The sequence below is a fragment of the Furipterus horrens genome, unplaced genomic scaffold (assembly GCF_987537825.1).
Source record: "Furipterus horrens unplaced genomic scaffold, mFurHor1.1.pri manual_scaffold_11, whole genome shotgun sequence".
NCBI lineage: Eukaryota > Metazoa > Chordata > Mammalia > Chiroptera > Furipteridae > Furipterus > Furipterus horrens.
In genome coordinates this window covers 63,576,889-63,721,067 of record NW_028327181.1, presented here as the reverse complement: position 1 = coordinate 63,721,067, position 144,179 = coordinate 63,576,889, and the positions used below count along the sequence as shown (strand labels likewise).

Sequence of the window (144,179 nt, the reverse complement as noted above, 5' to 3'; positions counted from 1 at the left end):
CTAAATGGGAGGCGATATGGACCGCTGCGGGGGGCCTGGACAGGGGCCAGGTGAGGGTGCTGAGGAGAGACCTTTCCCGAAGGACCTGTGTCCACTGGTGAGGATGCCCAGCCAGCGCTGGGCTCCAGATGACGTCTCAGGCCGTCTCTTCTTTTCTATTCAATGAAACCTAAAGGCCCGGCTTGACGCAGGGTTTTCAGAAACTTGTTTTCATTGGTGCACCAGGCAGCTCCTGGTTTTCAAAGACCGTTATTACAATCATACATAGCCTGTCCTTCTTTGCAGTCAGTAATTTCTGGTAGGTGGTGAACTCCTTGAGGGTAGAAATAACTGTTTACTGCTGTTAACCTGGTGCCGAGCACAGTGCCTGGCACGGTAGACACGCTTATTAATTGGTTGGAGGAGTGGCGTGCTTGTTTAAGCATCAAAGATAGTACGTAACCAAAATAAGAAGAAGATTGTAGCATTAGACTTACAAAGCAAATTACTTTGGATTGCAGTTATGATGAGACTAATTTTGTCAGGGCACCGTAGGAAGGGACATGCGCTCCCTCTCCAAGGTGAGAGGGAGGTGGTGCCTGCAGAGGTGTGATGTGGGAAGTGTGGAAAGGCGGGAGCACGCAGCAAATGCCGGGACCTTGGGCTGCAGAGCTGGGCAAGTGCTATGCTCAACAGGTTGATGGAGTGTGAGGGGGAGGTGTCACTGCCTTGGGTATTTGCTCCTGCAGTAGAGCTGAAGATCAAAAAAAAAAAATGTTTATTTATAGAGAGAGAGGGAGGGAGGGAGAAAGGGAAAGAAACATCAGTGTGTGGTTGCCTCTCTTGTGCTCCCAACTGGGGACCTGGCCTGCAACCCAGGCATATGCCGTGATTGGGAATTGAACCAGTGACCCTTTGGTTCGCAGGCCTGCACTCAATCCACTGAACCTCACTAGCCAGGGCTGAGCTCAAGATTTTTAAGGAGAGTAGTAATTAACACTGCAGGGCTAGGCAGGATGGGTGAATGGGGAGGCAGTTAGGGGGTTATGGCAGTGGTGGAAGTGAGAGGCCCCACCAGCTGGTCTGCAGTAGTGACCCAAGTGTTGTCACTGACTATAGGAGGTGGAGGTGATGCTTTAAATCTAGGTATGACTACATCATGAGCTAATTGGGACAGGTGCCAAATGCAGTGTAGATGTAGGGGCAAAGCAGGCGGGCTTAAGAGTCAACAAACATTACATTCCTGTTCTATGCCAGGTGTTTTCATAAATGTTATGTTATCATAAGCCCCCTGTTAGGTCAGAACAGCCATCTTCAATTTCCGGAGAAGGAAACCCAGGCAGAGTGGTTGAATCACACGCTGAATGAATGGCAGAGCTGAGATTGAAGTCAGATCTTCTCATGGAGGCTGTGAACATTTCTTGTTCCATTTAGAAGGAGGTCTTAGAGGTGATAGGACTTTGGGAACTTTGGAGTGGTGAGAGCAGAGAGGCGTATGATTGACTGTGGGGAAAAAAGATTTCCCTCAGCATCGTAGAGAAATGAAAGCTCTCTTGCCCCTGTGTATCAGTCAGGAGACAGATAATTTGATAGGATAAGTTGTTAAGACCCTCCGTCCTTGCTGAATCTTGACAGGGCAAAGCAGAAGTGTGGGTTGCAAAGTCCCAGCCCCACACGCAAAGCGGGGGAGTATGGATGGGTGGGTTTGCGGCTGAGAAGAGAGCTTAATAGTGGGGATACCCCAGTTGTACAAGTCCTGGGTAATTGTTTCTTCTTCCAGCAGGCTGGCTTTGGCCCAGATGACCACTCCAGTCAGGAGAGAGAAACAGAGAAGGCCTCGGATTGCCTAGGCAAGTAGATGGCAGAGCCTGGGTGAATGCTGGGAGAGACCCAGGAAGCAGCAAGAGGGACGGACGGCCCCTATGTGTTCTTTATCATCTCTTTTTAGCAGGTCTTCTTAGCTGCCAGATTGCCTTTTTTTGCCTGGTGTTTCAATAGGGCTCTTGTTTGGAAGCTCCAGTGGAGCTTCCTTAAGGGAAGTCCTGAACTTGTGTCCAAACTTATCCCTTCTGCCGAGGAAGGCAGCTTAGGAAGGCAGGAAGATAATCGGCTTTGGAGGCAGGCGAAGCTGCCACTTTCAGCTCCGAGTCAGAGCCCTGGTCTGAGTTTTGTGGCCTTAGATAAGTCACTTTTCTTTATTTTTATCATTATTTTTAAAGATTTTATTTATTTTTTAGAGGGGAAAGGAAGGTGAAAGTGGAAGAGAGAAACATCAAACATTAATCAGTTGCCTCTCGCATGCCCCCAGCCGGGGACCTGGCCCACAACCCAAGCATGTGCCCTGACCGGGTTTGAACCACTGACCTTTCAGTTCAGCGCTTAATCCACTGAACGATACCATCTAGGGCTATCTTTTCTTTATCTTTAAAATGAGGACAATAATACTTACCTCAGAGGGTTGTTCTGAGATTAGATGAGAAGATCTAGAACTGCCATTGATTCTGGTGCAGTTTAAATTTAGGCTAATTATAATACAATAAAATGAAACAGTTCCTTAGTTGCACTAACCACATTTCAAGTGCTCATAGTCACATGTGGCTAATGCTAGTCTGTTGGACATCACAGGAAGTGCCGTTGGATAGTGTGGTCTAGATGAAGCTCCGGACACGTAAGGGTAGTCATAACAACTCACACTTTGAGTTCTCGCTATGTATCAGGCGCAATTCTGTTTTTTCTTTTTCTGTTTTTAAAAACTCACAAGAATCATATCTCCATTTTACAGATGAGGAAACTGAGGCACAGAGTAAAAATTTTTTAAAATTATGATAAAAGACACATAACATAAAACTTACCATTTAACAATTTTAAAGCATACAGTTCAGTGGCATTTAGCACAGTTACAATCGTTATGTAACCACCACCACTACTTAGTTCCAGGATATTTTCATCACCCCAAAAGGAAACCTTATACCCAGTAGGTAGTCACACCCCATTGCCCCCTTCCTTGTGCCCCTGGCGACCACTACTCTGCTTTCCGTCTTTATGGATTTACCTGTGCTGGACTGGCAAATGTAAATTGCATGTAAATGGAATCACATATTATGTGGCCTTTTATGTCTGGCTTCTTTCAGCATAATATTTTCAAGATAAATACATGCAGCATGTATCAATACAGGCATACCTCAGAGATATGCGTTTGGTTCCAGACCACTGCAATAAAACTACTATTACAATAAAGCTGGTTGTAATCTTTTTGCTGGTAGAGGGTTTTGCCTTCAGTTTGTAAAAATCTGTGAAGTGCAGTAAAGCAAAATGCCATAAAACAAAGTATGCCTATACTTCATTCCTTTTTATGGCTGAATAATCCCACCGTATGTGTAAACCAAATTTTACTTACCCATTCATCGGTTGGTAGGTATCTGGGTTGTTTCCACCTTTTGGTGATTGTGAGTAGTCCTGCTATGAACATTTTTTACAAGTTTTATTTGAACACCTGTTTTTAATTCTTTTGGGTACACATTTAGGAGTGGGTTGTATGTTAATTCTGTGTTTAAGCTATTGTGGGAATCAGTTGAGTATATTTAAGCTCAGTAACCCTTTTAGTAATTAGCAAGCCTGGGATTTGGATCCAGGCAGTTTGGCTCCAAAACACATGCCCTGAAGTATTAGTTTATTCATTATAGCTGTCATTATTATATAGTGTTAATAGGCTGATTCATTTCCCAGCTCTGACCTGGTGTCTCCGTAGCACTGTATGCTTGTAGGTTCATTATCCTCCCTAAACTTTCTCCCATTATTTTGAAACCTCTTGAAAATGTTCCTCCCAGCCCTCCTCATGTTGGGGGGTGGGGATGTGGTGGCTTTCCTTTGTTACTAGATGGGTTCTGCTCCTCTTCTGTGTCCTTTGTCACTAGATGGGTTCTGCTCCTCTTCTGCCCACTTTTATCCTGATCCCCCTTATCCTGTGCTCACCTCTCACGTGCTCTTTGAGGATAAAAGGAGGAGGAATAGAAGAGCAAAAATTTGTTTCACACCTGCATTGTTTTGCTTTAATGACATGTAAGCTACCTAAAAATGTAAACTGTGCCCAACTCCCTATGTGAATTACAAGACCAGGCAATTAATGGCCTTGTTTAAGGCAAAACATCCTATTGAACATAATTGATCAACTCTACTTCTAAAAATGCCAACAGACTTTTTTTTTTTTTTTTAAGTACTCAGGTGGCTAAAGAACTCTGCACACTTGTTTTACTGCTACCCTTTTAGTAAGTCTGCCAAAAATTTTCCAAGCACATGAGTAGGCCCTCTGGTTTTCCAGTTGTTTTAAGACCTCCTTCCTTTTGTTGATTTCTTAACGAGGGGAGCACAGAGCATCCCTAACGATAGTCCTGCGGGTGGTGAGGGCACCCATTCTGAAGAGGAAGGCTTTGCTGTGGGCGGTGAAGATTATGATGGGGAACTGAATTCCTGGGAGCTGCCAGAAAGGATGTCCAGCTGTCCGCCCAAGGAACAGCCTGCTGAACTTTTCAGTGAGGACTGGGACTCGGAGTTGAAAGCAGATCAAGGGAATCCATATGGTAGGTGTGGAGTTTCTGGGGTCCTAAGCAGGGTTTCAGACCCTCCTACCAGGTTACCCCTAAAGGCAGATAGGGTTAGAAGAGGGACCCACATCTGCAAGCTTAGCCTGATATCTGTTACAGATTTGCAATTTCTGTAACAGCTTCTTTTTGAAACAAAAAGTACGTGCAAATTTTTACATTTGACTTCATAATGTATCAGTTAGTTTGAACATTGGAACAATGTTACTCTCTCCTAATATCTTTTGTGTGAACTGAGCAGCTGCAGACAGAAGTGTCTTGTTATCCAGTTGCTTCCTCTGCACTGCCAAGAACCCTTGGCTGAGAAGCACAGCTGTGGGTTGCCTCAGAAACAATATGCTTGCAATTCTTTGGGAAAGGAGGAGTGAGTGTGTGAGTGTGTGTGTGTATGTGTGTGTTTGTGTGTATAATTCTTTGGGAAAAGAGGAGTGTGTGTGTGTGGCTATTTGTTTTCACCTTCACTCCTTCCTTTAATCTTGTCTTTTAAAATGGCCTGCAGATGCTGACGACATCCAGGGCTGCATTTCTCAAGAGGTCAAGCCTTGGGTGTGCTGTGCCCCACAAGGAGACATGCTCTATGACCCCAGCTGGCACCATCCACCTCCACTGATACCCCATTATTCCAAGATGGTCTTTGAAACTGGACAGTTTGATGATGCTGAAGACTGAGTGTGTAGATTTTACCTGGCGGATAGGTGGACCCTCAAGATCAAGGTGTCTCTTCCTTTCTTTGAAGTGAGATATCATATGTGTGGAAATATTCCCAGTGATCCCTGAGTCAGGCACACAGACTGGTGTTAAAACAAGGTCCCACTGTCCCATAGTTCTTTTGTTGTTGTTTTTACGAACTCCTCCTTGGGTGTGTTTGTTTCTGTGTCAAGAGTAGTTGTGTTCTTTATAAATAAAATAGCAAAAACCATCTGTGTCTTTGTCTACTACCCTACCATCCCCTTTAATTAGATTCCTCCGAACAAAGCCTTAGTCCTTCATTGAAAGCCCCTGACTTACATTTTCAGGATTGGAGGACCTGGAGACTTCAAACTACTTTGTGAAAGAAAATACTTCTTTAGTTTTGCGTCTGTAGATCTGGCACCATTGGTCAGGGATTGGAATCCAAGAAACATTGGTGACTTTGTGGCTGATTTCTTTTCCTATTGATGGAAAATTGATCATTCACTTACTTAACAAGGACTTTCTGTGGGCTAGAACACTAAATGGCAAATCGATTATACCAGCAATTATATAACCCTCAATTGGAATGAAAGAATTTTAAAATTATTTTCCATTTAATGTTTTAAGACTTACAATTACTTATATGAAGTCACTGTTTTTTAAATTTTTGAAAAATTACCTCATTTGAGAGATGAGGAAAGTAAGACTGACAATGTTGACCTGTTCAAGATCACAAGTAGGAAATGGCAGAGCTGGGACCTAACCCCACGGGTGACGTGAAGCCTGTTCTGTTGGTTGGCCCTGTGTGTGTGAGGGCCCAGAGGTGAGATCGGGGCTCTGCCTTGGCAGGTCTGTGATGCATCAGACTGTCAGCTTCCTCTTTTTGGCAGGCTGAGGGATTGCTTCTTACCTCCCTGCCTTCTTATTGAAGCTGAATCAAGAAGTTTCAGATCTGAAGTCTGAGCCAACTCCGTGGCAATTCAATGAACATTTAACCTTTTAAACTACTTTTTCAGAGGTGCCACAAAGGTGAACAGGGCAGACCCTTAATGCGGAAAGGCAGTGGTTTTGACTTGAGGGGCCTCATGGCCAAGGTTGTCCTAGGAAGACAAAATGTTCCTTCCACTGTCCTTGCTGAAGGGACAGTCGTAGACCCTTTCGCCACACTGCTCTTTCCTCCTCTCAAAGCCATAGCTGAAAATGAGTATGTCTGGCATGATAAGGTGAACTTGAGAAACTGAACCATGACCTGTTGGGGGGCTTGAGGAGAATAGCAGAATTGCTGAATGGGAAGGCTGTGTTATTGATGGGTGACTTTGGCACCTGTGTGAGCTGAAACAGTAAAAGGAGGAGTCTTGAGGTGGGGAGAGTACGTACGTGTCCGAGGGAGGGAAGAAAAACAGTATGAGAAGCCCCCGCGCATAAGGGACAGCAGAGGATGCTCACAAGACTCTGCTGTGACCCACGGAGCAGCTGTGGATCTAGGACTCCTGCTTTTTAGACGTTAATCAGTTTCTCCTAGTTATTTTCAGCAAAGCGGGTGTGAGGGAAGTGGGGTCTACTGAAGCAAGGACCTAGAAAACTTAAGAGTTAAAAAGAAAAACAGCAGGGCTTTTATGGCTGAATGTTGGGTGTGTCAGGAGAACAAGAAGGGGGTTGCTCGTCAATTGTTCTGATTTACATATTGTTCTAGTGCCCCCCATAGGCGAATCAAGCCTAGAGAAAGATGTTGAATGATAACTTCCCCGGCTGTGAACACTGGTTATTTCAAGGGGGTGAGAGGGGAGTAAGGAAAAAAGGTAGTGAAATGGAAAACTAATGACATAAGTGGAAATAAGTGACTGAAAAACTAGTCGGATAATGTTGCGAATATAGACACATGGAAACAATTAGATTACATTGTGGAGGTGTAGGCAATTCGCTTTTCTAGTTTTGTTATTTTAATACAGGTTTTGCAATGAGGTATTTAAAATAAAGACATGGCAGAGTTGCCTCCTCTGCCTGGTCTTTCCTGCTCTCTGACAAACATCAGAGCACCTGCCTTCTCTCTCTGCTGCAGTGAGGGTTTGAGGGTCTGCCTCCGTCTTGAGGGCGGAACTCTTTGCATGTAGGACTATGTCTTAGTCCTCAGCACCCCTGTTTCATAGCATGCGTGGAGCCCAGCATGGAATTGTTCAGTAAATACTGGCACAAATTCAATTCAGTAATGGTGTACGATTTGCCTTGGCTGTATAGGGGTGCGGCAAAAGTAAGTTCACGGATGTGAGTACTCAAAACATAATGTATTCTTTTATTATTATTTATTAATTATTGGATTAGTTTCCATATGCACAACTGTAAACCTATTTTTGCCCACCTCTGTATTTACAATTGAACATCCCAAGCTGGTGATGAAGAATCTGGGCTGCTGATGAGTAAAATATTTGAAGAACTTTTAAAAAATCTGTGTTACATCAGATTAGGATTTATTTAGGTTTCCTTTTCTATCAACTTATTATTTTTTACAATGTATGGAAATAGAGCAGAGAGAAATGCCTAGAAGCAGTGACCTTTGCAACCATGCATTAATTGAAAGCCTTCAATCAATGACCAAGTAAATTGTGCTTTAAAAACTAGGGTGTGGCCCTGGCTGGTTTGGCTCAGTGGATTGAGTGCAGGCCTACAAATCAAAAGGTTGCCAGTTTGATTCCCAGTCAGGGCACATGCCTGGGCTGCAGGCCAGGTCCCCAGTTGGGGCGCACAAGAGGCAACCCCACACTGATGTTTCTCTCCCTCTCTTTCTCCTTCCCTTCCCCTCTAAAAGTAAATAAATAAAATCTTAAAAAAAAAAATACTAGAGTGTGTGTATGACAAATGAATCTATAATACAAATTATTTGATAAACAACAAACCATGATTATAAAAAAAAATTGAAAAAAGAACTATCACAATTTCTAAACTGTTTTAAAATGAAGAATTGTAATTTTATGTACATAACAAGAAGAAACCCAAAATCCTTCTATATATCCAAATTTCTGAATGCTGAGCTGAGAAGTATCAGTCTCAGAAGAGGGAGAGAATGTGAATATTGCTTGGTTCAGCTTTGTGCTATATGCAGGAGTCCTCTCTGCCCACTTCCACTCGTGGGGGCTCACTACCTTAGAAGGAGTCTATCTGTTGCTGGCTAGTGCTGTTGGTTAGAACATTCTCCCCTGGACTGAGGTAAAATCTACCCATTTGGTCCGGGTCTGCTCTGTGACCCTAACACTTTCAAATACAGAGAATTAGCAATTTATTCTCTCTCTGGCCTTTTGTTTTCTAGGCTAAACAGTCAACAGGAATGTGTGTGGAATCAGAAAGGGAGATGAAGAGGGGGAGGAAGGAGGAGGGAGGGAGAGGAAATGTCTTGGGAATGTTTGAGGTTTGGGTAGGTGTTATGACACTGAGAGAGGCTGAGTTGTTCATGGAGGGTATGTAGAAAGAAAAGGGGGGTGAGGACAGGAATTAGGGCGCATTAGCAATCAAAGGATAGATGGAAGGATCAGCTTCCAAGGGCAGCCTGTGGCAGTGGAAGGGGAGGGAAACCAGGTGAACATCATTCAGGCCAAATCTAAGAAGAGAGTTCTAAGGAAGAAGGAATGACTGTCTTTTATGTAGAGGCCAGGTAAGATAAAGGCTAAAAAGGGTATTTTGGGGTGTGGGAATTAGAAAGTGTTCACATAATGTAATGACATGGGCCAGGTGCAGGGGTGGGTGCATGGACGTTGCAGGCTAAAATGTTTGGGGGTTGTGTGTGGCCACCTGAGCTGTTGCCTTTAGTACTATTGTTGCTCTCGACTGGGGGGCAGTGGTGACTTCTGGCCAGCTTCTCAGAATGTGTGAGCCAGGCTGGGAAGTGGCAGAGATAGGAGAGAAAAGTAGGGAATGGAGAGAGGTACAGAAGTAGACAGAGACTTCTGGCCAAGATGGAGACATAGGTAGACATGCTTTGCCTCCTTGCACAACTGAAAGAAGGATTACAACTAACTTCAAAACAAAAAACAACCAGAACTACCAGAAAATCGAACTGTATGAAAGTCTGACATCCAAGGATTTAAAGAAGAAATACTCACCCAGATGGGTAGGAGGGGTGGGGATGGGGAGCCAGGATGAAGAGGAGAATGCAGTGTGGCGGCGGCGACCAATATAATGGACAGGTCCACACTCACATGTAGTGAATAAAAACTAGGAGGGACACTTGGGGAGTGATCCCAGCCCCAGGTCAGACTGCGCAGCCCAGTGTTCAAGTGCTGGGAAAATAAAGCCTTGTAGCTTCTGCCCATGAAAACCAGTGGGGGTTGGAGCAGGGGAAGAAACTACCTGTCCCTTAGTTCTAGAGACATGGTTCCAGAATGTAGGCAAACTCACCCACTCTGGGAACCACAACCAGGGCAACAACTAGAGGGGTGCCGGTTGCATGTGGGAAGTGGGTGAAGTGACTGGGAAAGGAGTGAGTGCTGAGCAAATGGTATTGTTCCCCACATACAGCACCCCAAAGCAGTGAAACAGGTTGCCCAGCACAGACTAATACCTAAGGCTCTGTCCCTTACAATGTATTAGGTGCACCAAAACAGGGAGTCAAAGCAGCTCTACCTAATACACAGAAGCAAACATAGGGAGGCTGCCAAATTGAGGAGACAAAGAAATATGGTCCAACTGAAAGGACAGATCAAAATTCCAGGAAAAGAGTTAAGTGAAACAAATATCCAACCTATCAGATACAGAGTTCAAAACACTGGTGATAATGATGCTCAGAGTAATGACTGAGTATGGCGAGCACATAAGGGAAGAAATGAAGGCTACGCTAAGTGAAATAAAAATCCACAGGGAACCAATGGTGAAGGGGAGGAAGATGAGGTCAAATCGATGAATGGGAACATAAGGAAGAAATAAAGTCAACCAGAACAGAATGAAGAAGCAAGAGCTCAAAAAAAATGAGGAGAGAATGAGAAGACTGGGACATCTCTAGAAGTGCCAATGTCTGATTCATAGGGATGCCAGAAGGAGAAGAGAAAGAACAAGAAATTGAAAACTTATTTGAAAAAATAATGAAAGAAAACTTCCCTAATTTGGTGAAGGAAATAGACATACAAGTCCTGGAAGCAGAGAGTCCAAAAGAAGTTGGAACCAAAGAGGACCACATTGAGACACATCATAATTAAAATGCCAAAGGTTCAAGATAAATAGAGAATCTTAAAAGCAGCAAGAGAAAAGTAGAGAGTTACCTACAAAGGGGTTCCCATAAGACTATCAGCTGATTTCTCAAAAGAAACTTTGCAGGCAAGAAGGGACTGGCAAGAAATAGTCAAAGTGATGAAAAGCAAGGACTTAAAACCAAGACTACTCTATCCAGCAAAGCTATCATTTAGAATGGAAGGGCAGATAAAGTAAAGCTAGACAGACAAGGTAAAGCTAGAGGACTTCATTATCACCCAGCCCTTATTAATGAAATGTTAAAGGGTCACATTTAAGAAAAAGAAGATCAAAGTTATGAACATTAAAATGACAACAAACTCACAATTATCAACAACTGAATCTCAAAAACAAAAACTCAGCAAACAACTAGAACAGGAACAGAGTCATATGTTTGGAGATCATATGGAGGTTTATCAGTGGGGAGATGGAAGAGGGAGAAATGGGGAAAAGGTACAAAGATTAAGAAGCATAACTAGTAGGTACAGAATAGACAGGGGGATGTTAAGAATAGTAAAGGAACTGGAGACACCAAAGAACTTATATGCATGACCCATGGACATGAACTAAGTGGGGAATTGCTGGAGGGAAGGAGGGTAACAAGTGGAGGGGGGCAAAGGGAATAAATTTGTGACAACTGTAATAGCATAATCAATAAAGTATACTTAAAAAAGAAAGTGGACAGAGGCTGCTGGAGAAGTACAGCTACTAAGGGAAAAAAAAAGAGAGACTTATTCTGACATTTCTTTCAAACATATCATTTACCAAGGAAGAAATCACAACCGACCATAGTCAAAATCTTGGGTGACTGAAAAAGAGTGAAATTGTGTTTATCAAGTGTGGCTGGATGACATATGAGATCTGCTCTTGTTTCTCTCATGCAAGCCGGCAGTTGGCCCTCTGCTCGTTTCCTTAGTGGAGGCATGTGACAGGGTCGAAACAGCCAAGACATCTTTCTAGCTTTTGTTTTACAAAAAAAATTTTTTTTTGGTAAGGAAGCAATGGGTTTTAAGCCAACAGATTATGTGTCTTTAAAAATTTTTTTATTGTATTTTTTCCATTATCATTTATCCTCTTTATATCCCCTCCTCTTGCTATCACCACCCTATTGTCCATGTCCATGAGTCCTTTTTCTTTTTTGCTTGGATCTCTCCACCCAGTATGCCCCCCACCCCAACCTGGAGCTGTCAGCATGCTCTCTATCTATGAGTTTGTCTCTACTTTGCTTGCTCATTAGATTCTGCACATGAGTAAAATCGAATGACATTTGTCTTTCTCTGACTGGCTTATTTCACTTAGCATAATGTTCTCCAGGTCCATCCATGCTGTCACAAAGGGTAAAATGTTCTTTTTTATGGTTGAGTAGTATTCCATTGTGTAAATGTCCCATAGTCGTTTTATCCACTTAGATTATGTGTCCTGAAGAAATCTGGCGGGAAAGAATTTTCCCAAGGTCAGTGCCTCCCACAGCCCCAAACAGAAAACCCAGGGTGTGAGAAGAAAGATTCGAATAAGAGAGACATCTGAGGATGCTAAGAGCAGAACAATTGGGAGCCTGGCTTCCTGGTGTGTCCCTGGGGAGTTACGTACTCAGAGAGTGATAGATGTTGGTGCTTCTAGGCAGTCAGGACCGTCTTACAAAAAATGCCTATGCCCTTGAGGATGTCAAGTGCAGCAGAGGGAACACAGTCGATAATAATGATGTATGGTGTCAGATGGGTATGCGAATTATCGGGATGATCACTTAGTAAGTTATATAATGTCTACTCACTGGGGTGTACTCCTGAACTAATATAACATTGTATATCAACTGCAACTGAAAAATAAAAATAAGTGCCCATGCCTTGAGTCTACAGAGAATCTGGTGGATCCAGAGGGGCCGTGGGACAGGGAGGACCTCTGAAGATGGACATTGGATGACCTACTGTCCCACCCCCATTTGCTTTGGCACTGCATGGGCAAGTGAGGAGAGACCCAGAAGGCCCGGATGGAATCTTGGGGTCAGGAAGTAGGACGGTCAGAGAGAACCACACTTTTATTTCTTGAACCCCCAAGATAAAAGAGATGCAAAGTTCACAAGCCTGTATGAGAACAAGTATTTGGGGGCTGGGGGCAGATGGTCAGCTAGGTAGAGGTGGTATATATTCAGTATCATCATGGGTTGATTAATACCAGAGTGCTGATCACTTTTTCTGTTTATTTTCTATCTGGATGAAAAACTTGCAATTTTTGTGCATTAGCGGAACAAGCAGAATTGCCATTCACAATTGGTAAAGGTAATTTTGTATATTTTTTATGGCTCCAGTGTATTTCTGTCTGTCATGACTTTCTTCCCTTTGGAAAATTGTGAGGGAGCAAACTCTTTCACCCCACTCCTAAATTAGTTTGGTGCTGTGTTTTTGGTGAGGACCCCAGGAGGTTATAGTGGGCAGTGCTTCCTCAAGCTTTGCTCTCAGACACTTGCGTGGCTGGGTGTGTTGGCTGTAGAGGCTGCAGAGACCACTGTCTTTATGTCCAGAAGCAATTGGCTGGACACAGCAAAGCCCCACTGCCCCGAGGAAATCACAGCGTGTCTTCCAGGAAAGCAGAAACCCACTCGTTGGCTAAGGAAACGTCTTGGCACTGCAGCCCTGGTGTTCCCGAGTCTGCTTTTTTGGGCCCAACTTCTCACCGAGTGGTTAGAATATGGAGAAAAGAGGGGAAAAAACAAAAAACAAAAAAACAACCCCAAACTCTGGCTATAGCCCATCTGGATTCTGCCTCCCAGTTCTCCCAGAACAGATTCCCCACCCAAATAACTGAGGATGCTGGAGCTGGAGCGCGCATCCAGGGGGGTAGGGGGTGGGGGTGGGCGGGGGAGAGGGAGAGAACTTGCGTGTGAGTGTGGCAGGCCAGGGAGAAGACGTTGGAGGGTGTAACAGGAAGGCAAGCGGCGGGGCTGGCTCCCGCTTTGTTGACTTAGCGAGTCTGGCTGCAAAGCCAAGGCCTTTGGAAAGAATGGCCTCCCCGCTTCCGGCAGTTTCTACTGAGCTGTTCTGGTACTGAGCGAGATTCTGCAGGTGTTTATGGGCTGGAGTATAGTTCAGTTGGGTTCAGGGCACCAAGGTTTGGAGAATTCCACCAGGATTTGTACTTGATGGTGGCCTGGGACGTAAGACACAACCGTGGTTTCAGAAGGTGCTATTTCTCCCCACCTCACGGGGTTGTCTGGTCCTCGCCTTGGAGCTCATTTCCCCAGGAGGCCTGCTTCCACTTTATGACCATTACAAGGTGCAGTTGGTTTTCCTTTTTTTTTTTTTTTTTTTTTCTGGTGAGGTGATTTGATTTCAAAAGCAATTTCCTCTGACAACTTCTCATTGGCTGTTGAACAAATGTGGCAGATATAAGTTAGAGCCATGTGTTTGGCAGCTCCAGGCAGGCGTCTGAATTTCGGGCCGCTGCCTGTGGGCTTATTCTGTTTTTCCACCAGGTGGCGGTAAAGACCCGTTGACTGGGCTCTCTCTTGCGAGCTGGAGAGGAGAGTGAGGGGCCCTGGAGGAAAAGCAGAGCTGGCTCAAGGACTTCCTGCTGGCTGGCAAACTCACCTGTGAATTTATGAGTAGGATTTACTTCCGATTTTATAGATGAATCTTCTCAGAAAAGGATACTGTGAAATCTAGGGTCAGGGTTGTCATTGTTACCACTCAATTCCTATCCCAGAGTCTGACACAGAGTAAGTGCTTAATAGGTGCTTGTTGACGTCAGCCAACGTGTGTGCACGTGTGCAAAGGAAAGAGAAATGCACTGTGTCCCACCTCCCTGCCAGATGGTGTGTTAGGTGGTTTTTCTGATGAAGTAAGGCTTATAATTCTCATTTTATAGAAAGAGAAATTGAGGCCGAGGGAGATAAGATAATTGGCCAAAGTTCATAAAGATGTGACCCACGATTTATATGCCTGCTCTACCGGGGCTGGTGATCACTAGATTTAGCAAAAGTCTAGGATGAATTTTATTTCAGAAAAAACAAGGGAATCCAGTGTAGATTTGATCTTTATTCATCGATTTATTTCTGGTATATACTATGTACTCAGGATGGAGAGGGGTAAGACCTGGTTCTTGCTTTTGGGGAGCTTTGAGTGTAGGGGGTAAGGGACGGCCCACAAATGAAGCACCACAAGAGAACTCCACAAGCCCAGGGTGCAGGGGAACCCTGAGGAAGGGTTAGGAGGTCAAGGAAATCCCCCAAAGGAGAGAGCCTCAAAGCTGAGTCCTGGAGGACTTGGACAGGCAAGGCGTAGTGAAGGATCATCCAGGCAGAGGGAGCTGGGGTGCAAAGCCCTCCCCACCCCATGAGAGAGAACCTGTGTATTTGGGGAACTGGTAAGGTTCAAGGTGAGGGATGAGGTCAGGTAAGCAAGGGGCTTCAAAAGCTATGAAGGGGCTTGAAGAGTTTTCAGCAGAAACGTGACATTTTTAAAAGTTCCTTATATAATTTAATTAACCAATGTCACCCCAATAAGTTCAATTAAAAATGAAAGATCCTTCTAGTTTCTGGTGGGGTGGTGGGCGGAGGCTGAGGCTAAGCCAGAGAGGCCACCCAGGACTGTCTCCTAGTAGGAGAGGATGGTCCAGGTCTAAACTAGGGTCATTGCTCTGGAGATGGAGGGAGACAGACAGACTGGAACGACCTGTAGAAGGTAGAGCTGATGGGAGTGGGGACAGATTGCCTGTGAAGGAAGGGTGAGGGGGAAGGAAGAGTCTGGGATGACTTTGAGGCCTGTCCTGGCTTGGGCAACCAGGTGGATGGAATGGTTTCCAAAGTGTGAATGATGTTGACAGTTCATAAGCACATTCACACCTTTTTCAAGAGGAAGCTGCTCCATGTTCCAGATGCTCAACTTTGTTTTCAGAGTTCGGAGGCTGCCCTTGGGCTTTGTGAACATGTGAAAGTCACACCTTTAGGGTACCCTTTGTCTTTCATTTGCTCTCTTCTCTCAGAGCAGATGCTCAGGATATGGTACTTTTTTGTTTTTGTTTTTTAAGATTTTATTTACTTATTTTTTAGAAAGAGGGGAAGGGAGGGAGAAAGAGAGGGAGAGAAACATCAGTGTGCAAGAGAAACAATCAGCTGCCTCTCACACGGCCCCAAAGGGGACCTGGCCCACAGCCCAGGCATATGCCCTGACCAGGAATCAAAGCAGCAACCCTTCAGTTTGCAGGCCTGCACTCAATCCACTGAGCTACACCAGCCAGGGCAGGCTATGGTATCCTTCTAGAACAGGTGTCTGCAGTGGACACTCTGGTAGCCTCTCCTACATGTGATCCGCTCCTCTAGATGACCAACCCTTCCTCATGCATCTCGTGGACCTTGGGGCAAGCTAACCCCACCCTGGACATAAGGGCAGAACATGAGGTTCAAGCCTAAACTGACCCGAATAATTGTGTTTCTTGTCCTCTGTATTAGTCTCCTGGCTGTGCCTAACAAATTACCACAAACTTGGTGGTCTAAAATAACACAATCATTTTCTCATAGTTCTGGAGCCCAGATGTTCAAAATCAAGTTATCAGCAGGGCTGTGCTCCCTCTAGAGGCTCTGGGAAGAGTCTGTTCCTTGACTCTTTCAGCTTCTGGGCACTACTGGCAGTCCTTGGCTTGTGGCTGCTCACCCTAATCACTGCCTTGTCTTCACAAGGCTCTCCTCTCCGTGTCTGTCTTCTGGCTCTTATAAGGATACTTGCCATTGGACTTAGGGCCCACCCGGGTAATTCAGGATGATCTCCTCTCAAGAGCCTTAACTTAATTGCATCTACAGAGACCCTTTGTCCAAATAAGCACATTCGCAGGTTTTAGGGTTTAGGAGAGAAAACTATCTTTTTTGAGGCTGTCATTCAACCCATACTGCTTCTGTGGCTGGCAAGACAGAATGAACTTGGGACTGTGATGACATCGCTGAACTCCTGTCTGCCATCCTGGAAGCCTGCCTGCTTCAGGACTTCAGTTATGTAATTCAATAAATCCTCCTTATTGGTTTAAGCCAATCTGACGTGCCCTTTCCTGTCGCCTTCTGCTGAGTGTACCCTCACACATGTGCCCATCTGGAGTCCTGCATGCAGGCAGTTCGTTGGGTGTGGGGCAGAGATCACAGCAATTGGAATTCTCCTCCGCTGGACTCCATTGTTGTCGCTCTGTGTGACCTTGGGCAAGCCACAGCCTTGCTGACCATCAGTCTGAATACGTAAATGGAGCCCTTGTCCCTGCAAAAAGCTCTTCAAATCGAAGCTGCTGTGGTTTGTGTTGTTATGGCCTTTGCATTCCAAGAAAGACGTAATAGAATTGGGAAAGAGCCAGACAATGGAGTGATGAAGGGCTTTTACCATGAGGGCAAGCTCCCCATTTAGGATTCTTCAGCCTGGAGAAATGGAGGCTGAGGAGGAACGTAATTGAAGTCCTTTATGTGAAAGGTGTATTGATAAGGTGGGACAGACTTGTTCATCAAATCCCAGAATCCTTAGAAGCCTAGGGTGCTGCTCCTGAAAGTTTGAGCAGTGGTTTGAGGGCAAACAATGGAGATACTCCTTTACCCAGTGCAGAGGCGAACTCAAGGCACTGGAGCCGCGTGGTGTTGCGCACCTGGGGTCAGGAAGACGTGGGTTCTGCTCCTGGTTCCAGCTGTGTGACTGTGAGCAATCCTCTTTCTCCCTGAATCTCAGATTGTTCGTTGGTAAATTGGGGACAATAAACCTGGTAATAAACCAGGAGTGAACTTCCACAGATTAACCACCCCCTCCCTGCCCATCAGCACTGGCCCAGGTGATTAGCGTCCTGCTTGTTACTATAAACGGACTAACTGCAGATCCCCCACCCAGGCATGCGATCTCATCTCTCCCTTACTCAAGACCCAGTAAGCAATTCTCTCCTGCTTCTCCTGCATCTCTGTGTCCCCCTCTCTACCCTATCATTGTCATAGGCACAAAAGCCACTATCATTTCTCCCACCTGAAAACAGCCCTCTGTTGATTTCACTTCCCCCTCTAGCTCCTGTCCACATTCTCAGCTCCACTGTGCAGCCAAACTACTTGGAAGAATTGTCTATACTTGAGCTGAACAAATCTTTACAAAATGAACACACTCATGACACTACCATCCAGATTAAAAAAAAGAGGAATATTACTAGCACCCTAGAAACTCTGAGTTCCTCCCAGGCACTTACCCCTTTCTATCTCCAAGGAAATCACTGTCCTAACATCGATTAGTTTTCTATTTTTAATTTTATCATTGAACGTTACCATTTTAACCCTAACCATCACCTAGTTTCAGAATGTTCTCATCACTTCAAAAGGAAACCTCAAACCCATTAGCAGTCAGACCCCATTTCCCACTCTGCTCAGTTCCTGGCCACCATTAACCTGCTTTTTGTTTCTGTGGACTTGCCTATTCTGGGTATTTCAGATGAAAGGAATCATACGATATATCGCCTTTTGTGTCGGGCATCTTACTCAGCATAATGTTTTCAGGGTTCATTCATGTTGCAGCAGGTATCAGAACTTCGCTCTTTTTTATGGCTGAGTAACCTTCCATTGTATGGCTGTACAACATTTTTTTTTATCCATTCAGCAGTTGATGGACGTTTGGGTCGGCTCCACATTTTGGCCATCGTGAGTATTGCTGCTGTGAACGATCACGCTCAAGTTTTGCTTGAACGTGTTTTACCTGTTTTTTTTTTTTTTCCTTCTTTATATTTTATTTATTTATTTTTAGAGCGAGGGCAAGGGAGGGAGAAGGAGAGGGAGAGAAACATAAATGTGTGAGAGAGATACCTCGATCAGTTGCCTCTTGCACGCCCCCACCTGGGGACCTGGCCTGCAGCGCAGGCCCACGCCCTGACTGGGAATCAAACTGGCGACTCCCTGTTTTAGAGGCTGGTGCTCAGTCCACTGAGCCACACCAGCCAGGGAACATTGTGCCTGTTTTTGAGCTTTAAGTTGGCCACATGACTTATACTGCTTTTCTGTCTGTCTGGAGGCCCTATTCTATAATGGGAGATCCATCCGGCTGCAGCACTGCACATCGGGAACTTGCTCACTTACATTTACTGGGCAGCATGTCACTGTGTGAATGGACCACCGTTCATCTCGCCTGTTGTCGACGGGTTGTATCCAGTGTGAGGTGGTTATGAGGAGTGCTGCTCCACACGTTCTTGTTCCTTTCTTCTGGTGAGCACACTCACAGATTGCTGTTAGACACATACCTAGGAATGGAATGTCAGGGTCACAGATGATGCACATGTTTAGCTTTACAGATACTGCCAAAGGGTTTTCCTAGGCTATTCCAATTTTCACGTCCCCAGGAGTGTGTGAAAGTTCCAGTTGCTCCACAGCGTCGCCGACATGTGACATTTCCACCTGAATGTTTAATAGACATCTCTAACTCAGCAGGACCCAAGCTTAACTCCATGTGTCCTCCTCAACCGGTTCCCTCTTCAGTCGATGGCGGCTTTGGCCTTCCAATGTGCTCAGGCCAGAAACCTTTGTCATCTCTCTCTCTCTCTCTCTCTTTTTTTTTTTTTTTTTTTTGATTTCTTACATTCAGTGTCAGGAACCTATTTGGCTCTTCCTTCCAACACACCCAAAATATGACCTTATCCCTTATCTGCTCCCATCCTTGCTGGAGCCACCATCATTTTTCACCTAGTTTACTAGCATACCTTCCTGCTGGGCATCCCTGCTTCCATGCCACACATTCTTAGCACAGCAACTGCGATAATCGTTGTTTTTTTTAATTGTTATAAAATAACATATAATTTACCATTTGTATGTGTACAGTTTAGTGGTAATAGAATATTCACGTTGTGGAGCGACCCTCATTCCTCCAATAGCTCTGCATTTCAGAGGAAGACTCCAGCATTTTACAATGGCACACCAAGCCTTGCCCAGCCTGTCTCCTGTGACTTCTGTCACTTTATCTCCCACGTCTCCTTCTCCTTGGTTCTCTCCACTCCAGGCCCTTATGTCTTCTTGTATTCCTGGAACAAGCCAGGCATGATGCTGCCGTAGGGCCTCTGAGTTGGCCGTTGCCCCTGCCTGCCCCAGGTATGCTGATGACTAATCTCTTGCCTCTTGAAAGTCTTGCTCAATTGGCTTGAGGGTTTTTGACCCCTGCTGATGAATTTAAATAGAAGAGCTGACTTTTGGTCAAAGAATTCTCAGGGTAAAAATGTTATTTTCCTTTCCACCTTCTTTCAGTGTTTAACATGGGCCATTTCCCTTGCTCTTCTGTGGGGATCCTGAGTTTATTTCTAAGTATTTCTAGCCCACTCTTGTCCTGGAGTCGTGGCCAGTTTCACAGGAAGTTCCTCTTTAGATTCTCCATCTTGAACAGGCTTGGGTTTGTCTCCTCTTTCATGTGCTCTACCAGGCCTTGAAAGCCTAAGTTCACGATTGCTTGGCTTTGGCACATTTCCTCAGGGAGAATGGTAGTTTCCACATCCTCTCCTGGTTCTTGCTTTTTCTTCTCCTTTGGCCTTTTAAACCCTTTTTGCTAGCTCACTTCATTGCCTTTAAATGATTGAAAACATTTTATTCAGCATTTTAAATATTTCAGTAGGAAGTAGTTCAGAGTGTCTAGTCTTTATTGCCAGAAACAGAAGTCCATTAGACATCAGCTTTAGGAAGGCAGCCCATTATAGGAGAAAACACAGGGGTTCAGGAATCCTTGGTCCCAATCCCAGCCCTGCTTTCAACTAGCTGGGATTTTAGACAAGTCCCACGGACCCTCTAGGCCTCAGCTTCTTACCTGGTAAAGTAAGGGCATAGGGTCTGTGGCCTCAGAGATTCTGTGATTCCATGTTACTGAGAGACTGTTTCTGGGTTTTGGTTTTTGTTTTCTTTAATTCTCATCCAAGGATATATATATTGATTTTAGAGAGAGAGGAAGGGAAAGAAAGAGAGAGAAACATCAATGTAAGAGAGACACATTGATTGGTTGCCTCTTGTATATGCCCGGACCAGGGATCGAACCCACAGCCTAGGTATGTGCCCTGACTGAGAATCCAACACACAGCCTTAAAAAAAAATTTTTTTTTTAAAGATTTTACTTACTTTTAGAGAGAGGGGAAGGGAGGGATAAAGAGTAGAGAAACATCAGTGTGTGGTTGCCTCTCATGAGCCCCCAGCTGCAGTCCTAGCCTGCAACCCAGGCATGTGCTCTGACCAGGAATCAAACCGGCGACCCTTTGGTTCACAGTCCGGTGCTCAATCCACTGAGCCACACCAGCCAGGGCAACACACAGCCTTTTGGTGTACAGGATGATGCTCCAAGCTACTGAGCCACTGAGTCAGGGTGAGACTGTTTCTGTTTTGATGAAACTCATGACTGTTAGAGGCAAAGCTCCCAGCTCAGGCGGGCTGTCTGTATTCTCTCAGTATCTGCCAGGCCCTGGGCCTGGTTTGTGAAAGAGATGACAAATGTAGAATGTCAGAGGCAAAAAATGTGAGATAAAGAACAATTAATCAAAAAAAGAAAAAAAAAAAGATCTGGGGGAGTGTGTGGCAAGGGAGCAGGGAAGAGACTGATATTACACACTGGATAAGGGCCACTGTTTCTAGGTAGGTAGGTGGTCAGTGTGTGGGCGAGGCTGCCTCGGTGCAGGGATCTGCCATCCTGCTGATACCTTGGGGCCTTGCAAAAGAAGGTCCTGGAGACAGAGGCTCAGGACCTGGTCAGCACCCTGCTCCCTCCCCCTCCTCTCCTTCATTTTATATATATGTCTATACACATATGATTTTACATTTTGTAATTTTACATATAATTCTATGTATTTACGTAAAGTTATTTATAGACTATTTTAATTAATAGGCTTTATTTTTTTGATTTTCAGGAAAATTCCGACAATAGTACAGAGAGCCCCCATATGCCCCACGCCTAGTTTTCCCCATTATTAACATCTTACGTGAGTGTGGTACACTTGTTATAATTAATGAAATAATGTTGATACATTACGGTGAACTAAAGTCTATAGTTTATTCAGACTCCCTAGACTTAATGCCTTTTTCTGTTCGAGGGTCCCATCCAGGATACCATATTACATTTAATTGTCGTGTCCTTTTAGGCTCCTCTTGACTGCTGTGGCAGTTTTTAGACTTTTCTTGTTTATTTATTTATTGATTTTGATTAAAAAATCACGGTAAAAACATACATAAAATTTACCATTTCAACCATTTTTAGTGTACAGTTTAGTGGCATTCAGTGCATTCACACTGTTCACCTTCAGAACTTTTGTATCAACCCAGACTGAAACTCTGTACCCATTAAAGAACAAGTCCCCACTACTCCTCCTCCCAGCTCTATGCTAACCGCTGTTCTACTTTCTGTATGAATGTGACTATTCTAGGTACCTCATGTAAGTGGCATTGTGCAGTCTTTGACCTTTTGTGTCCTTCCTGCCTTCCTCCCTTCCTGCCTTCCTCCCTCCTTCCCTCCCTCTCTTCCTTCCTTCCTTCCTTCCTTCCTTCCTCCCTTTCTTCTTCCCTCCCTTCTTTCCTTCCTTCTTTCCTTCCTCCCTTTCTTCTTCCCTCCCTCCTTTCCTTCCTTCCTTCCTTCCTTCCTTCCTTCCTTCCTTCCTTCCTTCTTTCCTTCCTTCCTTTTTAACCCTCGCAGTTTGGAGAAGAGTTACTTACTGGTCAGGTATGTAGGTTGGCCCACTATTGGAATATCCGATGTTTTTCTTATAAGATTTGGTCTTCGATGTATGTCTATCATTCTATTCCAAACAAGATGCCAAGTGCTGAAGACTCGAAGATTAAAGTCTAGAGGCTCAACTTATGCTCATTTTACAGATGCCACCTGATCTCAGAGAATTTTAATTTACTTGCCCAGGGTCATGCAGTCGGTTAAAGGCAAGAATGGGATCTAAACTCTCCTTGTGACTTCAGACTGCACTTTTTCCTCCTCACTCCCTTTCTCTAGGCCAGCCAGAGCCTGTGCCCCGATGCTCTTCTGCAGGCCTTTGCAATTAGTGGGGCCTGGTCAGGGCTGGGCAGGTTCTGGGCTACCTTCACTGAGCAAGCAGCAGCTCCTCACTCAGATTTTTCTTAAGTTTTTTAAAAAATTTGAAATATTTGATATATGCACATGAGTGTATGAGATCAGTTTAAAGAGTCATATTAAAAATAAAACCCTTGGACCCAGAACCTAACTTAACAAAGACAGTGTTTTCAATACTCTATAACCTCCCCGTGTGCTTCCTTCAAACCCCAGCCTCACTGCTTCAAATAATCATCATCCTGAATATTCTGTTTTTCATTCTTTTGCTTGTACAGCTTTACCACATAGGCACATGTTCCTAATCAATATGTTGTTTAGTCTGGAGAGTTGGTGGACTTTTATTAAATGAAATCGCACTGTATTTATTATATTGTGACTTGCTTTATTCATTCAACATTGTGTTTATGGGATTCATTGGAAAATTATAGCTTATTTGTTTTTCATGGCTAGATAGTATTTGTTGTATGACTATATATTTTCTAATCCATTCTCATGTCCATGGGGTGTTTAAACTATTTGTAGTTTTTGTTTTTATGAACAATGCTGTTATGAACAATGTGGGGCCCACATGGTGTGGGAGGGTTTCTCTAGGTCAGGTTATGATGCGTAGAACTGCTGGGTGTCCCAGATAATGCTGCTGTGTTTTCTGAAGGCCTGAGTCCATTGACACTCCTGTCAACAGTATATGAGGGTCCTCAACACAGCATGTCCTAAGCTGTCTTTGGTGTTGGTTTGTCTCCCACTCAGCTGTGTCCACGTCTCAGAGGCCCCTTGGCTATACCCAGGTCTCCCTGGGCCTCTGGCCTGAGTGTCTCTGGCTTGGTCACCTCCAGGCCCACCTGGACTTCCTGCTTTCCCGAGAGTTGGAGCCTTTGCTCGTATTGTTGGCTCAGCCTCTAGGATCTCTCAGCACAGTGCTCCAGATTTGGGTCCCAGGGGTGCGCTGTGTCTCTGGGGATCAGGATGGTTAGACATCACTTCCTCTTGCCAAGCCAGGTGGCATTGGAATTTTCTACCATAGAGGGGGACAGTGTTGTTTCCCCACACCCCCTGAACCAGGAGTCTGCAAAGAGAGCTTTAGAGGCTTTCATAAAGGCCTTTTGGCAGGTTAGCGCCAGCACTGTCAGTGCTGGCAGGAGCATGTGACATCTGTGCTGGCTGCAGACCAGGCTGAGTGAACATCTCTGTGCACAGAGTCAGCCAGCTCATTTAGCCGAGGGCCTCAGGTGTGTGAGGACGCCCAGAGCTGGGCCCCCTGGCGAGGCCCGTCTGGGAGCCCACTTCCTACTGCATTCGTCCTCCTGAGAGATGCTCCTTTTTGACAGGGCAGTGCCAGAAGTGCTGTCCGGCCTCCCCAGCCCAGAGTGCCTGGGTTTTCCTTGTTGTGGGAAGTTACTGTGATATGGTGGGAAGAACTGGGTTTGAAGCTAGAAGGACCTGAGGCTGTCACCTCTTAGTTGCGTCACTTAGCCTGTCTGAGCCTCAGTTGTCCCCATCTTCACAACGGTAATAGGAATTTCTGCTTCATTGGATTCATCGAAGTAAAATAAGTAAAGAGCCTGGCAGACAAGAGTCGTTCAATAAATATCAGTGACTATTATTACATGAGATAGAGGGGATTTACTTTCACTAAAGGGAAATAAAGGCAGAGTGACATAGAGACTGATTATGTCTTATAAAACAGCCCAGACTTCAAATTTTCAAGTATTTAAAAACATATTTTCAAAAAGAATACATCATAAATATTTTAGAAAAGAGAAAAGGAGAAAAAAAAACACCCCAAACTGCCCTAAGAGCCCACCACCTGAACACTGCACCTGGAACATGGTGGTGTACTTCCTTCCAGGGTTTTTTCACAGCATTTTATTAAGTGGTTGTCATTTTAGGATACACACATCTCTGTATTCCTTTTCCTTTACTTAACATTGTACCATAAACATTTTCCCATGTTGCTACATGCTATTCGTAATTGCAGTTTCTTATGGCTGCCTACCAGTCTTAATTAAGACTTTTATGCGGAAAGTTCTCCAGTATTTCAGGTCTTTCCCTTAGGATTCCAGAGGCAAATAACTGGGTCATAGGGCATAAACACTTTTTATAGCTTCAGATTTATATTGCCAAGTTGCTTTCCAAAAAGGTGGTATCAATTTGCAACGCAATAATGCCTGATAAAGCTCATCCAACTGCATATTCTTTGGTATTGGGTATTATAAATACAGTCTTCTTTTGGCGGATTTATGAACTGGGCCTTGTCTTTACTGGTAGCAGTTGCCAAGTGAAAAAAGTAAAAAGGAGTTAAGAAACCATAACAAATTTCATTAATGCAGAATCATGGAGCTGGAAAGAACTTGAGTGGTCTATTAACTTCTTGTCTCCCTTGATTTTACCTTCTGCACGTATTTTAATTTAAATTAATTTTTAATTTTTATTCTAACATAAAAGTTTATTTTTATACATGAATAAAATATAATTATTAAAGACATTTTGGAAACTACAGAAAAAGTTGAAAGGTAAATCACGCTTAGTCCCAAGGTTAACATTTGAGCGTATTTTTCATTCCCCCCCTAGATATTTTTCTCCTTTTATTTAATTGCGAGTATACTATATGAGCAATTTTTAAGTTATATATTCTTATGAGTATAATATAGTTATTTATCTATGTAACTGTAAAGATATATAGACACCCTTTTTATAGCCCATTTGTTTTATTTTTATTGGCTTAAAAAAAATCCTGACCCGAGGATATGTTTATTGATTTTAGAGCGAGAGGAAGAGTGGGGGAGGGGGAGGAGAGAAGCATAGATAGGTTGCCTCCAGTATGTGCCCTGACTGGGGATTGAACCTGCAGCCTTTTGCTGCACAGGACGATGTTCCAACCCACTGAGCCACCTGGCCAGGGTTTATTGGCTTTTTTTTTAAGAAACTACATACTCATGATTTAAAAAAATTCAAATAGTGCAGTGTGTACAATGAAGGGCAGTGTTCCAACTATTGACCTGTCATCCTCCCCAGAAGAATCATTGTCATTATTTTCTTATGTATTCAGAGAAGTTCTGTGCATATTTAACATAAAAAAGCTTTTCTACACGAATTGTAGAATACCAGACATATTGTTTTGCACCTTGCTTTCTTGTCTTTTTCACTTACTATATCTTGGAAATCATCCCACAAAAGCATATATGGTTTTGACATAGTCTTCCTTTTTAACAGCTAATAGTATATATTGGATGCATGTAGCATCATGTATTTTCCAGTGTCCTATGGAAGGCTATTTCTTTTTTTGATCCTATAGACAATGTGTCAAGCAACAGGCTTGCCCTTCATGCACACATGTGAGTAATATCTGTAGGATAAATTCCTAGCAGTGAAGTTTTGCTAGGTCAACAGATGCATTTAAAAATGTACACTTTACATTTTGATAGATATCATCAGATTGCCTTCCACAGGAGTTGTACTGATTTAAACTCAATAACATGTAAAAGTACCCCTTTCCCTATGCCATTGCCAACCCAAAGTGTTAACAATGTCTTTGGTCCTGGACAAACTGAAAGGTGAAAGTAGCATTTCGATTTTGTTTTAGTACATATTTTTTCTTTAAGAAAGGCTAAATAACCTTTCAAAGCTGCTTATATTTTGTTTTCTGTGAACTGACTAGACATTGTTTTCAATTGCTGAAAACAATCCCATGGAGAGGATTTTCCATAACGTACCTGACCATTTCTGTGTTCTTTCTAAACTTTCTCTGTTACAAATAATACCGCGGTGGACTTTTTCGTGTGTGTGCATAAAACATCTTCAGCATTTTGTTTTGTTTTCTTGGAGAAGATTCTTGGAAATGAAATTTTTGGGTCAAAGGGTATTTATTAGTATTTTAAAGACATGATTGCCAAATTGTTCTTGGAAAGGTTGTACTAATTTACAACCCCACAAACAATGTGCCCATGTGGCCAGCTCACTGCCCCATTACCAGTACTGGCTTACCACGTTTAAAGGATCTCCCAGGCTTCAGATTCTACAGATGTATTCCACGCTCTCATCCAGCATTCACCTAACCTTTAAAGCCAGGAGATGTTCCCTATTTGTATGGCAAACCAAATCCCTCCTGTCAAACCGAGGCTCAGCTTTGTTCTGGAAGGACTTAGAGTTCTGCATCAGAGATGGCAATGTCTGTTTTCCTTTCTCTGTCAAACCCCACGGCCAAGTTTGTGTGACTCATTGTAGAAGAAAAACGCTGCTGCTGTTCCAAGAAATGCTCAGATGCTTCTCTGCTGGATAACTGATTGGAACAGAGGACCTGCGGCCCTGGAGGTATGGGCAGCACAGGGTGCTGGGCTCAGCCCAGGGAGGTATCATCCCATTCACTCTGGCTGGGGTGCGGCAAGTCAGTGAGGGCGGCCATGGGGAAGGTGTCCTGTGTGTTGGGCTGCATCAGAGCAGGTGTCACCTGGGAGAGGAGACATTTGTTTTTATCTGCTCAACATCTCTTTCCTCTTCTGGTAAGACAGGGGCGTCTTTCGCTCTTGCAAACTATTGTATCGTGACCCAGCCCTGGCCTAATAGAATCCCCTTTCCTCTTGGCCAGAGTGACTGACTCATGAGCAGGCACTTGACCCAAGAAGGACCAGTTACAATCCTTCCTGGAATTTGACATATGGATGCTGGAGGAAGAAACTTGGTTTCTCCCACAAAGTCTGGTAAACTGGGATGATTTAGGCTTAAGGCTGCTGGTAGTTCTCTTTCCCACCATGTGCAAAACACAGTCTGCAGCAGAAGTCTGGGAATATGGACTGAAGGAAAGACACGGAGATGAGGCTAGAGAGGGGAAAGAGGCTGTTTTTACTCCAGCCATTTGTGCTTGTCTGAACTGTATTTCTTTTGGGAATTATAACAGAAAAACTGAAGTTCACCCTGAGAGGCCAGAGAATTTGCAATGTGAGAGGTGAGTCCAGAGAGTTCTAGAAAGAGGGAGCTGAGGGCTGATGCTAGAGGCAAATAGCAGTTGTCAGATTCAAACAGCTCAGATGTTTGAGTTGATAGGATGGAGCAAGGTAAGAACTGGTGGCTGGGAATACGAGAAGCTAGTCAGGAAGTGCAAAGCCAGAGAAGATGAGGGAGTCCTTTGCGTTCACCTCGGCACAAGGTGAGCTTGAGCCATGTTGGCAGTGGTCGCAAGGAGAATTGTAAAGGAAGAATCCACAGGACTCGGAGACTGATTGGCTAACTGTATTGATCTGCTTGGGCTGCCATAACAAAACCCCACAGACTGTGTGGTTTAGAAACTTTCTTCCTCACAGTTCTGGAATCTGGAAGTCCCAGGTCAAGGTGCCAGCAACATTGGTCCTGGTGAGGCCTCACTCCTTAGCTCAGAAATGGGGCTTTCTCGCTGCATGCTCATATGACCTTTTCTTTGTATGAGGGTGGACAGAGAGCACTTGCTTCCTCTTTTTGTAAGGACACCAGTTCTATTGGATTAGGGCCCTACCCTTATGACTTGATTTAACTGTAATTATCTCCTTAAAGGTCCTATCTCCAAATATAGTTGTATTGGGAATTGGGGCTTCAACATATGAATTTTAGGCAGGGGGCTGGGGGTGGCGGTGGTTACAATTCACTCCATAACACTAACCAAGTAGAAATAAGTCTAGGGTAGAATGATTAATTTAATTTGTTTGGGTTTATTTTTCCTTGTGCTTTAAAAAGATATTTGTAATCACAGGTACATGTGATTTAAAAAAATCTCGTTCTTTTCACTTGTCATTATATCATAAGCATTTCTCGGTATTGCTATGTGGTGTCCATAACTAGCCTTTTTAAAAGCAATTTGTGTTCCTGGTGGCCGGTACCCTAGCATTATTCCTAATCTTATCTTAACTACATTCGCTTAGATAGCCCAGTAGCTGCAAACCCTATCCACTTTTACTTTGCTAAGCTCATTGTAGCCATCCCTTTCTCCTTACCTGACTGCTAACAACACCCTGCCTTAAGGCCAGATCATCTCCCGCCAGGGCCTTCCCCACTGGTCCACAGGTCACCCTGCCACTCCACCCCTCAATACCCAACAAGAGGAGGCAAGTGTATTTTAAGGCTTTTCACCCTACTTCTCCACCTTAACATTAATTGGATGATGAAGTCCAAACTCTTAAGCTAGGCATTAGATGTCTTCCGCAATCCAATAAGACTTCCTTCCAATTAGAAGTATTCCAATCCTAACTTGGTTCCACTCACCTACTCTGTTTCTATAGGAACCTTTTCTAGAGTCTGACAGGCCCTTCACTGTCCTCCAATAAGATATCCTGCGATTCCCAGCCCATTAACTTTATTTTATCTAGATGTCCTTCTGGATTATCTAGTCATGCAAACACACCTACGTGCGTATTTGACTTTCCTGCTAGACCATATCCTTGCAGGTAAGGACTGTGCCTGAGTCACACAGTCCAATGTGCCGACTCAGATAAACCCAAGTTCATCTTGATTCAAACCCTGGCTCTGTCCTGTACAAACTATATGATCCTGGACAAGCTGCCTAACATTAAGCCTCAATTTTCTCATCTGTAAAATTGGGAAAATAATGGTACCTAATTCATATGGCTATTGTGTGTAACATGTATTGAACGTGGTTATATGTAAAAGTCACCTCACCAGAACCTGGGATGTTAGCGCTTACTTGTTTTGATGATGATGATGATGATGATGATGATGATGATGATGATGATGATGATGATCGGCACTCTGGAAATGCTCGTTGAGTGAATCTCGGACTTGGCTCATGCACAGACAGCAAGGAGCAATGGCTTTTCTTTCTCTTTTGTGATCCTCAGCCTCTTCTCTGCTCAAACATACCCGTCTTCCAGCCCTGACTCAATATACGTAGCCACCAGCGAGAAGCCTCCAATGCTTAGTTTCTGTCTGGGTAGCTTGAGTAGGCTTACCCTTAGGGCCCAACACTTTCTGCCCAGGAACCAGCTTTATGGGGTTGCATTGACTTTTCAAATAGGACATCCTGACTCACCTGGCTGGTACCCTCTGCGAGAGTCCCCTGGAGTCAGAAAATGGTTCCCGGCCCACGGCCACGACCACCGCAGTGCCTCTCATTACACCTGCCCCTACAGCTGGAGGAACTCATGACACAAAAGGAGCCCTGTATACCATCTGTTCAAAAGGTTAAAAGTTGTAAGTCAAGCTATCAAAGTGTTAAATGTGTTCCATCCCCCTACCTTGTCAAACGTACTCTTGTAATGACAAGATTTAAAAATATGTGGAAATATGTGTAAAAATAATGTACACAGCTATGTCACTCCTATTGCCGAAATTGACGAAATAGTAAATATGACTGAATTTAATCATAATTGTTTCTGTTTGGATGCTCTGTAGTGGGCAAGCCATGTTTGAATGAATATAATACAAATGTGAGAAATTAAAATTGTTTTATATGTTTTCAAAAAGTTAATATTGAATATTTTAGAAGAAAACTGTATTAAAATTAAAAGGTATCCATAAAACTCCCTATTTACTTAGATTTTCTTTAATTTTTTCAAAGGAGTTTTACAATTTTCTCCATAAGGCACTACCTAGCTTTTGTTAGATTCACTTATTTTAGTTTATATTTTTGGTATGATTATCTTTTTAAAAATTACTTTTTAAATTTGTTGCTGGTTGTAGAAACTCATTGACTTTTTTATATTGCTTTTTTAAATTCAGCAACCTTGCTAATAATTTCTTCATAGATTTTTGCATTTTCCATGTTGCTGATAACATACGTAAATAATGAATGTTTCATTTCTTCTTTCCAATACTTATACCTTTATTTCTCTCCTCTTCCTTCAATACATTATTGAATGAAAGTGTTATAAGCACTTTTGACCTCAATCATTCACTCTTTCACCATTAAATTTTTGCTGTCAGTTTTCTGCAGATATACTTTAGGAGGTTAAAGGAATTCTACCGTAGCTTTCTTAGGGTTTACTTTTATATATTTATTTTTATCATGAGTGGAAATTTAAGTTTATCAAAATTTTTTCATTTACTGAGATGTACCTGGGTTTTTTCTCTTTTAATCTGTATGAATTATGTGAATTTGGTTTTCTAACATTAAAACAATCTTGTGTTCCTGTGATAAACCCAACTGAGTCATGATTCTTTTACACATTGCTGGAATTACTTTGTCAATTTTTTTATCTTCTCCCAAAGACATACTTATTGATTTTTAGAGAGAGAAAAAGGACGGGAAAGAGGGAGGGAAAGAAACATCAATGTGAAAAAGAAACATGTATTGGTTACCTTTTATATGCATCCTGATCAGGGACCAAATCTGCAAACCAGTCATGTGCCCTGACTGGGAATTAAAGCAGTGAGCTTTTGGTTTGGAGGCTGGTGCCCAATCCACTGAGTCACAGCAGCCAGGGCAGTAGTATTAATCTTTTAAAAGAACCAAATTTTGGATTCTCTCTCAGGCCTCATAGCACCATCAAGAGGTAGGAAATACTAGACACATTTTAAAGCTAAGGGAATTGAAGCTCAGAGAAAGGAAGTCACTTGCTTAAGGTTGCAGTAGCCTCAGCACTGGCTCTGTCCTGCCCTTGGCCTTGTGCTCTGCTGCCTTGGTGGGAGTCAAACTGAAGAGGAGACCATCATTCCACCTCATTTCCCCCTGAGCCCTGGGTCCTGGGATCCCTGCAGAGGGTCTCAGTCATCAGCCAGATTGTTCTCCTGTGCAGGGCCTGGCGCTGCCTCAACAATCAGTTCCTTTTTCCCTTTTGAACCTCAACCCAAACAGAGCCATGGATACAGAAATAGAACCTCAGCATGGGGAGGTAGGGAGGGATGTGTGTGTGCCCGCGAGCACGTACGCATCCCTATGACCTGGGCCACTATAAAGGAAACTTAGACATTAGCCTTCATTCTTCCAACTCCTACCCCCACCGCTGCCTAGCCTGCAACTCTACTTTTACATGTACCAGCAGTATGGATGCTTCCCACCCGGAGGAAGCACGCTGAGTGCCCAAGAGAAATCATAGTGTTCGTCTTGCTCTGTGAATTGCCAGTGGGGTTTCTGGAAGCCATTTCTGGAATTTGTCTTCCAAGCCTATAGTGTCCAAACACTGTGGTTACAACTGTGTTTAAAAAAAATCATATAAAGGAAAAAAAATGGGGTTATGAGTTTTCTAATTTTCAAAACTTTCTGTAATGTGATTATTTTTATAATTAAGAGTTATGAAAAAATGCAATGAACTGCACAAGCTCTATGTTGCTTTGCTCTGTGTAAAACACCTGCCGATTGCTCAGCGTTGCTTTTGACAAAGTGGTATGTAATACGATATTGCCAAGGTTTCTAAAAACTGTTTTAATTTTTTATTGTGGTAAAATATACATAACATAACATTTACCATTTTAACATTTTAAGTCTATAGTTCAGTTCCATGAAATGCACTCACATTGCTGGGCAACTGCCACCATCATCATCTCCAGAACCTTTTCATCTTCCCCAAATGAAACTCTGTCCCTGTTAAACACTGACTTCCCCACAGCCCCTGGTTATGTCTATTCTACTTTCTGTCTCTGTGGATCTGACTATTCTAGATACTTCATAAAAGTGGAATCATATAATACTTGTCCTTTTGTATCTGTCTTATTCACTTGGCATAATGTCTTCAAAGTTCTTCCATGTGGTACCATATGTTGGAATTTCCTTCCTTTTTAAGACTGAATAGTATTTCACAGTATGTATACACATTTTACTTATCCGTTCATCCATGGATGAACATGTGGGTTGTTTCTATCTTTTGGCTCTTGTGATAAGGCTGCTATGAACATGGGTGTACAAATATCTACCTAGAGGTGGAACTGTTGCCAAGGAGATTTTTAAAACTTGATTTTGGGACTTTCCTTTGGACCTTATTTTGAAATAACCCAGCTAAGGCTGCTCATTGTCCGTTGAATGTAGATTTTACTTTTAGAAACTTCCAGCAGTTTTGCAGGGGCATCAAAATGGATTGGTTTCTTACTATGTGTTGCCCTGGTGCTACAAGGTTTAGACATACTGCATCTTCTAATAAAGCAAGGCTGAGAAGTAAGGACAGGTGTCTTGCTTTCCAGACGAGGGAACTGAGACAGAGGGGAAGAGCCTGCCCAGTGTACAGTACCAGTCACAGGGTCAGGGTTCGAGCTCAGATCTGTTTGAGCTCAATGCCTGGGCTTGGCATTTTACCATGTTCTCTTACTTGGAAGCAATCGTTGGGCTACCAAATTAGAAAATACCATTTTGGATCAAAAAGGTATGATTGTGGAGACAGATATTAGAATATTCATTATAAAATTTTCCAATCAAAAGGAAAATAAATGATCATTTGTCTAAATTTTGGAGTATAAAGAAAAGCAGAAAGAGAAAAGTTACCCATGGTTGTGCCCTCACTGTCAATCAATCGTACCGTTGCATAAAATGTTGAATTGCATTTCCTCCACAGTTCAGCTGGGCATGGTGCTCATTTGATCATTGCAGGTCAAGAAGAGAAGCATTTAGTCACCTTAACGAAGCTGTGTCTTTTCATTTACAAAGGATTACTCTGTCAGGAGACGTCAGAGTGTGGCAGCTGCACAGAGCAGGAAAGAACTTGCGAAGTGCTTGCCGCAGCGAGAGAGGGCTTTTAGCTGAGAGCCTCCCGCTGCCCCGGTTGGAGCCAGCCACATGCCTTGCCCAGGCAGCTCTCCAGCCCGGACCGAACGCGGTGGGGGCACCAGCACCCACTGTTTCTGCCCAACAGGGGACTCCTCGAATGGGCAACTGTGCTCCACTGCCCACGGGGTTGCCCAAGACTTCGCATAATTTGCGCTGCGGTCTGAGACGTTCCCCTCCCTGTTTTTCTCACTCCCCTCTCTTTTTTCACAGGTGTGGGTCTGCACGGCACTCTGAGGGCTTTCCCTGCCCAGGCCTGCCTCCTCCCCCTTTTCCTTCATAGTTATTGTCCCCCGATAAACCTCTCAATCCTGACTCCCGCTCTGCACCTACTAACTCCTAACTCCACCAGCCACTACCGGGAGCACCCGGCTCTGGGAACACAGGTGGCGACTGTTGATGGCAAGCTCCGTGCACATTTCTGAGTTTTTCTTTAGTCTTTCAAAAGCAAAGCTTAGGATTTCTACATGAAGTGATGTTCAACATACCACCAGTTTTGGACTTAATGCAGAGCATAAAAGTATATATTTATAATAATGGTGTTTTCTATTTTTTTTGACTCAACCGTATGTTTTAATATTTTAAGAAGTATAAAATGGTAGTCTAACAGAGTGAAATCCTCGTCTCCCTGTCTCTATCTTAATTGTAGCCTGCATTTCTCCTGTGGCCTTTAGGCGAATAGCTCCTGCTATCACACTGATAATTATTAAAGGAATTCTGCTTGAAGTTTGAGCTTTCAGCGAAAACTTGCCGAGTCTCAAGACCAGATTCAAATTAGCTGGGGTCAACAAAACTGGGCAACAAAGAGATGTAGAGATTTCCCGCTCTTCCTTGGATTCCTGTTGGCGCCTAGGTGTCTCGTTCCTCTTGGCCATCCATACCTCTTGGGCTGAGCCTCCTCCCTTTTCTTGACATTAGAGACACCTGAATTCTGGGCTCTTTTAAAATGGGTTTGCCGAAGCTCTATGCCCACCCCCTCCATTTTCTCTAGCTGGGGTCTCCTGGATCAATAATCTTCTCCTCACTCCAAGCTCTGACATTTTGAATATTGGCCTCTTTTATTGAAGCATTGGGCACACGAACCTTGAATTGGTGACAGTAGAATAATATGTAAGAACTCCGAGAAATCATAGAAGAAACACTAATGAAAGACTGGAAGTGAAAGAGAATGAAACATGGAAGCCAAACCCTGCAATAACGAAGATGGACAGATAACACTATAAACGAGGGGAGTGGTGGGACATGAGGCAACTGTTCTCTGGAAATCCCGGTTGTGACTAATCAATAAATTCTGATTAATGTGGAAGAGGATAACATAGTAAAAATGTGTTAACAGCTGAGTGTCTTATAATGCAAGCTAGTGGAATTAAGTGCTAAACACATAAAATAAATATATGAAAGTAGCTGTATCTGCTGTAACTCACACCACTGCAGGGGCTTTGAAGAGCTGCTAATACAATAGGAATGCATTTTCTGTCTCTGTGTTTGGAGATACAACAGGCCATTCCCAGGAGGCCACGCTCCCCACCTCCCACAGTCAGGAAGGGCAGTCGGGCCTGTTCACCACTCCTTTGCATTCCGTGTACCTAGTGAGCAGCTCCCATGATGAAGGCGGAGCGGAGTCTTAGGCTGTTGGAAGCATTTTCATCCTGACTGCACATCTAAGGCCTGGCCTGCGATGTCTGCAGCTGCCCACTGGGAGGCAGGGGCTCCATCTTGCTCCTGTCTTGAGTGCCTGGGTCGTGTGTCTGGGACATTGAGATCACAGGCCTGGGCATTTTCTTTGTTGCTCCATTTATTTCCCTGACATGAAACCTACCCCCTCATGCTCCCTCCTCCCCCAGGATGTCCTGATTGGCCCCAGAAGCTCATCTTTGCTTAGCCTGGCTGCTCATTCACTAATGCCCAGGCCGCACTCAGAGCCTCCCAGGTGTTAACAATGTACAGCCAAGGCTAAGAATTGCCGGCTTAGCTAAACCCATTTTCCCCTCTGGGAGGAAGGAAAAAAGGCCATTTCATTGGCCACACCACTGCCCCTCAGGACAGAGCCAGGTCACCCTCACCTCATCCCATTCAGCAGTGCCTGCCGTAGCTCTTACATGCACACAGTCTTGTCCTCTTATGGAGGGCCCTTAGGTTTAGTTCTCTCCACCCTCCCACCCAAACCCTCAAATGAGCCAGATGGGTGTGGAATTTAGGGTAAAAACCCAGAATCAAGATCTATCCTTGACCACAAATGGACAGCTAGCTCTGGTCATGCTCTCTAACCCCTATGAGGCTGAGACTTTTACATCCAAAAATGAGAGTGGTACTTTTGCTCATCAGTCCTCCTTTCCTGGGAGCCCGGATAAGAGCTAAGGCTTGACATACAGCATTTGCAATCCTCTCAATACCCAGTTAGGTAAATCTTTTCGTTACCTTTTTGCTAATGGGAAAATAGACTCAGCTGAACGCACTTGTTAGGGTCATGCAAGGGGGTGGGCTTTGGGATCAGACAGACTAGGTTCAAATTCCCGCTTCACTTCTTGCTAGCTGGGGAATCTCCAGCATGGTAATGAACCAGTCCAATGGTCCATTGCAATGGGAACCCTAAGAATTTTCTGCTGTACTCTCAAATCTCTTCTGGGCAGGCTCTGGCTGGGCAGTAGTAGGGTCAAGAGAGCAGCGTAGGAAGCTCAACCCAAACTGAGGGAGTGACCTTCTCCCCTTCTCCAGTCTGGGGCTCCCTCCAGGCAGAGGTGCTGAGGAGAAGAACACATGAGACCGTTTGGATAAGCGAGTGCACAACTGACAAGTCACACAGGCTTTGACCAACCTCAGGGGGAGCGGCAACAGGTATGGGATGAACCCCCACGTTCCTTTGAGTGTGCAGCTCCAAGATGTTCCTTTATTATGTGTAATTCCGATGATATCTCCCACAGCCTCATTTTATGTTGTGGCACAAACTACTCTCAAACTCCTGCTCAGAACTCTCCCTAAGGTGGAGCCAGCTGGACTCTGTGAGGCCCGATGGGAGCGATTGTTTACTTTATTTGCATGTGGCTTTTTCAATAGAATGTCATATCCTAAGGTGCGGGGCCCGTTGCCAGGGTGACAAGATGTAGGGCATATACCGGTTTAGCCTTTGCTGAGTTCTGACTCTCTTGGCTTACACCTCTCCTGTGTGCTAGACTGTTCTAGACCATTTCCATGGTCACAAAAACATAAACATGCTGAAATTTCTCCTTATTTTCTCTGATTCTCTATAGGTTCTCCTGGAGCTTTACCTTATCCTGAATTCACCGACTTCACTTTTTATTTCTGTTGACGTATTCTGATACTGTCCCCACTCCAGTGTAATAAATTATTAGCTCTGAGCGATACAGGCACCCAACCTGTCCCTCACAGGTAATTGTGAGGAGTAATTGAGATAATGTGTGTAAGCACCAAGCACATTGTAAATGCTTATACAAATTAGCTATAATTATATAAACAATAGTCATACTGTGTGGCAGAGCTATGCTAGCAGGAAGTACAAAGTACACTAAAAATGCTCAGTAAACTGAGAAATGGTAAACAGTGATGGGTTGTAACTACTGCGTGGTGTCTGGGAGACCTGAGCCCCAACTAATACCTTTATTTACTTATTCACCAAACGTTTACTGAGGTTAGTGGTGGCAACTTGTCACATTCACAGCTGCCCCATGTTTCCTTTTCTTTTTTCAATTGCTAACTTAAAAAATACTTTTTTATCCTCATCAGAAGATATGCTCATTGATTTTAGAGAGAGGAGAAGGGAGAAAGAGAGAGAGGGAGAGAAACACCGATTGGTTGCCTCCTGTAGGTGCCCTGATGGGGACCGAACCCATAACCTAGGCATGTGTCCTGAATGGGAATCGAACCTGCGATCTTTCTGTTTATGGGACAATGCTCCAACCAACTCAGCCACGCTGGCCAGAGCAAAAAAAAATTTTTTTTTAAATTGTGATAAAATACACATAACAATATCTACCACCTTAACCATTTTTAAATGAATGGGTCGGGGCATTAGGTACATTCACATTATTTTTGCAGCCAGTCACCATCTATCCAGGGCGCCTTTTTCATCTTGCATGCTAATGTCTTTTGAATTGTCTTTCTGTCTCTGGGGAAATTCCTCTTCTGCCTTCCCAGCGAGAAAGTCAGAACTCATGTTTCTACCTGTCCTGGGACTGGGCTGCAGGTCTGTGACCAAGCTCCACCAACCAGCAATCAGATGCGGCTGTGTAGACCGGGGTTCAGACGGGAGCCAAGGAAGAAATAGGCCGCAGGGGAAGCCGCCATATTTGCTGGCATAGGTGGCAGCAAAGATGTCCAGCTTTTGGTGGTGGTGGCTGCAGTGGTGGTAGTTCCCGCAGGTGGCAAGGTCAGGTTTCTGATGCAGAAGTGAAAACAGCGCAGCTGCTGTAGCGATTGCAGGATGACAGGTTCTGGGCACTTCAAGCTTGGCATTGGCAGTAGTTTCCGTATCTCGCCATGGTTTTGGGTGTCACATCTGGATTGTTTTGTCTCAAGTCTACTCACGAGTAAATTTCTTTTCCTTCCTTCCTTTCTTCCTTCCTTCTTTCCTTCCTTTCTTCTCCTTCTCCTCCTTCTCTCTCTATCTGGAACTCTGCCAGTCATTTGCATCAAAAGGGCCACAGAGAATGGTGAGACCAAGGCTGCCTAGCCATCTTGTTTTTGGATGCTGTTGGCAAAGCTGCTCCACCCTTGAGCTCCTTTCTAATGAACTGGTCAGGCCCCAGCTCTTCCCTCGTCTCTCCTTGACTCTAGTCCAGGCAGGGAGGGCTCTGGGATGCAGTAGCTCCTCCTTATTGTTGGGATTCCTGGGAGAGAAATTATTTTCAGAAACTGTCACTGTTCAGATCCCAGGCGGCTGGGCGAGAGGGAAGACGAGCTCTAGTCTCACTGGGTCTGCAGATGGTTGACCATCCGGCCACAGGACAAGCTTCATGCAGTCAAATTTCTGAAAAGTTCTGCAAAAGCTGATGTATATCATTCTGGAGATTATTTTTCAATGAAAAAAAAATCTAGGAACTAAATAATCTTTTCTCCTCTTCTGTGGCTGTGTGCATATGATTGTGTGTGTGTGTGTGTGAGGGAGGGAGAGAGAGAGAGAGAGAGAGAGAGAGAGAGAGAGAGAGTGTGTGTCTTGAGCTCTGGGTCATTGTCACTCTAATAGACTTCTAATTAAATACAGTAATCAGCACATGCAGAGAATTTAGAGACTAAGTCAAATCTGTTAGTATCAAAAGGTGCAGTCTGAGATATTCTCAAATTAATGTTACATTAAAATATAACCACAGGTCTATCAAAAATTAAAGATAATTAATTCCTACCTGAAACATGACAGAGGACTCAGCGAGCTAAGGTTTGTATTTATTATCATTGGTTTATTAAAAGTATTAGGTGTTGTGTAGAGGACAATTGACCAACTGAAAGAGTATACAGCAGTCTTCCTTGAGGTTAAAATACATATACTTGTTCCCTTTCCAAATGAGTAATGAGAGATACAAATTCTTTTTACTGGGTTAGGTAAGATTCCAATTGCTCATACTAGGTAGAAGCTCATTTTCTTATGATTATTCAAAGTATTTTTCCTTTTTTTTTTAAAAATTAAAAAGTACTCTTCCTTGCTTTTTACCTCCCTTGTTTTGAAAAGATTTTAAGGGCAACTAAAAACACCCTGCATCACCCTGGCCCCAGTGGCTCAGTTGGTTGGAGCATTCTCACACACCAGAAGTTTGTGGGTTTGATTCTGGTGAGGGCGCATACCTACATTGCGGGTTCTAACCCCAGTCGGGATGCAGCCGCTCAATGTTTCTTTTTCTCTCTCTCTCTCTCTCTCCTTCTTTTCCTCTCGCTCAAATCAGTAAACATATCCTGGGGAGGGGGTTAATAAAAAAGAAGTATTAGAAATATGGTTAAGGTAGAACTCGGCATGACAGTTTTAACCGCCTCAGACCTCCGCCCGGCTCCATCTCCCCTCGAGTGCAGCCAGTCGCCACCTCGGAAAATCTTAACAACACAGGCAGCAACAGGCCCAGCCACGGAAGACGCGAGCCGGGGTAACACAGGAAGATATCCCTGCACTTACTAGTCTAAAAGCCCACGGGTTAGCTGAAGTCCAGGGAGCGGCCTCGCCCTCATCATGAAGAAAATTTCAAAATTGAAACCTTACTGTGGAGGGACCAATCGTAGCCACGTTCTCTCCAAGAATGGCGTTCCCAGTGACGTAAGAGCACAATCTGGATTGTGATTGGCTGAGATAGCAGCACGCTCCGGCCAATCATAGCTGAGGTGCTTTGGTATGAATAAGCAGAAGGCGGGAGCGAGGGGAGGAGAAGCAGGAGAGGAAAGAAGGTGTGTCACTTCCTCCTGTGCGGTTTGTGGAAGCCGCTGTGTCATTGGTTGGCTCTTCTTCCGATTGCACCAATCGCAATCTTCTCTGCTGAGCCCTAACTAAGAAACTGAAAGCAGAGATGAGGGTGTAACCAATGAAAAAAAAAAAAAAAGAGTGCAGCAACCAATCTTTTTGCCCAACAGGAAAAGGAGTTTCCTAAGGAAAGGTGTTACCTAGTCGCCAATGGGCGGGCGCCGCCGAAGCGGAGGAGCCAACGAGTGCAAGACGTTGAGTGACAGCTGTCCAATAGGGACCCTCAGTGCTAGTACGGTTTGTGGTTTAAGCGCCGCGGGCGGCCTGAGGAATGTCAACTATTCAACATGGAGGAGGAGGTCGATAAGCTGGAATTGATGGTGAGTGTAAAGTGAAGGAGATCTACTGGGTAGTTTATGTTTCCCCGGATGGCCGCCAAAGTGGGACGCAATTTGGAATCGCCGGAAACCCTGGGCGGAGGCTGGACCAAACCTGAGTTCCCTCCTCCTGCACCAAAGGGAGCTGCCTGCTCTTTTAACCGCTGGGGGGGGGGGGGGGGCGTGCAGAGAAGGGGTTACATCCGGCAACTAGTGAGGGAAATGTCGGGAGAGGCTGAGGGTGTGGGGCCATTGAAATAGTTTGTTCCTTGCCCTCACCTTTCTGCCCCTCAAGGAGCTGTAGCTGGTGTGGACGTTCGTATTTCCACCCAAAGATGTGACTGGAATGGTCCCCACAGGCCCCTAGAAGGGGAGAGGTCGGTCACACTCCAGAAAAAGGGGGTGGAGGGTGGGGTTTGGTGGGGATAACGGAGTGTAGCGGAGAGAAATCTGTTCGGGCCTGAACTGTTCGCATCCTCCTAGGCGGGCTGGGAAGTCTGAGAAAGGATGCCAGACTTGCGGGCTCAACTTCCTAGCGGCCAAGAACGCCCCTAGACCCGTTTTTGTTTGGCCCACAGGGGCAGGCCGTCCTTGGGTGGGGGAGCGAGCGATGGGCACCTGGACCCTAAGCTCCTTTCCTGGAGCACGGGCGGGATCGCACGAGGAAGGCTCCCTGCTCCTGAGGTGCCTGGTTTCGTTCGTTTGTGAAGGTAGGGGGCGGGGGCGAATCGTTGGAAAGGACTCCCTCAGTGCTCGTCCTGCACGGGGGCGCCAGCTGGAGAGTGTCCTAGTTTTCTTCTATGGACGCTTCTCCACTTGCCCTCTTTATTCACTCCCTTCCGTCCCTAGGCTACTAGCTACTAGCTTGATCGGCCGCGTTTTTTAATCTTGTTAGTTCCCTTATTTTACCTTCAGCGTTACCAGTTTTGTTTTTTCAATTGGGCTGGCTTCCTTTAAAACATGGAATTTGGCGGACTCACCCGTCATTGAGCTCCTGTCGGTTTTTCGGTAAAGAAAAATAAGGTTAAGAAGCCAAAAGCTTTCTCACCCCGCAGTCCGCCCCTCCCCCCCTTGCCATTCGCCGGCATTGCTCCTTCGGAATCACACATTTATGCCTGCGTTGCTTTCTCCAAGCAACGCTTTTGCACTGTTGGTGGGAATGCAGATTAAGAATATTTACATTGCTGTGCAGTCACTACCATCCATCCCCAGAGCTTCATCTTTCCAAACTAAAACTCTGCACCCATTGAACAGTAACCCTACATTCTCCCTTCACCCCAGTATCTAGTGACCACCGTTCTACTTTCTCTAGGAATTGAACTACTCTAGGTACTCATTTAATATTTGTACTTTTGTGACTGGGTTATTTCACTTAGCATAATGTCCTCAGTGTTCATCCATGATGTAGCATGTATCAGAATTTCCTTCGTTTATAAGACTGAATGATATTCCATTGTATGTATGTACCGCATTTTGTTTCCTCATCTGTTAATGGACACGTGTTGCTTCCACCTTTTGGCTATTATGAATAATGGTCCTATAAACAGGGGTGTACAAATATCTGTTTCCGTGCTTTCAGTTTTTTTTTGGTGTATACCCAGAAGTAGAACTGCTGGATTGTATGGTAATTCTACTTTTAATTTTTTGAATTTTCTGTCTCTTAAAGCCTGTTTATAATTTTATTGTCTTCTCAAATATTTTGTAATTGGAAGTGTGTATACATTACTTAAAAGGGGCATGGGAAATTTTTTTTTAATCCTCATCTGAGGATATGTTTATTGATGTATTTACTTATATTTTTTCGGGGGTGGTCAGGGAGGAAGGCAAAAGGAGAAAGAGAGAGAAAAACATCAATCAGTTGCCTCCTGCACACCGGGGATTGAACCCAGCAGCTTTTGGTGTATGGGAGGATGCTTCAATCAATGAAGCCCCCTCGCCAGGGGCTAAAGGGGCATGGGAATTTAAAAAAATAAAAAACCGAAAGCAGTGGTATAAACCCCTGACTTTTAGCATTTGCCAAGTTTCCTGTGTAAATATTTCCATCCTGATCAAATTTTAGCTACCCCTATGATGTCCTTGAAAGTAGAGTTGGAAAGACATGTGTATTAGCACATGATATTGTATTTCCTCTATACAGTTATGATATACCTCAAGAGCACAGATAATAGTAAAATAACTGGGAAGTTATGATTTTTGAGTATTTATTTGTTTTAATAGATTAATTATAAATTCACATAATTTAAATCTTAGTGATACCTGTGTTTAACAACTGGCTTGCAAAAGTCCTTGAAAATTTAGCTGACTCCATCATCCACCCAACTGTCAATTGAAAGCACACTCTGTTGTATCTTTCTTTTTTTTTAAAATACTTATTTATTTTTAGAGAGAGGGGAAAGGAAGGAGAAAGAGAGGGAGAGGAACCTCAATGTTGGAGAGAAACATAGATGAGTTGTTTCACACACCCTGACCAGGGATTGAACCTGCAACCCAGACATGTGCCCTGACCAGGAATTGAACTGGTGACCTTTTGCTTTGTGGTAGGACACCCAACCAACTGAGCCACACCAATCAGGGCTCTGTCATATCTTGTAAAATATAAGTTACTCAAAAGCAGGAACCACTATTTTTTGTTACTATTTGACAATGTTAATACATTGTGGACTTCCAGGTATTACAAGAAGTCATTGCTGAAATGACTCTCTTAAAAAAAAGATATTGTTAAATGGACTATGGGATTATGCTAGTTAAACTTTAAGCAGAAGTAAAATATCAAGTTAAAGAACACACATAGGCTTAAGGGTTTCTGGTTCATAAATAAGTTAAGGGCTTCTAAAATAGAGATTGTTTTAAGGGAACCCTGAAGCCACACATGTGATAATCTTAAGAATTCTGTGGTAATAGAGAAATTTTCAAAATGTTAAGTAGTTTAAAAAATTTTAATAGACCTTGGGTATTATATATAGACCATGGAAGATTTTTATATATTTTTTATTTCCTTTTTTTCAAAACGAGTTATATATCACATTATCAAAATATTAAAAAATATAAAGAGAAAAGAAGGAATAGTTGCAGAATTGTGTTTATTAATATGCCTCTTACTTCACAAAATAATGATTTATGCTGATTTTTAGTTCCAGAAAGCTGACTCTGACCTGGATTATATTCAATACAGGCTGGAATATGAAATCAAGATTAATCATCCTGATTCAACAGGCGAGGTAATCTGGAAAATCAATGTCTTTTCAAAAGAATATTTTATTACAAGATTTTCTGATAGTATTTCTAATAATAGTGGTTATAACAATTACAGTATTAAGTACTAAGTTTATAGAATCTTAAAATCTTTTTATGTGGGAAACTTGGTCACAGCATATGAGAACACACTATTGTTTCCATAGTCAAGGGAATTTGTGGCTACCTTTTTTTTTTACACTTAAAAATAATTATTGAGTCAGGAAATAATGAACCATTGTGGAAGCCTCTGACATTGTAACATTTTTTTGATTGAGTGGAAGTACAAATTAACATATTATTTTATATAAAATTGGTAAAGCATGGTGAGTGTTTAGTTTTTACTGAACATTCTAGCTCCTTACTAGGACTATTCTAGCTCCTTAACTGACTTAGCTTTTTCTTTGTTTTTCTCCTCTTTTCTCTGACTGAAGAACAACAAACCAATTCTGGTCCAGTGGTACCACCAAATGACTGGCCAAAGGACTCCTCTGAGTCAGTGTCCTTCAAGAACTATGTGGAAGGCATTTCACATGATGCTCCAACTTTCTCTCCATTTTCCATCTCATCTTTGTTCCACTTCCAGTTATTTTTCTCTTCTACAACTTGTTTTCAAAACAGCTTTATTGAGTCATAATTCACATAACTATAAAATTCATCCTTCCAAAGTATACATTTCAGTGGTTTTTAGTATATTCAGAGATGTGCAGTCATCGCAACAATCAATTTTTGAACATTTTCATTACCTCAATAAGAAACACATGGCCATTAGCAGTCACTTACCAACCCCACCCACTGCCTGCTCCAAGCAGCCACTAATTAATTACTTTATATTTCTGTACATTTGCTGTCTGACTATCTAATGTGAATGGGATCACCTATATGTTTTTCAGACACATTTCATATCTTTTAAATATTCATCCATGTTGTAGCATGAATCAGTACTTTATTCTTTCTTAGAGCTGAATAATATTTCATTGTATGGCTATACCACATTTTCTTATTTATTCATTAGTTGATAGACATTTTGGTTCCTTTTTTTGGCGACTATGGTAATGCTACTCTAAACATTGATGTACAGGTTTCTGTGTGGAAATTTGCTTTTATTTCTCTTGGGTATATACCTAAGAGTAGAATTGCTGACCAAATGCTAACTCTACATTTAATACTTTCAGGAACTGCCTATTATTTTATTTTCCAGAGCACCAACACCATTTTACATTATTATCCTTTTTTGTTTTTGGTGGTAGACTATACATAACAAAATTTACCATTTTAACCATTTAAGTGGTATTAAGTATATTCACATTAAATGCAACCATGATTACCATCCATCTCCAGAACTTTGCGTCTCCCCAAACTGAAAATGTATCCACTAAACAATAACTCCCCGTTTCACCCTCCCTCCAACCCCTGGCAATCACCATTCTGCTTCTTATCTATGAACTTGACTACTCTTGGTACATTAAAAAGTGGACTCAATACAGTATTTGTCCTTTTGTGATGGCTTATTGCACTTAGCATAATGTCCTCAACATTCACCCGAGGTGTAGTATGTACCAGAATTTCCTTTCCAAGGCTGAATAACATTCCATTGTCTGTAGGTACCACGTTTTGTTTATACATTCATCTGTCAGGGGGTGCTTGGGTTGCTTCCATCTTTCGGATATTGTGAATAATGCCACTATGTACATGGTTGTACATATATCTGATTGAGTCTTTGGGCTGTTATAACAAAATACCACCAACTGGGTCTCATGTAAATAACAGAAGTCCAAGATCAAGGTGTCAGTATGACCAGGTTTGGGCCCTCGTCTCTGGTAGACTTTTGATTATAATCTCACATAGCAGAGGAGAAAGATCTCTCTGAGGCCTCTTTCATCAGAGCACTGATTCCATTCATAATTACTCTGACCTAATCGCCTCCTGAAGGTCCTACCTCCTAAGTCCATCTCCATGGGGGTTAGGTTTTAACCAATAAATTTTGGAAGGACACATTCAGACCACAGTGATTATGACTCTGCAAATATTGCTTTTATCTAAAGTCATAGTATACTGTATTTGCTTTTCCTTTCTTACACACTTCTTTTTCTGAAGCTTTAAATTATTTTTTTTTCTTCAATCTCTTTAGTTTCCCTGTGCCTTTATCATTCATTCAGCCTCAGACTTTCCTAACAGAACTGTAAGACTTGTCAACATTGTCAGACACATCACATGATCCCTCAGTTCCATTTTCCCCAGTTCTTTCCCATATCCCTTCTTGTGCTGTTTTTCTGCTCCAGTCCGACCTGCGCAACAGGCCCCCTGCCTGGCTGTGTTTCTGGGATTTCTTTACCAACATTTCAGTAATTTCTTTAGTTTTTCTCCTCGTTTGGATCATGTGTTTCACTCTTTCTTGTTTTACTCCCTTGATTAGGTGAAGCATATCCTTCAGAAACTTTGAGGAGGAATACACAAAAGGTTAACTTTTTGAGATATCAGATGTTTGAAAATATCTTTATTTAAGCCTTATTTAACCCTTTAGTCAACAGATGGTTTGGTTGAATATGGAATTCTAGATTGGAGATTATTTTTTCTTAATTTAACATTATTGCTTTGTGGTTTTTTAGCTTCCAGTGTTCTTGTTGAGAAATAGATGCCATTCTAATTTCTGATCCTTTGTTTGTGTTCCTCCTTATTCTACCCTCCCCCCATCTCTCTTGGAACTTCTATAATATTTTATTCATGCTGTGAAATTTATTTTATGGTTACAGTATAGGTCCTTTCATTAATTCTGCTGTTACTTGGTGGGGCTCTTTAAATATGAAAACACATGGATCTGAAGTTTTATAACTTTTCTTACCCAGTATGTTCATAAGAAAAGAAATTCTTTGTTGTGGCCTTTAGTATTTCCTTTATTTTTCCAGTTCTGCTGGAGATCTTTTATCCAATACAATGTCTGGCCTCTAGAAATAGGATGGGAAATATACCCCTAAGGGTGACAGGACAGGTCTCAATGTCATTGGGGGCAATATTGAGTAGATACCACAAAAGGCAGCTTAATATACATTTGGTGTTATTTATTATTTCTTTGCCCATGTCAAACATTCTACTAAGAGTTCTTTTTTCATACTGTCTTCTGTCCCTTCTTGTAATGCTCATGGCATAGGTCTTGATCACTCTCTGCAGAATTATATTACTTGTCTTCAAGTTAGATCTTTTGTTTTTATTCCTTCCTGTTGGATTAAAAAAACAAAAACAAAAAAAAAACATTTCCATCATTAAAAGCTTAGAGAAAAATCTCCAAGGAAGCGGAGAGGGGAGGGCGATGAACTGAGTCTCTGCCTATAGCCATGATGAAGGGTCCATGAAGGAGATATTTGAAGAGCAGGAAGGTAACTAAGATGATACAATTTTATGGAAATCAAGAGTTTGTTTTAAGGCCATGGCCAGGTAGCTCAGTTGGTATAGCATTGTCCTAATATGCCAAGATTGTGGGTTTGATCCCTGGACACATACAAGAATCAACCGATGAACACACAAATAAAGGGAACAACAAATCGATGTTTCTCTCTCTCCCCACTTCCTCTCTGTCTCTAAAAATCAGTCAATAAATTAATTTGAAAACTTACAAAAAGAAGGTTATTAAAATTTTATTCCATAGGGCAAGCCTGACCTTTAAATTATTTTAAAGTTTTGCAAAGAATACTAGTCTGTGGGTATGTTAAACTGAGGAAGTATATTATAGGATCTCAAAGGTCAGTGGCAAATGGAAAAAAAATGAAACTGGTTTTGAAGTGACAAGAGAGTCAAGAGAAGGAGTTAATTTTTCCCTTAGTATTGGGGAGATGTCTATATGTATTTGAAGTCTCTAAAGGGTACTGAAATGGTTATTGAAATAATAGGAAAGTCAAGTTACGGAGGCCATGGAAAGGAACGACAGCAATAGTGGCAGTGTTAGGGGGCTGAGTATGGTGAGAATGTCTATAGATGTTCTCCTTTCGGGATGCAATGCCAGGAAGGGAGTTTTTACTAGATGTTTTCTGCCTTCTCAGTAAAGTAGTCAGTGAGGTCTTATGGCAGGAAGGAGTAGGTGGAAATTGAGGGAGTAGAGAAAGTTTGGAATAGCTAGTATTGAAGGTTTGCTAAGGAACCATCAGGGATTGAAAGGAGTTACCAAGTGGCAGAAAGGACCCAGTTCAAATGAAATGTCTTTTATGGAATAGTGATTATATTCCAAAAAGACTTTGAAAAACCACTTAATATATAAATATAGTTGCTTGAGTTGCCATGAATTTTATATAATGAAGTCAGCGAATTGGTATTTATATATACTTTAGCCCCATGGCAGTGTTTAAGAATTTTATAAGTGGTTCACATTGTCTTATTCTTTAACAACAAATTAATATAGTTCCTTTAATCATCTTCTGAATCGCGTTTAAAATTGTATTTTAGAAATACTATGCAATTCATTGGTTTGAACTATGTATCAAACACTATGCATTTAAAATGACCTTATTTGATGTTTAATTGCTTTTTTGTGGACTATTTCTATACGTAGGCTTTATTTTTTTTAATTTTTATTTTTCAATTATAGTGACATTCAGTATTATTTTATATTGGTTTCAGGTGTACAGCATAGTGGTTGGACAATTATATAATTTATGAAGTGATCCTCCCAGTAATTGTAGTACCCACCGAACACCGTGCATAGTTATTAGAATATTATTGACTGTATTCCCTGTACTGTACTTCTGTACCTAGACTTTAAATTCCTTGAGGATAGAATCTAGGTCTTCTACTTACCTCTTTCTTTCCCTTCTCCATCCTTGTCACACAATTGCATAATAAAATATTCACAGTGTTTCTTAAATGGATGGTAGAATGCCTTGTATTTATTTTAATTCTTAAAAGAAGTTTAATTTTTCATTTCCACAATTTAATATACATATATATTTTTTCCTGATGTAGAAAAATCCAGTTACACTCTTACAGGAATTGTCAGCAATAAAGTCTCGATATCAGACTTTGCATGCACGCTTTAAGCCGATTGCTGAGGAGCAGAAAGAGACTAAGAGCCGCATCTGTGCTACTTTCAGTAAGACTATGACCATGATACAAGAACTCCAAAAGCAAACAGACCTGGAGGTAATGCTTTCAATTGACATGTTAAATTTGTAAAGTTTTTATTCTGAGTGTTGCTTTGAAAGATGAATCCTCAGTAATGTTCATTTTAAAATTCATCAGTTTGAACTGTTGATAGAAATGAGGTTTTCTTGATTCCCTTTTAATTTATTATCTCCTTGTATTTTAAAATGAGCATGTGAACTTGGCATGGCTGATTAAGAGGTATGCTGTCTTGGATTATGCTGTCATGGCAGAAAAGGTGATAATACTTATTAAATCTACCAGCTCTGTTGGTTCCATAATGTAAGGGACAAAGAAACTAGTGACCCTCAAACCAGTAGGAAATAATTAATAGCAAAGGACAAATGTAATTGAATCTTGAATTAGGGGGTCTCCGAGTCAACAGTATTAGCATACATACAAGTCAGGAAGTGACATTCTGCAGTTCATCACAAATGTCTCTGAGATCAAAGGGGGGAAGATATTCATCACCAAACACAGGGAAATGGGAAAATGTAGCTAGACAGCTCAACAAACAAGTTAGCAAATCTCCAAGGGAGAGCTGGAGACAGACCTATAACCAGATTACCCTTAGTTAATTACCACCCTCAGTTAATTTAATTAATCAAGTTAGACTGTAACTCCAGAGTATCCAGCATGGAAAAACGGAGGAGGAGGGAGAGGGGAAGGGGGTTTTACTTGCATTAGGTTAAAGCCAGCTTGCTTTGTCTGTTGGGGCACGCATATCTTTGTTTCGTGCCCCCAGCTCTGCAGACCTGTGAATGAACAACGCATCGGCTACTGCTGAGTCCTGTGTCCTGGTGTTTTTATTGTGAGCATTTCTCACAATAAGAACTAGTGAGAAGGGAAGGAGGATGGGGAGTGGAGGGAGCTCACCAAACCAACTGAAGGAACGAACTATAAAAAAAAGTCAGTTTTCGGCGTGCGGCTAAGCTCGTGTGAGGTGGTGGTGTCGGCGGCGGCTGCAGTGAAAGAGTTGGCGCGATGTCTCACACCATTCTGCTGGTACAGCCCACCAAGAGGCCAGAGGGCAGAACCTACGCCGACTATGAATCAGTGAACGAATGCATGGAAGGAAGGCGTTTGTAAAATGTGTGAAGAACATCTGAAGAGAATGAATCCCAACAGCCCCTCTATTACATATGATATCAGCCAGTTGTTTGACTTTATTGATGATCTGGCAGACCTCAGCTGTCTTGTTTACCGAGCTGATACCCAGACATACCAGCCTTATAACAAAGACTGGATTAAAGAGAAGATCTATGTGCTCCTTTGTCGGCAGGCCCAACAGGCCGGGAAATAGTTGTGCCGGAAGATTGAGGGTGGGCTTGGAATACAGGTGTACAGTGATCTGTAGTGGGAGTTTTGTATTATAGTAATCCTGTTTCCATTTTGGTACACTCTAGTCAGGGTTGAATGTGCTAGATGATAATGGCATCGAACAAGATCACCCCCCTTTTTTTCTTTTCCTGTTTTTTTTACTGAAACATTGTTATGATTTTGAGGAAAGTTTTTCTTCATCAGTTAATGTTCATATCTACTTTGCAACATTCACTGTACTAACCCTTCAAGTTGGGGTCGGGGTGGTGACCCAGTTTAGTTATGTCCTAAGATAAAGTCTTGGTGCAAAATAAATAAATGTTCTTTAGTTAAAAAAAAAAAAAAAAAGTCAGTTATAGATGCTTTCCAGACTTCTCAGTCAGAATACTATTTTCCTGTTTTGGGGACAGTAGAGGGAGATCCTCTATTTCAGTTGCAGTAAGGTACAGTAAGGTGACTTTTTCATTTAATCCATGTGAATTTGGGGCAAATGTTGGCTTGATCAGCCAGACCACCTGGGCCATTCAGTAGCCAAATGTGGCTATATAAATTAAAATTCAAGTAATGAAATAAAATGAAAAATTCAGTTCTTCATCTACTGATCGGACAGTGCAGATATAGAATATTCCCAGCATCACAGACAGTTCTATGGGACAGCACTGCCCTGGAGATTCTAATTCTGTAGTTAGTTATATGGGGTGTTCTAGATTTGGCAGTATCTGTAGAGATGACCTAAAGTAGTCCCCTTACCTGCAGTTTGGCTTTCCCCAGTTTCATTTACCTGGAGTCCAAAAATATCAAATGGAGAATTCCAGAAATAAACAATTCATAAATTTTAAATTTCAAGCTATTTTAACATGATGAAATCTTGAACAGTCCCACTCCATTTTGCCTAGGGATGGAAATCACCCCTTTGTTCAGAGTATCCACGCTGTATATGCTACCTGCCCACCTGTTAGTCACTTTTTAGTTCTTTCAGTTATCAGATTGACTGTCCCAGGACAGCAATCCTTGTGTTCGAGTCACCCTTATTTTATAATATTTAATGCAAGAGTAGTGATGCTTGCAATTTGGATATGCCAAAGAGAAGCCAGAAATTGCTTCTTTTAAGTGAAAGGGGTGAGTACAGTACAAGAAGATATTTTGAGGACTTCCGGCCAAGACGGAGGCATAGACAGACATGCTGCGTCTTCCTCCACAACTAAGAAGGAATACAACTACCTCAAAACTAGAAACAACCAGAAGCTCCAGAAAATCAAACTGCATGGAAGTCTAACAAACAAAGACAGAAAGAAGAAATCCTCATCCAGCCAGGTAGGAGGGGCAGAGCCAGGGCGGAGAGGACGAGGTGTGGTGGTGGTGGCAGCAGGCCAGTGGAAAGCATAGTTACACATTTCAAAAAGTCAGGAGGGACACCTGGGGAGTGTTCTCAGCTCCTCACCAGACCTCGCAGCTCACGATCCCAGCACTGGGAAAAATCAAGCCTCATTGCTTCTGACTGTGCAAGCCAGTGGGGGTTGGGGCGGAGGCGGAAACTGCCGGTCTCTTAGTGGAGTCCACTTCTTTAAAGGGCTGCTACGGTCCTAGAACATACGCAGATCCACCCACCCTTGGAACGACGGCCAGGGCAATAGCCAGAGGGGTGCCAGTCCCATACGAAAGTGAGAGAGGTGCCTGGAGAAGGGGCAAGTACTGGGCAAGTGGCATTGTTCCCTCTCAGACCCCTCCCCCACCCACAGCGCCACAAGGACGTGAAACAGGTCATCCTGTACTGACGAATCCCTAAGGCTCCGCCCCTTGCAACGTAACAGGAGCGACAGCTCTACCTAAGACACAGAGGCAAACAAACATAGGAGCCTGTCAAGATGAGCAGACAGAGAAGTATGGCCCAAAAGAGGGAACAGATCAAGGTTCCAGTGGGAGAACTAAGTGACGGGGAGTTAGCCAACCTAACAGGCACAGAGTTCAAAACACTGGTGATGAAGATGCTCACAGGCTTGACATATGCTTGACTGATATGCTTGAGTATGGCAAACGCATAAGAGAAGAAGGCTATACTAGGTGAAATGAAGGAAAATTCACACAAAACCAAGGGTGAAGGGAAAACCGGGGTTCAAATCAATGATTTCGAACATAAGAAAAAAAGTCAACCAGGGCAGGAGGAGGAAACAAGAATTGAAAGAAATGAGGAGAGGCTTGGGAACCTCTGGGACAACTTTAAACGTGCCAACATCCGAATCATGGGGGTGCCAGAAGGAGAAGAGGAAGAGCAAGAAATTGAAAACTTATGTTAAAAAAATAACGGAGGAAAACTTCCTAAATTTTGCGAAGGAAGTAGACATACAAGTCCAGGAAGCACGGAGCGTCCCGGGCGAGCTGGACCCAGAAGGGACCACCCCAAGAAACATCATGATTAAAATGCCAAAGGTGAAAGATAAAGAGAGAATCCTAAAAGCAGCAAGAGAAGCTGAGAGTTGCCTACCAAGGGGTGCCTATAAGACCATCAGCTGATTTCTCAAAGGACACTTTGCAGGCAAGAAGGGACTGGCAAGCAGTATTCAATGTGATGAAAAGCAAGGACCTACAGCCAAGATTATTTTATCCAGCAAAGCTAGCATTTAGAATGGAAGGGCAGATGAAGTGCTTCCCAGACAAGGTAAAGCTAAAAGAGTTCATTACCACCAAACCATTATTATATGACATGTCAAAGGAACTTAAGAAAAAGAAGATCAAAACTATGAACACTAAAATGAGAACAAACTCACAAATATCAGCAACTGAATAAAAAAAAAAAAAACAATCCAACTAAGCAAACCAGAATAGGAACAGAATCATAGGTATAGGGTCATTTGGAGGGTTATCAACTGGGAAGGGCTTAGGGGGAGAAATGGGGAAATGGTGCAGGGATTAAGAAGCATAATCACTTGGTACAAAATAGACAGGGGGAAGTTAAGAATAATATAGGAAAGGGTGAAACCAAGGAACTTATATGCATGACCCATGGACATGAACTAAGAGGGGTGGGATTGCTGGAGGGAAGGACGGTACTGGGCAGAGGGGAGCAAAGGGGAAAAATAATTGGAACTACTGTAACAACATAATAAAATATACTTCAAAATATATACAAAATATAAAAAGATATTTTGCGATAGACCACATTCACATAACTTTTATTACAGTATATCATTATAATTATTCTATTTTATTATTGGTTATTGTTGTAAATCTCTTACTGTGTGCCTTATTTATAAATTAAGCTTTATCATAGGTATATATGTGTAGGAAAAAACAGTATAGATAGGGTTCAGACTATCTCCAATTTCAGGCATCCATTGCGGGGCTTGGAACATGTCTTGGGACGACTGTATATATTTAGGCAGATTTGGAACTATTTGAGTGATTCTTTAGGTTCTACCTCCTATTATTTCCCCATATAACATTTAGTTTCAGCCAGCCTGTTTGTTGGTGCTCTGTGAAAATCTTTTACAAGTTCCCTTTGGCTTCTCTTCTTCCCTTTGCTTTTGCTCCTATCTGCTTTTGTGAATACTATTTGCTGCTTGTTTTCTTAGCATCTGTTCTTCCTTCCTGCCTTACAGAGCACTGATTTTTCGTGAGATGTGTGCCATCCCTCACAGCCTCATGCCTGAGATAAATAACGCTAGCACTATCCTCAACACCAGTGTGTGCCTGATTGGTAATGGGAATGGATTTTCCTTTAACTAAACTTAATCCAGAAATGGGTTTTTAACCGAAATGATATGTAAGGAGGGAAAGTCTGAAAGTAGAAACTGAGGAAGAGTTTCCTCTCACTTCTGAGAAAGCCCTGGGAAAAGAAAACTTTCCTTCTAAACATTTTGCATAAATGTGATGCCTAGATCTATTTTCCTGTCAGCTTGAGGAAAAAGCCACCATCAAGGATGTCAGAGACATGAAATGGAAAAAAGAGTCCTTATATTCTTGAGCTCCTGAATAAACCAGCCCTGAAGTCTGCCCTTCTGTATTTATTTTGCAAAGATAATAACTTTTCTGATCATTTATCTATTTTGAAATATGTTTTTGTTACTTGCATCTAAAAGCATCTTAATTATCCTTCAAAATTTAGCCCAAGTTTCTACTTCTGAGGAAACTTCCAGGTTATTTTTCATTTACATTTGTTTACCAAAATACGTTTACAGTGTGGCATTCAAACATCATATCTTTGGTTCTGTCAAATTATAGTCCTTAAATTGTTTGATTTCTTGGTCTTGTTTCTTCAACTTAATTGCAAGTTCTTTGGAAGTTCAAACATCAGAGTACTTTGTATACAGATAGCTAAATAATCTATTTTTCCCTGCTTCCCTAAATTTGTGATCACATACATAGTATGAGTTTATAGCAATTATTGGTGTGATAAAGAAGTTAACAATTTGACAGTCTGTAAAGGTTTTCATAAAAATAAAGTATATTTGAGCCTTTAAAGGTTTTGAAATAAAGACTTTGTTATTTGTTTTCTAGCTGTCACCACTGACTGAAGAAGAGAAAACTGCGGTACAACAATTAAAATCTCACGTATCAGACTTATGAAGAAATGGACTTGCAGAGGGGAACTCTAATAGAGTAGAGATCAATTTCAGAGAGATTTAGGAGGATATCTTGTTAGCACTTGGTACTTAGAGGTGGGGTATGGTGAAGGAGAAGGTCTGGCCTGGGTAACTAGAAAGTGATGCCTTTCACAAGAGAAGGGAATATGAGAAGGGCAGATGTTCCTAAATTTCAGTCAAAAGGATGTAATGGGAATAAAGGGATTTAAGCACACATATTTAGTTTTGCAATTTCAGGCAAGGAAGTGCTAACATTATTTTGCATCTGTTTTTGTATAATCAGGGTAGCACAGATGTCCTATTGTAAAAGAATGTTTATGCACTATAAGTCAGTCCAATGTGAATAAGCATGCTTTAAAAGATAGAAAAAGTATTTGTATTATGTTATACAATATATTATAGAACTCTTCATTTTTGAAAATTTTGATTGAAGATGTGGTCACATTATCAGTGAGACTGCTATGTGACCTATAGTCTCCCATAAAACCTACCTTTTATAATCTGGTTTTTCTGTTGAGAGCCTTTTATTTTTGTCCTGTTCCTTCTGCTTCCTAATGTTGAACAGCATGAGTTCTGCTTTCCAGTGCTCTCTTAGGCTGTTCCTTTTGTATTTCAATATGACCTTTGTTCTCCTTCAGCCTATATTACTGTAATGGTTCATACTATGTGAAAGCTAAGAAATTGAAATCAGAAGAGCAATGGCGACTGCTGCTTGCCAGTTTTGTGTGTGTTTGTATATGTTTCCTTCATTATTTATTTATTTAAGATTTTATTTAATTTTAGAGAGAGGGGAAGGGAGGGAGAAAGAAGGGAGAGAAACATCAATTGGTTGCTTCATGCACACGCTCTGACCAGGAACCGAACCTGCAGCCCAGGCATGTATCCTTACCAGGAGTTGAATCGGCGACCCTTTGCTTTGCGGAAGGATGCCCAGTGAAGCCACACCAGTCAGGACCCCTTATTTATTTTTTTAATAACTTGACAATAAGGTAACTGTCCAAAGTAGGGGCAGATCTTGATATAAATGTTAATCGCAGGGTTATATATAATAGTAATACACACATCTGGCTAATAGCAGGCAAGTAGGAAAATAAGTCATGGTGTATTTATGCAATAAGAGGTGAGAGTTGTCTATAAATTTATTACTTTTAATGTTCTGGGAAATGCCAAATGGGGGAGGGGAAGCAGATACTGAAGTTGTGAAGTTAAGGTTGGGCTTTGACATGTATCTGAGATGTAAATAGCAGGTTTTAAATTTCAGCTGTGTGACCTTGAGCAAATCACTTAACTTCTATGTGCCTGGATGGTTGGAAGCACAATGAGATGGTGTTTGGTTTTGAAGGATACTTAGCAATCCTTCCATAAGTGATCTTTCCATATATGTAATAAAAATGAAGCATTGAAAGGACTAGGAAAAATGAATACAATATTGGGTCTGTAGGTTATAGAATTATACCTCAATATAAATTTAAAAATTTCTGTTATGAGAATGTATTTGTCTCTTGACCAACTTACAATAGCTGAGAAAACGGGGTTGGGAGAGTAGCTGCAGTTAAAATTGTGTTGTTCTGTTAGAATATTTCAAGAACAGAAAGCCCCCCCCACTTTTATAAAAATTGGAGAAAAATAAGTCACACCTTAGTAACAGATACTAATTTTATCCAGTCCTCAGGCAATTGATATTAAGGAAGTTCCTGTACATAAATCTTGGTGAGAGAATTTTTCAGTCAGATTAATCTTCCTAAATTCTCTTCGTCCATGGCTCACAGTTTAAAAAAACTTCTTGTTGTCCACTACTTATAAGAAAGTCCAGACTTCTGGCCAAGATGGAGGGCTAGACAGACATGCTGCGTCTCCCTCCACAGCTAAGAAGGAATACAACTACCTCAACACTAGAGACAACCAGAAGTTCCAGAAAATCAAGCTGCATGGAAATACAACAAAGAAAGAAAGAAGAAATCCTCATCCAGACAGGTAGGAGGGGCGGAGCTGGAGTGGAAAGGATGTGGTGTGGTGGCAGTGGCAGCATAGGCCACCAGAAAGCACAGTCACATCTTTTAAAAACTAGGGAGGGACACATGGGGAGCACTCCCAGCGCCAGACCAGACCGAGCACACAGCTCACAGTCCCAGCACCAGGGAAAATCAAGCCTCATTGCTTCTGACTGAGCAAACAAGTGGGGGTTGTGGTAGAGGCAGAAACTGCTGGTCTCTCAGCAGAGTCCGCTTGTTTAAAGGGCCCCCACAGTCCTAGAATGTCTGCAGACCCACCCCTTAGGGCACAACGGTCAGGGTAGCAGCTAGAGAGGTGCCAGTCTGGTGCGGAAGTGAGAGAAGTGCCTGGAAAAGGAGTGAGAGCTGAGCAAGCATTATTGTTCCTTCTCAGACCCCTCCCCACATACAGTGCCTCAATGTGGTGAAACGGGTCAACTCTACTCACAATCCCCAAGGCTCCGCCCTTACAATGTAACAGGAGCGACAGCTCTACCTAAGACACAGGCAAACAAACACAGGAGCCTGTCAAAATGAGTAGGCAGAGAGAAGTATGGCCCCAAAGAGGGAAAGGATCAAGGTTCCAGTGGGAGAACTAAGTGACAAGGAGATAACCAAACTAACAGATATTGAGTTCAAAACACTGGTGATGAAGATGCTCACAGGCTTGACATATGCTTAAGTACAGCAAACGCATAAGAGAAGAAGTGAAGGTTACGCTAAATAAAACAAAGAAAAATCCACAGAAAACCGATGGTGAAGGGAAGGAAATGGGCTCAAGTGAATGATTTGGAACATAAGGAAGGAAAAAAACAGCCAGCACAGAATGAGGAAACAAGAATTGAAAAAAATGAGGAGAGGCATAGAAATCTCTGGGACAACATCTGAACCATGGGGCGGGGGGTGGGGGTGGGGTGGTGCCAGAAGGAGAAGAGGAAGAGCAAGAAATTGAAAGCATATTTGAAAAAATGAAGCAGAAAATCCCAAATTTGGCAAAGTAAATGGACATACAAGTCCAGGAATCACAGAGTCCCAAACAAGCTAGACCCAAGGAGGACCACGTGAAGCCACATCATAATTTAAATACCAAAGTTCAACATAAAGAGGGAATCTTAAGAGCAGCAAGAGAAAAGCAGAGAGTTACCTACAAAGGGGTGCCTATAAGACCATCAGCTGGTTTCGCAAAAGAAACTTTGCAGACAAAAAGGGACTGGCAAGGAGTATTTAATGTGATGAAAAGCGAGGATCCACATTAAGATTACTCTATCCAGCAAAGCTATCTTTTAGAATGGAAGGGCAGATGACGTGCTCCCAAGACAAGGTAAAGCTAAAGGAGTTCATCATCACCAAGCCATTATTATATGAAATTCAAAGGGAGTTAATTATTAACAAGAAGATTAAAATTATGAACATTAAAATGACAACAAACTCACAAATGAATATAAAACAAAAAAATCCAACTAAGCAAACAAGAATAGGAACAGAATCATAGGTATGGGGATCATGAGGAGGGTTATCAGTTGTGAGGTGGAAGGGGGAGAAATGAGGAAATGGTGCAGGGATTAAGAAGCATAATTGGTTGGTACAAAATAGATGGGGAAGATAACAAGAGGAAGGGGTGAAGCCAGAGAACTTACATGCATGGGCCATGAACATGAACTAAGGGGGTGGGATTGCTGAAGGGAAGAGGGGTACTGGGTGGAAGGGAGCAAAGGGAAAAAAAATTCAGATTACTGTAACAACATAATCAATAAAATATATTTATAAAATAAAATAAAAAGAAAGTCCAAATACTCCCTGACTGGTATGGCTTGGTGGGTTACGCATCATCCTGCAAACAACAAGTTCTCTGGTTCAGTTTCTGGTCAGGGTACATACCTGGGTTGTGGGCCAGGTCCCCCGTTGAGGGCGTGCAAGAGGCAGCCTTTGGCTGTTTGTCTCCCTCTTTATCCCTTCCCTTCCCCTCTCTGAAAATGAATAAAATCTTTTTTTTTTTTTTTTAAAAAAAAGGTCCAAACGCTTTGATACTTAAGAATTTTATAGGTTATTGTTGATTCTCTACATGTGCACTTCTAGGTTGGGTGAAGTGTAATAGTTGTTTGCAAACAAACCAGAAAGAAAAAAATTAAATTCGGATTAAGAATCTGATGCAAGTCCTTCGTCTCATACCTTCAATTCCTGCAATATTTAAGCATGTCCTATACCAGAAAATTGTAGAAAGCAGCCGCCAATATAGGAAAGCTCGATGCAGTTGATACCCATTTGCACTTCGTATAGTTTCATGGCAACAGCGCATCTCAAGCGGCAAGAAATGCAGCCTGTGGTGTGGCACTTAGATCTGCACAATTTATGGTCCCGTTCAGGTACCCCCGAATGAAGAAACGCCACCGCTCTGGTTTTCGCAGTCTTGAGCTTCGGAAGTCTTAAAAACCTGAGACTGGGCTTTCAGAGAAAAAACGACTAGCTAGGAAACCTTTGCACCACGGTTTTGCAAAGGGAGGATCATAAACCATCTGCCAAAATCACCTAGAACGGTTGTTAAAAACGCGGATTTGGTGGGGCCCAAGCCTCTAGAATCATGGAGACCGAGTCCTAGGGATGTGGCTCTGGAGTTTGCGTTTCGCACTGGCATTCCTGGGAGCTGCGGTCTCTGGCCGGCAAGTTTGAGAGCGGTGAGGCTCCGCCCCTATCCTGGCCACGCTCTCCGCTCCCTGCTCCCTGCGTTTTCCGGAGTGGAGGGTACGCAACTGCAGAAGCGAACCGCCAAATCTCGTGTGCGCCCCCGCACCGCAGGAACTAGGTGCAGCCTCTCCGTGGTGCTCCCCTAACACTGCGTCCTGCGCTTCCAGCTGCCCTGGTTACCGTTGGTGTTTGTGAATTCCCTGCAGCGCATTCTTAGCTGGGGACCAGCGCGTCTGGGCTTCTGCAGCATTTCCGTAGGGCGCGCCCCCCAGTCTGCGTCACTTGGGCCAAGGCTGCCTCCTGGTACCCAGCGGGCGGTTGAACCCGGAGGAAGGAGCTGCGGCCAACACTTGCCCTCCCACTGCGTCCTAGGGCGGGCACGCGGATAAAAATGGCGAAGTGGGGGTAGCTGGTGGAGAAGCGATGGGGAGCGCAGGTGGGGCGGTCGTTGGAACCTCCTGACGTGGACACCGGGTTGTTCTCCGCGGCAATTTGAAGTGGCGACCTCGGGCTGGCACTTACTAGGTCTGACCGCGGACTCCGTGGGTCACCAAGCCCCGGCAAGAGTCAGAGGCAATGGATGAACAGAGCGTGGAGGTGAGGGGCTTTGAGAAGGTTGGTGATTAGTCTGCCCCTGTCACTCGGGGAGGGCTTTTTAGTCAGGGCGCCTGGTCCTAGTTCTCTGGCCCGGCACCCTACTCTGCTGCTCTGGCTGTGGTGAGGGCTGGCCAGGTGCGAAGGACGTGGTGCTTGTTCCGCAGCCCTCTGGTGTCTGTGCTCGGAACGTTCCCGCAGTCAGGTGGTCTCTGCACGGGTGCGCAGTCCCCGCAGGGTTTCTGCAAACTACATCCTCCTCACAGCAAAACTGCAAATTCATTAGGTGGACGTGCCCTTCCACTCGCAACCAGTTCTTGCGAGTTCCTGCGCGACCCAAATCTCCCTCCAAATGGATAATCATTCCTCCCAGCGGTGCATTTTGTAGACTTTTGTCCTTCCTGTGAATGAAGGTATACTCTTACTGTCTCAATTTGGCTGTTGTGTGCCAGAACAGCTCTATTCTTTTTATATGACATTTGTAAGCTGTGATTTAAAATGTTGTGTGTATTTACGTAAAGGCTAGGAACATTTTTTTAAAAGGATTGGTTATTGGCCATAATTGTATAATGTCTAATTTTGAACCTTCCAAATACTAAATAAATTTTTGCTTCTTAGTAAGGGCAACGATGTCACTGGGCACCCCACTTGAAACTAGTTGTCCACGCCTCCCTGCCCCCCCAGCATCTGCACCTCACAGATTCTTTCTGGTCCAGCAGAGTCATGATTAGACTCCAGTAATTTTCTTCTTAATACTTTGTGTGAAGATATTATAAAGGTTTGATAACTTTACCTTGGTTTTAGGAGAGTTCCATTCTTCTAGAATGGAGTAAAAATAAATGTGAGTACCGCAATAATAAACTTAAAATATGTAATAACTTACATTTAATTATATCTTTTCTTGTTAGTTACTTCCTAAATTGGTTCACATGAGACTTCTTGCAAAGATAAGAAGTTTCTTCTATTTACGTGATCTTTTTTTCTTCCCTAAACATTGGTTGTGCTGCCACCAAAAATCTCAGCAGGGACAGAATCTCAGGCTCAGGTAAATTAGTTACTTGGTTACAGCATCAGGGCAGAAATTTGGATTTCTGGATTCTGAATTCGTTTGTTTCTTGACCAGAGTACACTGCTATTAGAACATACATCTTCTAAAAACTTTTACAATATTATAAAAATAATTCGTTCCCCTTGGGGAAATTGCAGAAAAGTAAAAAGTCCATTTGTTCCTTTTTTTCTTACTGTTAAACATAGGCTCCCCCTCCTCCCATATCGTTTCCTGAAATATTTGCAGTGACTGTAAATTAACTGTGACAGTTTAATTAATATTTGGACGCTTGGGTTAGTCAGATTCTTGCCATTCTAATTAATGCTTCCATGAAAATATTTGTGCATAAGTCTGTCTGTTTGCATGTCATAGCCTTTCCTTAAAATAGAACCATTGTGAAGCTTAGATGTACTCAGGTACCCTGGACCTTGGACTGACCAAGTCCTGATATGGAATAAAGTTAAAAGTAAAATTTTATCAAGTGAATTATTTTAAGCATGCTTTTTACTCTTGATTCAGTAACCTAATCTGGTGGACTTTACATCTTTTATTACTTTCAGAGCATTGCTGAGGTTTTCCGACGTTTCATTTGTATGGAGAAATTGCAGGATGCCCGCCTGTGTCCTCGTTGTTCCAAGCTTTGTTGTTTCAGCTGTATCGGGGTAAGTTTTTTTTTTTTTTTTTTACATGCATTTAGTTTACGTAAGATATTGTAAAAATTAATCGTTTTCTGTATTTTTTTAACATTTTAAAAATTGTGTTTCTATTACAGTTGTTTCATTCTTTCCCCCTGTATTTTTTCTTATTTTAAATTTTGTGTCCTCTTAAAAAATGTCTATATGAATGTTCTTTAATAGGAAGACCATCAATGTATATTGCTTAGTACTGCAGGGATGAATAATCATCAAGTGATAGCTGCCATGAAATGTCTGGAAACCAAAGCTCCATGTAATTTTCATATATTTGTATTATTAAATCACTGCACATTTAACCAGTATTAAACCAATGGACTTTGTGTTTATATTGAAGAATGTGTACTGTCATAGAGAGGCACTAACAAAATACTGAGAGACCCAGAGGAGGGAAAGTTCAAACTTGTTTGGTGGGTAAGACTAAAAAAAAAAAAAAAAAAAAAGTAAAGAATAAAATCATATCATCTTATAGTTATAAGAGACCTTAGTGATGACTATAATCCAGTGACTTTAATAATTGAATGTAGATAAACTCCTCAAACAAATTTACAAGGAGGCTTACCAGGTAGGAACTTGTTTCGGTTGTGTATGGGGATTCAATAACACATTTGCAGACCACAGTTGAAAACTGCCCTGCCCACATTACTCTTAGTAGATTATTTTCTTTCTTGAAAAAAACCAAAGCATCTCACATGCTCTTCACCTCAGAATTTCTCTGTGGTTTCTTATTTCTGTCTAAGGAAGATAAATATCCCTTTGTGAAGAGTAATATCTCTAATATATAAATCATTTGCTTCCAGTCACAGCTAGCAAATGGTGGAGCTGGAGTTGAACCCAAGAAGTCTGGCTTGAGAGCCTGTGTTCTTTGCCACTATACCATGTGCAGAAGACCTAGGTTATATACCATGCTAGTTCTCCCACTCATAAACTGAGACTCAATCTTTCTTAGCCTTGTTTCCTCAGCTATAGGAGGTGGATAACAAGATCTTCACAGGGTGGTTGTGGCATTAGATGAGATAAGCTAAAACTAATTTAGAAACTGTAAAATACTATTTTCTTGTAAAGTGTTACATTGTTGTTAAAATAGCAACTAATGCACATACATCTTCGTTTTAAAAATTTTTATTGATTTCAGAGAAAGAATTTTCGATTTGTTGTTCTTCTTACTTATTCCTGTCTCCTTTCCTCCTTTCCTCCTTTCTTTCCTCACCAGAGGACATTTTTTCATTGCTTTGAGAAAGAGGAAGGCAGAGAGAGAGAGAAACATCGATTGCTTCCCTCTTGTAGGCTCCCCACCCGGGGATTGAACTTGCGACCTAGGTATGTAACCCATCCCATTGTATGGGATGACGATCCAACCAACTGAGCCACAGCAGCCAGGGCCATTGGTTGTTTTCTTGGATGTTCTCTGACTGCAGACTCAACTGCAACCTTGGTGTACCTGAACAGTACTGCAACGAACTGTGCTACCTGGCCAGGGCCTCGTTGGTTGATACTTGTATGTGACATGACTGGGAATCGAACCCCCAACCTTGCTGTATCTGGATGACGCTGTAACCAACTGAGCTACCTTGCCAGGAATTTGTTTATGTTGATAAATGGTGAAACTGAAACTAGATAAATCAAGTCATTGGCCTCTCCTACTGTAGTTAATTAAGTGATAGAATCTGGATATGGACTCAGTCCTTGTGATGAAGGCGCAGTAGACATACGACCTCTGGTTATTACCTTATAACTCAGTGATTCTTTATTTCTTCATTGTTACCTCTTCCTGTTCCTTATAGGCATATATTTTCTTTTTTTTAAGATTTTATTTATTTTACTTTTTAGAGAGAAGGGAAGGGAGGGAGAAAGGGAGAGAAATATCTGTGCGACAGAATCGATTGGCCGCCTCTCACAGGCCCCCAAGTGGGGACTTCTCTGGCAACCCAGGCATGTGCCCTGACTGGGAATTAAACAGGTGACCTTTTATTTGCAGTCCAGCGCTCAACCCCCTGAGCACTCCTGCCAGGGCGAGGCATATATTTCTTAAATATTGCTGCTGGCATGCTGTACTCTGAGGTTTCTGGGAAAATTTTATCTACTTTAAGACACTTGATTTACTGTTGCAGGTTTAAGTTTCATTTCTGTGAGCAGGGCTCCCAAATTTATTCCTTCAGCATTGACCTATAAATGTCCTCTGATTGTCCTTCCAAGCATCTTCAACTTTCTTCCAGATCAAATTTGTCCTGTTCTTTTCTCAAATTGACTTTTTTGACTTCTTTCTTTTTATTCTATTTTGCCTGTCAACCTTGACATCTCTTACACTGATGGTTTTTAAGTCCTGTCAGTCATCTCCAAGTGTCTCTCCTGTCTGTCCTTTCTCTTCCTATCATTACCATCCTAATAGGGAAATACAGACATTATTACCTTGTGCTCAGGTTATTATAGTTATCTTCTAACTGATCTCTCTGTCTTTAATCTTTTCTTATCTCTAGTCTGTTTTGTATCCCGCTGCCATGTTGATGTTTTCCAGTGATGTCATGTTTTCCCTTCCATGCCTGTGAGATTTATTGCCTGAAGGATAAAGTCCAAGAATATTACCCTTGTGGTCAGATCATTTGGATAAAATGGTTCTAATGTTTCTTTCTAGAGCTGTCTTGATTCTTGAAGGTACTCTTCATTTGTTTATTCATCAAATATTAATTGCATGCCTACTTGAAGTTAGGCATTGACTTCCCAAGGAGTTGACTCAGTTGTTGGGATATAGACAGACAAGTGAGTAGATATATGTTAGATACCAATAAGTGCTATTAAGAAAATTGAAACTGAGTAAGGGTTTAGAGCAGGGACACTGAGGAGGGCAGAGGCAGGCTGGTGGCTGTTTTAGATAGGGTTGTGGGGGAAGGTCCCTTTGAGGAGTTGACATTTGAGCAGAGACCAGAATGAAATATGGGAGTGTTGTGAATATCTAGGGGGAGAAAATCCCAGGCAGAGAAATTAGAAGGGGCAGAGGCCTTGAGAAAGAAGTATGCTTAGTGTGTTGAGAAATAACAAAGAAGCCAGTGTAGCTGGAGCAAAATGGACAGAGGAAGAGTAGAAGAGGAGATGAGTTTCGAGATGTTGTGAAGGGCCTTGGTAAAGACCTTGGAGTTTATTTTAAGTGTGATGGCAGTCATTGAAATTTTCTGAGTGATATAATGTAAATTTTTAGAAACTGCCACTCTGGTCCCTGTGTGGAAAGTGGACTGTCAGCAGTTGGGAGAGGAAGTGAGGCAATCCTTTAGGATATGCTTTATCAGTGAAAGGTGAAGGGTGGGTTAGACTAGAATGGTAATAGTAGAGGTCATGAAAGTAGGACCGTCCTGGATGTATTTTGAAGGTAGAGCTTGCAGATGATATGTGAGGAAGTGTAAAGCATCTGGATGGTATAAACGGTATTCCATTCTGAGGTAGAAAAAACTTGGGGATGAGCAGATTTGGGTAGGCTCTAGATGTAAAAGTTTTGTTTTTAAATATATGGAGTTTATGCCCTGGCCAGGTATTCAGTCGTTTAGAGCATTGTGCCGATTTGCCAAGGATGTGAGTTTGGTCCCTGGTTAGGGCACATACAAGAAGCAACCAGCAAATGTGTAAATGAGGAGAACAACAAATCGATGTCTGTCTGTCTGTCTGTCTGTCTCTCCCCCTTCTTCTCTTTCTCTAAAATCAAGAAATAGAAAAAAGTAACTTTAAATATATGAAGTTTGAAGTGTTCATTATACATCTAATGGGAGATTTTGACAGTTGGAAATATGACTCTGGAGTGTGGAAGGGGACTTTTGGAGAGATTGAATTGTTAGCATATAGATAGTATTTAAAGCCAGGGGGTTGGTTGAGCTCACCAGGTTACCTCCTTGTAGGAAGATATTTTTAGGTCCGAACTGTGGGTTGCTCACATTTAGAGGTCAGAGGAGGAGGCAGATTCAGCAAAGGATGACAAGAAGGAGCCACAGAATTCAAGTGAGAAACATGTTTGAAGAGGAGTAAGGTAGCTGTGCCATATGGTTCTGGGCTGGGAATTGACCGTTGGACCTGAGAATGTGTGGGTCATTGGTGGTGACCTTGATGTGTAGTTTTAGGGGGAACAGAAACTTGCTGCCAGAGAGCGGGAGGAGTGAGACAGCAAGTATGAAGAGCTCAGAACTTCGTAATAAGTAAAGGGGAGCAATAAGGCTGTGGTTTGAAGGGGGTGTTGAGAGTCAACATTTTCCCCCATTTTTGGAGAAGTTTTATATCTTGCTTTGACTGAACCAGTAAACAGAATAATTAATGATGCTGGAGAGACGGGGGGAATAATGACAGGAGCAAAGTCCTTGAGAAGCTGAACTCTCCACCCAACCAAATTGTAATATTCATTTTGATGCCTTCCCTTCTTTCATCCCATCTCTGTTCACTTGACTATGGAAATTTAACTGTCTGTGAAAGGACAGATACTCATGCCCAGACCCGTGAATAAACATGTCCAAAGTCACCGAGTAGTTGGTGACAGACCAGGATTGGACTCCCATTCCAGTGCTCTACCCATGACTCTGGTGTGCCCAGGCACGTACACACACACACACACCCTCAAAAGGTGGGAACATTGTCTGTTTTCAGCCAGGTCTCCTTTAATTATCTAACTACACTTAGTGATTCTCTCTTATTACCAGTTTCCTTTTATTTGTGTTTATATCCCCGCCCTCTTTTTTGTCCCTGCAGTTCTCATTGTTCTTAGTTTTCGGGTTGGTTTTTTTTTTTTTGACTTCTTGATTTTCAACACAAGTAGCATTTTTATGTTTGCCTATATTTATTGACTTCCTTTTGTTTTTAATTTTGCAGCCTTTTTAAAATTAGGTATAATTGACAATAAATTGCACATGTTTAAAGTATATGGTCTGATAAGTTTTGACAAATGTATATACCTGAGAAACCATCACTACAGTTGAGATTGCATTCCTCCAAAGTTTCTTCGTGCCTTTTGGTAATGCCTCCTCCTGCTTGTCTTGTTCCCAGGGAACCTCTAACTGCTTTCTGCCACTATAGATGAGTTTGGATTTTCTGGAATTTTATACAAATGGAATCTTAGAATGTGTACTCTTACATATCCTTTTTGTTTGTCTTATACTCAGCAAAATTATTTTGATATTTATCTGCATCATGTGTGTCCAACAGTATTCCTTTTTATTGGTCCGTAGTAGCATTGTGCTGTGTGCATATGCCATAATCTGTTTATCCATTCACCTGTTTTTGTTTTATATGAGGTATAATTGACATATAAAACATCACATTGGTTTCAGATGTACAACACATTTTTAGATTTGGTATATGTATATGTTGCAAGATGACTATACTAAATCTAGGTAACATCTGTCAGCATATATAGTCAATTTTTTTTTCTTGTGATGAGGACCTTTGAGATCTGTTCTCTTAGCAATTTACAAATCTGCAGTATAATATTATTAACTATAGTTACCATACTTTACACACCCACTTGCTGATGGATACATGGGTTGCTTTTAGTTTTTGGCATTTACATAGAAAACTACTATGAACATTTATATACCAGTCTTTGAATGGACTTAAGTTTGCATTTCTTTTGGGTAAATAATTAGGAGTGGAATGTCTAGATCTTATGGTAGATGTATGTTTAACTGTTTAACAAATTGTCAGACTGTCTTCTAAAATAGTTGTATCATTTTACATTCTCACCAGCAGTTTATAATAGTTCCAGTTCTTCCACATTAATTCCAACACTTGTTTTTTTCAGTCTTGATTTTTAGCCATTCTCATAGGTATGTAGTGGTACCTCAACTTTCCCCCTAAGATCAGGAAAAAGATAAGGATGTCTACTTTTATTACTTCTATCTATTACCTTCTCTCCCAACCCCTGGTACCTACTATTTTTCCTGTCTCTATGAATTGGACTAGTAAGTACCTCATAGAAATCCAATCATGTAATATTTGTTCCTTTGCATTTATTTGTGGACTCTCTATTGCTTTCTATTTCTGTCCTTATCTGAGCACCAAACTGATGATTACTGTAGCTTTGCTGTAAATTGAAATCAGGAAATTCAACGTAGTTTTGGCTATTTGGGGTCCATTGAGATTCTGTTTGAATTTCAGAATAGGTTTTTTTACTTCTGTAAAAAGCACCATTGGGATTTTGATAGGAATTGCATTGATTCTGTAGATTGCTTTGGGTAGTATTGTCATCGTAACAATATTAATTTTTAAATCCATGAATATGGGGTGTCTTTTCATTTATTTAGGACTTCTTTAATTTCTTAATTTTCTTTCAGCAGTATTTTGTAATTTTCCACCTATAAATATTTCAGTCTTGGCTAAATTTATTCCCATGTGTTTTCCTCTTTTTGATGCTATTGTAAATGTATTGTTTACTTAATTTCCTCTTTGTAGTCTTCTTTGCTAGTGTGTGGAAATGCAAGTGTTTTTTATTCGTTGATTTCTATATCCTGCAACTTTGGTGAATTTATTAGTTTTAACAGTTTCTTGTGAAATAGGGTTGTCTACATAGAAGATCATGTCATCACAAACAAATGATTTTTACTTCTTTTCTATTTTGTATACTTTTATTTACTTGCTTAATTGCTCTGGCTGAAATTTTAGTATTATATTGATTAGAAGTGTTGAAAGCAGGTATCCTTGTCTTTTCCCTAGTCTTAGGGAAAAGTTTTCAGTCTGTAACCATTGAATATGATGTTTACTGTGGGTTTTTAAAATAAGGGCTTATTAAGTTGAGAACGTTTCCTTCTATTTTTCTTGAGTGTTTTTTTATCATGAAAGGATACTGGATTTAGTCATGTGTCTTTTCTGTATCAATTGAGATGCTCAGATGTCTTTTTCCCTTCATTTTATTATGTGCTATGTTCCACTGAATGATTTTTGTATGTTGAACTGTCAGTGAATTCCAGGAATAAATTCCACTTGGTCATGGTGTATAATCAAGGAGACTTGAGCTAAGTCACTTGTCTGGTGTCGTGTGGTTAGGATTCAGACTGAGGTCTGAATACTATCTGAAGCTTGTGATTCTTCCATTTGATGGAGAGAAATTAATTATTTAGTCAAATGTGGAGGAAATGCCATAAGGATTATTTTTTTAATATTGTGCATTAATATTGTTCAGTGGTTCTTACCTTTGGTTTTGGTTTGGGAGAAACATTGTTTTTCCCAAAGTATTAAAATTGCCATATTTATTTTTTGATTAAGTGAGATTCTAGAATACAAGGTAAAAATGCCACATATATACAGAGAAGGGAAAGGTCACCAGCTTGGGATAGGCAGGGAAGTTTTATGGCTATAACCAATGGACATTCCCAAGTGACAACATATGGAGGGAAGAAAGGACTGTCTAAGCAGGTACACAGACTTGATGCTGAAAGTTGGATACAAGGTCTGTCCAGAAGGTATCCAGCCATGTAATATGAAAAATAGAGACATTCATTGAGGAAGATGCAAGATACAAATAACATTGTACATAAGACAAGCCTAGGTGTCCTTCAAAGTAGACACCTGGGGACCTCACACAGTTCTCCCAGTTACCACCAGCTGCCCCATCGTATTTTCCTGAATATCATCTACAGTCTGAAATCTCTTCCCTTTCAAAGGTGATTTTAGCTTTGGGAAAAGCCGGGAGTTGCTGCCAGTCACCAGTCACCCTTAGCTGTGGCCTTCTGAAGCATCCAGAGAGTTTCCAGGAGGAATGTTCAAGCTTAATGCAATATTTGATGCAGATTCGTTGCTCTACTTGCTCAGTCATTGTGAAAGTGACGGCCGTTCAACAGTAGGTGTGCTCACTCAGTGGCTTCTACCACCCCCACTGACTAGTGCAGTGAGGTCATCATTGTTCATGCATGTGCATTCCAGTTCACGCATATGTATTCCAGTCCACTCTCCTTGGCTGTCAGGTTACACTGATGTCACGCAAACCATTCTCTTATATTAACAGTGGCTGATAGGTCTGGTCTACAGCTAGGGGTGCTCTCCAGGTGCTTCTCGCCTCCCCTTAAATACAGGTGTCTATGCTTACCACCGTCCCACCATCATCGCCGTTGCTGCCACCACCAGCACAGTTTGACCTCTCCACCCCAGCTTCACACCTCCTACCCTTCTGGATGAGCACCACTTCTTTATAACTTCCTACGTTGGACTTCCATTTATTTTCTGGAACTTCTGGTTATTTCTGGTTTTGTGGTAGTTGTATTCCTTCTTAGTTGTGGAGAGAGATGGAGCGTGTCACTCTAGGCCTCCATCTTGGCTGGAAGTCTCCTGTGTGTGTTTGCCTGTGTGTTAGGTTACATTGTAAGGGGCCGAGCCTTAGGGATTCCTCAATTTTTTATGTTAGCTTGCTATTGTATACTCAACCTTTGACTGAAAGATGAATATAAGCTTTTATTAATTTAGCTGACATTACTAAATTACTTATTTTCTTAATGACTTCTATCTAATTAGAGTCTTAATCTGAAATGACTTTCTTCCCTTAACTGTGAACTTTCTACTAGCTTGTAAGGATGGAGAACCCGTTACACCAAGACAGGGCACAGGTTTGTGCAAGTTTAAGATCTCAGGGGAGAAGACAGGCCTCACCGTAAAGGCATGCTCAGGGATCCAAATATTCTGACAGCCCTAAGACCTGATGATGGGGGGCCACAATGGGGGTCAAGTATGTTGTACATAACTGGCGCTTGGTGAGCCAGGGGCCAGAGCACCAGGATAAATTGTTATTTGACTTAATAACCCACACCCCTGGATGATGATGTATCTTCCAGTTCTCGGGGACAGACTATATTGGGGAACATGGGGGAGAGGAGTCCCTTTTCACCCTTGTTTGACCACACTGCTGCTTGAGGAAGTGCTGGCTACCCCGGGAGTCCTGCTTCAGCCTTGCTTTTCTTGCTTATGGCTCGTGCTATTTGTGTGTATATATATTTACCTATTTACATTTTAATTCTTTCCCTCATGGCTAGAGGTGGTTACAAACGTACACATTTCAGTAGAGAAAAACAATTTATTAGTAACCTGGTTCACTCAGCAGGAGGATCAGGTGTCACTTTCTGTTACTACTGATTCCAGGGTGTCATAGGAGACTCCCTCCTTTCTTCTGGGGAGAGAAAAAGAAGGTCAAAGCTTTTACTCTTGAAAGGAACAATGAAACTATTCATTATTTCCCCCTTTTAGACAGGAATTCTAAATAACTCCCAGTTATTTACATGTCGGAAGGCTCCTCCTCATCAGAGGAACCCATGTTTTGCAGATGCTGTGCCTCTTCTTTTTTCAAAGGGCCATGTGCACCCCGCAGCCAGCTCCAGAAACCGCCCTCCTAGAAAACAGAGAGGGAAACATGAATCCTGCCTGTCCCCCACTTTTTCCCACCACAGTGCTTGATCCTCCTGAAATTTACCTCCATCTGGCTTTCCACCGGTCGGTCCTTATTCAGGAGTCGCGAGAGAAAGCCCCTTGGAGGAAAACGCATACCAACAATTAGTGATTTGTCCCTCGCCTTATTAGGATTAAATGGGTAACTGGGTCCATACTCAGAGACAAAGTCACTGTAGACCTGGGACCTTGGAAATGATTCTTTGCACACTGGGCTTCCAGGGGTTCTCTGTGTCTGTTTAAAATGTCCCTGCCATGTCTCTGGGGTGACCTCTGTGGGTGGTCTGGCATGGAGTACAGGTGGGATTTTCAGCCTGAAGCACTTTCCTGGCCCTTGGCCAAGCGCCCTGAAGTGCATTGGGGAAAAACTGCACAGCCACACTGGGCAGAAGCAGTTTGCTCTCTCCAGAAGCATTTCACATCTGTCCCATTTAGACTTAGTCCCACATACACCCTTTGCTGGGGGTGGGGGTGAGGGTAAGAAGGTGCTTTTAACTTTCTAGCTGCTTTATCCTATAAGTTAAATCACACAACTAAATGCCTGAGTCCAAATAGCAGTTAGCTAAGTTAGCTAGCTTGCTGACTTCCGTACTGCAGGCTGTCACCGCTGAGTGAGTTGTGAAATCAGTTTACAAGTCACAACCAGCACTAGACTACAAAGTATTCTTTTTGACTGAAACAGAATAGAAAAAAATCAGAGTGCATAATGAGTCTGTTTTAGAAACGACTTATGTCTGTGTGGTACGTGTGTACTGAGTTCTGACATAAAGTGTAGCTCACAGTCCAAGCACGGGGTAATCAATGGAGAGACCCCCAGCTGGAAAGGCACCATCTTCTTTCTGACACTAGCAATGTGGCCATGGAGCAAGATATTTCCCTTCCTCCTCTCTGTTTCCTTATTATTAAAAAAAAAAAAAAAGAAAAGACAAACTACTGCGTAAGGTCTTGCCCAGTTAAAACTCTATGAAGTTGGGATAAAGGGAATAGAGAGAGTAGGGGCCTGAAAACCAGGAGGAGGGGAAGGGAAATTTTCCTGCCACCTTACAGGAAGGACTCATATAGTCTACATTCCGTCAGCCTTGAAGGAGACCAGAGCCTTTACCCTAAGGCCACGTGGCTTTCCCTGTCCCTTCCCCAGAGCTCCACCACCAGCAGGAACAAGTACAACCAAGACCTCCCCCTTTGCTCCCTGTTTCCTTAAAGGACCAGTGGCAGCAGATGCACCTGTGCTAGTCACACTCTCTATCAGCTTTGGCTACGGAGCTCATTTTGCAAAGTCCAGGCAAAGCATCAGAGTTAACAAGTGTTCTTTCCAAACTTAGCGGTTTCCTCACTGTAAAATGAGACTGAGGTAGAGTTCTAAGTTCTCCTCTAGTTCTTTCTTTTCTTTTTCTTTTTTTTAACTTTTCTAAGCATTTATTTTATGATAAATTTACTTTCAAGTTTTTCTTGCTTCAGTTCCTTATGGGACTTTTCTTTTCTTTTCTTTTCTATGCATCTTCTTCTTCTGGTTCAGGACCAATCTGCTCTTTTTCAGGGAGGAGCATCTCAGTGCGGCAGGCCTGAGAGCCCTTGTGGGCGTTAATCCACCATGAGCGCCTTAAACTCTGCGCTGCATCTTGGGAGCTTTGCTCACCTGGATGTGCTCAATGCCCAGAGAGTCTGCACCGCAACCCTTAAGTTCAGCACTGCTCTCTGCAGTTTTAAGCATGTGCAGCAAAAACGCAGCACTCTTTTGGGGGCACCAACCTGCACCCAGCCCCAGTCTTTGGCCTGGGCACTCCTACCAACTCCACCATTGTAAGGACAGAATGGCACACATTGCTTCTGCAAAGTGACATCCTTTAGCTGCTTGGTGGCTTTTCAGATATGCATACCCTTTTGGCCTGGCTGTTTCCCAAGTGTTCTCAAAGTGAACATGAATATTTAAAACTCTTGATTTGCATGATTTTGTGGGGTTTTCTGGGTCAAATGAGTAGCGCACCATTTTCAGAGGTCACTTCAGGCCACCTCCAGGAAGAAGCTCCTCTAGTTGTAAAATCCTACTTTAAAAACTGTCAGACTAATATTTACCTTGGCTTTCCTCCATTATTGCCCACAGGTGTTCTTGCGGCACGGAACTGTTTTAGGAAGAAAGCGACATCACAATTATTCATCACAATGACCACTATCTCTAAATCTTTATTTGTTCCCTTCTAGGTAAGGTGATAACTTTCTTGAGGACAGGAATTTGTTGAATACCCTTTGACTCTTCTTCCATACTCCCTAAGTTAGGATCTTGCAGGGAGCTGGCAATGTGTTTCATTGGCTGCTTTGGATAACGTTCAGCAGTTAGTCCCTAATAAAAGCTCTTAGAAGTAGAAAAAGAAAATAAAAGTATCTACCGGAAACAACGCAGCAGCTTTGTTTTAAGTTCAAGAACAAGAGTAGGATGCCTGTTATTACTGTTACTATTCATCATTGTTGAGGAGGTCCTAATCAATTTAATAAGAAAAGTGAAGTATTGGAAAGAGACAAAACGCATGTGCATAGGAGATGATGCCAAACCTAAAAGTGCAAGAGCATCGACTAGAATTTTAATGTCAAGTAAAATGACAATTCAGTAAGTGAATCCAAAATCAAATGATTAATACGCAAACCTCAAGAGTTTTCCCACGTACCACAAAAGACTAATTAAAAAATGAAAGATCCCACTTGCAATATCAATAAAAATGCATCAAGTACCTAGAAACAGACTTAACAAAAAATGCGTAAGACCTACGTGATCAAAACATTAAAACTCTTCTGAAGGACATTAGGAAGAATACACGACGTGAAGATACCATGTTCTTAGGTGTTGTGAAGATGTCAGTTCCCTTCAAATGAACCTACCGATGTAATGCAATCTATTCAAATTCCAAGAGAGTTTTTAAACAAAACCTGGCCAGCTGGTATTTGGTAGAGAAAATATGCAGGAATAGCCTACAAAATGTATGAAGAAGAAGATAAAAAAGCAGCAGCTTATATGTTATAAAGAAATTGGAATTACATGGTGATACTGTCACTGGTACAAAAAAAGATAACTAGATCAACAGACTAGAGTCCAAAGAGAGCTTTTTAGATCAGGAAAGAAAGAATGAGTCATTCAATAAAAGATTTTAAAACAATTAAATCTTCACGTAGGGGGAAAACAGTCAACCACACTAAAAACAAAACCAATACTAGACAGATTTCTTTTTTAAATTATGAATAAAAGAAATACTATAAAAAGGACTAAAAGAAAATATCAGAGACCACTTTCATGCCATGAGGTAACAAAGGCCTCGCTAACAAAACCCATACCCCATAAGCCAGGAGATGATCGGCAGAGAGGGTGACAGATGATCAATACACATCCTGCTCCGCACAGCCCTTGCCCTCTTCTCCCCTTGTTTGTTTGTTTTCTCCCTGTTGATTTATGGAAGTCCTTTGATATTAAATATCTTCATACTTTCAGTGGTTTTCATTGAATTTCAAAATTTCAAATATTTCTCAGTGTTGTTGTCTTTAAGGAGACAGAAGAGTCAGGCAAACCATCCTCAAAAAGCTTATCATCTAACTGGGGAGAGGAAATAATGAAACCACATAAATAAACACAAATGCGAGATTAAACTCCATAGAAATTAAATGCATTATAGGAGTTTATAGAAAATCCAAAAAAGCAAAGGCCATGTGCCCACTAGAGAGGGAGAGGGTATTGTCTGGGCACTGGCCAATGACTTCTTCCCAGAGGCCTTGGCAAGCTGCCCACATGCTAGTCCCCAGCTCCTAGGCTCAGAAGTCAGACTCTTCACCAAGAGAGGGCTCACTTCTTCCGATCGGGGTAGTCTCACCTTGTCAATACTGCAGTGCTAATAAAAAATCAGAAGGCCAAGATTACGGCCTGAGAGTGAGAATTACATCTGTTCCACAGACAACACCTGTGTCTACACGATCAGGGAAATACACTCTGTGGAGCTAGGCCACATGGCACACAGAAGCACAGTCAGAAGGCTACTTGGTGAGAACAGAATTAGAACAATAGGAATCAGCTGAATCCTGTGTTTAAAGGAAAAGACTGTATTAGCTGGATCCATGCATCTCCCCAACAGGCACAGCCTGGCTAGTGGGCTGGACTCTCCACGTCTGCTGCCTGAGGTGCCATCTCTACTCTTAGGCACTGCTAGGATGGGCAATGCCCATGTCAGACTCTCCCTCACCTGTTCTCTGCTTTTACTGCTGACCAACCCTCCTGCAAATAGACATGTTTTCTTTAGCAGTTACACATCCAGCCAGGTATTTCTCAAGTCTGGTAGACCAGGAGGCCATTTGGTCCATACACATCTCTGCTCTGCTCCATGATGTGTTGACCTTGGTATTTCTCTCTTAGGGAGCTGCCTTTTAAAAACTTACCATATTTTTAAGTTCTCGTGGGAGGGGAATGCCTCACTACTGCCCACGCCCTGAAAGGATGATAAATCTCACAGAAGAAGGAGGACTAGCAGGGCTGAAATAGGAATTTGAGCTGACTTTTGAGAGATTCACAGGACTTGCAGCACAGGCAGAGCAAAGTAAGGGAGTTTTAGATGAGCAAAGGCACGAACAAAAGTAGAAATGGGCATGGTGTGGCTAGGTTATGGTGGGGGGCTGCCATGACCATTGAAAATGTAAACAAGGTATTAGGTTGGATTAGTAGGGTAGTCAAGATTGTCAGCTAATTATATCACTTTTAATATTAGCTCCTGCCTGTTGGGAAAACAAGCCATTGTGTAATTGAAGAAAAGGCACACAGGCAAGCTCCAGGAAGAGGTGAGTATAAATACGACAGGCTTTAGAGAGGCCTGATGCAGGATTTAGTTTGCAATGTTTTAACTGAACCTATTTACGCCATGCTTTTTACACACTGGAGAAGAAATCCGCTAAGTAAATCTAGTCAATTGACAAGATCACACTTTTGTCTTTTAGCCATGTCCTTTTGACCAGGGTGACATAACTTTATGAGGGTGGAGAGTCTAAATCTCTCCTCATTTCAGCCAACAAGAAATCAATGGTAGAAAGAGAGTAATTGGTAATACATCAAATCAACATCATCCATTTTGAGTTGAAGAAATTTTGCTGTCATGTCAACTCTGGCCTATTGTAAGTTCTCAAAATAGTACAGTGGCTTGTTATCTTGATTTCAGTTCCACAGAATCTCTGGGAGTGGGCTTCCTTTAAAAATCTTTGGAATATAATGTGTAATAAAATAATAAAGCATATCAGCATTCATGACTAAAGAAAAATATCAGGGAGGAGTAGGTGGGAAAGTGGCTTTGATTTTCAGTTTGTGGGTTCTGACTCTATTCTAAAGACAGAATGTATTCTGGGAAGCTGAATGAACCGTTGTCTTACCATAATGAGACAGAAGATTGCAGTTAAACCTGTCGCCACTACAATAACAGGAGAGGCTAATAGGAGTATCTCCTTATAGCCATATCTTGGCACATTTCTGATGACCTTAAAAGAGAAAAACAAGCAATAATTTTAAGAAACAAACCAAAGAGATGGAAAAGATAAAAGTTAACTATTCTTAAGCCTGTGCTAAAGAATAGCTAACTATTCTTAACTACTACTCTAAAATCCCACTCTTTCAGGTGAATGGCTTATGAGGAGAGACCCAAAAACCCACAGAATATATTTATAAAATATTGTGTGTTTATCCTTACATGCTTAAACTTCAGTCCCCTTTACAGTACTCTCTATTTGATGCAATACACCTATTGAGACGTTTTTTTCCACTGCTCAAAACAGTTTTTGAACTTGTCAATTTTGATGCCATTTAGTGCTTCTGCTGTTTCTTTGTTTCACTGATTCCACATTGGCAAAACAAATCCCCTTGAGGAATTTTTCATCCAGGGAAACACAAAAAGTCACTCAGGGCAAGACTGGGTGAATAGGGAGGGTGGGGTGTGGGGGTCATGCGGTTTTTGTCCAGAACAGCTGAACACTCAGCAAGGTGTGCGCAGGCGCACTTGTAAATTACCCATCAAATATGTTGAAAGAGTCTTCCAAAAAAAATTCACTGATGCCTAACACACCCTCTCACAACAAAACCAGCTGGTACATTCTTACAGATGGGTTCCTAGAATACTCCCCTAGTGGAGGAAACCTGTACTACAAGGGGCCCGCCCTCCAGAAGACAATTCTGGGTTTTGGGGGGTTCCCTCTCATATAGGTTCTTAAAGAGCATACCGTATCTAATGTGTTATGCAATCTTAGTATTAGCATTTTCTTGTGCAATTTATCTTGTGTGTTAGGTCCTCTTGGTGTCTACCCCAGGAACAGTGGCACCACTGTCTAAATGAGCAAAGTAGAAGATCACTGTCTTGGGCTTTGGCCAAAGTCACATGGCTAAGACAAGAGGCAGTCTGGGTGCCTCTGGTCTTCCTACCTCAGTGCTTTCATGGCACGTCCTAACTGACTGGCTGTCCAGGCCTTGTGCCTCAGGAGCTGCCCTTACCTCATGTGGCTCCTCCTCTTCCTCTTCACCCTGGGCTCCTGTCTTTTCATTTGCCCATTTGTTCATGTCCTCTGGCTTGGAGACCTCTTCTTCTTCTGGCTCAGTGAGCAAGTCTGTTAATAAATCTGTTCCAAAAAATAGTTTCCTCCATTTATTTTTGTAACTTGAATTGTAAAATTTAGGTTTAAGAAGGGTCCCTCTATTGTTTTTCAAACGACTCAGGGGCATACCTCCATCTTGTACATTTTAAAAAGGAAGTTTAATGAATGGTAATAACATTGATTCTATACCTGCTTTTTAATCTCCGAGAAATAAGGCAGTCTGTACTGTAGTGCACTAATGACATCACTGTTATCATTAAAGTCTAGCTGCTTACCCAGAATGGCTGACAATTTCTTCTTTTTTTGGCCTAAGGAGACCTCCTCTGGCTGAATTGTCAGCTCACTGCCCGCATTCTTATGTTCTCGCAACGCGCTCATGAAGGAGCCTTTCGGATTTTTTAAATGTGGTTCATCTGTCAAAAAAGAAGAGACCATTTTTGATCATGAAGGACTCATGGGACAGCTTTTTGTCAGTCCAAAGCCCTACATGCCAGTCAAATAAGTTGGGAATCAGCAAATATCGGAATGTTGTTGAGAGAGGAGAAAAATAAACCCCAACTTAAACCTGATTGACAACACAACAAAAGGAGAAAAGCTATGTTTTTAAAGGGCGTTATTGACTCAGAACATTCCACAGCGTGAAATAGAGTAACTATATTTAGGGTTAGTCCCTTAATCCCCGGGGGCCAGTTGCCAGGTACTGAAGAAAAACCAAGGCTGGAAGACCCCACTCAGTTACACTCTCTGCAGATCTACTGCGATTCCTCACGTTCATGGTTCCCACCCTGTCCTGCTCAGATGCAGAGGGAGCATGAGGCTTCCTCTCTCCGCCTCTTCGTGTGCTCGTGTTCTTGCTTCCATCACAGGTGAGCGTGATTAAAACCCACGGCTAACAGCTCTTCATCTGGACATGCCCTTCTCCACTTACCCACCAAAGCATTACTTCGGTCATTGCTTCTACACATCCCTGCCCCCAGAACAAAAGGCTCTATACAGAAAAAGAACTCTATGTCCACTCTTGCTCTGTACTTAAATTTAGGCAGGCATCTGGAATGTAGGTGGGTTAAGAGACTTGGCAGGTTGTGTGCCACTGTGGAATGTTCAACACATCTATGGAATAATACTTTGGGGTTCTAATATACAGAAGGGAAAAGGCAACTGTTGTCAGATGCCTACTCTCCTTTCCTTTCATGTCTTTTCTTACATTTTCAGCTTTACTTGGGGAACCATCCAAAGCTTCTGACTGCATGAAGGTCAAGTGTATCATTGTGCAACTGGGTTTCCATTCCAGAATAATGAAAGTATTGCTGTTGAAGCTGAGGGTCAGAGAAGGAGTTGAGGGTCCCAAAGTGGGGAGCTTGTGGAGCCCCAAAAGGAAAGCCAGAGATCTGAGTACTAGGTGACAGCACTTAACACTCTCTAATCTTGTTTTTACTCTCCTGTTAAAGGAGATTAAAATGCCTGCTCTGCCCACCTTTGGGGTAGAAGAGAGTAATATAATGGGCCAAAAATTTGTTTTTGAAAAATGAGCCACACTCTCTTAATATAAGTAGCACAGTGTTATTATTTATGATGTGCCCCAGATCCCTGCCAGAGACCCACATTCACACTATTTGGGCATGAAAGCACATTTTGGAAGTTATCAGATGGTGCAAATAAGCCTAATTTGTAGAAAAATACTTAAAAGCACCCAAGTGTTTGGTGGATAGAAAACCGTGAGCTTCAGAGCAAGTTCAGAGTTGGACACTCTAAGAATACAAGAGGCCTCCCACCCATTAGAAGGATTTGTCAGTAGCTTCTGATAATAAAACCAGAAATTCAGATCCCAAATAGAATTTTCATAAAATACAATCACTCGTACTCTTTTTATAAAATTGCAAAACAAACAGAATAAAAATATAGCTCTACCTGTCCAACGAGGCAAAGGACAAATGAGGCCCAATGCATCCAGAGCCAGTTTACAGGCTGTGCCACTGACCAACAGGTTCTCATTTGGACGGAAAGCGCCAACTGAGCACCGCACGCACTGTGTGCTCATTGCTGTTAATCCCCTGCCCCCTTCCTTTCTCTTTTTCCTTCATCCAACTTTTAGCAAGGAAGCGATTCTCAGAAATATAGGGAGTTAAACTCTGGATGAATGAATAAAAATAACACGGTGACCTTATTTGTTTAAAAACTTACCATCACTGGGACAACTGTAATAGAACAACAATTTTAAAAAAGAAAGAACAAAAGAAAAACAGCAACAACAACGAACCTTCGAAAGGTATTTCCAAAGGAAAACAACTTATCATCATCGATTAAAAATTAAAACAAATAAAATAAAAAAGAAAGAATTTACCATTGGGCAATTCAGACTCACCACAAGTTGTGTGTGTCAGACAGTCAGCGGGGCAGTGTAATTTCACTCTCTGGCTGACCCTCTCAATGTTCTCACTGAATTTGCAGAGGCAGCAGGCCAAATTACGGGGGAGGATCCTATAAAGGGAAAGGCAGAAAATTAAATTATTGGCAGAAAAGCTATTTGAGCAGGTAGAAGAGGTGGGCAGAGGCTACCAGAGGGCTGTGCGAAGAAGCGTTATGGGGGCTTCCCACCTGAACAGTTTGGGGGGCATCAGCTGGCCATCGATTATTCTTTTGGTAATCCTCACTGGGGAACGTGCTTATTGATTTTAGAGAGAAGGGAAGGGAGGGAGAGAGAGGGGGAGAGAAACATCTATGTGAGAGAGAAACTAACCGGGACCCTCAGCGAAACCCTAGGCTGGCTGGAAATGGAACCCGCGACCCTTCGGTTTACAGGAAACCTCTCCAACTCACTGAGCCACACCAGCCAGGGCAGCCATTTGCTCTCTTGAATATTGTCAATAAATAGAGGGGAGGACAGAAGAGTAAGAATGGCAGACTAAAGGTGATAGGCACTAGAATCAGGTGACACTCTGATCTGTAGTTATAATTCAGATGTATCTCCTTCTCCCAACCCAGAAGTCTCACTTTGGGTGGAGAGTGCACTAGGAGGGGGAAATCTTCTAAGAAGGCTCTGGATAAGTCCCTAACTTATAAATCCCTAATTGTGAGTGGTAAATGTATTAGAAGTTACTCTGGGCATAAAGAAAAACATTATGTGGTTAAATAGTAGCAGATTGCATTGGGCAAATCTGGGCAATATGAACATTCAAAAGAATAATGATAATAAGGTATAACATAATTAATTTAAAGAAGAGCCCATGAGTTCACAATAATACTCAAAGAGAAAATAGGTAAACTATTATTTATAGAATAATTCCAGCTAATAAATGTAGTAGGAATAATAAAATTAGAAAAAGAGTGTCACTTTGTAACCACCAATGTAGTAATCGATCAGACACAAATTATTACTGATGCACAATTGGGTAAAAAGTTGAGAGGAGAATGTCCACTGATCTTAAAGCATCATTCAACAGATTATTTATTAATTACCAAGGAAAAAATAACTTTACAATGGAGGGATCTGGAAAATACCATGTTCACCAAAAGATCAAATTTAGCATTATAGGCCACTTAAAATGATGAGGTAGAAAGGATACATCACTTACGTAGTATTCCTTCCAAAATATTTTACTTTGAATCTGATCATGAGCAAACAGACAAATCCAGACTATGGGACAATTCATAAGACAACCATCTTAGACACATCAAAAATGCCAGTGTCATAAGAGACAGAAAATAAAAAGGGTAGATAAATGTTTTAGATTAAAGGAAACGAAGACAAGACATGTGATACCTGATCTTTGGTTAGATTCTGGATCAAAACAAAACAGACTTAAAAAATATTATTGAGGCAGGGGGGAGAATATAACTGACTTTAGACCAAGATGGGATCAATTTGACCTCCTGCCTAAAACAATTTAAAAACCAGACAAAATATATGTAACAACAGTTCTCAAGAAGTTGAAATTCAGGTAATGAAGGACAGTGACTCCCAAGAGATAGGAAACAAATTAAGTAAGCCCTCTGATGCATTGTTCTAACTTACTGCTCTGAGCTTCCAGGTCATGATGTAAGGAAGAAAAAAAACCCACAGAGACTGGTTAACTCCCTAAGGAATGGATATGAGAGTTGGGGAAACCAAGGTGACTGGAATGCACAAAGCAGAATACTAGGAAAGAAAAGAAGTACACAGACAAGCACTCTGGGGATATGCAGAGAGATCTCTTGAGTATTCAACAAAGTACTGGATGGTGCCTGTGTGTGAAGAGTGGTTTGAGCCCAGGAAAAGAACCACATGAAAGGATCAGAGAGAAGAATAACTGGATATCACCCACTGTTAGGAATAGTGCCTGCTCCAAGAAGCTGGAGATTAAAAACTACAGTGTCTAACTGAAAAAGACACTGGAGGGGGGATAAATGGTAATGGAGGAAAGATGCAATAAATACCTACATAAATATAAAAACCAAAAAGAACAAGAAAAAGACACTGGGTAGGATTACTGGCGTATTAGACAGTGCAGAAGAAGAAAAGACCGGTGACTTTAAAATGTAGCAATACAAACTATACAAAATGGAACGCCAAGAGAAACAACCAACAACAAAGATGAACAGAGCCACAGGGAGCTGGGCAACAACTTCAGGTGCCCTAATGTATGTGTGCTTAGAGTCCATGAAAGGGGGGAGACATAAAAATCTGCACAAATAGCCCCAAATCGTTCCTGTTGGTGAATACTGAACACTCACAGATTCAAGAAGGCCAGTGAAGTCCATGCACAAGAATTATGCCCAAAACTATACTGAAGCACATCATAATCAATTTGCTCAAAACCAACAATAAAGAGAAAATATTAAAATCAGTCCAAGGGGGAAAATAAAACCACTATATAAGAGGAACAAAGATAAAAATTACAGTAGATTTTTTTGTTGGCAATAATGTAAGCCAAAACTCCCAGTGCAAAAAAAATATTTGAGATAGTGAAGTGGGGAAGGGAACCCAACAACTATCAAGCTAGAAATCTCTACCCATGACCTTTCAAAAACAAAAGCAAAATACTCTCAGACATCCAAAAGCTGAAAGAATTCTCCACTAGTAGATTTGCACTGTAAGAAATGTTAAAGGAGGTCGTTTTCAGCAAAAGAAAAATGTTACCAGATGGAAATACAGATTATTACAAATTCTGAAGGACACTTGAATTGGAAGTGACTTAGGTTAATATGTAAGATTTTTCTTATTATTTAAATATCTTTACAGATAATTGATTATTTAAACACAAAATATAGTGTAGTGTTTATAATGTAAGTAAAAGTAAAATGTATTGAAAACAACAGCACAAAGGCCAGGAGGGACAAATGGAAGTACACTATTGCAAGGTTCTTATACCATTGATGAAACTATAAAATATCATTGGAAGATAGGTTGTGATAAGGTAAAGATGCATACTATAAACCATAAAGCAATCACTAAAATAACAAAATCTGAGCTATAGCTTTGTAGCCCACAAAGAAAATAAAATACTCAAATGTATTCAATCCAAAAGCACAAATGAAAAGAAAACAACAGCAACAGGCAAACAGATGGGACAAATAAAAAACAAATAGCAAGACAGTAGATTTAAATGTAATTGCATCAATCATTACATTAATTGGAAATGGTCTAATACAGTTGTCACACTAGATAAAAAAGGCAAAAGCCATCTTTATGTGTCTACAAGAACCAACTTCAATAGAAAGATACACATAGGTTAAAAGGATAGAAAATATACTATGCTAACACTAACCAAAAGAAAGCTGGAGTGGAGATATTTCCATAAGACAAAGTCAATGTCAAAGCATATTACCAGGGATGAAGGAGGCTATATTTCATCAAAATAAATATGTCAAATAATGAAGACGTTACCTAGAAACTTATACACCTGATAACAGAGTTTAAACATAGATGAAGGAAAGTGAGAATGACTAGGAGAAACAAACAAATCCACAATTATAATTGGATACTTTAACATTTTCTTTCAGTGATTGATAGAGCAAGTAGATAGAAAATCAACAAGGATATAGAAGACTAGAAGAACACTATCCACGTACATGATGTGTAGAAGACACTCCTCCCCAAATCAGCAGGATGTACACTTTTTTCAAGTGGACGCATAAGATTTGCCAAAATAGACCATATTCTGGCCTATTACCAGAATTTACTGGCTATAAAGTCAGTTTCAATAATTTAAAAAGGATTTTAGTTATTCAATATACGTTCTCTAACAACAGTGAAAGTAAATCAGAAATTAACAGATCTATAAAAAAAAAAGTCCACAGTTTTGACAACTAAAAAACATGCTTCTGAATAACCCTATGGGTCAAAGAAAAAATTCATAAGGGAAATTAGAAACTATTTTGAACTGACTGAAACAGAAAACATGAGATGTCAATATGTGGGATGTTGCTAAAGCAATACTCAGCTTCTGCAGCTTCCATCTTAAGGAACCAGAGAAAGGACTTCAGGTCAAGTTGCAGGTATAGGCAGACATGCTTCAGCAGCCCCTTGCACGAGCATAAGAAATATCACAACTATCCTCAAAACAAAAAACACCCAGAACTGTGAGAAAATCGAACTGCATGGAAGTCTGACAACCAATGATTTAAAGGAGCCATATTCATCCAGATGGGTAGGAGGGGTGGAGCCGGGGCGGAAAGGACACTGTGTGGTGCTGGTGAGTTGGCACCAGTGGCTGGCAGAACAGGCAGTCCTACATTCATGTGTGGTGCATAAAGATCGAGTGATCCCAATCCAAGGCCAGACCACATAGCCCAGGGCGCCAACACCAAAAATATAAAGCATAATAACTTCTGGCTATAAAAACCAGTGTGGGTTGGGGTGGCGGAAGAAACCACTTGTCACTCAAGAGAGCCTGCTTAGAGGGCCCCCACAGTTCTAGAATGCACTCAAACCCACCCACTCTGGGAACCACCACCAGTGCAACAGCTAGAGGGGTGCCAGTGGGTGAAGTGACTGGAAGCAGGGTGAGTGCCGAGCAAGCCTCCAGAAGCCAGGCAGTGGCATTGTCCTCTCTCTGACCCCTCCTCCACATACAGAGCCACAGAGTGGTGAAATGGGTTGCCCCGCCCTGGCAAATACCCAAAGCTCCACCCCATACAACTTAACAGATGTGCTAAGACAGGGAGTCAAAGCAGCTCTACCTCGTACACAGAAACAAACACAAGGAGGCTGCCTGGTTGAGGAAACAAAGGAATATGGTGCAAATGAAAGAACAGAACAAAACTCCAGGAAAAGAACTAAACAAAATGGAGATAGCCAACCTATCTGATGCAGATTTCAAAAACACTGCTGATAAGGATGCTCAGAGAACTCACTGAGTACTGCAAAAGCATAAGGGAAGAAATGAAGGCTACACTAAGTGGAATAAAGAAAAATCCACAGGGAATCAACAGTGAAGGGAAGGAAGCCAGGGTGCAAATCAATGATTTGGAACATAAGGAAGAAATCAACAGTCAACCAGAAGAGAATGAAGAAATATGGAAGTTAAAAAAATGAGGAGAGAATAAGAAAACTCTGGGACACCTCCAAAAGTACCAACATCCGAATCATAGGGATGCCAGAAGCAGGAGAGGAAGAGCAAGAAAGTCTATTTGAAAAAATAATGAAAGTAAACTTCCCTAATTTGGCAAAGGAAATAGACATGCAAGTCCAGGAAGCACAGAGAGTCCCAAATAAGCCGGACGCAAAGAGGACCACACCAAGATACGCCATCATTAAAATGCTAAGTGGTAAAGGTAGAGAGAGAATCTTAAAAGCAGCAAGAAAAAAGCAGAGAGTTACCTACAGAGGAGTTCCTTTAAGCCTATCAGCTGATTTCTCAGAAGATACTTTGCAGGCAAGAAGGGACTGGCAAGGAGTATTCAAAGCGATAAGAAACAAGGACCGAAACCAAGATTACTCTATCCAGCAAAGCTATCATTTAGAACGGAAGGGCCAAAAAAAAGTAGAAACAACTCAAACATCCATTAACTGATGACCGCTTAAACAGACTGGTATCTTCACACAACTGGAAAATTACACAGCAATAAAAAGGAATGAACTACTCACAGATGCAATAACATGAATGAATTCCAAAAGGATTATGCTAACTGAAAGAAGCCAACCCAAAAGGCTACACTTTACATGATTTCATTTATAAGAGACTCTGGAAAAGGCAAGACTATCGTGACAAAAATCAAATTGGTACTTGCCAGGGACTAATGGTGGGAGGAGGAACTGAGTGCAAAAAATCATGAGGAGCCTTTTAGGTATGACGAAAGTATTCTGTATCTCAAATATCATGGTGGCACATAAATACACATTTCTCAAAACTCACTGAGCTTGTATACTTTAAAATAGTGAATTTTATTAAATAAGAATCCGACTTAAGAAAATAATAAGGCAAACCTAAAAGAACAACTAAGTGAAAATAAATATAAGAAAAATCAACTTACAGTTTTTCCAAATTAGTGTTTAGCGCGAGGATGCGCTCAACTGTTGTGAGTGACACATCTGTTTTCCCCAGATCTCTGAAGGAGAAAGTCCAAACATGCATCAAATGAACCCAAAGACAAAATTCTGTACTTGAAAGGGCACTTAATATCTGCTTACTTCAGTTTTGGCTTCTCTGTCAAGCCAGCTCAAAAGTTTACTTGCTGTGGATAATAATTTCAGAGAGCTCTTCTTGAAGAAATTTACATTTATTTGCATCATCAAATTAATGATGTTGGTGAACAGTACAACCTACTTTTTTTTAGCCATTATTCTACTTCTCATTCTCAGTAGCATCCACCACTTCATTACTCTTTAAAAAATACATAATGTACAAGTTATTCCTTTTTTCTTTCTGAGATCAATGGTATTTCTACATGCTTCTCAAGTTACATATCAGTGTGTGTTCTTTAACATCGCTCCCTTTCTCTGCTGGCTCCCTTGTCCACCTGCATTCTCTCGTAATCATTTTTCTGTGCCAATAACTTTGTTTTTTTTCAATAGGGAAAGATATTTTATTTATTTTTTATTTTTAAAAATATTTTTAAATTTATTTTTAGAGAGAGGGGAAAAGAGGGAGAAAAACATCAATGTGTGGCTGCCTCTCATGCTTCCCCAACAGGGGACCTGGCCCTCAACCCAGGCATGTGCCCTGACTGGGAATAGAGCTGGCTATACTTTGGTTCGCAGGCCAGCGCTCAATCCACTGAGCCACACCAGCCAGGGCTACTATGCCAATAACTTTTATGCAATAAACCAGTTATAATTTAAATTACGACTTTTTAGTCAAAATGCAAAATGCTAACACTTTGACAAAAGTAGAAAGGAGCAGAAATCATCTCACAAACCAAGAGATTATCGCAATACTTACAAATGTTTTAATGCCGGCAATTTGAAAAGATAGGGATCATCAAGACTTCTCAAAGGATTGCGATTGAGGATTCTGAAAAAAATGCAATATAATAAAAATTATCTGCATTTTCAATAACTGCTACGAAAGTTTATATTCATTTTGTTGGTACAGAACTAGAAGGTTAAAAAAATATTATTTTCTGTCTTTACTTATAGATCACCCAGAGAATCTGTAAAACACTCTTTGTTGGGGAACTACCCAGATCTCTAAATGATAAAGTGGGGAAGAGAAAGTGGAAAATAAAAAAAGAAGAAGAAGAAGAAGATGATGATGATTAAAAAAAAAAAAAAAGTGGATAGCAAAGAAAAAAGTATGCCAAAGAACTTTCAGATGGAAAACCCTAGAGGTGACTACGCTGACAGGAAGCTCTTGCTCTACAGAAAATACTTATTGTAGCGTCCTCCATAATTCAAGTTGCTTTTCTTTCATCTACAGAAAGATTTTTAAATTCAAGTTTAAACCCCCCAGTTAAAAATAAAAATAGGACCAACTCCTTGGTTTTAGAGCCAAAGAAGGGATAAATCTTAAGAGGAGCTGGTGAAAACCACACTCTCATTACATACTCCCATGTGTATTCTTATATCACAAACTTCCTTACATTTCATGTAATCACCTGTTTACTTGTCAATTTCTTGGACTGTTAGTGCCTAAAATTTTCTAGGTATTTAATAAATGTTTGTTTAATAAATAAATAACATTTTAACTACATATCAATAAAATGAACAAATGTGATTTTTGACAAAATTTTTTATTTCAAATGCTGAAATAAATTTTATTCTTGACTCTTTAAAACAAGCAAAACAGGCAAAAATAAGAAAGAAAAGAAAGTCTGTTTTTAGGTTAACTCTTCTCAAGAATCATTAGTGTAACCCTCACAATAATCTTACTGATAAATATTATTATTACCCCATTTTAAAAATGAGAAAACTGAGGCACAGAGAGGTTGTATTGCTTGTCCTAGGTCATCAAGCTAGTAAGAAGCAGAGGTGGCATTGAACGCAGTTCTGACTCCAAAGCCTGTTTAACTTCTATGAAGAAAAGGGGTTTAAAATAACTTGTAATTTAACCTTACTTGTGAGACCACTAAATAAAGAAATAGATTTTCAAATTTCATGTACCCATCTGGGAGACCCTCAATGATAAATTACATTTTCTGTTTTTATTTCTGTTTCCTAATCATTCCCCACGATTAAATATTTAACTAACGTATAGTCAAGTTTAAAACCATGTTGTAGGCAAATCAGTAAAAATTATGAAGTAAGGACACCTGAAAATTCATTTCTACAAAAGCAACAAAAAATACAACTGGAAAAAATAGACTCAATTGTTTTTAAACTGAAAATTTAACCAGCACGCTTGCAGGAATCCAGGGAACACTTATTCAAGAAAAGTGATTGGTTTCTGTAAGATCAATGATCTGTGTTGCTTTAATTCTTCCTAGAGCTTTGCTCTCCATCCCATGGGTAACATTGAAAAACAACCCACATGCCCAGTACCACAGGGGACAGAATGGAATACAATCTCATTCCCAAAGAACTGTCTGGTAGTTCCCTGAAGACTCACTTAAAAGGTTTGTCTTTGACGTGACTGAGAGCTGGGTAGCACCAAAAGCCTCTCTCCTCAGGGGCAATTTCGTGAAAACAATTGCAGGTAAAAGTTTTAAGAGGGTAGCCGCGGAGGCAACAGATAACGGTTGGTGCAAATTAAAAAAAAAAGAAAAGAAAAAAAAGAGAGCCTAACAAAAAAACTTAAAAATCAAAGCTGAGAAATGAGATATCCATAAAAACTCTGAAGGGCTTCAAAATATGCTCAGGAAATTGGAAGACCATGGGACACATTCCTGAGAATCTAGGAAAGAACTATCAGAGCTAATAAATGAGTTCAACAAGGTTGCGGGATACAAGACCAATATGCAAAAATTAGCTGTATTTCTATACACTAGGAATGAATAATCCAAAAATGAAATAAAGAAAGAAACTCCAGCGATAACAGCATCAAAAAGAATGAAATACCCAAAGAAGTGTATGACTCACATACTAAAAACTACAAAACATTGTGTAGAGAAACTTTTAAAAGATGTAAACAAATGGAAAGACATGATGTGTTCGGCATTGGAAGATGATACTGTTAAAATGACCCTCCTCCCCAAATCAATTTATGGTTTCAATGCAATCTCTATTAAAATTTCAACTGACTTCTTTCCAGAAATTGACAAGCGATTTTTAAAATCATATGACAATTCAAGGGACCAAGAATAGCTAAAATGATCTTGATAAAGAGGAACAATGTGGAAGAACACACACATCCTGGTTTCAAAACCTAATTCAGAGCCACAGCAATCACAGTGTGGGACTGGCACAAGGCTAGACATAGCAATCAATGGAACAGAATTGACAGTCCGGAAATGAACCCTCACATGTGTTGTCTATTGAGTTCCCACAAGGGTGCCAAAGCTATTCAATCGTGGAAAGAACCGTCTTTTCAAATGGTGCTGGGACAACTGTATATCCCCACGCAGAATAATGAAGTTGGACTCTGCCTACACGTCACACCATATGTACAAATTAACTCAAAGCAAATCAAATACCTTAATGTAAGAGCTAAAGTTATAACATCCTTAGGAGAAAACAAGGGATAAATCTCTATGACCTTGATTAGACCAACAGTTTCTTAGATATGATACTAAAAGCACAACCAAAGGAAAAATAGATAAATTAGACTTTATAAAAATGAAAAAGATTTTGTGCCTCAAAGGACACTCACTATCAGGAAAATGAAAACACAGACTTCCCGCCAAGATGGAGGCCTAGACTGACACGCTCCATCTCCCTCCACAACTAAGAAGGACTATAACTACCACAAAACCAGAAATAACCAGAAGTTCCAGAAAATAAAGCTACATGGAAGTCCAAGGTATGAAGTTATAAACAAATGGTGCTCGACTGAAGAGGTAGGAGAGGCGAAGCCTGGGCGGAGAAGTCAAGCCGTGCTGGTGGCAGCTGCTACAGCGATGGGTGGAGGGACTGCAGTAAGCACAGACACCCCCTATTTAAGGGGAGGCAAGAAGCACCTGGGAGCACCCCTGGCTGCAGACCAAACCCGTCAGCTCACGATTCCAATGCCAGGGAAGGCAGACCCCATTGCCTCGGACTGTGAGGCCCAGAGGGCGTGGGGACGGAGGAGGAGGCTCCCGGTCTCTCAGTGGAGAGAGAACGGCAGGAATCCATCTTGCACCCCTGCCCCCACGCAAAGCACCACAGTGTGGTGAGAAAGGTTGTCTGGTAGTGACAAATGCACGGGGCTCCACCCCCTATAGCAGAGAAGGTGTGACAGCCCCGCCCAGGGAGCAAAAACCTGCCAAGATGGCAGGGTTAATGATAGAGATCTCAATCATGCAGCTGACTAGAAAGCAAATACATGAATTAACGGACGAACAGATAGATAACATTTCTGAGGCTCAGTTCAGAGCTATAGTTATAAGACAGCTTACAGAAATAACAGCGGGACTTAATCAAGATGGGGAAGGAATGAAGGCTAGTCCTGCTGAAATGAACGAAGACACATATGAAACAAGTGGTGAGGGAAGGAAAACCAGGGATCAAATCAACAAATCAGAACAAACAGTCAACAAATGCAGAAAGAGGAAACAAAACGTGAGGAAAATGAGGAGGAGCTCAGAAACCTCTGGGACAGCTATAAGAGAGCAAACATCTGAATTATGTGATTGCCAGAAGGTGAAGAAGAAGAACTAGAAATTGAATAATTATGTGAAAAAATAATGAAACAGAACTTCCCTAACTTGGGGAAGGAAACAGATTTACAGGTCCAGGAAGCACAGAGAGTTCCAAAAAAACTGGACTCTGGAAGAACCACACCAAGACACATTATAATCAAAATGTCAAAAATTAAAGATAAAGAGAGAGTCTTAAAAGCAGCAAGAGAGAAGAAGAGAATTGTGTACAAAGGGGTCCCAATTAGACAGACTATCAGCTGATTTCTCAAAAGGAACTCTGCAGGCGAGAAGAGACTGGCAAGAAATATTCAAAGAAATGAAAAGCAAAAACCTACAACCAAGATTACTCTATCCAGTGAAGCTCTCATTCAGAATGAAAGGGCAGAGAAAGTGCTTCCAGGACAAAGTAAAACTGAAGGAGTTCATGAGATCCAAACCACTGTTATATGAGATGCTAAAGGGACTTGTTTAGGAGAAGGAGGATCAAAACTATGAACATTAAAATGAAAACTGTATCGCAACAACCAACAACAGAAGCTAGGGAATCAAAACAAAGGCAAACTAAGTAGGCAATGAGAGCGGGAAAAGAATGATAGGTAGGGGAACATTATGGGGGGAGGTCAGCGGAAAGGAGGAAGGGGGTAAGAGGGGAAAGGGAGGCAGATGATGCAGGAATTAAGCATAGTAGGAGGGAGTGGAGTAGACAGGAAGATGTTGAGAAGAACTATATTCACAACCAATGGGCATGGACTAAGTGGGGGGTACAACTGGAGGGAGGGGGGTCACAGGGTGGAGGGAAGCAGAGGAAAAGTAATTGGGAGAACTGTAACAGTAAAATCAATAAAACATATTAAAAAAAACTGAAAACACCACTCAAAGAATGGGAGAAAATATTTGCAACTCGTATATTTGATAAAAGCTCATATTTAGAATATCCAGAATATGTAAAGATCGCTTACAACTCATTAAAAAGATAATAACCAAATTTTAAGATGGACAAAAGATTTAAAGAGACATTTCTCCAAAAACGATATACAAATGGCCAATAAGCACATGAAAAGATGCTTAATGTCTGAAGTAAACAGGCAAATACAAATCAAAGCTACCGTGAGATACTACCTTACATTCACTCAGATGGCTATAACCAGACAGACAGACAGTAACAAACGCCGGCAAGGATATGGAGAAATTGAAATCCTCACACACTGTTGGTGGGAATACAAAATGGTGAAGACACTGTGTACAGCAGTTTGGCACTTCCTCAGAAAAGGTAAATGTGTAGTTGCTATATGGCTCAGCAATTCACTCCCAGGTATGCACCCAAGAGAATTAAAAATATGTCCACAGAAACACATCCCTAGGTATGGGACTGTCATAATAGCATTATTCATAATGGCCAAAAGGAATAGCAAATTCCTTGCAAAGCTCATAAGTGGCTCTACCACTTATTAACAGTGTAAGCCTAGGTAAGTTGTTTAACATCTCTGAGTTCCAATGGGAATAATGATACCTGCGTCACAAGAGTTGTTGGGAAAATGAGATACAGCCTGAGGTAACACGTGATGAGCATTTACTGTGTGCAAAGCACTATTCTAAGAACTTTAGTCACGATATCTTACTTGTATCATAATTAAAAGTACCAAGTATACTGCCTGAAACATAATAAGCACCTAATAAATGTAAGTGTTAAAGAAACATGGGGCAGAGGATGAATTACTATGCTTTTGAGAGAAAGAAAATATCTTCTTATAAATGAGAAGACTAAGATGCAGTTGGAAAAAGAGAAGTATCATCGTAAGCTGCTGGGTTTGACAATCTCAAAACCTTTGTACTATTACAAATAAAACGACCCCCCTAGATGATCCTAAAGGACAGATTCCTCACTGCTATTTTTAGTGTCTTGTTTATGCCTTTCAGAACCCAAGAATAAGCTGCCAAGATTCCAGTCCATACCAAAAAGGGCATCCTTTAGTTGCCCACAGCTATCTAAAGGAACCCAATCAAGGTTAGTAGACAAGGGGAGCATTAGGGTGTCTCTGTGATCACTGCTCAATTTGCCTTCAGCGTGTGGCCTGACTTACCTCACTGATATTCTCAAGAGTGGGGTCAATAATTCAACAGGGATAAGGCTTGGATTTTCCTCTCATATCCTCTCAGTGCCTATGATCTTGGCACAATATGGATGTACCACGGACAAGCCAGAATGTGAACGTGCTCTACCTGGATGAGGTACAGCCTTTCTGCATTGTAGAGTCCTTTGTTTTCTAAAATCATGGAGCTCGTATCGTTAGAATCAATGAAGTGAGCTAAAAGCATTTTTTTTAAATGTTTTATTTTATTTTTAGAGAGAGGGGAAGGGAGGGAGAATGAGGGGGATAGAAACATCAATGTGTGGTTGCCTCTTGTGCGCCCCTTACTGGGGACTTGGCCTACAACCCAAGTTTGTGCCCTGACAGGGATTCGAACCAGCAACACTTTGGTTTGCAAGCTGGCACTCAGTGCACTGAGCCATACCAGCCAGGGCTAAAAGAATTTTTTAAAACAAGCCATCAGCCCTGGCTGGTGTGGCTCAGTGCATTGAGTGTTTATCAATAATATAATGACTTCATTCAACGACTTCCGGCCAAGATGGAGTCCTAGACAGACACCCTGCATCTCTCTCCACAACTAAGAAGGAATACAACTACCTCAAAACTAGAGACAACCAGAAGTTCCAGAAAATCAAGCTGCATGGAAGTCCAACAAACAAAGATATAAAGAAGAAATACTCATCCAGATAGGTAGGAGGGGCAGAGCTGGGGCGGAGAGGATGCAGTGTGGTGGTGGCAGCAGCAGCAGCAGCAGCGACAGCGGTGGTAGCATCAGGCCAGCAGAAAGTGTAGTCACACATTTCAAAAAGCAGGGAGGGACACCTGGGGAGCGCTCCCGGCCAGACTGCACAGCTTAGAGGCCCGGCACTGGGAAAATCAAGCCTCATTGCTTCTGACTGTGCAAACCAGTGGGGGTTGGAGTGGAGGAAGAAACTGCTGGTCTCTCAGCAGAGCCTGCTTGTTTAGAGGGCCCCCACGGTCCTAGAACGACTGCAGACCCACTCACTGAGGGCACAACGGGCAGGGCAACAGCTAGAGAGGCGCCAGTCCCATACAGAAGTGGGAGAAGTGCCTGGAAAAGGGGCAAGTGCTGAGCAAGCGGCATTGTTACCTCTCTTTCCCCTCCCCCACATACAGCATCACAACGTGGTGAAACGGGTCATGCTGTACTGATGAATACCTTAGGCTCCACCCCTTGCAACAAACAGGAACAACAGCTCTATCTAAGACACAGAGGCAAACAAACACAGGAGCCTGTCAAGATGAGGAGACAGAGAAGTATGGCTCGAAAGGGGGAACGGACCAAGGCTCCAGTGGAAGAAATAATCGATGAGGAGATAGCCAACCCACGAGATGAGGAGATAGCCAACCTAGCAGATGCAGAGTTCAAAATGCTGGTGATAAAGATGCTCACAGGCTTGACAGATATGCTTGAGTACGGCAAACGCATAAGGGAAGAAGTGAAGGCTATGCTAAGTGAAATGACGGAAAATCCACACAAAACCAATGGTGAAGGGAAGGAAATCGGACTTCAAATCAATGATTTGGAACACAGGGAAGAAAAATCAGTCAACCAGTACAGAATGAGGAAACAAGAATTGAAAAAAATGAGGAGAGGCTGAGGAACCTCTGGGACAACTTTAAACGTGCCAACATCTGAACCATAGGGGTGCCAGAAGAGCAAGAGCAAGAAATTGAAAGCTTATGTGAAAATATAATGAAGGAAAACCTCCCAAGTTTGGCAAAGGAAATAGACATACAAGTCCAGGAAGCACAAACAGTCCCAAACAAGCTAGACCCAAAGAGGACCACACCGAGACACATCATAATCAAAATGCCAAAGGTGAAAGATAAAGAGAGAAACTGAAAAGCAGCAAGAGAAAAGTAGTTATCTACGAAGGGAGGGGTGCCTACAAGACTATCTGTTGTATTCTCAAAAGAAACTTTGCAGGCAGGAAGGGACTGGCAAGAAGTATTCAATGTGATGAAAGGCAAGGACCTACAACCTAGATTCCTCTATCCAGCGAAGCTATCATTTAGAATGGAAGGACAGATAAAGTGCTCCCCAGACAAGATAAAGCTAAAGGAGTTCATCATCACCAAGCCATTGTTATATGAAATGTCAAAGGGACTTATTTAAGAAAAAGAAGATCAAAACTATGAACATTAAAATGACAACAAACACAACTATCAACAACTGAATCTAAAAAATAGAAACAAAATTCAACTAAGCAAACCAGAACAGGAACAGAATAATAGGTATGGGGATCATTTGGAGGGTTATCAGCTGGGAGGGGGAAGAAGTAGAAATGAGGAAATGGTGCAGGGATTAAGAAGTATAATTGGTTGGTACAAAATAGACAGGGCGAAGTTTAGAATAATATAGGAAAGGGTGAAACCAAAGATCTTATATGCAAGATCCATGGACATGAACTAAGGGGGTGGGATTACTGGGGGAAGCGAGGTACCGGGCAGAGGGGAGCAAAAGGGGAAAAAATTGGGACTACGGTAACAACATACTCAATAAAATATACTTAAAAATAAAAAAGACTTCATTCAAGAAACTTACTGAATTATAATTACCTGAACCCCAGGGGTGAATCAAGATTTTGTGGAGTTTGAGCATCATCTGTTCTGGGAAATCCTAATACAAACATGCCAAACTAGAAATATGAAAATTGTTAGTGCCCCTCCTAAAACTTTGAAAGGCGCCAATGCAAGTGAAGAGCTCTGAAGCTTAAGTTTCATTCAGTTTATGATAAGTCTACCTCAAACTTGTCACAAACTTGTTTAATGCAGAGAAAAGTATCGTTTCAACGTATAAAAACACCAGTAATACATTGTATAGACGATCGAATGACTCACCTTGAGGGGTGGCATCTTCCCTGGGCAAGTTGCCTTTGGAAAAAGATGCAATTTAGTTTACACCTTATCATGGCAGATGTTTCCTGAAGCAAATTAGCCTTGTCCCTAACAAAGATTTGGCCCCAAACAAAGGAGCCCAGCCTCCAGAACACACTCATGGCATTGTGACAAGCTTTTGAAAATAACTGTGAATTAATTAGTTCTAGCAGTACAGCTCTATGCAAATCACAGGAGTATTTTTATTTCTAACACCTTTTCCTGTCGTTTAAGATGAACCCAGAAACTGAAGAACTGCAAGCTGGTGCCTCCTGGATGACGAATCTTTTCTAACCCACCCCCCACTTCCCACTTAGTCTCCCTCCTCTCCCGTTACTCTGCTGCAGAGATGCTGGCATGGGTCTCCTATATTCTTCCCAACAACATCTGTCTTCCTCCTTCCAGTATCTTAAAGTTTCTTGGGGATAAAGTCCCTGCCCAATTCTTCCTTGTACCCCGGCACTTAGTACAGTGCTGATACACAGTGGGCATGGCACCCAGGAAACCTTTTTTCTTCCTGTGCTGCCTTCCTAACTATAGTGAAACTCAGGTTCTTATGAGAAACTCCCCATGTTACACAATGCTTGGCAAAGCTGGTGAGTTTACGACATTGTACTCATACTACCGAGACCTCTGGGTGGGAGGACCCCAGAAGCCTGCTGCTCTGATGCGCGCGCCAAAGGAAAACTGACCCTCAGTCTTCTTTCCCCAAGTTAGGGATCAGCAAACTAAACAGGGAAAAGGAAGGCTGCTACAGATGGGACACCTGCGGGAACTGTCAGTCCAGCTCCAGACACACCCTGAACACCTGCATCTAACCCGAAACTGTGGGAAATTGGATTTCTGAGCCATAAGACGGTAAGACAGTCTTTTCAAAGGCAGGTGGAGGGGACAATCTTCCCCATAAGTCCAAAATCCTGTTCAGGCCCCTGAACATATGCATTATGCTTTGCTCGTGTCACTGAGAAATCACAGAATTTTTGAGCTGCGAGGGGATAAAACCCACACTTCTTACTGACGAGTGGTCAGGAAAGAAACTGGAATTAGGCTACGGCGATGTATTTTCTTTATGACTGTTTTTTCACAGCACACCTTAACATAAATAGCATATTTTCCCATACCTCAAAGGTTCCCATTGCCACAGACAATTCGCTTCAGAGTTACATACTTTCTCAAAAAGATAACATTCTGGGTTATTGAGGAGAGATGTGCCCTGTGGCAGGTTTTTAGGAAGACTTCCTGCGTTACCGTTTAAGAGACCCATGGTTGAGGAGAACTCTGAGCCAAGCTTAAACTCTTTCAGTCCTATGTTCCGTACATTTACACAGTTAGAAACTTTGCACGTAAGCAGGAATCTAAGTTCAATTTAGAAGTGGAATTTCAAGGACCATTCACAAGTCAGAGCAGCAGCACCGCTGGGATAGCCAGGACGATGCTACTTTGAATGATATTTGCTTGCTGCCTTTTATCGCCCCCGCCGAAGGTCAGTGCTGGGGAAAGCGGAGCCTGCCTATGAGTCCGACAAGTCCTTGGCCTCTTTGTACCTTAGTTTCCTCATTTGAGAAAAATGAATGGCTCTTAAGCCATACTTCTCAGAGTTCAAACTGGGCTTACACCCAGCTCACCAATCACTGGATAATGTGTTTACCCATAGCTTTTCACGTGTATTTATCTTCTATTTCACTTACAATGTATGTAGAAATCGCATTCCATGCTGGGCCTGAAATGTCCCGGGCCTCAGTTCTTCGACTGAATTGCCACCAAGGTTCCTTCAAAAGAAGACACAAGCAAAAAACAAAAAACAAACAAACAAAAAAAATTCAGCTCTTTTGGCAGTGATTCTAATTTATATATGATAAAACAACCTCAATGCTCCCTCTATACATTAAATAAATCTCACTGTGGGAGATATCTCGTATGAGCTAGGCTTTCATGTGTACACATGCAGTGCATTAGATACAAAACAGTAAGTACTTGAAAAAAACTTGCATTAAGTGGTCTTTATTTCTCTAGCACAGGGTTACATAACTTAACATTTTGGGCTAGATAATTCTTTGTTACAGGGGCTGTCCTGTGCGCTGTAGGATGTTGAACAACTCCGCCCTCTGCCCACTACATGCCAGTAGCATATCTACAATCCTGGCAACTAAGAATGCCTTTGGATATTGCCAAGTGTCACCTGGGTGCAAAACCGCCTTGGCTGAGAATCACTGCTGTAGAATGCGTCATTCCAATCTGTGAGATAATTCTCACACTAGTCTGGGCTAGAGACAAAAACGACTTGCTACATAACTTTAGTAGCTTTCTACTAATACAATTTTAATCTCACTTCAAAAGAAATAACAAAGAGATTTACAATTAAGTTTTATAAAAATTCTAGACATAATGAAGTTATAGTTATAACTTACAGAACTTCCAGAAAAGGCATTTCTTCAAAACATTTCTTCCCAATAAAGTTTATATTATTGCCAGATAAATCTCTAGAAAAAAGTAAAGGAGAGATATTGCCTGAATTAGCTATTAGATACCTAAATAGTAGAAATAATTGGTAGAGGTTGGAATGATAATATTGAATACGTAGCTTTAGTCTAAACTCTGAACCTTAGGAATTGGGATTTGAACCTTCCAGAGCTCGTAAACCTGCCCTCCCCTCCCTGAACAATCTCACCCTCATGATCTTTATAAAGAAAATATACAACTATAGATCTTGATAAATTTTGAAGATAATCTTTTCTGAGAGAAGAATTGATTAGATGACATTTCGTGGCCTCATCAAATTTAAATTATAAGCTGAAAGCTTTTATCTTTATATTTAATTACAAATTTCTAGTATGAAAAAGAAATAGCCTCACACTTACACACCTTCCTGGCTTAGTTCTGTTTTTCTAGGCCAATTCAATACCAGAAGAAATAAAAGATCTCTTTTCACATAACTAAAAAGAAAGTTGCTACTTTTTAAAATTCAGAACTTTGAACTAATTCAGAACGATACTTCTATTGTTTTAGCAGAAATTCGTTTTTTATTTTACATGGCTTTAATAACCCATGAATTTAATTGCTTCAGTTGTACAGTGGTGGGAAAACAAAAAACCAAAATGGTACTGGATTTTTATTTGAAAACACCCATTCTTGTCTAGAGTTCCTCTTATGTCCATTGATTCCAGCTTAGTCCCTCACTATTCACCTAGATGAGTATAACTGTCTTCTCACTGGTGTTTCCATTTCTAGTCTCTCCCTTTCTAATCCATCCTGCACATTAACACTCTGGAAGTGGTTCTCCAGTACCGGCCAGCATCACTTGGGAACTTATTGAAGATGCAGATTCCCAGCCCTACTCTGGACCGACTGAATCAGTAACTGTGGGGGTGGAGCTTGAGTTTTAACGGGCTCTTCAAGTGATTCTGTTGCAGGCGAAAGTTTGCCCTACAGCACAGGTGTGATAACATGGTAGCCTGGCATGTTATCCTTGGCTTGGCCTTCAAAGCCCTAGAAGATCTGGCTCTAATAGTCTGTTCTTCCTAGCTGTACTCCACAGGCACTCAAGGTATTTTTACTGTATTTTGCCTTTCCCCACGCTCCTTTTGCAAGATTATTCCATCCAAGATGTCTGTGTGATGATCCCTAAGGGCCCTTCAAGGTCGTCTTCAAACAGCATTGCTCTAGTAACATCTTTGCTGATCCAACTTGAAGTGTCTTTTCCCTCTGCTGTGTTCCAAAACCAATTCATATTTCTCATTGCCCATCTCCATTTCTTCTTTTTGATACAGTTATTCTTGCATCCTATTTCCTCTGAGCATAAACTCCTTGAAAGGATGGATGAGGTCTTGCTCACCTGCACTGTCTACCATGTTTAAAAGTGGCACATGAACATATGTAAACTCAAATATTTATAAAATAAACAAATAGCTGGGGAGTAGAGGGAGAAAAATAAGTGTTGTAAAGGAAATGTGGTTTTATTGTTTTATGGCTCCCTCTATGCGCCTCTGCAGCACTGTCTTCTGTTTAGTACTAGTGCATTGTGGTATGAGCTTGCATGTTCATTTTCCCTGTGAGATCATGAGTTACTAGAGGGCAGAAGCCATGTCTTACCCATATTTGCGCCTACAATACTAGCGACAGTGCTTGGCATATTCTTTTTTAGCTTGTTTGTTGGTTGGCCTTTTTTAATGAATGGGAATACTTAGGCCGGCATGGAATAATTAGCTTACAAAGTATTTCACAGCAGAAAGGATGAATGACCTAATCGATTGAGCAGTTAGTTACCTCATTTGTCTTCCTCCTGTTTGTAAGGTTTGGAACCCAGATGGCGAGATACCCCAGAAGACCAATTCAAAAGTGCTTATGCCCTGAGGCTTGAAAAGTTTCATAATTCAAAGGACTATTTTTAGTGCCTCATGAGGCTCTTCCTACCCACTTCCCTTAAGCCTTCTATATTTTCAAAAAGCATCTATTTGCTAAAAAGCATCATTAATTAGCTTCAAAAAATTAATGACATACACATCTCTGAATGCCATGGACAAACAATAAGAATTGAGTTCTTATAGCAAAGGACATCTCCTTTATCTCTAAGTACATGGAATCACTAGGCAAGTGTTTCTTCCTTGGCCAGGAGGCTGGAGAGATCTTTATTTTGTAATTAGTGAAGTTAGAGGCATTTCTCATAAGCTTATTTGGTGTAGACATTTCTAAGTATACCACTTAACCATCATTTTAAACATTAAAATCCTGAACACCAAATCTGCTCTCCTGGTAACTTAACATGTTCATAACAATATTGTTTACATAGTTCATCTACTTAGTTAAACATTTGATATGTAAATGTTAATCTAATTTAGATTAAATTATTGAAAATTTCTGGGTTAATAGCATTCAAATTAATGTAAGTGTTCCATATTTTCTTGTCCTTTAGGAGACAATTTGAGGTTAACCTGAATGCTTCTCATTTTACTAAATTAACATTTTAAAACCTTTTCTGTAAAGGCAGACAGTAAATATTTTAGGCCTTGCAGGCCACAGACAGTCTGTCTCGCATATTCTTCTTCGCTTCTTTCTTTTCTTTTTTTTGTTTACAGCCCTTTACAAGTGTAAAAAGTATTCTTAACTTATGGGCTGTATGGAAACATACCATAGGCTCTATTTGATCCATGGGCCCTAAATTAAATGTAAATACAGGCAGATGATATATGAATACTTATATAACAAGGTTCATATGGGTGTGTATAAGTACTCAGACATTATTACCACTTTTCCTCTATAACTGGAGACAATTTCCTACCTATATCTTGTTTATATGATTAAAAAATTGAAAATGCATTGAGGATAATAAATGCTCAAGATAGGCTGGAAGCCCTATCCACACTTACAGAATTGTAGCATTTTATTGCTGGGAGAAATTGTAAAGATTATCTAATCTGAACCCCTATGTATCTTATAGATAATATAACTAAAAAATTATAAATAAAAACAATTAACTTACAAAGACTTGAGGAACAAAAGACGTTGAAATGAGTCCTTATGAATTTCTTTTAACTGATTGTTACTCAAGATTCTGAAAAATAAAAAGGTTATTTCTGGATCAAAAGGCAAAATAACTACAATTATTTACGACACAGAAATATATATGGAGAAGCCTGGACAGAAAACGAAAGCAAACATAAGAGTTTATAGCCAATGATACGGAGTTAACGGAGGAAGCACAAGAGGACTTCAGGATAGCACAATTAATATCCTCAGAGAGCTGTAAGCAGCCAGCACATCCACTGAAAAGAATGAACTCAGCCTTATACAAATGGAGTGTTGTCATTCATAAAAACAATGCTCAGTATATGCGCAGCAGAAATGACAGTTGAATAAATTAGAAAACTGAGCGATCTGGCCAGAATTCTCCATAATGAAAGAGGAAGGGAACAGGAATGAGCCACAGACAAGCCTGACACCTGGTCTGCCCAAGGAATGTGAAGGCCTTTGCTTTATCTAGTCTCTCAGTAACGACGAGGGACATGCTTGGGGTTAGGGGTGGGGAGTGAGGGGAGTTTCACTCATTTCCTACATGTGAGGAGCAGAAAGGCACAGGGCCAGTGCCTCCAAGAACGGAGCGAGGGAGTGGTAGAGAGCCAGTATGGAAGCAGCTCTGCCAAACGTCAACGTGGGTGTCTCTTGCAGGAGACTCCGCGCTCCTTGCACATGACATTAGGTGGTGCCCCCTTCAGGAGCCTTGGGGATTGGAGGAGGTGCTGTGTTGCCTTGTGAAGCCATTTCCATCAAGTTCAGCGTTTGAAACATTCTGCTTTCGCTCAATGTCTGTTGGCCACATATTTTTATAACCGCATCTTGTAGCATCATTCTACCCCAAAGCTTAATTCTTTACTCATAGCATATGGCAAAATATTACGGCCCAGAAACTCAACAACTAAGATCAGGAACTGTTCTCAGTTATAAGGTAGTTCAGATGACACAGATATAGTTACCTTTAAAAACAAACAAACATGAAAATAAAAACACAAAGACTTTAATTCCAACAAACAAGTCTTGGAGTCCTAAAAAGGCATCAAAGACCCTGGCCTCAACTTGAAATTCACCACATTATAAGGAACAGCAGTGATGGCCAGAATGTGTATGCAGCGGGAATGGTCAGGGGTGATGCTCTGATTCATTGTTTTCTCACCTCCCTTTCTCACCTCACGCTTTCATATTTCCATAGAAATGGTCCAGAAAGAAAAAGCAAAAAAACTGCCATGTCCAACAATGTTTATAGTAAACCTTTTCATAAATGTAAAACATTGGAAAAAATTGTACCTCCCTAAATCACTTAAAACTGTATGTGTATTTTCAAATCACATATTTGTTGCAGATGTCATTCACATCACTACTTAGAAGTTATAACCAGTTATTAGATCTACCACTATAGCTCGTTTCTTAGTATGTTAAGAGAAGCAGATCTATTACTATATCAATAGCTTTAAAAAATATTTGAAAACTTTTTTTCAGTAATAGTTTTCCTTTATTTTCTTATATATTTTTTAAATTTATTTTTTATTGTTTTTCTATTTCATTTAAAAACATAGTCCCCAAGAACAGAGGCTTCTGCCAATCACCAAAGAGACTAAAGGAAAAAACAAAAAGTTGAAGAAATCCTGCTCTGGGGAGCCTATTGACCCTACGTTAGAGACCTCTCCCGCATAAGGTAGAAATCTCAAGCTGACTTAGAAATCTTCAACACTTCCCAGATTCATGCTATTGTCTATAAGATCCAAACACATATTATTTTTTTTTAAAGTAATGTTTAATTTTTACCTTAAAAAATGTGTAATGTATATTTCTCATGGCTCAAAATCCCATAGGTATATAGTTACACAATCCAAAGTTTTTTCTCCTACACCATCTTTCAGACTACCCCGTTCTCTCTACTCCTTAAAGAAAACCAATCTTATTTATTTCTTGTGCTAAATGACTTCCGTTTTTCTTACAAGTTTGGGAAATAAAATTTCCAATTCAGACTCTATCATGAAAAATATAAACTATCTATAATTTCAAAGAAATTCATAAGTTAAAAAAAAGAACACCTGCCTGGTTCTAGCATTTTTCGTTACCAATAAGATATCTTAGAGGGTGATCATAAACCCTATTTTTAGATTACTATGGCTAGTAGGTCTCTTATTATTAACTCAGAGGTCGTTTATGACATCTATTCGAGTTGAACTAATAATATGACACACAAACTTGTCATAAAAAATGCCAGTTAATTACTTTGAATGTAAATATTTTTCCCAAACTACTTGTGTACCTAAACTGACTTTTATACAAATTGATTTTAAAAAGATAAAAGAAAAATAGGCAAAAAAGGACAGGGCAAAATCAGAGAAGAAATATAAATGTTCAATATTTAAAGATTTCTTAAAATTGTTGTTCTCTTACAATTGTCCCCATTTTCCCCCCCACTGCTCTCCCCTGCCCTGCCCACCCCCAGCCCTCTCCCACAGCCAACCCCCTCCATGTTGTCCATGTCCATGGGTCATTTACACTAGTTTCTTCACTAGACCCTTCCCCTTCTTTCCCCCCTTTTCCCCCTCTCCCCTCTCCTCTGGTCACTGTCAGCCTGTTCCTTGTTTCCATGTCTCTGGTTCTACTTTGCTCATTGGTTTGTTTTCTCATTAGGTTCCTGTATGAAGTGAGATAATATGGTATTCTTCTTTCACCACCTGGCTTATTTCACTACGCATGATACTCTTCAGTTAAATTTACAAGTAATCAGAAAAATTCAAATTCAGATGGGACCCCTTTTATTCACTCATTACATAAGCCAAAAAATGGAGACTATCAGTGCTGGAAATGAATGCTGTCGTGGCCTACTACTGACTGGAGCATAAGTTGGCACAACTTCTTTGAGGGCAGTTAAAATGTTATATCAGTATAGTCTTCACCCCAACAATTTCATTTCTAAATATCTATTCTGCAGAAAGCCTGTCCATGTTCACAAAGATGCATGTACAAGAATGTTCATTGCAGCAATACGTGCAACAGGAAAACTAGACGTAATCTAAACATCCATCAATAGGGGTATTTTTAACTGTAACACACCCATCCTGTAGAATATTATGCAGGAGTTTAAATGAATTGGTTAACCAGGAAGGAAACAAATCTAAGACATAGCAAGAGGTGGAAGGACCAAGTTGTTACCATTTATGTAAAAAAAAAAAAAATGAAAATCATACAACATGCCTATCGTGCTATCAGTATGTAGGCAAAGGCACGGGGAAAGGTCTGCAAGGGCACACAGTAAACAGCTCAGAACAGCCTCACCTTAAGGGTGGGGGACGAGGGCGGCAGCGAAGGTTTCACTATACCTGTATTTCATTTTTATATACTGAGAATATAAACATGTATTACTTGTTACAGTGAAGAATAAGGTTAAATTGATTCATTTTAAAGAAGGCCTGCCAATTTAATTTTTAAAATAAACACAGACTTGGAATCAATAGAGGTTGATTTATGATATGGAGGTGAATACCTTTTCTCAGAGCTACTGACCTCAAAATTGGGGACTAAGAAGGATCTTACAGTGCAGTCAGGTTTGTTTGTTTGTATTCATTTTTGGAGAGACTATACTCACAGTTTCTCAGTTGTATGGAAGAACCTCCATGAATACTTATCAAGGTAAGAAATAGAGTTGCCTTTTAAATTGCTGCAAAGAAACACAGTTAATATCTTTAAATAGGCAGGAAAAGAACAAACAGTAATTAAAACAGTCATGGCAAGCTTGTGGGGATTAATCAAATGCAGAAAATACCAGCTTTCTAATTTCCACAGCTATCAGCTTTCCCAGTCTGCACAAATTAATAAAGACATAATGTGGGGCCCCTGGCACAAACCATGAGGCATCTCCTCAGAACCTCAATTTATTATCTAGGCTAGGTAATGCCAGTTAATTACTTTGAATGCATTTTCTCCCAAACCACCTGTGTCTAAAATGACTCCTTGTACAAACCAATGCAAAAATAATAATTCAACAGAAAAATTTATCATTATCAGCAAATTAACATAAAGAAACCTTGTGTCAGCCAGGCCACAGCAAAACTTTGGGTCAGTGCCCTCTGTGGGAATCTTTCCAGGTGTTAGAAAGATAAGGGCAATTAGAAATGAGAAGGACTGATATGGAAAGATCTCACAGACATATTTGACAAGGAAAAGCACAAATCACTGAGCAAGGAGTAAAGTATTACCTCTTTAGGGGGGAAACTGCAAAAGAAAAGGAAAAGAAGAAAGAGAGAGATTGCAAGAACAGACACATGCCAAAGTGGTAACAGGAGTGGCGGGAAGTGCTGCGTGGGATTTTCACATTTGTCCTGTGTGTTTCTGTGACTTTAACACCAACACCAACAACACAGGGAGGCTGTACCCATGAATTACAAGTGTTTAAAAGAAGCTGTGAAATTCCCAAGGTTCAGTCTCAACCACTAACTCCGTGGGTGACTTTGAATCTTCACCTTTAGCTTTGTCCTTGTCCCTCAGTGACAACTTACCTATCCAGTTTATATGCGCGTTTCCCAGGAAGGTGAGAAAAGTCAAACGGGTCCCTGTCTGTCCCTCTGCACAGTGGACACTTCCACCCAACCAGAATCCTTCTGGTTGCTTTCGGCTCCCCAATAAAAACTGCCCAGTCTGAACTTGTCTCCTTCAGTCTGGCTCTCCTCTCCAACTGCTCTTTGTCCACCTCGTACACCACTGTGGTTCTCCTCATCACCCAGGACAGAAACTTTACAGGGTCGTATTTGATTTTTATCTTTCCTGTACATCCCATTCCCCAACTCCAGCCAGTTACTACAGCCTGTCGGTTTTTCTTTACACTGTTCCCAGGATGTTCTTTCTCCTCCTATCACAACCACTCTTCTCGCTTTACTGCTAGATTTTGCTCAAGTATTCTACTGGTCTCCCTGAATCAGGCTTTCCTCTTGAGATCGCTCTACATATGGAATTTAAAATAACCCTCTTATTTTTACCACCTGTCTCTCTCACTTGAAAACATTCAGGGGCTCTCCCAGTCTCAGTGCAATTTCCAAACTCCTAGAGCCAAAGTTTTTCATAAGCATATTTTTCACCGCTTCCTAAACCAATTCTTGACAGCAAGACTAGCCTAATAAGTCCTGATCATTCCTGCAGCCATGCTGCTGCCAAGACTGTACGCATTATTTTTCCTCTATGTAACAAACCACAGGCACCTTTAAGTCCCAGTTAAAGTTATAGCTTAGCCATGCAGTCTTCCGACTTCCATAGGCCAGTGACTACAGATTCTGCTGAATTATACCACCTCTGGCCCGTATCTTTTTTAGTACTTAACTATATATCATCTCCCTTTTTAGTCATATTCCCTTTCTTCCCACCTGTCATTGTCATGTTTTATAGACAATGTCATACATCTGTGGCTCCCATAGTACTTAGCCCTGGCTGGACACAGAATGGGTGATATATTTAGAAAGCCAGGTGGCAAATGTGAGTTCTGGGTATAACTGCATATATGATAGGCACTGACATATGTGAACTCATCTAAATCTCACAACAATCCTAAGAGATGATAACTATCATAATCTTGACTCTACGGATGATGAAATTGAATCCAAACACTAATATATGGCATAACTGCATTCAAACTCGGGCACTCTGGCTCTAGAATCTCTTCTCTTATCCAATTTGTTGTATCACCACCAATGAGATTCGGAGAGGGCCACGAAGCTGTAAAGAGGATGGCGTAAAAGTGGGCGGAGAGTAGAGGGTTAAGGAATGAAGTGATGGGGCTAAAGAAAAATCACTAAGGAAAAATGCGGAGGAGGAAACAATGGTAAGAAGGAGAATGAAGATAAGGAATAGATGACAAACAAAATATAAAAGCAGGAAGTAGTCAGTGTGGGTTTGAGAAGATGAGGACGGCTCAGGGAGACCAGGAGGAGAAGGCCGGCAGGTCAGGCATGTTGCGGAGAACAAAGGATGAAAGGCAATTCTTACAAGGTGGTGAAGGTGTCGTTGTACGTGTCGGGGTCTGGCACAGGCACTCTGTGGAGCTTCTGCGTTGGGCCGAGGCCAGAACAAGACAGCGTCTCATTTTGGCAGGAACAGAGCTCACATATATTGACGATGGTATTCTGTTCAGGCATTGGAGGACCGACCTCAGATGACACTGCCTGATGGGCCCTTATAAACTGCTTGTCCCAAGAGGGATCTGTTATCTCAGACCAGGTTGGCTGCTGAGGCTGAACAGTCTCTGGATGTCGAAGTGTCTCCTCAGGGTGTTTCGGAGGAGCTGTGGCCTGCTGCAAGGGTGTCGGATGTTCAGCCTCCACGATAGCTCCTGGCTTTATGATGAGGTCCAGGTTCAAATGTAGGCCTGTTACCTCAGGCCAGAATGGCTTCTGGGGCTGAACAGTCTCTGGATGTCGAAGTGTCTCCTCAGGGTGTTTCGGAGGAGCTGTGGCCTGCTGCAGGGGTGTCGGATGTTCAGCCTCCACAGTAGCTTCTGGCTTGATGGTGAGCTTCGGGTCCGGTGGTCGACCGTTGAGCCAGATTGGCTGCTGTGGCTGAACAGTCTCTGGATGTGAAAGTGTCGCCTCAGGGTGTTTCGGAGGAGCTGTGGCCTGCTGCAGGGGTGTCGGATGTTCAGCCTCCACGGTAGCTCCTAGCTTTATGGTGAGGTCCAGGTTCAAATGTAGGCCTGTTACCTCAGGCAAGATTGGCTTCTGGGGCTGAACAGTCTCTGGATGTGGAAGTGTCTCCTCAGGGTGTTTCGGAGGAGCTGTGGCCGGCGGTGGGGATGTCAGACATTCAGCCTCCACAGTAGCCTCTGGTTTTACGGTGAGCTCCGGGTCCGAAGGTCGACCTGTCACCTTAATATGTTTATTATACTTGGGAGGCTGAGCTGGAAACTTCTGCAGGCCTGTGGAAGGGTCTGCATTGTTCCACGGGTAAAGAGGCCGTTGGAGCAGAGCTGAGCTGTCTTGCTCCTTCATAGCTTCAGGAGGTTCTCTCATCTCAGGGGCTTTTGGTTCCTGAGTTAGGATCTCCTGAAGTGTTGAAAATGTTTTTCTGTCTAGGAAGTTGTCCGTTGTCAACTTTGCATCATACATTGGCGATGCTTCGGCCAGCAGCCACAACAGCTGCAATTGTACAACAATCAGTGGGGCCCAGAGGTGCAGCCCGGACATGCCAGCAGAGGTCCGGGTGACACAATGAGCAACCCAGGAAAGCTGGGGCACAAGGAGTGACCCGGAGGGGATGGGGCACAGTGAGTGACCTGGGGGCCCAGGGCACAGTGAGCGATCTGGTGTCGGGAGCGGGGGTGTCTGGGGCAGCGCAATGAGACCCAGACAAATGAGGTGCAGGCGCACGCACTGAGCAGGAGCCTACAATTGGCAGCCATGTCACAATTGGCAGCGTGTCACAGTTGGCAGCTGTGTCACAGTTGGCAGCCATATCATGCACGTGCCCCTTAGCAAGAAAGCACCCCTCCCCCACCTCAGGTTCCAACCTTTAGGCAGTTATATTAGTCTGGGGTGAGAGTACTACAGAAGAGCCAGCCTTTTTCTCCAGAATCACTGGGGACCAAGGGGTCCTTTTTTCTGCAGAGAGGACAGCTCCCTCCTGACGGGCCTCCCCTTCCCCCTCACAGTGAGGCAGAACTGGGCTGCACACCTGGCGGCCACGGACGCCAGCAGCCAGGGGCGGTGGATGCGGGCGGTAAAGAGGGTGGGAAGTTGCGGGGGCAGAGGTGCCTGCTGCAGAGCTTCCCAAGGAAGCCACAGGGCCTGGCATCCCAGGAAATTCCCAAGTGCTGGTCAAGCTCCTGCAACCTGAACTCCCCCTTAAAGCTGAAATCTGAGTGACATTCTTCTGCCCTTTGGCTACACTGCTTTTTAAAAAGTAGCTGACCTACAGAATGAACATCAGTGTGGGTGGCTGGGAAGGGGACACACTTTACAGTTCTAAAATGTTGTCATTTCCTGGAAATTCTCAGAATCCACGTCTGATTCTTCACTTGCCACTCTGTTAGGTGGGGGCTACCACTGAGTCAGGGACGACTCCAAAATTTCTGCAGATGGGCTTTGATAGTGAGCAATTCACTCTGGGAAACAGGGTCTGAAACCCAGTATACAACCCTTTACAATGGTTGGGAAAAGGTGCCCCTCCCACTTGGCTCAACACGGCCATTAATCTAGAAAAGCAATGACGGCCTTTTCAGAGGTCAGCCCTGTGCGCACATGTGGAGAAGACACTCCGGTGTGAAAGCCGGCACATTAAACCATTTTCTTCAGACACTATAACTAGCACCCAATTTGCTTCCTTCACAGCCCCTTTTATATTCTATTTTATAAATTACTGTCTGGCACAACGTCTGGCCCATAAACTCCAAGAGAGAAGAGCTGCATCTTATTCCCAGTGTCTAGCACATAGTACTGGTTTCTAAAGGAAACTGATTCCAGGATTGGCCTCATGCAGCGATGACTCTCTTGCTAGAATTAGGTTTCTGAAAATTTAGCATCAGTATGGAATCCCTTCCTCACATAATTCGAAGGAAGACAGGCTTCTTCAAGCCCAGGACGACACCAGAGCTTTTGTTTCTGTAGCCATCAGAGGTTCCAAATTCAAAATTCCACATAAGTATTCTCAGCAGGCTCACACAAGTGAAATGAAAGAACTATTCTATTTCAACTATGAGTTAATTTTTCTTTAATTAGCAAATGTTTGATTTCAAGGTACTGTCAGTACTTTACTAAATACCTATTCTAAATAGGTTTTCCAGACCAGCCTTCTCAGGGTACTGGAAAAATAGGTCATAAAACCTATAGGCTGAAATAACTTTGAATTTTATCAAGAAAAATAAATAAAAGCCTTATTCAGCCAAGTACCTCTACCTTATGCAAAGCAAGATGATTTTGATTTTGTACTAACAAGTTGGCAGCCATACAACAATGTCATCGGAGTACTTTACATACCCATTTAAAGTTTTCTCCAAAAAAGGAAAACACTTAATCTCCAGTGAATAAGACTTTTTAAATCTATAATTTTAGAAAATTAAGCTAGTGACATCAGTCAATGTCTTTGCACCATCAACAGCTATATTAGCTACAAAGTACTCAATAGATGGCTAGAGGAATGAGTTATTTCTTATACTAGGAATTTAGTATGTTAGTACTTAAACCATCATTCTAGTCTATAGAATGAATATAAAGTACCAGTAAAGGATATTAGTCTTTTAGCCTTGACACTACAGCAGGATTCCAATCCACCAACCACATTTGTTAATGTGCTTTTGGAGTATCTTAAACCAGCCCTAGAATGTTTTTACTTACAAAGCATACACACATACACACATTTACCTGACAACCTTCTTCCCAGCCTTTATTGTCTGGAAGTACACGTCACAAAAAAACAAAAACAAAAAACTAATGAAACTGGTGTTTAGCCTAGACAACTCGCTGTCATGCACTGTTACTCAACTTGGCAAGTGGACATATTCTAAAAGTTGAGAACACCAAGTGTGTTATCCCTTTATCTTAATCTTGAGGAATACTGTGTCTCACAAAGGTAGACATCCAACAACTTAACACCACATCCAATGAACAAAAATGCCTGGCAAGCAACATGAAATAGCAACTCAAAGCATACTAAGTCTGCTACTCAAAACATTCACTGGTCGAATTGCCTATAAAATCTAATTAGATAAAGTTTTAGTTTCCCAAATACAAAATATTTAGAATTATGGCACTCACAGAAGAATGATCAAAACTTCATCTGTTACAAGTTATCACCTACTAACAATCATTTATCCAACCAGTCTTTGATGAGCACCTGCTACTGCTACATGCAAAACATTTTGCTAAAAATGTAGGGGACATAGATTAACATAAGGAAGTAGAATCCTTAATTTCATATAAAGACAGGACAAGGTATATACAAGGTAGACTGAATGTCGTTAAGAAAAATAAAATGTCATGTGTGCCTTTTAAAGTAAACGCAACCACAAATTGTAATCTCAGTATATACACAGCTAACAATCCTAAGTATTGTTTGCTAGGCCTTCAAAGGGAAGTGAATGTCAGCTTCACACTCATGATCTCATCTAACCCTAATTACTTGCCAAAAGAAATAATACTATTGCATTGGGTGGTCAGGTTTCAACATATGAGTTTGAGGGAGAGGGACACAAACATTGGACTGCAACATTTCAATTTTGGACTTCTATACACCAAAACTGTGAGAGGATAAATTTCTGTTGTTTAAGCCAAGTTTATGGTACTTTGTTACAGCAGTTTGAGGAAACTAATAGACTCCAACTACCCGTCAGGAATGGTTTTGAACTCCAGTGATTAGTGTGTATGAGAAATCTTCTCTCATCTCTTGATTAATAAAAAGTTAGCTCACATGTCCGGCCAAGATGGAGGCATAGGTAGACACACTTCACCTCCTTGCACAATCATAAGAAGGATCACAACTAACCTCAAAACAAAGAACAACCAGAACTGCCAGAAAATCAAACTGTATGGAAGTCTAACAACTAAGAATTTAAAGAGTAAATATTCATCCAGCTGGGTAGGAGCAGCAGAAATGGAGAGGTGGGGTGAAGAGGACACGGTGTGGCAGTGGCAAGGCAGCAGCAAGGCAGTGGTGGCGGCTGGTGGAACGAGTGGTCCCACACTCACACCTGGGGAGTGATCCCAGCCCCAGGCCAGACCCTGAAGCGCAGGTTCCCAGCGCTGGGAAAATAAAGCCTCATAGTTTCTGGCTGTGGGGTTGCGCGGGAGAAGAAACCACCCATGTCTGTCTGTTCAGAGGGCCGCCACAGTCCTGGAAAGCACTCAAACCCATCTGCTCAGGGAACCACCACCAGGGCAACAGCTAGAGGGGCACCAGTCATATATGGAAAGTGAGTGAAGTGACTGGAAACAGGGCGAGTGCTGAGCAAGTAGCATTGTTCCATCTCAGACCCCTCCCCAACATACAACACCACAAAGCAGTGGAACAGGTTGCCCCGCCCTGGTCAATACCTAACACTCTGCCCCTTACAACGTAACAGGTGCTCCAAGACAGGGAATTAAAGCAGCTCTACCTAATACACAGAAAAAAACACAGGGAGGCTGCCAAGTTGAGTAAACAGAGAAATGTGGCCCAAATGAAAAAACAGAACAAAACTCCATGAAAAGAACAAAGCGAAACAAAGATAGCCAACCTATCAGATGCAGAATTCAAAACACTGGTGATAAGGATGCTCAGAGAATTCATTGAGCATGGCAAATAAATAAGGAAAGAAATGAAAGCTACACTAAGTGAAATAAAGAAAAACCTACAGGGGACCAACAGTGAAGGGAAGGAAGTCAGGATTCACATCAATGATTTGAAACATAAGGAAGAAATAAACAGCCAATACAGAGTCCCAAACAAGTTGGACCCAAAGGGGACAACACCAAGACACATCACAATTAAAATGCCAAAGGTGAAAGATCAAGAGGGAATCTTAAAAGCAACAAAAGAGAAGATGAGAGTTCCCTACAAAGTAGTTCCCATAAGACTATCAGCTACCTTCTCAAAAGAAACTTTGCAGTCAAGAAGGGACTGGCAAGAAGTATTCAAGGTGATGAAAAGCGAGGACTTACAACCAAGATTACGCTATCCAGCAAAGCTATCATTTAGAATGGAAGGGCAGATAAAGTGCTTCCCAGACAAGGCAAAGCTAAAGGAGTTCATCACCACCAAGGCATCATTATGTGAAATGTCAAAGGGACTTACTTAAGAAAAAGAAGATCAAAACTATGAACATTAAAATGACAACAAACTCACAACTATCAACAACTGAATCTAAAAAAATAAAAACAAAATCCAACTAAGAAAACAAGAATAGGAACAGAATCATAGGTGTGGGGATCATTTGGATGGGTATCAGCTGGGAGGGGGAAGGGGGAGAAATGGGGAAATGGTGCAGGGATTAAGAAGCATAATTTTAGGTACAAAATTGACAGGGGGAAATTAAGAATAATATAGGAAAGGGTGAAGCCAAAGAACTTATATGCATGACCCATGGACATGAACTAAGGGGGGTGGGATTGCTGGAGGGTAGGTGGGTACTGGGCAGAGGGGAACAAAAGGGAAAAAATTGGGACTACTGTAACAACATAATCAATAAAATATCCTTTAAAAAAAAAAAAAAGAGGATGCTGACTTGTGTACTTCCTTGTTGCCCTATAAAGGACTATCGTCCAAATCTTAAGCTCTTCGTGGTACCAAAGTTACCACCAGAAAATGAAGCTACATGTCGGCTCTGGACATGCAGATTAGGGTGGAACTGGCTCTGCCACAAACACCATCTACTCATCTCATACAAGCAGAAGCCTGGGGACAGGGACGGGGATGGAGAAAGTGAAAGAACTCTCAGAATAATGAGTCATCATTACTGCAGTTGCCCACATTGAGGAAGAGGGGGCAGTCCTTTAACATTAGGTGGTCAAGGGGGTCGATGACTGGGGGAACCTTCTGTTTGATACTTCTATTCTCCTTCTTTCCTTGGACCAGCATCCACAAAAAAATATTGTATGGAATTGGCGACATTCCCGGACACTGGGTGGGTCCTAATTAAAATAAGCCAATTTGTATCTTTGTTTTTGTTTTTTAACTTATTATAACATAAGTGTTTCCCACATCATTGCATTGTTTGTAAAAGCTCCCAAATAGACAACCAAATGAAGATGCCATAATTTTCTTCGCCATTTCCATATTGTAGATGCTTTAAATTGGGTCCAGTTTTAAATTGCTATCGATGTGCTGGATGCCATAGATTCTTATGAATAAATCTTTTTTCCATATTTGAAGTTACTTACATAGGAAATAGATTCCTAACCATGGATTACCTTGGCCAAAGGCTAAGATCGCCTAAGGTTCCTTATGCACATTAGCACCATATCTAACACATCTTCGTGCCCTTTTCCATGTGTATATTGGGGCCCTTGACGGACCTCTCTCGAATGAACCGGTGTCTGAGAGGCTGCCTGTGCTCATGACTCCTGAAGCCCAGGATGTGGCTTCGGTTGGGTTGTGCTGCCCAGGGCTCATGGCATCATTGCACTTTGTCACATCTCTGCAGTTAGAACAGCTGTAGAATAACAGAGAAGTTTCTGCTCTGCTAAGGGAAACAATGACTAGAGAGTTCTAGTGAGAAGAAACAGCTCAGTGTTGCCCCCAGGGTGACATCAACATCTCACCTCCTCTCGCTGTGGAAACCACTTCCCCAGAAACAGCCCCAGTCCAGTGAGTACTTGGAACTATTCTTGCAAATACCCTGAGCCCTGTGGTGACCCAAGACCCCTGTTGCATGTACAAGTCAACAGGCACCACTGTACTTAAAACTTCCTTTCTCACTCAGCTTGGACCCCAGAAGGAGGCTGGCATGGGCGAGTCTTGGTCCCTCACTGTCCTCCTCACCATGGCCCTCTGTCCCCAGGCCTCCTCTGACAAGTGTCCTCCTGCTGCCATTTGCCGGTGTTCCCCCTACTCTCTGGCTCCGCTCAGACCATATACCAAAGTTCTATGGACAGAGGCACCCAAATGAGATCAATAACTTCTTGAAGGGTTTTCAAAATTCCCTGGGCTGTTTAGGGGGCTTTTCTTTCAAAGGACTTTTAGTTTTCTGTTCTATATAGCTGCCAGGAAGGGTGGGGGCTTGTCTTATTTTGGAAATGGTAAAGTGGAGTAGTTTTCAACAAGACATAGAATCTAGCTTCACCTGCTTTCCAGTGATCAGCTGAGTAACAAACTCACCTCAGTGCCACTTTATGGGTGGTTTACAAAGACAGTCTCTTGCTGGAAAAATCTCCCTGGACCAGACTAGGTTTTCCAACTAGAACTGGCACAAGAGGCAGACTGTTCAATTGTATGCCTTCCCTGCAGAGAGAGCTCAAGATCGAAGCTAAGATTAGAGCAAAGATAATACACAGAGGTGTCCAAGGCTGTGAGCTAAAAAGAGCCTGAATTCCCCGCTTCCGCGGACACACCAGATCGACAGCGGCGTATGAAACAATGTCCTCTGGGGGGAAAATCCTGAAAACTCGCTCAGCTGCTGCTTCACATCTGCAAACGAGAAACAAGCCGCATGGAGGTGGTTAGGAGGGGCTGAGACGCGGCTCCCTAATCCACAATCGCGCGGGGACTCACAGGCCCAGGGCTTCTCCATTGGAACTGAGGGCGGGTGCCCCACATCAGTCACCAACGTTTTTAGATTTGCACTCCAGAGACAAGCTCCCCAAACATCTGGCTGTGAAAAGCAACGGGGCTGCATCCGGGAGACCCAAAGGCCCAGCGCGGAAGCAGCCTTCTGAAAAGTGCCCAGATTTTCCACGCAAGAGACTCTCCTGCTGATCTTAGAGCCTTGGCCCGAGGGGCCGGGCCTGCTGGGAAACCCTTCGGGACAGGGGCTGGTGGCAGCCGTTCTCACACTCTCCCCTGCCTTACTACCTTTTTTTTTTTTTTTTTTTTTTTTTTTTTTTTTAAGCTCTCGATTTTCTTTTTTCTCATCAGGTGCCGTCTTTACGCTCCAACAGGCGGGCACCATCATCTCTGCGCTCTCCCTCTGCAGCGCTCCACAGCGCCAGCAACACGCGGGCGGTGCCCTGGTTTTTGCAGCTGCCGCTCAGGGGCTGCCCCCTGTACATCTGGCTCTAGTTGGCCGTGGGAGGTGGGGACATGAGCTCCTGGATCCCACAGGACTGTGACAATCAGAGAGACTGTAAGACTGAGCTACCACTCCCAGGGCACTGTACAAACAGCGGCCTGAAATGCACCCAGTCTCTCAGTGAAAGGGGGCTACTTCTCCCTGGGTTTGGAAACAAAAAACAAAAAAACATTCTGTGCAGCTAATAAATAATATAACTAAGATGCAAACGTGTGCCATCATTTCTCAGAGCAGCCCAGAACCCCCTGGGTGGTTGTTTAAAATGCTCACAGTAGAATTTCTTGGGTTTAGATCTGGGAATCTAGATTTTTACTAAACCCCCATGTTATTTCACATGCAGACAGAAGACCAAAAACCGTTGAATTAATCAGTAAGGATTTACCACTCTTTCCTTAATAAGGTGCATATGGTAGTATTTTTTGATAAGCCCCACTTCATTTTCTTTTAACTACATTTTAGTATCAAAAAGTGGAATTTTGGTAGTCAGGACTTTGGAAAGGCAATGACACAGTTTCTAGCAAATTTTAAAGTGAACTTACTCTTCAATCTAGCTATCTTATTTTTAAGAATGTATTCCAAGAAACTCTATATGAGACACAAAGGTACAGGTACACGGATGTTCCTTGTAGCCCTCCTTGTAAAAGCAGCGACAGAGAAACAAATTCATCAGAAGAAGAATAGTTGAAAGCATCATAAATATGAAACCACTGAACAGGATGAAGTACACTTAGATATTAATGTGCAACTATATGTATATAGAATATACATTCCACATGTGTACCGATAATCATACCAATATTTATATGAGCACATATTCGTTAACCTGAGCACCTTAAGAAAAGGCACCCTCTTGGAGCACCCAGCCCTGTGCCAGGTGCAGGACTTTACAGGTGAAGGGCAGACTGGACTTCGGCATCTTTTGTCCACATAGCCAGGGACCTCTCTGGACATCAGCCCTGAGACCATCCCACCAGCTAGCTGTTAGGGTCCCTCCAAGCAGGGATCTCCTATTGGTCGGATGAGCCCATTTTGAGAGGCAAAGGGGATACTGTTAGTAATTATGCTGCCACAACTGATATAAGCTGGGTTTTCCCCAGGTAAGGAGGTTGTATATGATTCTCCAACCTACGTGCAGTGTCGTTGGGAGGAAGGGTCAAGCTCAGCTACCTTCCACAGGGTCACTTGACCAATGGGAAAATCACCTCGTGCGATGGGAGTGCAGCAAATCAAGTTCATGCCAGAAAGACAGACAGACAGAAACAAACAAACAGAAGAGAGTGGCCAGCCTAGTGGGTTCCACCTTTGTGGAGGAGAGGTCATCACTTCTCCTCTGGAAGGGGTCTCAAGAAGGTAACTTGTAAATAGTGGAAGTGTCTGCAAGCAAAGTGACTCTCTTTACAGTTGGATGTTCTAGAATGAAGGACAAACTGAAGGCATAGTTTATGGTGGCACTCAAGGCCCACTGGATCAAGCTTTGCCTGAAGCTAATGTTACTTCTTGAAGTTTTAGTTATGTGAGTGAATGAGTTCCCTTTATTGGTTAAGCCAGATTGAGTCAGCTTTTCTGATGCTAGAACCCAAACCATCCCTAACTGATACAGACCGCAGTGCTGCAAGTAGCAGACCCCGAAACCTGGGATTGGCTGGGCCAGGAGTTGAAGGCAGTGAGGTCACCTCTACCTAGCACAGCAGCTGCTTAGCCCCATGACCTGTTTCAGATTCTTACCAAGGTTGCATCAAGAAGAAAAAGTCAGGATGTTGTAGTCCGGTTACTTCTTGCATAAATCAGTAAAGCCTATTAAGAAAGAGATTAGCTCACTTTGAAGTTGGCTCCTCGGAGAGCAGAGAAGGAAAAAAATGTCATTTGCTTATAAGAGGCCATTTCGGCTCGCTGCCTGCAAATCCAGCTCATTGAGAATCAGTGATCTGGAAGAGAATTCTCCTCTCCAAGCTAATGTTAGTATAAGCAGAAATGGAAAGATGGGAGACTAGGAAGGACAAAAATAGTGGGGTACATAAGCAGCCTGATCCTCCCCCTTTTCAGACTCCTCTTTTTAAAACTCTAGCTTGTGAACAAAATGAACAATCATGTTCTTTGTGAAGGCGGACCTGGGATGCAGTCAGTCAGAGGCAGGGAGCTAATTGTGGTGACCTCCATGCTATAGCATTGCTTCATCAGCAGAAGGCAGTGTGGAGCTGGAAGTCAGGGCGATGGCGGAGCGGTGTGGCGGTGAAAGGATTGACCAGAGGTCCGGGGGCTGAGCTGCGCGAGGCTTTCCACAAAGGCGTTCCTAAAGTGACACTGGACGACAGCGTGGGGATTGCTGGGGGGAGGGGAGTATAAGGGGACGAAATGGTCATGGGGAAAAAAAATACCACAAAGATTACATTTTTTTAAAAAAGTGACACTGGCTGACACATTTTTGGATTCTAATTAGCCGTCCAGTGGGATTGACCAAAAACGACCACCAGGCTTGAAAAATTGAAAGGGAGTTACTTGTATCGCTGCTGAAACCCCGAGGCTGGCCCAAAACAGCCTTCAACGGCACCCCGACTGTGGTTCTCAGACCTGTGTGCATGAACATCACCTCAGGAGTTTTTAAATTCCTGAGCCCAGGCCCCACCAAAGTCCCACTGAATTCGTAACTTCGGAGTGAAGTCGTGGTACTGGGAATTTTTCAAAGCTCGCCGGTCGCCGGAGTGATTCTAATGTGAATTCCATCTCCAACAGGAAATAAGACTTTATACCCATACAATGTTAAGAGAGAGAAAAGCTGTGGCAGAATTTGAGCACCTGAAGAGCAGGGATCTTGCCTTTTATGTCTGTCTCTGTATCCCCAGGGCCTAGAAAGTGACTGCTTTACAGTAAAAGCTCAATAAATAAAGTGAATTAAAAAAGAAACTGAAAACCCTGGCCGGGTAACTCCATTGGTCAGAGTATACGCCAAAGTTGCGGGTTTGATCTCCGGTTAGAGCACATACAAGAATCAACCAATGAATGCACAGGTAAGTGGAACAACAAATCCAACATCTCTCTGTTTGTCTCTCTCTCTCTCTCTCTCTCTCTCTTCTTGTCTCTTTCTCAAAAATCATTTTTAAGAAAGGTATGGAAAAAGGTAGGTATTCAGAATTTAACATAATTCTTGCTGGGTCCTACATTTTGTTTGTTTACTTGTTTTCTAATTTTATTAGGCAAAAAGAGAAGATATTTGGTGAGCTATTTGCTTGATTTGTGAAATTTTTCTGGGGGGAATGGGGACATCTGTAATAGTGTCGACAATAAAAACAAAGTAAAAAAAATCCTTTGTGGTTTTCATTTAACATGGAGGATTTCTTGTAACATATTCCCATAAAAATCTTTAAAATAATGCTGTATATTTGAAGTGAAATGAGGAGGTTGTTAATTGGTCAATGTTGATTGTTTGTTTACATGAATCATGATCCTATTAACTAAATATTCTTTTCCTAAATACCAGCAATGTTAGACTTATCTAAATAATTAACTCAATTTTTAAAATATGCTTTATTGATTATGCTGTTACAGTTGTCCCAATTTGTTTTCCCTTTATTCCCCTCTGCCCAGTGCACCCCCACTTAGTCCATGCCTATTGGTTGTGTATATAGTTCTTCTCAACATCTTCCTGTCTACTCCACTCCCTCCTACTATGCTTCTTAATTCCTGTACCATCTCCCTCCCTTTCCCCCCTTCCTCCTCCCCACTGACCTCCCCCCATAATGTTCCCCTACCTATCATTCTTTTCCCACTCTCGTTGCCTACTTAGTTTGCGTTTGTTTCCATTCCTTAGCTTCTGTTGTTGGTTGTTGTGATACAGTTTTTATTTTAATGTTCATAGTTTTGATCCTCTTTCTCCTAAACAAGTCCCTTTAACATTTCATGTAACAGTGATTTGGATCTGATGAACTCCTTCAGTTTTACTTTGTCCTGGAAGCACTTTCTCTGCCTTTTCATTCTGAATGAGAGCTTCACTGGATAATCTTGGTTGTAGGTTTTTGCTTTTCATTTCTTTGAATATTTCTTGCCAGTCTCTTCTCTCCTGCAGAGTTTCTTTTGAGAAATCAGCTGATAGTCTTATTGGGACCCCTTTGTATGTAATTCTCTTCTTCTCTCTTGCTGCTTTTAGAATTCTCTCTTTCTCCTTAATTTTTGACATTTTGATTATAATGTGTCTTGGTGTGGTTCTTCCAGGGTCCTTTTTTTTTTTTTAACTCTCTGTGCTTCCTGGACCTGTAAGTCTATTTCCTTCCCCAGGTTAGGGAAGTTCTGCTTCATTATTTTTTCACATAATTTTTCAATTTCTACTTCTTCTTCTTCACATTCTGGCAACCCTATGATTTGGATGTTGGCCCGCTTATAGCTGTCCCATGGGTTTCTGAGCCTCTCCTCATTCTCCTCACGTTTCGTTTCCTCTTTCTGCACTGGTTGACTCTTTTTTCCTTCCCTGTGTTCCAATTTGTTGATTTGATCCCTCACCACTTGTTTTGTATGTGTTCATTTCAGCAGGACTAGCCATCATTCCTTCCCTGTCTTGTTTAAGATCTGCTGTTAGGTCTGTAAGCATTTTTATAACCAAAGCTCTGAACTGTGCCTCAGAAAGATTTCCTATCTGCTGTTTTGTTAGAGTAGATATTTGCTGTCTGGTCAGCTGCATCACTGGGATCTCTATCATGATCTGTGCCATCCTTGCAGTTTTATGTTTACCTTTGCTTTCTGGGCAGGGCTGTCACACCTCCTATGCTATAGGGGGCGGAGCCGCATGCACTCGTCACAACCGGGTGGCCCTTCTCACCATGTTGTGGCATTTTTGTGGGGGCAGGGGTCCAAGATGGATTCCTGCCGTTCACTCTCCGCTGAGAGACTGGGAGCCTCCTCCTCTGTCCCCACCCACTCTGGGCCTCCTCACAGTCCAAGGCAATGGGGGTCTGCCTTCCTTGGTGTTGGAATCGCAAGCTGACGGGTCTGGTCTACAGCCAGGGGTGCTCTCCAGGTGCTTCTCGCCTCCCCTTAAATACGGGTGTCTATGCTTACCACCATCCCACCATCATCGCCGTTGCTGCCACCACCAGCACAGTTTGACCTCTCCACCCCAGCTTCACACCTCCTACCCTTCTGGATGAGCACCACTTCTTTATAACTTCCTACGTTGGACTTCCATTTATTTTCTGGAACTTCTGGTTATTTCTGGTTTTGTGGTAGTTGTATTCCTTCTTAGTTGTGGAGAGAGATGGAGCGTGTCACTCTAGGCCTCCATCTTGGCTGGAAGTCTCCTGTGTGTGTTTGCCTGTGTCTTAGGTAGAGCTGTTGCTCCTGTTACATTGTAAGGGGCCGAGCCTTAGGGATTCCTCAATTTTTTATGTTAGCTTGCTATTGTATACTCAACCTTTGACTGAAAGATGAATATAAGCTTTTATTAATTTAGCTGACATTACTAAATTACTTATTTTCTTAATGACTTCTATCTAATTAGAGTCTTAATCTGAAATGACTTTCTTCCCTTAACTGTGAACTTTCTACTAGCTTGTAAGGATGGAGAACCCGTTACACCAAGACAGGGCACAGGTTTGTGCAAGTTTAAGATCTCAGGGGAGAAGACAGGCCTCACCGTAAAGGCATGCTCAGGGATCCAAATATTCTGACAGCCCTAAGACCTGATGATGGGGGGCCACAATGGGGGTCAAGTATGTTGTACATAACTGGCGCTTGGTGAGCCAGGGGCCAGAGCACCAGGATAAATTGTTATTTGACTTAATAACCCACACCCCTGGATGATGATGTATCTTCCAGTTCTCGGGGACAGACTATATTGGGGAACATGGGGGAGAGGAGTCCCTTTTCACCCTTGTTTGACCACACTGCTGCTTGAGGAAGTGCTGGCTACCCCGGGAGTCCTGCTTCAGCCTTGTTTTTCTTGCTTATGGCTCGTGCTATTTGTGTGTATATATATTTACCTATTTACATTTTAATTCTTTCCCTCATGGCTAGTGGTGGTTACAAACGTACACATTTCAGTAGAGAAAAACAATTTATTAGTAACCTGGTTCACTCAGCAGGAGGATCAGGTGTCACTTTCTGTTACTACTGATTCCAGGGTTTTAGAGGAGACTCCCTCCTTTGTTCTGGGGAGAGAAAAAGAAGGTCAAAGCTTTTACTCTTGAAAGGAACAATGAAACTATTCATTATTTCCCCCTTTTAGACAGGAATTCTAAATAACTCCCAGTTATTTACATGTCTGAAGGCTCCTCCTCATCAGAGGAACCCATGTTTTGCAGATGCTGTGCCTCTTCTTTTTTCAAAGGGCCATGTGCACCCCGCCGCCAGCTCCAGAAACCGCCCTCCTAGAAAACAGAGAGGGAAACATGAATCCTGCCTGTCCCCCACTTTTTCCCGCCACAGTGCTTGATCCTCCTGAAATTTACCTCCATCTGGCTTTCCACCGGTCGGTCCTTATTCAGGAGTCGCGAGAGAAAGCCCCTTGGAGGAAAACGCATACCAACAATTAGTGATTTGTCCCTCGCCTTATTAGGATTAAATGGGTAACTGGGTCCATACTCACAGGCAAAGTCACTGTAGACCTGGGACCTTGGAAATGATTCTTTGCACACTGGGCTTCCAGGGGTTCTCTGTGTCTGTTTAAAATGTCCCTGCCATGTCTCTGGGGTGACCTCTGTGGGTGGTCTGGCATGGAGTACAGGTGGGATTTTCAGCCTGAAGCACTTTCCTGGCCCTTGGCCAAGCGCCCTGAAGTGCATTGGGGAAAAACTGCACAGCCACACTGGGCAGAAGCAGTTTGCTCTCTCCAGAAGCATTTCACATCTGTCCCATTTAGACTTAGTCCCACATACACCCTTTGCTGGGGGTGGGGGTGAGGGTAAGAAGGTGCTTTTAACTTTCTAGCTGCTTTATCCTATAAGTTAAATCACACAACTAAATGCCTGAGTCCAAATAGCAGTTAGCTAAGTTAGCTAGCTTGCTGACTTCCGTACTGCAGGCTGTCACCGCTGAGTGAGTTGTGAAATCAGTTTACAAGTCACAACCAGCACTAGACTACAAAGTATTCTTTTTGACTGAAACAGAATAGAAAAAAATCAGAGTGCATAATGAGTCTGTTTTAGAAACGACTTATGTCTGTGTGGTACGTGTGTACTGAGTTCTGACATAAAGTGTAGCTCACAGTCCAAGCACGGGGTAATCAATGGAGAGACCCCCAGCTGGAAAGGCACCATCTTCTTTCTGACACTAGCAATGTGGCCATGGAGCAAGATATTTCCCTTCCTCCTCTCTGTTTCCTTATTATTAAAAAAAAAAGAAAGAAAAGACAAACTACTGCGTAAGGTCTTGCCCAGTTAAAACTCTATGAAGTTGGGATAAAGGGAATAGAGAGAGTAGGGGCCTGAAAACCAGGAGGAGGGGAAGGGAAATTTTCCTGCCACCTTACAGGAAGGACTCATATAGTCTACATTCTGTCAGCCTTGAAGGAGACCAGAGCCTTTACCCTAAGGCCACGTGGCTTTCCCTGTCCCTTCCCCAGAGCTCCACCACCAGCAGGAACAAGTACAACCAAGACCTCCCCCTTTGCTCCCTGTTTCCTTAAAGGACCAGTGGCAGCAGATGCACCTGTGCTAGTCACACTCTCTATCAGCTTTGGCTACGGAGCTCATTTTGCAAAGTCCAGGCAAAGCATCAGAGTTAACAAGTGTTCTTTCCAAACTTAGCGGTTTCCTCACTGTAAAATGAGACTGAGGTAGAGTTCTAAGTTCTCCTCTAGTTCTTTCTTTTCTTTTTCTTTTTTTTAACTTTTCTAAGCATTTATTTTATGATAAATTTACTTTCAAGTTTTTCTTGCTTCAGTTCCTTATGGGACTTTTCTTTTCTTTTCTTTTCTATGCATCTTCTTCTTCTGGTTCAGGACCAATCTGCTCTTTTTCAGGGAGGAGCATCTCAGTGTGGCAGGCCTGAGAGCCCTTGTGGGCGTTAATCCACCATGAGCGCCGTGAACTCTGCGCTGCATCTTGGGAGCTTTGCTCACCTGGATGTGCTCAATGCCCAGAGAGTCTGCACCCCAACCCTTAAGTTCAGCACTGCTCTCTGCAGTTTTAAGCATGTGCAGCAAAAACGCAGCACTCTTTTGGGGGCACCAACCTGCACCCAGCCCCAGTCTTTGGCCTGGGCACTCCTACCAACTCCACCATTGTAAGGACAGAATGGCACACATTGCTTCTGCAAAGTGACATCCTTTAGCTGCTTGGTGGCTTTTCAGATATGCATACCCTTTTGGCCTGGCTGTTTCCCAAGTGTTCTCAAAGTGAACATGAATATTTAAAACTCTTGATTTGCATGATTTTGTGGGGTTTTCTGGGTCAAATGAGTAGCGCACCATTTTCAGAGGTCACTTCAGGCCACCTCCAGGAAGAAGCTCCTCTAGTTGTAAAATCCTACTTTAAAAACTGTCAGACTAATATTTACCTTGGCTTTCCTCCATTATTGCCCACAGGTGTTCTTGCGGCACGGAACTGTTTTAAGAAGAAAGCAACATCACAATTATTCATCACAATGACCACTATCTCTAAATCTTTATTTGTTCCCTTCTAGGTAAGGTGATAACTTTCTTGAGGACAGGAATTTGTTGAATACCCTTTGACTCTTCTTCCATACTCCCTAAGTTAGGATCTTGCAGGGAGCTGGCAATGTGTTTCATTGGCTGCTTTGGATAACGTTCAGCAGTTAGTCCCTAATAAAAGCTCTTAGAAGTAGAAAAAGAAAATAAAAGTATCTACCGGAAACAACGCAGCAGCTTTGTTTTAAGTTCAAGAACAAGAGTAGGATGCCTGTTATTACTGTTACTATTCATCATTGTTGAGGAGGTCCTAATCAATTTAATAAGAAAAGTGAAGTATTGGAAAGAGACAAAACGCATGTGCATAGGAGATGATGCCAAACCTAAAAGTGCAAGAGCATCGACTAGAATTTTAATGTCAAGTAAAATGACAATTCAGTAAGTGAATCCAAAATCAAATGATTAATACGCAAACCTCAAGAGTTGTCCCACGTACCACAAAAGACTAATTAAAAAATGAAAGAAAGATCCCACTTGCAATATCAATAAAAATGCATCAAGTACCTAGAAACAGACTTAACAAAAAATGCGTAAGACCTACGTGATCAAAACATTAAAACTCTTCTGAAGGACATTAGGAAGAATACACGACGTGAAGATACCATGTTCTTAGGTGTTGTGAAGATGTCAGTTCCCTTCAAATGAACCTACCGATGTAATGCAATCTATTCAAATTCCAAGAGAGTTTTTAAACAAAACCTGGCCCGCTGGTATTTGGTAGAGAAAATATGCAGGAATAGCCTACAAAATGTATGAAGAAGAAGATAAAAAAGCAGCAGCTTATATGTTATAAAGAAATTGGAATTACATGGTGATACTGTCACTGGTACAAAAAAAGATAACTAGATCAACAGACTAGAGTCCAAAGAGAGCTTTTTAGATCAGGAAAGAAAGAATGAGTCATTCAATAAAAGATTTTAAAACAATTAAATCTTCACGTAGGGGGAAAACAGTCAACCACACTACAAACAAAACCAATACTAGACAGATTTCTTTTTTAAATTATGAATAAAAGAAATACTATAAAAAGGACTAAAAGAAAATATCAGAGACCACTTTCATGCCATGAGGTAACAAAGGCCTCGCTAACAAAACCCATACCCCATAAGCCAGGAGATGATCGGCAGAGAGGGTGACAGATGATCAATACACATCCTGCTCCGCACAGCCCTTGCCCTCTTCTCCCCTTGTTTGTTTGTTTTCTCCCTGTTGATTTATGGAAGTCCTTTGATATTAAATATCTTCATACTTTCAGTGGTTTTCATTGAATTTCAAAATTTCAAATATTTCTCAGTGTTGTTGTCTTTAAGGAGACAGAAGAGTCAGGCAAACCATCCTCAAAAAGCTTATCATCTAACTGGGGAGAGGAAATAATGAAACCACATAAATAAACACAAATGCGAGATTAAACTCCATAGAAATTAAATGCATTATAGGAGTTTATAGAAAATCCAAAAAAGCAAAGGCCATGTGCCCACTAGAGAGGGAGAGGGTATTGTCTGGGCACTGGCCAATGACTTCTTCCCAGAGGCCTTGGCAAGCTGCCCACATGCTAGTCCCCAGCTCCTAGGCTCAGAAGTCAGACTCTTCACCAAGAGAGGGCTCACTTCTTCCGATCGGGGTAGTCTCACCTTGTCAATACTGCAGTGCTAATAAAAAATCAGAAGGCCAAGATTACGGCCTGAGAGTGAGAATTACATCTGTTCCACAGACAACACCTGTGTCTACACGATCAGGGAAATACACTCTGTGGAGCTAGGCCACATGGCACACAGAAGCACAGTCAGAAGGCTACTTGGTGAGAACAGAATTAGAACAATAGGAATCAGCTGAATCCCGTGTTTAAAGGAAAAGACTGTATTAGCTGGATCCATGCATCTCCCCAACAGGCACAGCCTGGCTAGTGGGCTGGACTCTCCACGTCTGCTGCCTGAGGTGCCATCTCTACTCTTAGGCACTGCTAGGATGGGCAATGCCCATGTCAGACTCTCCCTCACCTGTTCTCTGCTTTTACTGCTGACCAACCCTCCTGCAAATAGACATGTTTTCTTTAGCAGTTACACATCCAGCCAGGTATTTCTCAAGTCTGGTAGACCAGGAGGCCATTTGGTCCATACACATCTCTGCTCTGCTCCATGATGTGTTGACCTTGGTATTTCTCTCTTAGGGAGCTGCCTTTTAAAAACTTACTTACCATATTTTTAAGTTCTCGTGGGAGGGGAATGCCTCACTACTGCCCACGCCCTGAAAGGATGATAAATCTCACAGAAGAAGGAGGACTAGCAGGGCTGAAATAGGAATTTGAGCTGGCTTTTGAGAGATTCACAGGACTTGCAGCACAGGCAGAGCAAAGTAAGGGAGTTTTAGATGAGCAAAGGCACGAACAAAAGTAGAAATGGGCATGGTGTGGCTAGGTTATGGTGGGGGGCTGCCATGACCATTGAAAATGTAAACAAGGTATTAGGTTGGATTAGTAGGGTAGTCAAGATTGTCAGCTAATTAGATCACTTTTAATATTAGCTCCTGCCTGTTGGGAAAACAAGCCATTGTGTAATTGAAGAAAAGGCACACAGGCAAGCTCCAGGAAGAGGTGAGTATAAATACGACAGGCTTTAGAGAGGCCTGATGCAGGATTTAGTTTGCAATGTTTTAACTGAACCTATTTACGCCATGCTTTTTACACACTGGAGAAGAAATCCGCTAAGTAAATCTAGTCAATTGACAAGATCACACTTTTGTCTTTTAGCCATGTCCTTTTGACCAGGGTGACATAACTTTATGAGGGTGGAGAGTCTAAATCTCTCCTCAGTTCAGCCAACAAGAAATCAATGGTAGAAAGAGAGTAATTGGTAATACATCAAATCAACATCATCCATTTTGAGTTGAAGAAATTTTGCTGTCATGTCAACTCTGGCCTATTGTAAGTTCTCAAAATAGTACAGTGGCTTGTTATCTTGATTTCAGTTCCACACAATCTCTGGGAGTGGGCTTCCTTTAAAAATCTTTGGAATATAATGTGTAATAAAATAATAAAGCATATCAGCATTCATGACTAAAGAAAAATATCAGGGAGGAGTAGGTGGGAAAGTGGCTTTGATTTTCAGTTTGTGGGTTCTGACTCTATTCTAAAGACAGAATGTATTCTGGGAAGCTGAATGAACCGTTGTCTTATCATAATGAGACAGAAGATTGCAGTTAAACCTGTCGCCACTACGATAACAGGAGAGGCTAATAGGAGTATCTCCTTATAGCCATATCTTGGCACATTTCTGATGACCTTAAAAGAGAAAAACAAGCAATAATTTTAAAAAACAAACCAAAGAGATGGAAAAGATAAAAGTTAACTATTCTTAAGCCTGTGCTAAAGAATAGCTAACTATTCTTAACTACTACTCTAAAATCCCACTCTTTCAGGTGAATGGCTTATGAGGAGAGACCCAAAAACCCACAGAATATATTTATAAAATATTGTGTGTTTATCCTTACATGCTTAAACTTCAGTCCCCTTTACAGTACTCTCTATTTGATGCAATACACCTATTGAGACGTTTTTTTCCACTGCTCAAAACAGTTTTTGAACTTGTCAATTTTGATGCCATTTAGTGCTTCTGCTGTTTCTTTGTTTCACTGATTCCACATTGGCAAAACAAATCCCCTTGAGGAATTTTTCATCCAGGGAAACACAAAAAGTCACTCAGGGCAAGACTGGGTGAATAGGGAGGGTGGGGTGTGGGGGTCATGCGGTTTTTGTCCAGAACAGCTGAACACTCAGCAAGGTGTGCGCAGGCGCACTTGTAAATTACCCATCAAATATGTTGAAAGAGTCTTCCAAAAAAAATTCACTGATGCCTAACACACCCTCTCACAACAAAACCAGCTGGTACACTCTTACAGATGGGTTCCTAGAATACTCCCCTAGTGGAGGAAACCTGTACTACAAGGGGCCCGCCCTCCAGAAGACAATTCTGGGTTTTGGGGGGTTCCCTCTCATATAGGTTCTTAAAGAGCATACCGTATCTAATGTGTTATGCAATCTTAGTATTAGCATTTTCTTGTGCAATTTATTTATCTTGTGTGTTAGGTCCTCTTGGTGTCTACCCCAGGAACAGTGGCACCACTGTCTAAATGAGCAAAGTAGAAGATCACTGTCTTGGGCCTTGGCCAAAGTCACATAGCTAAGACAAGAGGCAGTCTGGGTGCCTCTGGTCTTCCTACCTCAGTGCTTTCATGGCACGTCCTAACTGACTGGCTGTCCAGGCCTTGTGCCTCAGGAGCTGCCCTTACCTCATGTGGCTCCTCCTCTTCCTCTTCACCCTGGGCTCCTGTCTTTTCATTTGCCCATTTGTTCATGTCCTCTGGCTTGGAGACCTCTTCTTCTTCTGGCTCAGTGAGCAAGTCTGTTAATAAATCTGTTCCAAAAAATAGTTTCCTCCATTTATTTTTGTAACTTGAATTGTAAAATTTAGGTTTAAGAAGGGTCCCTCTATTGTTTTTCAAACGACTCAGGGGCATACCTCCATCTTGTACATTTTAAAAAGGAAGTTTAATGAATGGTAATAACATTGATTCTATACCTGCTTTTTAATCTCCGAGAAATAAGGCAGTCTGTACTGTAGTGCACTAATGACATCACTGTTATCATTAAAGTCTAGCTGCTTACCCAGAATGGCTGACAATTTCTTCTTTTTTTGGCCTAAGGAGACCTCCTCTGGCTGAATTGTCAGCTCACTGCCCGCATTCTTATGTTCTCGCAACGCGCTCATGAAGGAGCCTTTCGGATTTTTTAAATGTGGTTCATCTGTCAAAAAAGAAGAGACCATTTTTGATCATGAAGGACTCATGGGACAGCTTTTTGTCAGTCCAAAGCCCTACATGCCAGTCAAATAAGTTGATAAGTTGGGAATCAGCAAATATCGGAATGTTGTTGAGAGAGGAGAAAAATAAACCCCAACTTAAACCTGATTGACAACACAACAAAAGGAGAAAAGCTATGTTTTTAAAGGGCGTTATTGACTCAGAACATTCCACAGCGTGAAATAGAGTAACTATATTTAGGGTTAGTCCCTTAATCCCCGGGGGCCAGTTGCCAGGTACTGAAGAAAAACCAAGGCTGGAAGACCCCACTCAGTTACACTCTCTGCAGATCTACTGCGATTCCTCACGTTCATGGTTCCCACCCTGTCCTGCTCAGATGCAGAGGGAGCATGAGGCGTCCTCTCTCCGCCTCTTCGTGTGCTCGTGTTCTTGCTTCCATCACAGGTGAGCGTGATTAAAACCCACGGCTAACAGCTCTTCATCTGGACATGCCCTTCTCCACTTACCCACCAAAGCATTACTTCGGTCATTGCTTCTACACATCCCTGCCCCCAGAACAAAAGGCTCTATACAGAAAAAGAACTCTATGTCCACTCTTGCTCTGTACTTAAATTTAGGCAGGCATCTGGAATGTAGGTGGGTTAAGAGACTTGGCAGGTTGTGTGCCACTGTGGAATGTTCAACACATCTATGGAATAATACTTTGGGGTTCTAATATACAGAAGGGAAAAGGCAACTGTTGTCAGATGCCTACTCTCCTTTCCTTTCATGTCTTTTCTTACATTTTCAGCTTTACTTGGGGAACCATCCAAAGCTTCTGACTGCATGAAGGTCAAGTGTATCATTGTGCAACTGGGTTTCCATTCCAGAATAATGAAAGTATTGCTGTTGAAGCTGAGGGTCAGAGAAGGAGTTGAGGGTCCCAAAGTGGGGAGCTTGTGGAGCCCCAAAAGGAAAGCCAGAGATCTGAGTACTAGGTGACAGCACTTAACACTCTCTAATCTTGTTTTTACTCTCCTGTTAAAGGAGATTAAAATGCCTGCTCTGCCCACCTTTGGGGTAGAAGAGAGTAATATAATGGGCCAAAAATTTGTTTTTGAAAAATGAGCCACACTCTCTTAATATAAGTAGCACAGTGTTATTATTTATGATGTGCCCCAGATCCCTGCCAGAGACCCACATTCACACTATTTGGGCATGAAAGCACATTTTGGAAGTTATCAGATGGTGCAAATAAGCCTAATTTGTAGAAAAATACTTAAAAGCACCCAAGTGTTTGGTGGATAGAAAACCGTGAGCTTCAGAGCAAGTTCAGAGTTGGACACTCTAAGAATACAAGAGGCCTCCCACCCATTAGAAGGATTTGTCAGTAGCTTCTGATAATAAAACCAGAAATTCAGATCCCAAATAGAATTTTCATAAAATACAATCACTCGTACTCTTTTTATAAAATTGCAAAACAAACAGAATAAAAATATAGCTCTACCTGTCCAACGAGGCAAAGGACAAATGAGGCCCAATGCATCCAGAGCCAGTTTACAGGCTGTGCCACTGACCAACAGGTTCTCATTTGGACGGAAAGCGCCAACTGAGCACCGCACGCACTGTGTGCTCATTGCTGTTAATCCCCTGCCCCCTTCCTTTCTCTTTTTCCTTCATCCAACTTTTAGCAAGGAAGCGATTCTCAGAAATATAGGGAGTTAAACTCTGGATGAATGAATAAAAATAACACGGTGACCTTATTTGTTTAAAAACTTACCATCACTGGGACAACTGTAATAGAACAACAATTTTAAAAAAGAAAGAACAAAAGAAAAACAGCAACAACAACGAACCTTCGAAAGGTATTTCCAAAGGAAAACAACTTATCATCATCGATTAAAAATTAAAACAAATAAAATAAAAAAGAAAGAATTTACCATTGGGCAATTCAGACTCACCACAAGTTGTGTGTGTCAGACAGTCAGCGGGGCAGTGTAATTTCACTCTCTGGCTGACCCTCTCAATGTTCTCACTGAATTTGCAGAGGCAGCAGGCCAAATTACGGGGGAGGATCCTATAAAGGGAAAGGCAGAAAATTAAATTATTGGCAGAAAAGCTATTTGAGCAGGTAGAAGAGGTGGGCAGAGGCTACCAGAGGGCTGTGCGAAGAAGCGTTATGGGGGCTTCCCACCTGAACAGTTTGGGGGGCATCAGCTGGCCATCGATTATTCTTTTGGTAATCCTCACTGGGGAACGTGCTTATTGATTTTAGAGAGAAGGGAAGGGAGGGAGAGAGAGGGGGAGAGAAACATCTATGTGAGAGAGAAACTAACCGGGACCCTCAGCGAAACCCTAGGCTGGCTGGAAATGGAACCCGCGACCCTTCGGTTTACAGGAAACCTCTCCAACTCACTGAGCCACACCAGCCAGGGCAGCCATTTGCTCTCTTGAATATTGTCAATAAATAGAGGGGAGGACAGAAGAGTAAGAATGGCAGACTAAAGGTGATAGGCACTAGAATCAGGTGACACTCTGATCTGTAGTTATAATTCAGATGTATCTCCTTCTCCCAACCCAGAAGTCTCACTTTGGGTGGAGAGTGCACTAGGAGGGGGAAATCTTCTAAGAAGGCTCTGGATAAGTCCCTAACTTATAAATCCCTAATTGTGAGTGGTAAATGTATTAGAAGTTACTCTGGGCATAAAGAAAAACATTATGTGGTTAAATAGTAGCAGACTGCATTGGGCAAATCTGGGCAATATGAACATTCAAAAGAATAATGATAATAAGGTATAACATAATTAATTTAAAGAAGAGCCCATGAGTTCACAATAATACTCAAAAAGAAAATAGGTAAACTATTATTTATAGAATAATTCCAGCTAATAAATGTAGTAGGAATAATAAAATTAGAAAAAGAGTGTCACTTTGTAACCACCAATGTAGTAATCGATCAGACACAAATTATTACTGATGCACAATTGGGTAAAAAGTTGAGAGGAGAATGTCCACTGATCTTAAAGCATCATTCAACAGATTATTTATTAATTACCAAGGAAAAAATAACTTTACAATGGAGGGATCTGGAAAATACCATGTTCACCAAAAGATCAAATTTAGCATTATAGGCCACTTAAAATGATGAGGTAGAAAGGATACATCACTTACGTAGTATTCCTTCCAAAATATTTTACTTTGAATCTGATCATGAGCAAACAGACAAATCCAGACTATGGGACAATTCATAAGACAACCATCTTAGACACATCAAAAATGCCAGTGTCATAAGAGACAGAAAATAAAAAGGGTAGATAAATGTTTTAGATTAAAGGAAACGAAGACAAGACATGTGATACCTGATCTTTGATTAGATTCTGGATCAAAACAAAACAGACTTAAAAAATATTATTGAGGCAGGGGGGAGAATATAACTGACTTTAGACCAAGATGGGATCAATTTGACCTCCTGCCTAAAACAATTTAAAAACCAGACAAAATATATGTAACAACAGTTCTCAAGAAGTTGAAATTCAGGTAATGAAGGACAGTGACTCCCAAGAGATAGGAAACAAATTAAGGAAGCCCTCTGATGCATTGTTCTAACTTACTGCTCTGAGCTTCCAGGTCATGATGTAAGGAAGAAAAAAAACCCACAGAGACTGGTTAACTCCCTAAGGAATGGATATGAGTTGGGGAAACCAAGGTGACTGGAATGCACAAAGCAGAATACTAGGAAAGAAAAGAAGTACACAGACAAGCACTCTGGGGATATGCAGAGAGATCTCTTGAGTATTCAACAAAGTACTGGATGGTGCCTGTGTGTGAAGAGTGGTTTGAGCCCAGGAAAAGAACCACATGAAAGGATCAGAGAGAAGAATAACTGGATATCACCCACTGTTAGGAATAGTGCCTGCTCCAAGAAGCTGGAGATTAAAAACTACAGTGTCTAACTGAAAAAGACACTGGAGGGGGGATAAATGGTAATGGAGGAAAGATGCAATAAATACCTACATAAATATAAAAACCAAAAAGAACAAGAAAAAGACACTGGGTAGGATTACTGGCGTATTAGACAGTGCAGAAGAAGAAAAGACCGGTGACTTTAAAATGTAGCAATACAAACTATACAAAATGGAACGCCAAGAGAAACAACCAACAACAAAGATGAACAGAGCCACAGGGAGCTGGGCAACAACTTCAGGTGGCCTAATGTATGTGTGCTTAGAGTCCATGAAAGGGGGGAGACATAAAAATCTGCATAAATAGCCCCAAATCGTTCCTGTTGGTGAATACTGAACACTCACAGATCCAAGAAGGCCAGTGAAGTCCATGCACAAGAATTATGCCCAAAACTATACTGAAGCACATCATAATCAATTTGCTCAAAACCAACAATAAAGAGAAAATATTAAAATCAGTCCAAGGGGGAAAATAAAACCACTATATAAGAGGAACAAAGATAAAAATTACAGTAGATTTTTTTGTTGGCAATAATGTAAGCCAAAACTCCCAGTGCAAAAAAAATATTTGAGATAGTGAAGTGGGGAAGGGGACCCAACAACTATCAAGCTAGAAATCTCTACCCATGACCTTTCAAAAACAAAACCAAAATACTCTCAGACATCCAAAAGCTGAAAGAATTCTCCACTAGTAGATTTGCACTGTAAGAAATGTTAAAGGAGGTCGTTTTCAGCAAAAGAAAAATGTTACCAGATGGAAATACAGATTATTACAAATTCTGAAGGACACTTGAATTGGAAGTGACTTAGGTTAATATGTAAGTTTTTCTCATTATTTAAATATCTTTACAGATAATTGATTATTTAAACACAAAATATAGTGTAGTGTTTATAATGTAAGTAAAAGTAAAATGTATTGAAAACAACAGGACAAAGGCCAGGAGGGACAAATGGAAGTACACTATTGCAAGGTTCTTATACCATTGATGAAACTATAAAATATCATTGGAAGATAGGTTGTGATAAGGTAAAGATGCATACTATAAACCATAAAGCAATCACTAAAATAACAAAATCTGAGCTATAGCTTTGTAGCCCACAAAGAAAATAAAATACTCAAATGTATTCAATCCAAAAGCACAAATGAAAAGAAAACAACAGCAACAGGCAAACAGATGGGACAAATAAAAAACAAATAGCAAGACAGTAGATTTAAATGTAATTGCATCAATCATTACATTAATTGGAAATGGTCTAATACAGTTGTCACACTAGATAAAAAAGGCAAAAGCCATCTTTATGTGTCTACAAGAACCAACTTCAATAGAAAGATACACATAGGTTAAAAGGATAGAAAATATACTATGCTAACACTAACCAAAAGAAAGCTGGAGTGGAGATATTTCCATAAGACAAAGTCAATGTCAAAGCATATTACCAGGGATGAAGGAGGCTATATTTCATCAAAATAAATATGTCAAATAATGAAGACGTTACCTAGAAACTTATACACCTGATAACAGAGTTTAAACATAGGTGAAGGAAAGTGAGAATGACTAGGAGAAACAAACAAATCCACAATTATAATTGGATACTTTAACATTTTCTTTCAGTGATTGATAGAGCAAGTAGATAGAAAATCAACAAGGATATAGAAGACTAGAAGAACACTATCCACGTACATGATGTGTAGAAGACACTCCTCCCCAAATCAGCAGGATGTACACTTTTTTCAAGTGGACGCATAAGATTTGCCAAAATAGACCATATTCTGGCCTATTACCAGAATTTACTGGCTATAAAGTCAGTTTCAATAATTTAAAAAGGATTTTAGTTATTCAATATACGTTCTCTAACAACAGTGAAAGTAAATCAGAAATTAACAGATCTATAAAAAAAAAAGTCCACAGTTTTGACAACTAAAAAACATGCTTCTGAATAACCCTATGGGTCAAAGAAAAAATTCATAAGGGAAATTAGAAACTATTTTGAACTGACTGAAACAGAAAACATGAGATGTCAATATGTGGGATGTTGCTAAAGCAATACTCAGCTTCTGCAGCTTCCATCTTAAGGAACCAGAGAAAGGACTTCAGGTCAAGTTGCAGGTATAGGCAGACATGCTTCAGCAGCCCCTTGCACGAGCATAAGAAATATCACAACTATCCTCAAAACAAAAAACACCCAGAACTGTGAGAAAATCGAACTGCATGGAAGTCTGACAACCAATGATTTAAAGGAGCCATATTCATCCAGATGGGTAGGAGGGGTGGAGCCAGGGCGGAAAGGACACTGTGTGGTGCTGGTGAGTTGGCACCAGTGGCTGGCAGAACAGGCAGTCCTACATTCATGTGTGGTGCATAAAGATCGAGTGATCCCAATCCAAGGCCAGACCACATAGCCCAGGGCGCCAACACCAAAAATATAAAGCATAATAACTTCTGGCTATAAAAACCAGTGTGGGTTGGGGTGGCGGAAGAAACCACTTGTCACTCAAGAGAGCCTGCTTAGAGGGCCCCCACAGTTCTAGAATGCACTCAAACCCACCCACTCTGGGAACCACCACCAGTGCAACAGCTAGAGGGGTGCCAGTGGGTGAAGTGACTGGAAGCAGGGTGAGTGCCGAGCAAGCCTCCAGAAGCCAGGCAGTGGCATTGTCCTCTCTCTGACCCCTCCTCCACATACAGAGCCACAGAGTGGTGAAATGGGTTGCCCCGCCCTGGCAAATACCCAAAGCTCCACCCCATACAACTTAACAGATGTGCTAAGACAGGGAGTCAAAGCAGCTCTACCTCGTACACAGAAACAAACACAAGGAGGCTGCCTGGTTGAGGAAACAAAGGAATATGGTGCAAATGAAAGAACAGAACAAAACTCCAGGAAAAGAACTAAACAAAATGGAGATAGCCAACCTATCTGATGCAGATTTCAAAAACACTGCTGATAAGGATGCTCAGAGAACTCACTGAGTACTGCAAAAGCATAAGGGAAGAAATGAAGGCTACACTAAGTGGAATAAAGAAAAATCCACAGGGAATCAACAGTGAAGGGAAGGAAGCCAGGGTGCAAATCAATGATTTGGAACATAAGGAAGAAATCAACAGTCAACCAGAAGAGAATGAAGAAATATGGAAGTTAAAAAAATGAGGAGAGAATAAGAAAACTCTGGGACACCTCCAAAAGTACCAACATCCGAATCATAGGGATGCCAGAAGCAGGAGAGGAAGAGCAAGAAAGTCTATTTGAAAAAATAATGAAAGTAAACTTCCCTAATTTGGCAAAGGAAATAGACATGCAAGTCCAGGAAGCACAGAGAGTCCCAAATAAGTCGGACGCAAAGAGGACCACACCAAGATACGCCATCATTAAAATGCTAAGTGGTAAAGGTAGAGAGAGAATCTTAAAAGCAGCAAGAAAAAAGCAGAGAGTTACCTACAGAGGAGTTCCTTTAAGCCTATCAGCTGATTTCTCAGAAGATACTTTGCAGGCAAGAAGGGACTGGCAAGGAGTATTCAAAGTGATAAGAAACAAGGACCGAAACCAAGATTACTCTATCCAGCAAAGCTATCATTTAGAACGGAAGGGCCAAAAAAAAGTAGAAACAACTCAAACATCCATTAACTGATGACCGCTTAAACAGACTGGTATCTTCACACAACTGGAAAATTACACAGCAATAAAAAGGAATGAACTACTCACAGATGCAATAACATGAATGAATTCCAAAAGGATTATGCTAACTGAAAGAAGCCAACCCAAAAGGCTACACTTCACATGATTTCATTTATAAGAGACTCTGGAAAAGGCAAGACTATCGTGACAAAAATCAAATTGGTACTTGCCAGGGACTAATGGTGGGAGGAGGAACTGAGTGCAAAAAATCATGAGGAGCCTTTTAGGTATGACGAAAGTATTCTGTATCTCAAATATCATGGTGGCACATAAATACACATTTCTCAAAACTCACTGAACTGTATACTTTAAAATAGTGAATTTTATTAAATAAGAATCCGACTTAAGAAAATAATAAGGCAAACCTAAAAGAACAACTAAGTGAAAATAAATATAAGAAAAATCAACTTACAGTTTTTCCAAATTAGTGTTTAGCGCGAGGATGCGCTCAACTGTTGTGAGTGACACATCTGTTTTCCCCAGGTCTCTGAAGGAGAAAGTCCAAACATGCATCAAATGAACCCAAAGACAAAATTCTGTACTTGAAAGGGCACTTAATATCTGCTTACTTCAGTTTTGGCTTCTCTGTCAAGCCAGCTCAAAAGTTTACTTGCTGTGGATAATAATTTCAGAGAGCTCTTCTTGAAGAAATTTACATTTATTTGCATCATCAAATTAATGATGTTGGTGAACAGTACAACCTACTTTTTTTTTAGCCATTATTCTACTTCTCATTCTCAGTAGCATCCACCACTTCATTACTCTTTAAAAAATACATAATGTACAAGTTATTCCTTTTTTCTTTCTGAGATCAATGGTATTTCTACATGCTTCTCAAGTTACATATCAGTGTGTGTTCTTTAACATCGCTCCCTTTCTCTGCTGGCTCCCTTGTCCACCTGCATTCTCTCGTAATCATTTTTCTGTGCCAATAACTTTGTTTTTTTTCAATAGGGAAAGATATTTTATTTATTTTTTATTTTTAAAAATATTTTTAAATTTATTTTTAGAGAGAGGGGAAAAGAGGGAGAAAAACATCAATGTGTGGCTGCCTCTCATGCTTCCCCAACAGGGGACCTGGCCCTCAACCCAGGCATGTGCCCTGACTGGGAATAGAGCTGGCTATACTTTGGTTCGCAGGCCAGCGCTCAATCCACTGAGCCACACCAGCCAGGGCTACTATGCCAATAACTTTTATGCAATAAACCAGTTATAATTTAAATTACGACTTTTTAGTCAAAATGCAAAATGCTAACACTTTGACAAAAGTAGAAAGGAGCAGAAATCATCTCACAAACCAAGAGATTATCGCAATACTTACAAATGTTTTAATGCCGGCAATTTGAAAAGATAGGGATCATCAAGACTTCTCAAAGGATTGCGATTGAGGATTCTGAAAAAAATGCAATATAATAAAAATTATCTGCATTTTCAATAACTGCTACGAAAGTTTATATTCATTTTGTTGGTACAGAACTAGAAGGTTAAAAAAATATTATTTTCTGTCTTTACTTATAGATCACCCAGAGAATCTGTAAAACACTCTTTGTTGGGGAACTACCCAGATCTCTAAATGATAAAGTGGGGAAGAGAAAGTGGAAAATAAAAAAAGAAGAAGAAGAAGAAGATGATGATGATTAAAAAAAAAAAAAAAGTGGATAGCAAAGAAAAAAGTATGCCAAAGAACTTTCAGATGGAAAACCCTAGAGGTGACTATGCTGACAGGAAGCTCTTGCTCTACAGAAAATACTTATTGTAGCGTCCTCCATAATTCAAGTTGCTTTTCTTTCATCTACAGAAAGATTTTTAAATTCCAGTTTAAACCCCCCAGTTAAAAATAAAAATAGGACCAACTCCTTGGTTTTAGAGCCAAAGAAGGGATAAATCTTAAGAGGAACTGGTGAAAACCACACTCTCATTACATACTCCCATGTGTATTCTTATATCACAAACTTCCTTACATTTCATGTAATCACCTGTTTACTTGTCAATTTCTTGGACTGTTAGTGCCTAAAATTTTCTAGGTATTTAATAAATGTTTGTTTAATAAATAAATAACATTTTAACTACATATCAATAAAATGAACAAATGTGATTTTTGACAAAATTTTTTATTTCAAATGCTGAAATAAATTTTATTCTTGACTCTTTAAAACAAGCAAAACAGGCAAAAATAAGAAAGAAAAGAAAGTCTGTTTTTAGGTTAACTCTTCTCAAGAATCATTAGTGTAACCCTCACAATAATCTTACTGATAAATATTATTATTACCCCATTTTACAAATGAGAAAACTGAGGCACAGAGAGGTTGTATTGCTTGTCCTAGGTCATCAAGCTAGTAAGAAGCAGAGGTGGCATTGAACGCAGTTCTGACCCCAAAGCCTGTTTAACTTCTATGAAGAAAAGGGGTTTAAAATAACTTGTAATTTAACCTTACTTGTGAGACCACTAAATAAAGAAATAGATTTTCAAATTTCATGTACCCATCTGGGAGACCCTCAATGATAAATTACATTTTCTGTTTTTATTTCTGTTTCCTAATCATTCCCCACGATTAAATATTTAACTAACGTATAGTCAAGTTTAAAACCATGTTGTAGGCAAATCAGTAAAAATTATGAAGTAAGGACACCTGAAAATTCATTTCTACAAAAGCAACAAAAAATACAACTGGAAAAAATAGACTCAATTGTTTTTAAACTGAAAATTTAACCAGCACGCTTGCAGGAATCCAGGGAACACTTATTCAAGAAAAGTGATTGGTTTCTGTAAGATCAATGATCTGTGTTGCTTTAATTCTTCCTAGAGCTTTGCTCTCCATCCCATGGGTAACATTGAAAAACAACCCACATGCCCAGTACCACAGGGGACAGAATGGAATACAATCTCATTCCCAAAGAACTGTCTGGTAGTTCCCTGAAGACTCACTTAAAAGGTTTGTCTTTGACGTGACTGAGAGCTGGGTAGCACCAAAAGCCTCTCTCCTCAGGGGCAATTTCGTGAAAACAATTGCAGGTAAAAGTTTTAAGAGGGTAGCCGCGGAGGCAACAGATAACGGTTGGTGCAAATTAAAAAAAAAAAGAAAAGAAAAAAAAGAGAGCCTAACAAAAAAGCTTAAAAATCAGAGCTGAGAAATGAGATATCCATAAAAACTCTGAAGGGCTTCAAAATATGCTCAGGAAATTGGAAGACCATGGGACACATTCCTGAGAATCTAGGAAAGAACTATCAGAGCTAATAAATGAGTTCAACAAGGTTGCGGGATACAAGACCAATATGCAAAAATGAGCTGTATTTCCATACACTAGGAATGAATAATCCAAAAATGAAATAAAGAAAGAAACTCCAGCTATAACAGCATCAAAAAGAATGAAATACCCAAAGAAGTGTATGACTCACATACTAAAAACTACAAAACATTGTGTAGAGAAACTTTTAAAAGATGTAAACAAATGGAAAGACATGATGTGTTCGGCATTGGAAGATGATACTGTTAAAATGACCCTCCTCCCCAAATCAATTTATGGTTTCAATGCAATCTCTATTAAAATTTCAACTGACTTCTTTCCAGAAATTGACAAGCGATTTTTAAAATCATATGACAATTCAAGGGACCAAGAATAGCTAAAATGATCTTGATAAAGAGGAACAATGTGGAAGAACACACACATCCTGGTTTCAAAACCTAATTCAGAGCCACAGCAATCACAGTGTGGGACTGGCACAAGGCTAGACATAGCAATCAATGGAACAGAATTGACAGTCCGGAAATGAACCCTCACATGTGTTGTCTATTGAGTTCCCACAAGGGTGCCAAAGCTATTCAATCGTGGAAAGAACCGTCTTTTCAAATGGTGCTGGGACAACTGTATATCCCCACGCAGAATAATGAAGTTGGACTCTGCCTACACGTCACACCATATGTACAAATTAACTCAAAGCAAATCAAATACCTTAATGTAAGAGCTAAAGTTATAACATCCTTAGGAGAAAACAAGGGATAAATCTCTATGACCTTGATTAGACCAACAGTTTCTTAGATATGATACTAAAAGCACAACCAAAGGAAAAATAGATAAATTAGACTTTATAAAAATGAAAAAGATTTTGTGCCTCAAAGGACACTCACTATCAGGAAAATGAAAACACAGACTTCCCGCCAAGATGGAGGCCTAGACTGACACGCTCCATCTCCCTCCACAACTAAGAAGGACTATAACTACCACAAAACCAGAAATAACCAGAAGTTCCAGAAAATAAAGCTACATGGAAGTCCAAGGTATGAAGTTATAAACAAATGGTGCTCGACTGAAGAGGTAGGAGAGGCGAAGCCTGGGCGGAGAAGTCAAGCCGTGCTGGTGGCAGCAGCTACAGCGATGGGTGGAGGGACTGCAGTAAGCACAGACACCCCCTATTTAAGGGGAGGCAAGAAGCACCTGGGAGCACCCCTGGCTGCAGACCAAACCCGTCAGCTCACGATTCCAACGCCAGGGAAGGCAGACCCCATTGCCTCGGACTGTGAGGCCCAGAGGGCGTGGGGACGGAGGAGGAGGCTCCCGGTCTCTCAGTGGAGAGAGAACGGCAAGAATCCATCTTGCACCCCTGCCCCCACGCAAAGCACCACAGTGTGGTGAGAAAGGTTGTCTGGTAGTGACAAATGCACGGGGCTCCACCCCCTATAGCAGAGAAGGTGTGACAGCCCCGCCCAGGGAGCAAAAACCTGCCAAGATGGCAGGGTTAATGATAGAGATCTCAATCATGCAGCTGACTAGAAAGCAAATACATGAATTAACGGACGAACAGATAGATAACATTTCTGAGGCTCAGTTCAGAGCTATAGTTATAAGACAGCTTACAGAAATAACAGCGGGACTTAATCAAGATGGGGAAGGAATGAAGGCTAGTCCTGCTGAAATGAACGAAGACACATATGAAACAAGTGGTGAGGGAAGGAAAACCAGGGATCAAATCAACAAATCAGAACAAACAGTCAACAAATGCAGAAAGAGGAAACAAAACGTGAGGAAAATGAGGAGGAGCTCAGAAACCTCTGGGACAGCTATAAGAGAGCAAACATCTGAATTATGTGATTGCCAGAAGGTGAAGAAGAAGAACTAGAAATTGAAAAATTATGTGAAAAAATAATGAAACAGAACTTCCCTAACTTGGGGAAGGAAACAGATTTACAGGTCCAGGAAGCACAGAGAGTTCCAAAAAAACTGGACTCTGGAAGAACCACACCAAGACACATTATAATCAAAATGTCAAAAATTAAAGATAAAGAGAGAGTCTTAAAAGCAGCAAGAGAGAAGAAGAGAATTATGTACAAAGGGGTCCCAATTAGACAGACTATCAGCTGATTTCTCAAAAGGAACTCTGCAGGAGAGAAGAGACTGGCAAGAAATATTCAAAGAAATTAAAAGCAAAAACCTACAACCAAGATTACTCTATCCAGTGAAGCTCTCATTCAGAATGAAAGGGCAGAGAAAGTGCTTCCAGGACAAAGTAAAACTGAAGGAGTTCATGAGATCCAAACCACTGTTATATGAGATGCTAAAGGGACTTGTTTAGGAGAAGGAGGATCAAAACTATGAACATTAAAATGAAAACTGTATCGCAACAACCAACAACAGAAGCTAGGGAATCAAAACAAAGGCAAACTAAGTAGGCAATGAGAGCGGGAAAAGAATGATAGGTAGGGGAACATTATGGGGGGAGGTCAGCGGAAAGGAGGAAGGGGGTAAGAGGGGAAAGGGAGGCAGATGATGCAGGAATTAAGCATAGTAGGAGGGAGTGGAGTAGACAGGAAGATGTTGAGAAGAACTATATTCACAACCAATGGGCATGGACTAAGTGGGGGGTACAACTGGAGGGAGGGGGGGTCACAGGGTGGAGGGAAGCAGAGGAAAAGTAATTGGGAGAACTGTAACAGTAAAATCAATAAAACATATTTAAAAAAAACTGAAAACACCACTCAAAGAATGGGAGAAAATATTTGCAACTCGTATATTTGATAAAAGCTCATATTTAGAATATCCAGAATATGTAAAGATCGCTTACAACTCATTAAAAAGATAATAACCAAATTTTAAGATGGACAAAAGATTTAAAGAGACATTTCTCCAAAAACGATATACAAATGGCCAATAAGCACATGAAAAGATGCTTAATGTCTGAAGTAAGCAGGCAAATACAAATCAAAGCTACCGTGAGATACTACCTTACATTCACTCAGATGGCTATAACCAGACAGACAGACAGTAACAAACGCCGGCAAGGATATGGAGAAATTGAAATCCTCACACACTGTTGGTGGGAATACAAAATGGTGAAGACACTGTGTACAGCAGTTTGGCACTTCCTCAGAAAAGGTAAATGTGTAGTTGCTATATGGCTCAGCAATTCACTCCCAGGTATGCACCCAAGAGAATTAAAAATATGTCCACAGAAACACATCCCTAGGTATGGGACTGTCATAATAGCATTATTCATAATGGCCAAAAGGAATAGCAAATTCCTTGCAAAGCTCATAAGTGGCTCTACCACTTATTAACAAGTGTAAGCCTAGGTAAGTTGTTTAACATCTCTGAGTTCCAATGGGAATAATGACACCTGCGTCACAAGAGTTGTTGGGAAAATGAGATACAGCCTGAGGTAACACGTGATGAGCATTTACTGTGTGCAAAGCACTATTCTAAGAACTTTAGTCACGATATCTTACTTGTATCATAATTAAAAGTACCAAGTATACTGCCTGAAACATAATAAGCACCTAATAAATGTAAGTGTTAAAGAAACATGGGGCAGAGGATGAATTACTATGCTTTTGAGAGAAAGAAAATATCTTCTTATAAATGAGAAGACTAAGATGCAGTTGGAAAAAGAGAAGTATCATCGTAAGCTGCTGGGTTTGACAATCTCAAAACCTTTGTACTATTACAAATAAAACGACCCCCCTAGATGATCCTAAAGGACAGATTCCTCACTGCTATTTTTAGTGTCTTGTTTATGCCTTTCAGAACCCAAGAATAAGCTGCCAAGATTCCAGTCCATACCAAAAAGGGCATCCTTTAGTTGCCCACAGCTATCTAAAGGAACCCAATCAAGGTTAGTAGACAAGGGGAGCATTAGGGTGTCTCTGTGATCACTGCTCAATTTGCCTTCAGCGTGTGGCCTGACTTACCTCACTGATATTCTCAAGAGTGGGGTCAATAATTCAACAGGGATAAGGCTTGGATTTTCCTCTCATATCCTCTCAGTGCCTATGATCTTGGCACAATATGGATGTACCACGGACAAGCCAGAATGTGAACGTGCTCTACCTGGATGAGGTACAGCCTTTCTGCATTGTAGAGTCCTTTGTTTTCTAAAATCATGGAGCTCGTATCGTTAGAATCAATGAAGTGAGCTAAAAGCATTTTTTTTTTAATGTTTTATTTTATTTTTAGAGAGAGGGGAAGGGAGGGAGAATGAGGGGGATAGAAACATCAATGTGTGGTTGCCTCTTGTGCGCCCCTTACTGGGGACTTGGCCTACAACCCAAGTTTGTGCCCTGACAGGGATTCGAACCAGCAACACTTTGGTTTGCAAGCTGGCACTCAGTGCACTGAGCCATACCAGC

General features: G+C 41.6%; 2 protein-coding genes, 3 long non-coding RNA genes and 1 pseudogene across 8 annotated transcripts in view; 3 read left to right on the top strand and 3 right to left on the bottom strand.

Annotated features, from left to right (window-relative positions):
• Window positions 1-5,496, top strand: part of LOC149998015 (coordinator of PRMT5 and differentiation stimulator-like) — a 5,901-nt gene extending 405 nt beyond the window's left edge. Inside the window, exons 2-4 of the mRNA XM_090291494.1 lie at window positions 1,763-1,833; window positions 4,339-4,556; window positions 5,077-5,496. Of these exons, the coding sequence (XP_090147620.1) occupies window positions 1,763-1,833; window positions 4,339-4,556; window positions 5,077-5,246 (459 nt within the window). The 3' untranslated portion in view covers window positions 5,247-5,496. The remainder of the gene's footprint in view (window positions 1-1,762; window positions 1,834-4,338; window positions 4,557-5,076) is intronic.
• A 34,371-nt stretch (window positions 5,497-39,867) lies between these two features.
• LOC149998011 (SKA complex subunit 2) lies at window positions 39,868-118,510 on the top strand. Of its 4 annotated transcripts, XM_090290725.1 has the most exons (6): window positions 39,868-39,923; window positions 43,052-43,138; window positions 48,102-48,278; window positions 61,102-61,155; window positions 75,315-75,384; window positions 86,732-86,806. In XM_090290725.1, exons 1-6 carry the CDS (start codon window positions 39,891-39,893, stop codon window positions 86,749-86,751), a joined length of 441 nt encoding a protein of 146 aa, XP_090146851.1. In that variant the 5' UTR covers window positions 39,868-39,890; the 3' UTR covers window positions 86,752-86,806. The 4 variants fall into 4 exon arrangements, with proteins under 4 accessions (XP_090146851.1, XP_090146852.1, XP_090146854.1 ...); XM_090290726.1 differs by lacking the exon at window positions 61,102-61,155; XM_090290728.1 differs by lacking the exons at window positions 61,102-61,155; window positions 75,315-75,384; window positions 86,732-86,806 and adding an exon at window positions 118,341-118,510.
• On the top strand, window positions 49,210-49,935 carry LOC149998014 (enhancer of rudimentary homolog pseudogene; annotated as a pseudogene).
• On the bottom strand, window positions 70,448-72,720 carry LOC149998013 (uncharacterized). Its single transcript, XR_016514032.1, has 3 exons — window positions 72,652-72,720; window positions 70,604-70,658; window positions 70,448-70,522 (listed from the first exon to the last, which is right to left on the bottom strand). It is a non-coding gene; the product is annotated as an uncharacterized LOC149998013 (long non-coding RNA).
• LOC149998012 (uncharacterized) lies at window positions 100,834-115,287 on the bottom strand. Its single transcript, XR_016514033.1, has 3 exons — window positions 114,591-115,287; window positions 104,410-104,481; window positions 100,834-100,848 (listed from the first exon to the last, which is right to left on the bottom strand). It is a non-coding gene; the product is annotated as an uncharacterized LOC149998012 (long non-coding RNA).
• Window positions 118,511-121,521: 3,011 nt separating the features above from the next.
• On the bottom strand, window positions 121,522-124,024 carry LOC149998010 (uncharacterized). The gene is made up of 3 exons (XR_016514136.1): window positions 123,982-124,024; window positions 121,935-121,989; window positions 121,522-121,853 (listed from the first exon to the last, which is right to left on the bottom strand). It is a non-coding gene; the product is annotated as an uncharacterized LOC149998010 (long non-coding RNA).
• Between the last annotated feature and the right edge of the window lie 20,155 nt (window positions 124,025-144,179).

Excerpts from the sequence above, each read along its gene's own strand:
- LOC149998011 (XM_090290725.1), top strand. The coding sequence starts at position 39,891 with ATGGAGGAGGAGGTCGATAAGCTGGAATTGATG. Across the intron at positions 43,139-48,101 it reads ATCCTGATTCAACAGGCGAG|AAAAATCCAGTTACACTCTT; the intron begins GTAATCTGGAAA and ends TTCCTGATGTAG. Across the intron at positions 61,156-75,314 it reads GTTGTTTCAGCTGTATCGGG|CTCCTGCCTGTTGGGAAAAC; the intron begins GTAAGTTTTTTT and ends TTTTAATATTAG.